General features: G+C 40.5%; 10 protein-coding genes and 2 long non-coding RNA genes across 22 annotated transcripts; 7 read left to right on the top strand and 5 right to left on the bottom strand.

Annotated features, from left to right (window-relative positions):
• Positions 1–1,155: 1,155 nt before the first annotated feature.
• On the bottom strand, positions 1,156–4,154 carry LOC133744208 (uncharacterized). The gene is made up of 3 exons (XM_062172348.1): positions 3,780–4,154; positions 1,372–1,890; positions 1,156–1,203 (listed from the first exon to the last, which is right to left on the bottom strand). The coding sequence occupies exons 1-3, from the start codon at positions 4,152–4,154 to the stop codon at positions 1,156–1,158; spliced, it is 942 nt and encodes a 313-aa protein (XP_062028332.1).
• Positions 4,155–10,458: 6,304 nt separating this feature from the next.
• LOC133706467 (uncharacterized) lies at positions 10,459–18,896 on the top strand. 7 transcript variants are annotated; one of them, XR_009844555.1, is made up of 9 exons: positions 10,459–15,470; positions 15,542–15,597; positions 15,714–15,790; positions 15,883–15,938; positions 16,050–16,127; positions 16,226–16,264; positions 16,949–17,207; positions 18,085–18,279; positions 18,538–18,896. It is a non-coding gene; the product is annotated as an uncharacterized LOC133706467 (long non-coding RNA). The 7 variants fall into 7 exon arrangements; XR_009844552.1 differs by having other exon boundaries at positions 10,459–15,597; positions 16,050–16,132; XR_009844554.1 differs by lacking the exon at positions 15,542–15,597 and having other exon boundaries at positions 10,460–15,470.
• Positions 18,897–56,000: 37,104 nt separating this feature from the next.
• LOC133743016 (uncharacterized) lies at positions 56,001–58,402 on the top strand. The gene is made up of 4 exons (XM_062170754.1): positions 56,001–56,837; positions 57,759–57,851; positions 57,938–58,005; positions 58,096–58,402. Exons 1-4 carry the CDS (start codon positions 56,208–56,210, stop codon positions 58,205–58,207), a joined length of 903 nt encoding a protein of 300 aa, XP_062026738.1. The 5' UTR covers positions 56,001–56,207; the 3' UTR covers positions 58,208–58,402.
• A 52-nt stretch (positions 58,403–58,454) lies between these two features.
• On the bottom strand, positions 58,455–61,918 carry LOC133743017 (14-3-3 protein 7-like). Its single transcript, XM_062170755.1, has 7 exons — positions 61,758–61,918; positions 60,721–61,027; positions 60,197–60,284; positions 59,947–60,056; positions 59,694–59,842; positions 58,776–58,810; positions 58,455–58,678 (listed from the first exon to the last, which is right to left on the bottom strand). Exons 1-7 carry the CDS (start codon positions 61,828–61,830, stop codon positions 58,673–58,675), a joined length of 768 nt encoding a protein of 255 aa, XP_062026739.1. The 5' UTR covers positions 61,831–61,918; the 3' UTR covers positions 58,455–58,672.
• Positions 61,919–64,945: 3,027 nt separating this feature from the next.
• Positions 64,946–67,884, top strand: LOC133743019 (uncharacterized). The gene is made up of 6 exons (XM_062170757.1): positions 64,946–65,209; positions 65,333–65,582; positions 65,689–65,841; positions 66,150–66,255; positions 66,367–66,481; positions 67,561–67,884. The coding sequence occupies exons 1-6, from the start codon at positions 65,162–65,164 to the stop codon at positions 67,597–67,599; spliced, it is 711 nt and encodes a 236-aa protein (XP_062026741.1). The 5' UTR covers positions 64,946–65,161; the 3' UTR covers positions 67,600–67,884.
• Positions 67,885–68,654: 770 nt separating this feature from the next.
• Positions 68,655–71,268, bottom strand: LOC133743014 (5'-adenylylsulfate reductase-like 4). Its single transcript, XM_062170753.1, has 4 exons — positions 70,690–71,268; positions 69,941–70,128; positions 69,707–69,831; positions 68,655–69,382 (listed from the first exon to the last, which is right to left on the bottom strand). Exons 1-4 carry the CDS (start codon positions 70,870–70,872, stop codon positions 68,928–68,930), a joined length of 951 nt encoding a protein of 316 aa, XP_062026737.1. The 5' UTR covers positions 70,873–71,268; the 3' UTR covers positions 68,655–68,927.
• An 8,743-nt stretch (positions 71,269–80,011) lies between these two features.
• LOC133743011 (uncharacterized) lies at positions 80,012–86,710 on the bottom strand. The gene is made up of 5 exons (XM_062170749.1): positions 85,540–86,710; positions 84,024–84,159; positions 82,020–83,933; positions 81,304–81,759; positions 80,012–80,640 (listed from the first exon to the last, which is right to left on the bottom strand). The coding sequence occupies exons 1-4, from the start codon at positions 86,649–86,651 to the stop codon at positions 81,379–81,381; spliced, it is 3,543 nt and encodes a 1,180-aa protein (XP_062026733.1). The 5' UTR covers positions 86,652–86,710; the 3' UTR covers positions 80,012–80,640; positions 81,304–81,378.
• Positions 86,711–89,074: 2,364 nt separating this feature from the next.
• Positions 89,075–99,730, top strand: LOC133743022 (uncharacterized). Its single transcript, XR_009862861.1, has 5 exons — positions 89,075–89,474; positions 90,676–90,776; positions 90,876–90,941; positions 97,871–98,064; positions 99,505–99,730. It is a non-coding gene; the product is annotated as an uncharacterized LOC133743022 (long non-coding RNA).
• Positions 91,871–93,977, top strand: LOC133743018 (uncharacterized). Its single transcript, XM_062170756.1, has 2 exons — positions 91,871–92,004; positions 92,333–93,977. Exon 2 carries the CDS (start codon positions 92,334–92,336, stop codon positions 93,087–93,089), a length of 756 nt encoding a protein of 251 aa, XP_062026740.1. The 5' UTR covers positions 91,871–92,004; position 92,333; the 3' UTR covers positions 93,090–93,977.
• A 21,073-nt stretch (positions 99,731–120,803) lies between the features above and the next one.
• LOC133743012 (uncharacterized) lies at positions 120,804–124,231 on the top strand. The gene is made up of 5 exons (XM_062170750.1): positions 120,804–121,172; positions 121,359–121,752; positions 121,858–123,136; positions 123,242–123,388; positions 123,487–124,231. The coding sequence occupies exons 2-5, from the start codon at positions 121,699–121,701 to the stop codon at positions 124,044–124,046; spliced, it is 2,040 nt and encodes a 679-aa protein (XP_062026734.1). The 5' UTR covers positions 120,804–121,172; positions 121,359–121,698; the 3' UTR covers positions 124,047–124,231.
• A 31-nt stretch (positions 124,232–124,262) lies between these two features.
• LOC133743013 (protein WHAT'S THIS FACTOR 1 homolog, chloroplastic) lies at positions 124,263–128,176 on the bottom strand. Of its 2 annotated transcripts, none has more exons than XM_062170752.1 (3): positions 126,804–128,176; positions 125,885–126,125; positions 124,263–124,990 (listed from the first exon to the last, which is right to left on the bottom strand). In XM_062170752.1, the coding sequence occupies exon 1, from the start codon at positions 128,144–128,146 to the stop codon at positions 126,914–126,916; it is 1,233 nt and encodes a 410-aa protein (XP_062026736.1). In that variant the 5' UTR covers positions 128,147–128,176; the 3' UTR covers positions 124,263–124,990; positions 125,885–126,125; positions 126,804–126,913. The 2 variants fall into 2 exon arrangements, with proteins under 2 accessions (XP_062026736.1, XP_062026735.1); XM_062170751.1 differs by having other exon boundaries at positions 126,829–128,176.
• An 88-nt stretch (positions 128,177–128,264) lies between these two features.
• On the top strand, positions 128,265–132,165 carry LOC133743020 (uncharacterized). Of its 4 annotated transcripts, none has more exons than XR_009862860.1 (6): positions 128,265–128,407; positions 128,525–129,092; positions 130,286–130,994; positions 131,071–131,209; positions 131,287–131,675; positions 131,858–132,165. XR_009862860.1 is itself a non-coding variant. In XM_062170760.1 (6 exons), the coding sequence occupies exons 3-5, from the start codon at positions 130,725–130,727 to the stop codon at positions 131,449–131,451; spliced, it is 567 nt and encodes a 188-aa protein (XP_062026744.1). In that variant the 5' UTR covers positions 128,276–128,407; positions 128,525–128,606; positions 130,286–130,724; the 3' UTR covers positions 131,452–131,675; positions 131,858–132,163. The 4 variants fall into 4 exon arrangements, 3 of the variants coding, with proteins under 3 accessions (XP_062026744.1, XP_062026743.1, XP_062026742.1); XM_062170760.1 differs by having other exon boundaries at positions 128,276–128,407; positions 128,525–128,606; positions 131,071–131,202; positions 131,858–132,163; XM_062170759.1 differs by having other exon boundaries at positions 128,276–128,407; positions 131,071–131,202; positions 131,287–131,655; positions 131,858–132,163.
• The last annotated feature ends 3,355 nt before the right edge of the window (positions 132,166–135,520 follow it).

The following is a 135,520-nucleotide window of genomic DNA, read 5'->3' as shown; positions in this document are numbered from 1 at the left end:
TTACTTATATATATATATATATATATATATATATATATATATATATATATATATAGGTCCGATTAGAAGCGGGCGTCCGCAACCAAAAAAAAGTGCGGACGTCCCTCCTCCTGCCTCGATCAGGCAGCAATGGAGGCGCTGCCATTGCTGGACGTCCCGGACGGCGTCACCATCAAGGCGAAGGCTAAGCTGATCGGAATCGAAGGAAGCAGTGGCGAGCTCGCCTGAAACCATAAAAGCCCATCGAGGTCGACTTTGAACTCTTCATCGACGACTCTAGCAGCAAGTAGAGGCTCGGCATCGACTACTGGTTCGGGTGCGGCAACAGCAACGCCTCCCTCGCCTCCTGATCGAGGCCGGAGGAGGGACGTCCACACTTTTTCTGGGTTGCGGACGCCCGCTTCTGAACGGCTCTGTGTGTGTGTGTGTGTGTGTGTGTGTGTGTGTGTGTGTGTATTAAGGGATCGCTCATTAAACCTACTTTTCGATCACATATATATTGGTAACTCAACGGTTCAATTTTTAGGTCTATATGAGTAGACCACTTAAAACGGCGTTGTTTTTCCGATCTGATAGAGAGAGAAGTTCTCTATTCCCTGTCTCTCTCATTCTTCTGTGCCTGCTCTTTCTGGGTTAGACGGACAGAGTAGACAGCGAAGACAGAGAAAGCAAAGTGAGTGAGCCAATATCTGATTCTAATGGGTTTTGGGGTTTACCTTTGAAAATCTAATTGCCTCATCTTTCGGCTGCAAGGGTCAAGATCTTTTAATCAATTTCTTGCAGCTTTGTTTTGGAGGCATACACTGATTCCAAACTCTTGGGGTTTTATTTAGTCCAGATTATCTTGTGATTCTCCGGCTACCCTTTGCTCGGGACATTTTCAATCTCCTTTTCTCTAAAGGACATGAAACAATTAGGATTTTGGGCTTCTTCTTTTTCTTTTCTTTTTTTAATCAAGTTTGTTTGTTTTTGATTTGCAGGCACCTAAAATTGGTAAATCTGAAATAGCCTTGCGATTGGCAATTTAGGTGCCAGAGAACGCTTGGATTTGGCAAACAACTGTCTGGAACTAAAAAGAACACGGAATACGATTGAACTTTGTAATAAACTATGTTTACATCCTCCTGATTCAAATTCCAAACTCTTTAAATTGTCTCAATGACCACGAATAACGAGTGTTGAATACATAATAGGAAATACAATCTTAGACAAGCAGAAACCAAATACAATCATAAACAAACAAACCAATTAAATACTACAAAGCCATGTATAGCATCAATGTTTGATGCCAACGTTTGCTTTCCTACGAAACATCGAAGGTCCGTAAGTGGATATGCAAATCTCAAAAAGGAGGGGGAATAAAAAACATACAAATGACACGACGGGAACACTCGCAAACACAATGACTGGAATTATCATCTTTACTTCTCCATCAAGCATAATGGTAAGGGCACAAGAAAACGTGATCATCATGGCAGCAATAGAGATAAAAAGAGTAGAAAGGCCTGTCATCATTTTTGTGGGTAAGGACCAAAGGAAATCATCTTCTGCATAAGTTGACGTGAGAAGTCCCAAAAATGTAATTACCGAAGTTGCTGAGGAAATAAGTGATATTGTATCTGAGAGTATAAAAATCTTGAATAACTTGTTATGCATAAACATTGGAAGACCAGTGTTACCATTAGTTCCGCCAGGAACTGTAAATGCTACAGCGAACATGATAGTAACAATAAGAGCACCTACAGTTGTACAGGAAGCTGCAATCCCTTTCATGGATATTTCTGCTTCATCCTTTAATTTCTTGTGATTCTTGGTAAATAGATCACGTGCTGTCAAGTTTGAAGTATTGACAAATTCATGCATTTCACTAGGCAATATACTCTCCACCTCCTGCATTTCATTAAATAGAGACTCAAAATGAAACCACAAAGTATCTAATTAATTCTTGCACAAAAGAATATAATTAACTAATTAGACATCTAGACAATCTATTAGGATCATGAGATGGGCTGGAGAAAATGTTATCTAATTCAGTAATTCTATACCATATAGTAAGAGAAGATATTTTATTTCCCAATAATTTTTTTTCCTGTCTCCCCCTTCCACCTTTTTCTCCTGGCTTTCTCTTTCTCTTCTACAATATGCGCTTTTCCACATTCAAAGAACAAAATACTAGCTAACTTCCAACCACTATTTCTCTCTTCTAACTTCTCACAAAGCTCAGCAACGAACCAAATAATTCTGAAAAAAAAATTCACACACATAATGTGTAAGGTCCATCTAGTATTTATATATACTAGCCTTTCTCTCTTATATACATGAACACGGTTCTTGCCTAGGGTGTGGACAATTAATTGAAATGAATAAGACTATAAAGAGTACTGTGTAGTTAAGAAATTTATGGATTATTTTTTAAAATATTTTTTCTAACAACTTTAATTTTAAATTATTGACTCTAACTACTAACTATTTTATAAAGTTTTCTTTAATATTTAGAGGGTATTGTGGTGCAATTTTTTCCCATTTGAATTTTCTTATATATAGTACTAACCTATTGGCTCTTTTTTTTTTTTGTATTTTATTTTCGTGTGTGGAGATTTTTTTTTTATAAAATGTCTTTTAAAGTTCGATCTTTATCTTCAATTGCAGATTTTAGCTCATAAAAAAATTGTAATTGTAGACTAATCTATCTATCTATATTATAAAGCGAAGTGCTCATGTTTTACCAAAATATGGATTGCCTATTATACATTTTGGTTTAGAAAACAAAAATTTATAATAAAATAAAAAAGCAGAAAACATAAATGCAAAAAAAAAAAAAAAAAAGGTTAGAAATATGGGTGAAATTTAAGCCAAAAACTTCACCAAATTGGGATTACATATAATACCTTTCATGATAAAAAAAAAATCATATAAAATTATTGTCATGGTAAAATAAAAAATAAGAACTACATAATATGGAAAAAAAAAAATTGAAGAAGTGGGTGATAAGGAAACCTCCACATTCTTCTTCATTTCACCAGTAACATGTGCATGGACTAGTAGTAAAAAAGTTGTAACTCCCACATATAGAGCAAAATATTTTAATGTACTATTTTTTTTAGTTTCATTATTTTTTATTTACCATTTTATCCTTTATGTATTAACCTATTTCATTTAAGAGCTTATTTAAAGAAAGGCAAATGGTGGAATTTTAAATTAATTAATATTGAATTATTGATAGATAAGAAGATATAATTCCTCCCATTGTAAGCTTTGTTGGGGTTTCTGGAGTTTTGGTTCATGTTCCCCCCATTGTAAGCTTTGTTGATTAATGGATATTTTCTGTTCTAAAAAAAAAAAGATAATTCCTCTGACAAATCATTTGATTATGTTTTTTATATTAACTAATTTAGTATTTTACCCATGTTACAATTAACACGTGCCGTGGAAAATATTTCTGAATCAAGAGCATTATAGGTAATTTAAAAGTTAAACCATCTTTTTAAGATTTTTGTATAATTAATATAGCTATGTATATGTATATCTTATATATTAAGTCAATTCCTCTTAATATATTTAAATTTTTGAACTTCTCAAAATGCCCTTACATAATAATATTAAGAGGAATTTGCTTAATATTATATGAGGATATTTAGGGAAGTTTAAAAATTTAACCATGTTAAGAGGAATTGGCTTAATATATAAGAAGAATTATTTATTTTTTTAAATGAAAAAAGAAAATTGACATGTGTGGAGACATGTTAAGAAATTAGTGTCTAATAACTGAAAATTCTAACCTTGAACCATTGTAGTTCGCGTTGCATATGCAAACTTGCACCTTGGATATGATTAAAATGTGTAACTGGGGATAAATTTGCTGCACTATGTAGCATATTAGTCTGAAACTTTGCTATATTATGCGTAATATCGTCTCTCTGTTCTGGATTGAGCTCATATATAAGATTATAAATTTTTTCTTGACGATGTTCAATGGCATATTGAAATATACTCTTCTTTTTGTCATCAAAGATGTCCAGAACTGCTGGGTTTGCCTTACGCATATGCGTAATAAATTCAACATGCCCTTGTTCAGTAGCTTTGAAGAGTGAAGTTCTCACAACGTTAAGTTCTACCGGTGTAAAACTTTCCAGATCTTTCATCACTTCTACCATACGGCTTAGAAATTTATCGAATCGAAGGTGGTTTGATTTTATTTTATACACATGATTGATTCCTAGGTTGAGAAAAAAAAAAGTTTGCGTTAAGATAATTATATTTAAAGTATAAATTGAAAATAAAATCAACAATGTGGATTGAGTAGCATACCCAAAAGCTGAAAGGCACGCATAGTAACTCTTCTGAATAAAATCATAACTGCATTGCAAATTCCAACATTTAGATTAAACTGCTTCTATCAACATGTTAACTATAAAGAAAGAAAACTATTTATATTAGTATTGTATTTTTCTTTGGGGGGACTGGATTGTACAAAATAAATGTAAAGGAAAAGAAGAGCTACGTGAAAGAAAGAGAGTTTTGAAAGAAAGTTTCTGTGTGAAAATCTAATAGAATGGATTGAAATCAGTGGATTCTAAAGAGCTGCCGGAACGGTAGAATCTCTTCTCAAGTCGCCGCCCATTAGTACAGTTGGGAAAGACTATTCCTAGATGGAGCACTATAAATTGACTTTCCTTTGCTTGGGTTTCAATTCCCCTCCAATAAGTCCAATGTTCCAAAAAAAAAAATTAAAAAATTGCAGTGGAGGGTAACAATTTCTATTTGTTGGCATAAACAGATTTTCATAACTTCTAGACAGTAAAAAAAAATTAAAAGTAAAAAGTATGTATATTTTGGTAACAAAAAAAAAACACACACACACACGCTACTTAGCTTTTGCAGCTTCAGCGCAATTGTCACTTTTTTTATTTACTTTCGAATTATCACTTTAATTACTCAAATTAAATCGTGTTTTACAATTCCATCTATTTTTTTCTGTTAAAATCATTACGGCCACATGCCTTATTTTTATGACAATTTCGTGATTTTTTTTTTTTAAAACAATTTCGTGATTGACCACGTAAAACACATGACGACTTAAATGTGGCGATTTTTATAAATTAAAAAAGACTGGAAACATCCCAACCTTTCAAAACCCCACAACCAACCCCAAATACAGTCAATATCCACCAACGCCCCGTGCAACCAGTTTCAAAGAGTACAACCCTAGAACGATGCAAAGAGTCCCGAACGCATTCAACCGCACCATTCGAAACTAGTGATGGAGAATAGAATGCACTGATAGAGTGATAGTGCATAGGTGCAGTTGTTATGCTGGTGTATACGCTACAAAAAAAGCAGCATATATACCTGAGCAAAATAGATTCCTCTGATGACCTTGATCAGCTGCTGATCTTTTTCTTGGAGATGGTTCATCTTCCGATTCTGAAACAGTAATATGACTCTCGAGAAGATTATACTCAATAGGTTGTATGTGTATACCTATCAAGGAAAGAAACGTAAGAGAATATATTATTAACTTTCAAGTTATATATATGGAAAATAACTAATGGTTCGTATTTGGTGAACAATTAATTCATTTCATCACCCAACTTCCATTCCGCAACATATCATAAATCTTAACTAGCATTCTCAAAAATAAATAAAAATAAATAAAAAATAAAATAAAATAAAAAAACCTTCCATTCCGCAACATATCATAAATCTTAACTAGTACAAGTGTATCATTAAGTACCTTCTACATTATTAATAAATTTTTCACCTCAACGACTATTAATCTGTCCGCATTTTGTTTGTCTGATTGCATAACTTGTCCATAATGTCGTCCATCCAATAATGACTTTAGAATATTACGGATAATTATTCAATTGATATAAACATAAATGTGTTAATAACAATATGGTTTGATTAGACAAAAAACCCAATATGGTGTGTGTTAATTACAGTACTCAGTTATTAACTTCAGTTAAAAATTTAGAAGGAATATAAGATAATTAGGGGAAATTCCTCGATAAAATTTGTGCAATATATGGTATTTATTTCAATAAGTGTGGATGAGGTCGCAAGGTTCAAATCTTCTCTTTCCCATAATACAAAAAATAATAACACACACTATTTACTTTAAAGAAAAAGAAAGAACAGTTGAAGGAGAAAAGAAAATGAGTGAGGGAATTGTAGAAATGTAGGTTTGAACATCTTCATCTACCAACAACCATACCATAGCGAAAAGCTAAAAGAAATGTAAGTGGACAAACAAAGTCTCCCCGATGGACAGTAAGTTATAGCATGTTGGTTACTTGTAAAATCAATACCCTTAAGGCCATGAATTCAAATCAAACTGACATATGAAGATGTGGGTGGAGTTTTTGAAAAAAAAAAAAAAAAAAAATAGAAGTCTCGGTGATACGTTAGGTTGTCAAATATATTAATTATCAATAATATAGTGATTATCATGAGTAAAAATATTAAAAGAATGTATTAGTACTAACTCTTATAGATTAACTTTTGCCGCAATGTGAGTCGCGCTCCGCTAAGAAATGCACTGCGCAAACCAGCCAATACAAGCATAGGATGCTGCTGTCCACCAAGTCCGTTGTCAGCCATGGCCAACTTTGGATGATGTTGTAGTAAGTTCCATGCAACATCTGAAGTAGAGACGTCAAACGAAGAGTTATAGGTACCAAGAATTAATATAATAGATTAACCATTATATTTGAAACAATTAATCCATCTTACCAAGTCCTTTGGGACGCCAAATACACATAGTAATAAGTTGAGCGCCAGGGGTTCCTTCTAGAGCCTTCGGGGGAGTGAGAGAAAAGAGACAACGTGCCATTTCCCATTTGTTTCGACTACAAGCCCTCACAACTGGAATATAATTGCCGGGCTTACTACCGGTTTTAACTATTTCCGGGTTCTTTTCAACCATGCATCTAGCTATGTGGATCCAGTGAACTTTTGTGCAGGATGCAACTATAGCACCATCTAAAGCTGTACGGCCTTTGCCGTCTTTTCTTGTCAAATCTTCTTCTCTTGTGGACGACAACAACTCTTTCACCTTATCCACCTCTCCTTTCATGGCTGCTTGGTGAAGATGGGTGCATCCAGTGTCTGGAATTGTATCCATATAAACATCAGAAATATATTATGTAATAAAAGGATATTTGAACTTCACTAAATTTTGGTGAAGTTAATCCTTTGGTTAATCCAATTGTGAGAATGATTACAAAATGGGTTAGATGAGCTGAAATATAACAAATTTTGGTAAAGTTTGTGACCCTAAAAGAAGGCTCGGCTTAAAAATATAGATAGTAGGATTTTTTAGATTAAGCTCTCTAGTCAATTTAGACTTTCGAGCAGTTTTAGCAGACTCTCTATCTTGGCTCCTTAGTTATTTTAGAGAGTTTGTTTAGATTTTTATCAATTTTAGTAGGTGCACCAGACTCATAAGAATATTTGTAGCAGACTCTCTATTTTGCTCCTTAACTATTTTGGAGAATATGTATAGCTTTTATTTTGTCTTTTAGTTAAATTAGAGCATGCTTAGCAACACTAGTCAAAATAGCTAAAAAATCATTTTGGCTAGCCACTTTTAAAATAAGTATGTATCAGTTCTCTCTATTTTAGCTAGTTTTGAATTTATATTATTTATTGAGTAAAGAAAAAATAGTTAAATATATTTATAAATTACATAGAATAATTTAACAAAATATTTTGAATTAACAAAAATAATAGAGAGCCTTATCTCGCTCTCTATAATTAGGAGTGAGATAGCTAAAAGTTAAAATGGAGAGCCACTTACGAGTCCAGTGCAGCTGCAAAAATTGATAAAAAAACTAAATATGCTCTCCAAAATAGGTAAGGAGCCAAGATATCTTACTCTCCATTTTCACTATTAACTATCTCACTCATAATATAGAGAGCGAGATGAAGCTCTCTATTATTTTTTTTAATTTAAAATATTATTTTTAAATTGTCTTATGTAATTTATAAATACATTTAAACTAATTTCTCTTTATTTAATAAATAATATAAATTCAAAACTAACTAAAATAGAGAGAATTGATGCAAACACATTTTAAAAGTGATTAGCCAAATAACATTTTAGCTACTTTGACTAAAAAATAGCTATCATTGCTAAAGATGTTCTTAGACACATAAGATCTCATATCGGTGATTGTTAGTAAACATTAATAAATGTTGCCTTATTTGGTGGAGGGATTGCTATTAGGGGTAGTATATGTTCTCTATGTCACCGCATAATCGCATATGGTGTTTTTCTAATCTTTGCATCAGGATGTACCTTCATTATGTTATTTTCTTTACTTACAAATATAACATCTCCTTAGTGGTAGCTTGGTGTGATAAGATGAGCCAACTAACATCGTAGAAGTCACATATTTATATCTCACTGACACCAAGAATGGATGGGATACGGTGCGGTGGAGTGGGTAAGAATAGAGTCCATATAGATAAAAAGAATTATTGTTGTCTTTTCCTTAAAAAGAATAGGGGGCTGTGTCCCTAAATTTTGATTTTTATTGTCATACACTAATTTTTTATACTATAGTTTAAACTGTTTTTAGCATTATATAGTTGGTAGGAGATTTTTATGCTTAAAAATGCCAAACAATTAAAATTTACTGTATAAAAAATAATTCTCATTTAGTCCATTAATTTAATGAACTAAATGAAGAATATAATATGTTTCCATATTTGAATGAGAAAAAATAGTCTTATTTTTGACCTTATCGGTCAAGAACCCAAATGGTCGGTTTTTATATATAAAAAAGTCCTTATCTCTACTAGTGAACATGACTTAGTTTGCATACCTTTTTTTTCTATGTCACGTGATTTGAACTTTTTCTCCAAAACATCCCACGCATGCTTGGCTGTTTCACTTTTCCAGATAAAAGAAAACATCTCAGTCCCGCAACTAATTTTAATTGCATGTAAGGCCTTGGCGTTCTTTGTCCACCAAGCCTTACATGCAGCTTCCCTATTACTTGGAGGTCTTTGTTTGACAACATCCCAAAGATCTTTAGCTAATAAGTAAGTCTCAATCCGAGAACTCCAATCTTTATAGTTATGCTGGTTAAGAACTTCCAGGACAATTGCATTGGAGGCAACTGTGGTACTTGCCATGCTCGATCAATCTGTTAATAATGAACTCAAGGTGATTTTATGTCAGATTAATTATGTATTTGAAATAACAAGGAAACCAAAAAGTATAATTATGTACTCACCGAATAATGTATATATCGGTTGGAGAAATCTTCAAAAAGCTACAGCTAGCTGGTAAGCTAGTTCCAATCAGTACAGAGGCAGCGCAGGAAGCAAGCTCTACAACCTGTGAATGAAGAGCTAGCCACAGCTTCTGATTTATAATAACAAATCAATTCATTAAAAACGACTTGAATTATTCAATGTCATTGTGCATTTCATTAATAAAAGACTTGTGCATGCAATTTTTTAAAACAGACGGGCAATTCTTTGAAAAAGAATTGTGCAGTAGGCTTATATGTGGGTGTACCTGCCAGAAACAAAAGCTGTCACTACATCATACAGAAAAGGTTGTTACAAAACTTTACATGAAAAAAAATCCGTCTATTAAATACTACATCATACACAAAATTCCGTGTGTATACATGTTTCACACAATTATCCGTGGTAAAGATGAAATATATTAAATATTTTGTGATATTTCACACGACCATTCGTGTGAATGATTTTAATGGGACTTATGCAAACATGTTGACAATAATATGGGCGAGAAAAACACTACTCCAACCGAACGTGTTTAAAAATTGCGTCAGACTCTTCCAGCTCAGCGAACGTGTCAACTATGCATCATGTGCTGTACCAGTACCGCCTGGATAGCGCATACTTATCTCTAATGTCAACAAGATTAATTGGCACGATCGAGAATTTCTAATAAACAAAACATTAACGTCTGGAAATGTATATGGGAACGTTCAGACCTTGATATCCGCTGGAATATTGACTTGATAACATGTTGGTTCTCATAAATATGTAAGTTGGGATCAACTTGATTATTTTCCAGCTAGGCTGATCGATCTAATGACTACTCTGGCAAACTCATCTCGTTTGATCCAAAACAAGAAGAAGAAAAAAGGGGTTAAATGATGATAGCTAGGAGAGGATCCAAATATGAAATTAGCTATGTACGTACAGCTGTGCTATCAGTTTTCTATCTCCGCCGATATATATTGTGACTGTTTGTATGTTATGTCCGTGTAAGAATTAGAAATTCTCTCTTCCAACTTTTCCCGAAATGAGCGTTATGAATAATAAGAATTCTTATTGGAGAGAGAGAGAGAGAGAGATGTATATCAGGTTGACGAGCAAATTATTGAGTCAAGAAAAAGAAGAGAGAAAATTTAAATTTATTAACTCCGGCCAACTGGATCTATTAGGTTTAAGTTGATTGAGCCAGAGCCGGCTCTGCACGCCTGCAACGAGTGCGACAGCACAGGGCCCAAAATTTCAGAGGCCCCAAATATTTTTGTAATGTTTTATGTTTACATATAAATATTGAAAATTAGGGCCCCAACCACCAGTATATATTCTTCTATTCTTTGTGCGTTCACTTTTTCTTTCTTTTTCCTACATGCCGTTCACATGCTTTGCAGCTTTGATTGAGACTTGGAAGGGCCCCATTAATTCTTTAATGTCTCTCTCCTCTCCTCAATTTCATCCGATCCTCTCCTTTTTGTTTTTTCTTCTTTGCGTTCTGTCTCTCTCCCCTCTTCAATTTCATCCGGTCCTCTCCTTTTTATTTTCTTTTCTTTGCGTTCTGTCTCTCTCCCCTCAATTCCATCTTATTCTCATCGACGGATCGGCCTCAGTAGTCAGTAACTCAGTATCTCACCAATCACTACTCGGCCGTTCAGCTATGATTCTTTGATTTTATTTACAAATAAATTAATGTTTGCTTTAGTATTCCTAATGGTTTGATTTGGTTTTCAATTTGTAAAGGTTGTGGCTGCCTAGCAATTTTTTGGGATTCTGAGAATTGAAAAAATTGGAGAAGGAGCTGTGAGCAAACTCAGAGTCTTATCTCACTCATCTGAGTCTTTGATCTTCAAGGAATCAGGTTCTCTTATTTACATTTATTTGCTTCAATTTTTTGGGAATATTGTTGCATCGTTGTGTTAAAATTTAGAAGTATGCCTCCTAAAAAAAATGTTTATCTGGATATGCAAAACGTTTAAAGAAGAAAAAAGATGCAGACTTGGTTCAATCTTTAAGGGGAAGTCTTGATAGGTTCATTACTAGAGAACCAGAAGGTTTGGGCGAAGATTTAGTTAATGAAGAGGCAGAAGAGCACACTGAGAGGGAAAATAATGTGGAAGAGCACACTAATAGGGAAAATAATGTGGAAGAACACACTGATGGCAATGAAGTTGTAGATGATTTGGATCATGGTGAAAATGAGAATGACGGGTTTGTTCAAGTATTATTGATTGGTTATTTGATTTTATATTGTGATTTTGTTCATATATAAATTTCATGTAAGACTAAAGCTTTGAGGGCCACATTTTAAGTTTTCGCACAGGGCCTCCGTAAAGTTTGAGACGGCCCTGGATTGAGCCATAATAATACGTACAATATACATGCTGATATCATCATATCAATGGGTGCTTACGTACGTAGCTTCATGCTCGAAATAGGATCGAAGGTGACGAGGGGTAAAGTCTGATAACATGGCAATAATAGTGCTGAGAGTTGTGGATCTGCAAGTTAAGCTTTAAAGAAGAACATAAGAAATCACGGAGAAGATTTTAAGAGAGTTATAATAGAGTCTTTCAATAATCTATATTACAATTATGAGTAGAACAGAAACTACTAATTTGGCAACCGACGAAGTCACCGACTCAAGCCACAGCTGGCACATAGAAGATAAGTTTGTATGAGTAAACTCAAATAAAATTACTCAAACAATTTATGCTTATAATTTCTCAACTCATGAGGTAAATTAAAGCAACAACATTCAATTCCACAATACACAACCGAATTCACAAATCACACAAGTAAAAATCAGTAATTTATGCATAGAAAATTAGTTCAGGAGATCACCTAAATCACACAGTTCAAATAATAGCAACTCCTGCATATGGTGTACATAGTTCAGGAGATCACATTAGAATCACACAATTCAAGTCATAGTAACTCCTGCATAAAGTTTAGTTCAGGAAATTATGTAAAAGTCAAACAATCCAAATGAAAAAGGAATGGAGAATTTCACAAATGGTCACTCAATTTTCAAATATATCACTTTGGTCACTCAACTTTAACTCTGTTATTAACTTTAGTCATTTCGTTAATTTTTTTCATTAAAAAAAAATATTTGCCACAATATTAATGATATTTTTGTCCTACCAATTGTGAAAAATTGATAAATCTGAATTGGAATAATTGAGAAAAGTGATTAAACTGAGATAAAATGCCCATTTGGTGACTAAAATTAATAATTGGCAGAGTAATAGTTAAGTGACCAAAGTGATATATTTAAAAATTGAGTGACCAAAGTGTTGAACGAGTCATAATTGAGTGACTATTTGTTAAATTCTCCCTTTCTTTTAACTATATATTACAATTATGAGACAATTTATGGAAGAGAAACTACTAACTTGGTAGTCACCGACTCCAGCCTTAGCTGGCACATAAAAGATAAGATGCCATGTATCAAACACTTGTGAATCTATCTAGAACCTTCCTGCCACATTCTTATGCCAGCACAACAACATATTTATCAGGGAAAAAAAATGCAAACAGTACCTGATGTTTGGCCCATTAGTAACTTTAGTACCTAACAAAAAAAAAAATCACTTTGATACCTGAAGTTCGAACCCCGACCCAACTTTAGTACCTAATTAAAACACTGTTGGCCGTTAAGGCGTTAACCACATGGCAAAGTTTGAAGGGTATTATGGTCCCTTCACTCTTCGTCTTCTTCTTCCTCACGCCCTCTTCATCTTCTTCTTCCTCCCAACTCTCCCTGTTTCTCCCAACTTAGTTTGTGTGGCCGCGGAGGGTTTTGATGAGGTCACCGGTTTCGAAGTCCAAGGGGTGGAGGGTTCCGTTGTTGGAGGCGGAGACCATGAACTAGGATTCGGTGGAGAAGGCGAGGTCGGAGACGCACTGGTCGTGGCCCTTGAAGGTTTTGTCCAAATTTGCTTTTGTTCAATCTGCCTAGTTCCTTCCTTTCCTGATTTTTCAAAATTGGACAAGACGATCATTATCATTGTATAACACTCCTCCACACACACACACACACACACACACACTCTCTCTCTCTCTCTCTCTCAATTCAGCCATAAACTCAACGCTTTTGTCTCCTCCATCGCCGACCCTCCAAAAAACCCATTGCATACCCAGAACACCGGACATGTAGGACGCCATCGATATTACCATCACCATTGACGGCAATAGAGATGCAGCACACCAAGCAATCCAAACAATTCACAATCGGGACCGATCTCGTGTACAAAGTCAGACCAGGAAATCAAAACCCGGTAGCTGTTTGCAGTTCAAAACCATCCATGAAGCCGTCTCATCTTCCAGAAAAAGAGAAGTCACAGCGAATCCCACCACCAATCAAAGCCTTAACTCCGATCCTCACAGCCTGGGAAACATCTTAAAGGATGTGAATAAAGTGTTGTCAAGCACACCCAGAATAGTGGCTGACGATTGTATATATATTGATGAGTAACTTACAAGTACAATTGTATTAGGAGTGAGACTCTACATATAGGAAAGATAAGACTAGTAAACAGAACCTATCTACGTGTACGTCTAGGATAAGAGAGGATAGGTAACAGAAGATAAGCCATACAACAGAAGATAAGCCATGCAGCTTGATCAATTGATGATTGGTTTATCACTCCCCAGCAAGCTGAGTGGTCTAGGAAGAACGGGAAGCTTGGAGACAAGAAAATGAAATCTGGATGATGACAGACCTTTTGTAAAGATGTCCGCTACCTGATCTGTAGTAGAAACAAACAAGACTTGAAGTTCCTTATTGACAACTTTTTCCTGAACATAATGGTAATCGACCTCAACATGCTTTGTGCGAGCATGAAAGACAGGATTTGAAGCTATAGCAATGGCGGAGAGATTATCACACCAAATAGTAGGACACTAGAGGAATAAACTAAGATCACAGAACATGGAACGAAGCCATGAAATCTCAACTGCAGTAAATGCTAGTTGATGGTACTCCGCTTCGACACTCGATCGAGAAACAGTTTTATGAGTCTTTGAACTCCATGAAATCAAATTCGGACCCAAATAAACACAATAGCCACCTGTAGATTGGCGATTATCCGGATCACCGGCATAATCCGCATCAGAGTAGGCACTAATGAATAGGGAACCAGGTTGATATTTTAAACCATGATGAATGGAGTACTTCAAATAACGAAGAATGCGCTTCACAGCCGCCCAATGAACAGTGGTTGAGCAATGCATGAACTTACAAACTTGATTCACCGAGTAAGAAATGTCAGGGCGAGTTCAAGTAAGATACTGGAGAGCACCCACAACACTTCGATATTCACTAGGATCAGAGAGCTTTTCACCATCATAAAGGATCAGTTTTTGTCCAGAATGAGCTGGAGTTGTACAAGGTTTGACTTCATGTATATTTGTGCGACGAAGCAAATCAACAATGTATTTGTTTTGGGTCAAATATAGAATAGGTCCATCATATAAAGCTTCAACACCAAGAAAATAGTGAATAGACACTACTAAAAATCTGTTCATAGACATCGCATGTTTTAAATCGGTCAGACTTGCACACGATGTAAAAACGTAATCTAACATCGTTTTACGAAAATACCGATTTAAATGTATATCATTAACATCGGGTCTTAAAATGACCGGTGTTAAAAGTTTTGTTTGAAAATTTGCGGAAACCTATTTTTGCAAAACGCGCTAAGTATTTTAAGTGAATTGAAGAAGCGGGTACTAAATCTAAAAACTTTCACACTTAGAAAAAAATTTGCGCCCGACCCCAAAACTGAAACAGAAAACCCTAGCGAGACTCCTTCATTCTAAACTCACCCCAAACTGGATCTCCTCCCAAACTCAACCTCCATTCTGGACTCTAAGCTTACTCGAACTCGATCGCCGCCATTCTAGAGCTCCTCATTGCTTCCTTCTTCTACGTCCTCAGCTTATTCGGCATTGACTCCGTCCAGTCCGTCATCTTACGCGCCTCCCACTACGACGGTGACGACGTCCTCATCAACTCCCGCTGCTGCCCTCCCCCTGCCAAACCCAAATTCGCTTTCTTCTGCTTGAGGGATTCGAGTTGATTTTGCTTCCTCCAAAACCTTTTTCAACTCTTCACAGTTCGCCCTCCAAAGCGTTTTGTCCGAGCTCGTTGAAGGACAAGGTTTATAGGATCTTCTGCAGGGAAAAGCGTAAGCTCGCCGGTAGAAAGGGTAAGCTTCGTGATACTTCGCTTTTCTTTTAAGCTCTATCGTGAACTGGATTTTTCAATTTCCGATTTCAGATTTGTTTGGAATCATTCGGTTGTAGAGAAACTGTATTAGAACTATGTCTCCACTGGTCAGTCGTCGCTCTCTCTCTCATCAAAACCCTAACTTTTTCTGCTTAAATTTTCTAAATTCGTCGCCATTGTTGTTTGATTTATAATTCTGTATACTTGTTTGTGCTGTTTATAGGTGTCTATGTTGAGAATCGGTGCTCGGATAAAATCACTCAGCTCATGGATAATGTCTACGTCTGTCGCTCTGGATCGGTACGATTCTCATCTTCGTTACTGCCTAGACCTATCTTAATTTGTTGTCTTTGATCGAATTTTTGAGCATGTGGAGTTTTCGCAATTTGCAGGCTGCAGATTCTCAGGTTGTTTTCTACTATGTGAGGCACTTTGTTCATCAGCACACGTGAGTCTTTTTCAGCCTCTGTGCCTTTTATTTCACTGATTCGTATCGATTTGTATTGCGGTTTCGGGTTAATGGTTTACTGGATTTAATTGTGTATTTGTGTTTGTACAGCGTTCAGCTATGGCAGCCTGCTACTGTCAAAGTTGTTGCTAATCTCATCAGGCTACTGTGATATGGCAACAACGTTAGGTTTGGTGAATTTCTCGCTTATTGATACTATTGTGTGAGCTTATTTGTAGTTCAATTAGTTGTTTGGGGTTTAAACTGTTGTTTTTTGGGCTTGGCAGAATATGTTGCAAACTGGAAAAAAAGGATGATATCTTTAGGTAGTGATGATATCTTTCAAGCTTCTGTTGTGATAGCTAATGTTCAGTAGTTAATTAAGCTAATGGAAAAAAAGGATTGCTTTCTGTGCATGATTAAAGACTTGAGCTAATCTCTAGCTTTATACTTCCTTTCCCATGGGAAACTTAATTCCTTAATCTCAATGTGGTTCTATCACTGTTTCTCTGGTTGTAGTTCTTCTTTGCACTTGCGTGGGAATTGAGATACAATTGTGTGTGATTTCATTTGTTGGTTAGTTGGTTTGCAGGTTGCTTAGTTAACTGATGATGTATTTACTTTTGGTGTTATCATCAAATTATATTAGTACTCCAAAATGGTATAACATAAATCTGATTTTGAATAGGTTATTTAGCTTACATAATTATTTGTTATATCAACTTTTTTACTTGAAAACAAGATATTAGTAAGTTTAGGAAAGACCTCCAAAAGTTACAGTTTGCAGTTCTGTTGTAGATTTGACAAGTCTGCAATTCTCTAGTTGCACTTTTCAAGAGTTTAGAAAACTAATAAGGGTGTGTATTGAATGCTTTTCATGCTCTGCGTCTGAGATTGACACGTTAGCAACCTTCCATGGATACATGTCACCTCAACTAGCAATTTGACTTAAATGTCTACATTGGTATCATTCTTTGTCACAACATTTCTGATACAATCTGTTTACTTAGGTGCTGATCTCCGGAAGGGAAGAGCCAGAGGCTCTTCTTTCCCCTGCAATGGATGCTGTAATAAGAGTATTCAAACGTGTCGCTGGATTATCTGAGAGTGCAGGCGAGGCAGAGTTGTCTGGTGCTGCTGGAGTTGCATTCTGTTCCATCCGTTTGTTGGTAGCATCCACACAAGCGATTAATTTAATTGGAAAACAAGGATCATTAATCAAATCTATACAGGAGAGTACCGCTGCTTCTATGCGAGTATTGTCTGGAGGTATGCTTTTAGTGTGGCACAGTGTTGATTTTCTCTAATCAGTAAAATATCAGTGGTTTCCGTATCTTATCTTCATTGTCTTACCAGTGTTCAAGTCTTATCCTTTTTTCTCCAATGCAGAGTATAATTATCATGTAGCTATTTTATGTGGTTATCACCGTTTCAAATTAGCAAGGAGTCACTTACAGAAATTTGGAACTAAAATGATTCTTGTATTTAAGTTTCCATTCTTTTCTTTTGTGCTTTACTTTTAAAGCTTAGATTTGCAATCGGTGATCTAGATTCCAGTATTTTCTATACCTGTTATCCTTAGTTGTCATTTGTTCTCAAGTTCTTTTGCCTCTTCGAATGAATGATATTCTTACTTCTCTAAACAAGGCATCTGATACCTAATATTTGTTCTGGCAGAAGAGGTTCCATTTTATGCTGCCTCTGAGGTCGTGCACTCACTATGAAGTTGTATGTTTTACAAAAGGACTCGGTGTATTTGAGAACAAATGTCTTGATGTAGGGGATATTGTGAAACATTGTTGTCAATATATTGGAAACCTATAGTGCCAGAATGTGTCAGGCTGTGTTGCATATGCCAGTTTCTTTATATATACTCTGAATTTCTGTTGTTGTTCATGAAACAACTATTAGTGTGAATAGGGCTACACAAGAAATAAGAAACCTGTAATCTTGAGATTGATTCTGCTTCAGTAGTCTTGTATTTTGTTGTTCTATGTATGAAATCTTGATAACAATATATTCTCTACTGCATTCTATAGGGAGATTACCCAAACAATGCAAATCCTCTGTCTTATGCCGAGGACATCATTGGGGTATTTTTCTGTTCTATGTTAACAGTATTTTCTCTGCTGCATTCTATAATCAGATTATGCAAACAATGCAAATTCCTCTGTCTTATGCTGAGGACATTATTGGGGTTGAAGGAAGGAGTATTGAATTTATTCATTGTAGTAGTGGAGCCTTGTTAACTGTACAAGAGAGCAGGGGACTACCTGATGAAATTACAGTGGAAATAAAAGGCACCTCATCACAGGTTCAGGCGGCTCAACAACTGATTCAGGTATGCTTGCCAATGGAACAGAAAAAGCCCATCTTTACCGAATAAATAAAAGATAAATAAAGGAAAAGGAGGTTTCATTTGTTGTTCCTTTTTTTTTTTGGATGAAATATTATTAATTTCATATAATTGCTTGTTTTCGCACTTATATCACTACTATCAGTTGGGTTTATATTTTTTTTGTTGAGTTTAGTAATACCAAAAATCACTGTCATTACGTTTATGTTGCACTGTGAAACTGACTTTGTCATTCTCTTGCAGGGCCTTGGATTACAAGTTGTGAAATATTTGGCTGCCAAATATGAAGAGCTAGGGTGTGAAGTGAAATGGATGGGCAAGCCTGATAAGGTGATCTAGTCACATTGGTCTGGTTACCGCTGTTAACTTCACTTCATGTGAACCTTTAGCTTAATACATATTTCTCTTGCACTTGACTACCAAGATGAATTTTGAGCAAGGCTAGTTTTTGCTTTGAAGCAAAGTTTGGTGTTGAAATTTTGTAGATTGTTGCTCATATGTTTCTAGGCTAGCCTTTGTAGGTTTTGGGGTATTCTTTTGTGACATATGTTCAATCATGAATTTGGAAAGAAAATTAATGGAAAGCCCCAATTTTTGGATGATTATGAAATGCATTTCTTTTCCTAGCAGCAGCTAGATGCAAACTTAGCTCATCACGCTTGTCAAAATGAAGTGAAGTATATAAAAGCATAACAAAACAGTAATGCCAAGGAAAACGAAGTCACTTGAGAGTTTAGAAATCAGTATCAAAATGAAAATCGATGTCTTATGATTATTAATGTATCGAGTTGTGTCCGCAGAACCGATGTACTCAAAACTAGTGCACATCGATTTTACAAAACAAAAGTGATGTCTACAATGAAACAACACATCGGTTCTAGAAAAAGCAAGCGATGTATATAAAACCATTGAACATCGTTTTGCTTAAATGAAAACGATGTGCTGTGTTAAATGAAACATCAGTCCTTAAAAAAAAACCGATGACGCCTAAAGATACAGACATCGTTCCTAAGAAAATAATGTGCCAAGCTACATGTAAAAATGCCCACGAACAAACAATACTCATGGCAACTGATGTCTACAAGTGTACTAGACATCACTTCTGGAATAGAAATCGATGCAAATGTTCACATAGGTATTGTTCGACATATACTTTATTAAGCATAAAATGTGAAAATATGAAGAATTAGACATACCTAACATACAAAAATATGATGATTATAACGATTATACATCGATTTGTTTTTTAGAATCGATGTTGGTTGTTGTCTGGGACATCGGTTGAAAACGCGCTTATACTGATGTCTATACTTTTCTCTACACCCACTAAGACATCGGTCGAAAATTAGTTTAACATCGGTCCAGAACCGATGTCTATGAACAAAATTCTAGTAGTGAGAACCAAGATCCTTCATAGAGAACATCTTCCCCAAATCAGTAATAAGCTTGAACAAGTGAGTTGTGCTATTACCTGTGATGAGGATATCGTCCACGTAAATTAAGAGAATGAGGAAGACACCAGCATTACTATAAGTGAACATAGAATAGTCAGAACGTGATTCTTGAAAACTCAAGCTCTCTAAGTAATCCGCAAATCATTGGAACCAAGCCCGTGGAGCTTGTTTGAGACCATAAAGTGACCGTCGGAGTTTGCAGACGTGATGTGGAAACTGAGGATCAGTGAAGCCTACCGGTTGCCGCATATAAACCTCATCACTGAGCTGACCATGAAGAAAGGCATTGTGCACATCCAATTGACGAACATGCCAACGATAACTGACAGCCAAAGCAAGAATCAATCGGATGGTGGAATGTTTAACCACTGGGGAAAAGGTCTCAGAGAAATCAATACCCTCTTGCTGGTGAAAGCCGTTGGCGACAAGTCTCGCCTTATATCGTTCAATGGAACCATCTGCTTTCTTTTTTATCTTGAAGATCCACTTGTTGGGAAGGACATTCATGGAAGGACTGGGTAGAACAAGTTCCCATGTTTTGTTCTGTTGTAAGGCTCCAAATTCCTCTTGCATCGCAGTGCGCCAGGAGGCATGTGTAACTGCTTTCCGAAAGGATGTAGGCTCTGTCAAGTCATTAGTTAAGGAAGAGTGAAGAGCATATTTGGGATTGGGCTTCTTAATGCCATCCTTTAACCGAGTAACCATGGAATGGGAAGGAGGAGCAGCTTGTGTGGCATGGGAGTTCTCGGCAGGTTCCAAAAGTTGTAATGATTCAGGATGTGATGGTATAGGTGTACTAGGGAGTGACGCAATAGAGGTAGTGTTTGATAAGGAGACTAGGCTAGGTGACGTGACTGTTAAGGAAGAGGTAGATGGGATTAATTGTGGGCAAGAGGTTTCTGGTGGAGGTTGACTAGATGTAGGAAGAGGCGGTGATATACTTGAAGGAGGAGACAAAGATGATGTAAGCACATGTGGAGATAATTGTGGGTTTTGTGGTGGGCGTGGACTAGATGAAGGAACAGACGAAGGTGGTAGACTGGAAGTAGGAGACGAAGATGGTGGAATTAAAATAGGAGATAATTGTGGGATTTGTGATGGACCTTGATTTGCGGAAGGGAGTAGTGTAGTTGAAGTAGGAGTAGTTAACGGAAAGAAAATAGGAAGAGAATATTCAATACCTTGTCATGAAGAGGCGCTGGTGGAAGAAGTAATAACAGTCTCTGCAAAGGGAAAACAATCTTCATCGAAAAGCACATGTTTGGATAGATAAACACGTCCCGTATTTAAATCTAGACAATGATATCCTAAATGATTCAAAGAATAACCCAGAAAAAAAAACATCGTTTTGAACGAAATTGTAATTTAGAATGATTATAAGGGCGAAGGTATGGAAAACATGCATAACCAAAAACACGTAAGAACGCATATTGTGGAGCTCGATTAAACAGTTTTTGATACGGGGAGAGATGATCAAGAATTTTGGTTGGAAGACGATTAATAATATAAACAGCAGCATTAAAGGCTTCAACCCAATAGCATGGTGGCATTTTAGAATGAGCCAAAAGGGTAAGGCCAGTGTCAACAATGTGACAATGCTTGCGTTCTGCAAGTCCATTCTGTTCAGGATGTTTTGGGCATGAAAAGCGATGATGAATACCATTGGAAAGTAAATAGTTACGAAAATTATGAGATGTATATTCACCACCTTCATCAGATTGGAACATTTTAATTTTCGTTGAAAATAAATTTTCAACAGATGTACGAAATGTGACAAAGAGAGAAAGAACATCACTTTTAGCTTTCATAGGGAAAATCCATGAATATCGAGAATAGTCATCGACAAAGAGTACATAATACTTGAAACCTTGAACTGAAAAGGTAGAACATGACCAAACCTCCGAATGAATAAGATCCAAAGGATAATTTGATACAGAGTCTGACAATTGAAATGGTAACTTCGTACTTTTTCCTAAAGGACAGGACTCACAAAATGACATGGACGACGTGCCAGACAAGGGCACAGTTTTATTTTCTAAAACTCTAGATAAAATTTTGGGTGATGCATGACCAAGGCGAAAATGCCAAATCTGGGCTGTCACTCGTGCACAAACAAAAGCAAAATGTCCTCCGGGATCAAGACCATGTTGTTGATGAAAGCGCAGGGGGTACAGACCATTATTACTTCGTCCTCTAAAGAGCGTCCTCCCCGAAGTGAGGTCCTTCACAAGAAAGTGAGTGGGATATATTAGAAGATAACAATTATTATCATTTGTGAATTTATAAATGGAGAGGAGATTAGTAGAAGCAGAAGGACAATATAAGATATTGTTTAAGGCAAAGGAATGAGAGTCAGTGTTGAGAGTAGAGGAACCAATATGAGAAATAGATAAACCTGTGGTGGTACCTATACCATTAATATGATCAGAACCCTGATATTCCTTAGAATTCTGCAAGTTGCTCAAATTTGAGGTGATATGAGCGTTGGCACCACTGTCTAGAAGCCAAGTAGATGAGGATGGAGAAGATGTAGAAGCTGCCATAGCACTAAGCTTCTTTGTTGGAACACGTCCTTCAAATGAGAGATTCAGACGATTGTAACAGTCAAGAGCAGAGTGACCCATACGATTACAAATTTGACATGTAGGACGACCTCGAGGAGTGGCATTTGTTGAAGAGGGATGAGGTCCCAAAATAGATGAGCCACTAGGGAATCCACGAGGAGAGCCAGAGAAGGAAGCCGACCCACGAGGATTAGAGACACCACGGCCAAACAGAGATGGAGAGGGTCGGGTGCCAACATGGGACATAGAAGACCGACCACGACCACGACCGCGGTTAGAGATATGAGTAGCATGGAAAGCAGTGGTCATGGAGCTGACATTAAGAGCAGCTTGTTGTTGATCTTGGAGTCTGCGCTCAGCAGAAAGTAAGAGGGCTTCAAGAGAGTCATATGTGATAGGGGTATCCCTAACCTGAGCAGAACTAACAGTAGTCTCGTATAGCGGACCAACATTATTCATAATTATTGAAACCAAATCATTATCATTCATTGTACTGCCAGCAAGAGCTAGGTTATCTGCAATAGAGTTGATTTGATCCAAAAAATCTGAAATACTCATAATACCCCTCATAGTATGAAGAAGATCACCTCGAAGCTGCAGAATTCTATTCTGTGACTGAGAAGCAAACCGCTTGGCCAAGGAAGACCAGGTGAAGAAAGATGTAGTAGAGCGAGCAACGGTAGCAAGCACTGTCGGGGTGAGCGAGTTGTTAATCCATCCAAGCACCATCTGATCTTGGGCCATCTAAAGATCATATGCAGGGTTGATTTCATCCGTGAGTTGACCAGCAGCATCAGTTTTGAAGCAAGGGGGACATCGAGAAGTGCCATCGACATAGCCCATTAGTTTTTTACCCTTAAGGGTGGGCAAAATTTGAGCCAACCAGAGGGCATGATTGGTACGATCCAATTTGATGGACAAAAAGTTGGTAACAAAGGGAGAGGGGTCAGTGGAGGAAGTGGAGGACAAAGCAGTTGACATGATGGAGGTGGAAACGGTGGAGGATTGAGTGGAGGAAGTGACCCCAGCAGAGGCGGAAGAGGTGATGGGAGCAGTAGCCATGGAAGGGTTGGTGGGAGGGAATTTTTTTTTTTTTTTTATCGTTTAGGCTCTTGATACCATAAAGGATGTGAATAAAGTGTTGTCAAGCACACCCAGAATAGTGGCTGACGATTGTATATATATTGATGAGTAACTTACAAGTACAATTGTACTAGGAGTGAGACTCTACATATAGGAAAGATAAGACTAGTAAACATAACCTATCTACGTGTATGTCTAGGATAAGAGAGGATAGGTAACAGAAGATAAGCCATGCAACAGAAGATAAGCCATGCAGCTTGATCAATTGATGATTGGTTTATCACATCTAACAACATCAAATCCAAATCTGGATCGATTACCCGACCTCCGCCACAACCAATTCAGACCAAGATCACAACAAAAACAAAGAGATAAATCTGGATTGTGAAATCCCCGACCGGTGAGGGATCTAAGAATCAAATTGAATGGCGTCGTAGGGGCACGGAGGTCCGATTGGCCAGGCCTGGGAAGCAGGTCCATCTCTCTGAGTCCAAGATCAAATAGCAATGTGTTGCTTCTCAGGAAATCTTTCTCCAGCAGCCCAATTTACTCAAGCTTAAAGAAAAGAGAGAGAGTGGAAATTAGCAGAGAGAGAGAGAGAGAGGAAGAAGAAGAGAGTGCGTGGAAATTTAAAAAAAAAAAAAAAAACAATAGAGTTGAAATTACTTATATGTCCTTCAAGTTATGTCAGGTGGCTAACGCCGTAACGGCCAATAGTGTTTCAGGTACTAAAGTTAGGTCGGGGTTCGAACTTCAGGTACCAAAGTGATATATTTTTTTTATCAGGTACTAAAGTTACTAATGGGCCACAGGTCAGGTACTATTTGCATTTTTTTCCTATTTATCACGTCAGCAAGTCTACAAAAATTCAGGAATGAATTACTTATGAGTATCAAGAGAAAATATATATAATGAAGCTTCTCGCTGTTATAGATCCATTTTTGCCAGAATGTAAGTTGCGTTCCACTCAAAAATGCATAGCGCATATGAGCCGATCCAAACATAGGAGGACTTCTAGATCCATTGTGAACAAAGGCCAGGCTTGGGCAACGTTTTAGCAAATCGATCCCATGCAATATCTAAAGCAGATCGAGTCAAAGAACAATTATGATAGCTAGGTACTGCAATTACCAATATTTCATACATGGAAGATCAATAAATCTTACGTGCAGAGCCCTTTTAGCAGGCAAATACACACTTGCTAATGAGTTGATCGAGCACCGTGAGTTCTGTTATCGGGCAATAGAGCCTGGACTTGGTATACAGCCTAAAGCATTACTGCGTTAGAGCCTTCGCCATCTTCTATTTCCAAATCTTGTTCCCTCATCGATGACACCAACTCCTTCAAAGTATCCACGTGCCCATTCATGGCTGCTATGTATAGTGCAGTGGCACCGAAATTGTCTTTAATTCCCAAACCTTCTCGTCTCATCAATTATACTATCTCTTTCACAGTATGCACATTCCCCTAGCTTGTATGTTGCTGCGTGGTGTAGCCATTAATAATCTCGTTTATTTCCAAATCTTCTTGTGTCATCAACAACAACACCAACTCTTTTGCGATATGCAAATGCGCTTCCCAGACTGCAAACTGAAGAGCGATATAACCCGTGTCTGGAAACTTTGCTCTTACTGCACTAAGATATACTATATATTCTCGCAAGACATTCCTTGGCATTATCCCGGCCAGTCACCACTCCCGACATGATCAAAGAAAGGCTCATATTGGAGTCGCACTCATATTGGCATCATTCTCATTTCTTGCCCATGCATTTCCTCCACAGTATGAATGATATGGATCCTTCGGTTGTTGGTAACAATTTGTCTCTCAAGACCAATTAAGTTCAACACTAATTAAGATTTTCCGGTAGGACAATTATTATTATTATTTTTTATTTTTTTTTTCACAAATGGTGGTTCTAGTTGGACCTCCAAATTTGCTATTTGGACCTCACATACTTAGTACACCTCTAATTTATTTTTTAGAATACTTGAAAAGCTAAGTAGACCTCCTTATACTACCTTTCAAAAAAAAAAAAAAGTAGACCTCCTTATTTTTACCAAAACGCCCTTGAACATGAGATATAACAATTTGTTACTCTATTTTTTTATCTCTCTTCAACCACGAGAAGAAGAATGAATCAAAATCACATTATATTGCTCTCTTATGAGTAAGTCTCTCCTCCACAAAAATTAATCAGAGGGTTGGTTCTCGATCTTGATATGTTGTTGGAATCTCTTTGAATTTGCTAAAAGAAGGATTTCAAGGGTTTTTGGGTTAGAAGATATATTACTCGATCATAATATTCAATTAATTTAGTTTAAAAAAAATTCAAATCAGATTGTTTTGAATTTATTTTTGTATTAAATGATGGGCCATGTATAGAAATTATTATTTTTACTTAATTATTTTAGGTAAATTGTAAAACTACATAGGCAATATAAGGAAATTTTGAAAGAAAAAAAAACAATTTAATTGAATGTTATATTTGATTGGAGGAGGTAAGAAGAGTATGAAAACACCAGATGGAACAATAACTCAATGACTTGAATAAATAACAAGACTTGATAATCAAACACCTCAAGTAAAAAGAATACAAGCTTTTGCTGACGCAGTGTAAACCTCTCCACTGAGGAAACTTCACTGCGTGGCTTTTAACGTAGCCAACACGAGAAATCAATCCAATATGAATCAAATGAGTTTACAGTATACAAGTAGTGTTTTTCATAACAAACACATTCATTTAGCAACAAATGCTAACTTGATTTATAACTGATCGAACTTTTTACTTAATCATCAGTCTATCAATATGAGCCAATCAACCAATCTTCCTTGATCTCAACGTCTCACTGATCTTGAGAGTGAATTATGAAAGGGAGAGATTATGCAATAGAATACATGAAACAAGTAGAGAGTTTTCATAAACTGATTTGAACAAAAATGCATAAAAACCCTACATCTAACTTCAGTTTCAAAACCTTTTATAAGGGAGGAAAACTCCCCCTCAATCAAATCTTTTCTTAATTATCAAATAAGATAAATATGGAAAGATGTTAAAACTGAAATCAACACTTCCTATTTATCTACCATGCATGTCAAAAATCTTTAATGCAAATGTGTATACCAAATCAATTTAACCGACATGCATATCAATTTAAGTCATCTAGCATGATATGAAATGAATACCACTTATACTCAAGATCAGTGAGAGTGATCCTCCTTGATTTCCTCTTGATGATCCGATCTTGCAGACTTCTTTAATTTTGTTTAAGCCACGAACAAGTAGGAGAGATACTCTCCTAGTGCTTTGCAGTTTCTGATTTCCTTGTGGCTTTGGGAAAGTCATGTGTTGAATAGGGATAGTCCAATATACTTACAGAGTATTTATTTATTTATTTATTTTTTTCATTTTTCTCTATTTATCCTTGCTTATTTGTCTTTTCATATAACTTGACAAAGCCTATTAATAATTAAAAAAAGTTTGAGGTCCAACTAGAATCAGATTTCACAAAACACATAATGTTCATTGATTATTAAAGACACAACAGCATATATATATATATATATATATGCTCAAACCATTGACCAATAAGCTCACTCATTTAAAATAAACAAGCCTACAAAAAGACAAAAACCACGTAAAACCTAATTAACTTTGAAAGCAAAGACCCCAATCACCTATAGAACTGATCAATTGTCGTACAATTGGATTATCTAAATATCGAGTAAATCACTTGGTAGAGATCCAAGGTGTAAGCAAACACCACTAAGAAAGAACAAGTAGAAAGTAAACAAGTTGGGCCTAAGAATATTCTAAGGCTCGGACGCTCGGTCACTATAAAGCTCAGTAAGAGAGAAGTCCCAATGAGGCCCAACACCATCACCTCACTTTTTTTTTTTTTTTTTTTTTTAAAGAATATCATGTCGATATATATTAATCTCAGACCAGAAAGGACCATTACATATCCTCCCTCTACCATCTCTGGGTAGATAAAGAGTTTGTGGAAACCACAGCAATACATAGATTATGTCCGATCATTTGACGGTACCCATGCTCACTTATTTAAGCAAGCCTATAGACTATGAAAAAACATAGTAAATAAGCAAGCCTAAAGATAAAACTTATAGTAGCCCTAAAACAAAGGAAATAGAGTTCCCTAAACAAAGGGAATTATTGAAAGACAAACTAAAAAATAGCCAGCCCAATAAAAGCCCCAAGAAAGATCCAACTCAAGCCCAACAAACGAATGGCTTGACCCAAGCCCAAAGTCAACTCCAGCCACCCTGTTCATCGACCGCCTACAATCCAGCACCAGAGTTGAGTCTCCGCAACCCATCGCCGGATATCGCCGCCTCAAACCAATACCAGATCACACCGGCAAAGCCAATGCCGACCCTGCCGCCACAAGCCCCCGCTGGACCCGACCACTGCAACCCACCGTCGAATCTCGACTGAGCCACGCCGCTTCGAATCCAGTCTCCCAAGATGCAGCCGATCCAGTCCCCGCCTTCATGTCACTAAACTTGGAGGAGCCTCGAAGAAGCATGACCTGCGTTGCACCGCCGCCCACCGCGCTGAAGATTTCGTTCAGAGCTCGTCGCCAAAAAACCATCCAGAGCCGGACCCGAGCCAAAAACTCTTTCCAAGAAGCTCCCAGGCCTCTAGTTTTCAAATTCCCGTCCGGCAGCAGCCTCTAGCCGGCGAGGCGAGCCAACGCCGCCCATGACCGCCACCGGACAAGAAGAAAGATGGTAAACCCTAGACCAAGATCCGAGTTTTGTGGAGCGGCTCCGAGTTAGAAGGACTAATGATTTTTTACCATCACCTTACTTATTACTGGCCGAAAGCCATAAAATACTAAAAGTAAATCATTAATAAAACATAAAAAACAAAAAACCAAGGGGCCGTGACCACTTACCCAATTTTAGCCCAAAAATTGCCCACTTACTCCACCAAGAGTTTTTTAACCCCATTTACCCAATCTAACAGTGTTTGACAGTATTGCCCTCATTTTAATTAACAAATTACACTCATATCTCTCTCTCCTCCCCCTCATTGATTTCTCTCTCTCTCTTTCTCTAACCTCGTCTCAGGCTCTCTTTCTCTCTCTCTCTCTAAGCCACCACGCCCACCACTCCACCGTCGATGTCAGCCTCCACCGCCGCCGCTCTATCCCACCGTCAGACCACCAGAGGATGACGCCATCCAACTCCACGATCCCAACCCCTCTGGGCTTCGCCAGTTTTGTTCGTCAGATGTCCGGGAAGCTCTCCACGCCGGAATCGGGTCTAGGCTTCGCCGGTTTTGTTCGTCAGATGTCAGGGAAGCTCCGAAGCTCCACGCCTGAATCGGGTCTGGGCTTCGCCGATTTTGTTTGTCAGATGTCCGGGAAGCTCCGAAGCTCCACGCCGGAATTGGGTCTGGACTTCGCTTGCAGGTCTCGGACGACGTCAAAACTGTGGTCTATTGGGGGGCAATAGACAGATTATTGCCCCCTAATAATTTCTTAACTGTAGTTAATTAATCACTGAAATTAGAGTTTTGATAAGTCTTATGTTGTTTTGAGTTTATTAAAGTACAATAATCTGTCAATGATAGAAACTGGTGATTTTTGGGGTGGTCTATTGGGAGGCAATAGACAGATTATTGCCCCTCAATAATGTCTTAACTGTGGTTCATTTATTACAGGTCATTTCAACAAAATGCTACTAGATTCATTAACCAAAATAATTAGGTTTATTGGGGGGTCATAAAAAGTTTATTACCCCCCCCCCCCCAATAATTTTTTTATAGATGGTCAGAAGTAACTCAGTTTGGTTTTAAATTAGTTTACAAAAGTACAAGTATTCAAATTCAATACTTGGTGAATTTAAGTCCACAACGAATTGGCTTTTTTTTCACACTCTCCACTTCACTTGAACCGTTTCACCCTAGGCCTCCCAGGTGGCCTCCTAACAAGAATAAATGCACCTAACAACAAAAGGATCACCCATATTCCTGCAAAAAATAACAAAACAAATATATTATTGCCCCCCAATAATATATTAGAAATACCAAAACACATTAGAAGCAGTCTTTAAACACAAAGGAAAATATCACTGAACACTATAGAGACTTTATAACAATTAAAACACATTATTGCCCCCAATAGGAAGATTATTGCCCCCCAATAATCTCGACTCCGGTTGACGATTTTGCCCACAATTCCAGTCATTTTGCAACAATTCTGGTTGACCGTTTGCCTTCACACTGATTTGACTCCGATTGCAACGACTCCGTGATGATCAGTCGCCGACGAGAGAGACAGAAGCAAATCGAAGACGTACCCGATTCTACTGGCGGTCGTCAATTCCTTCAGAAGGTCCAACCCGGCCTCGCCGAGCTTCTCAGCGACGAGGACCGTCGGCTTGGCATCGAGTCTGGCCGCGGAGAGCACGACGACGAGTTTCGGCGCGGCAATGGCGAGAGCCGGCGTCGTGGGCGACCTGCTAGAGGAATGGAGGGAGGGAGGGAGAGAGAGAGAGAGAGAGAGTGAGAAATTGGTGAGGGAGGGAGGAGAGAGAAATCGGTGAGGGGGGGAGGAGAGAGAAATCGGTGAGGGGGAGAGAGAGAGAGAGACTGTGAGGAGAGAGATTGATCAGGGCAAAACAGTCCAAAAATATGAAGAAAACAGGTCCAACTCTTAGAGTTTTGGGTAAGTGGGGTTTAAAAATAAAAATTGTTGTGTAAGTGGGCAATCTCTTAGAGTGTTTGGGTAAATGGGGTTAATTAACCCCAAAAATGGGTAAATGATCATTTCCCCAAAAACCAAAAGGTAGGCAAGGCCCAAAACTCCAGCCAACAAACATTATCCAAACCAGCAGCCCCTGCATGTTAAAAAGAAAAAAACCAGCCGCCCCTGCTCCATTACCATCACCATTGCACTACCCCTGTCAAACCGCCAAATTGTTACCCATTTTCCAATATAAATTATCAAACCAAATCAGAAGAGGACATCCGCAAAGATGCAAAACTGTGGACGTCCATCCTCAAGCCTCGATCAGCAGCCAACGGCGGCACTGCTCTTAATGCACGGAGACCATGGGCATCCGGAATGGCATCACCATCAAGATGAAGGTCAAGATGATCAAGGTCGAAGGTCCGGGCAGCAAGCTCACTCGAAACTTCAAGCGCCATCAAGGTCGACTTCAAACTCGTAGCCGACGAGTCCATCAATAAGAATAAGCTAAAGATAGAGGTCTGGTCTTCGCCTGATAACAGCAGCGCCGCCATCGACACATAATCAAGGCATGAGGATGGACGTCCGCACTTTTGCATCTTCACAGATGTCCTCTTCTAATCTTCTCTATATAACTTATTGTCTGATAATAAATAACAAAAAATTTTATAGTGCAGTTTTAATGTCCGATAATAAATTTTCATATATCATGACATTGATTTGTCTTATTAAACTTCTTGGCTCATAATTCAAAACACGCATGACGTATTAAACCTGTGATCCTGTGGTGCTCAAGGCGACGCTATAGCCTCTCCAACTCCCACCATAGTGGATTACATTCCGCCTCCATCTTTAAGGATCCAACTCAAGCTTGAGTGTAGTATGTATCTAGTACAAGCTCTTTCTGATGCTCGTACAAATGAATTCCTTTGCTGCCATTATATAAGCAATTCTGCATATGTGAGAAAAAGGCAAGCCCTAGTGCCCTACTATGCATAATCCGGGAGCACAAGTATGAAGACCAAGAACTACTCTTCAATCAATTTCAATCAATTAAAGCCAAAAACATCATGACCTACCTATTGTCCAAACTATAACACAATAGAAACCGAAGTCATGTTACAACATACAATTGCTTTACGGGTCAACTTTTCGTGCATGAGAATGAACACCAACTTCAGCAGTAGTATCATCGTAAAAACAAAAGCAGAAGACAACTTAAGTAGGTTAATGGGTTAATCGGAGCTAATGCGAGAGCTAGCACCCTCCTATTACTAATCACAATATCAGATTATAGCTTAAAAAGAGAGAGACGTTAGCGGTTTAGCAAAGAGAGTCTCAGACTTGCTAGAGAAGAAAGAAAGAGGGTTTAGGTTTTCCCTTACGTACCCCTGCTCCTTAGTGACTGAGAACAATAACTTCGGAACCTGGGAATTCAAAAATTTATCCACAAACCCAACTTCACGGGCCCAATCCCAGCCCAAAAATGAGAATTTCACTTCTTTTTTTATTTTTTTTTCTAAGGATCCACTTCATGACTTGTGTTTGGATTAGGGTTGTCACTCGGTCGGTTCAAATCGGTTATAGGTATTACCAACTTCAAAACCAAAGCTTTCGGTTTCAAAACTGAGCTACCAATTACCAACCAAAATTTTTGGTTTTTAATTATATCTACCAAATTTGGTATTTCGGTTTTCGGTATTACCAACTTTAGAACGACTAATTCTTTATAATATAAATTAGAATGAACAAAACTAGGTTTTTGAATTTTATAGTCATAAACGTTGTATTCATCTACTAATTATAGCTTTCTTTTGTAATATGACATCAAGTTTTAGCAATTTTCAATAAAATTAAGTTATTTAACCATCTTTGACTAGGTTACTTAAAATACATGTACTATTAATGTAGTATATATATGTAGTAATGTTCATACTATTATAAAAGTTTTTATGTTTATTTCTTAATATACATGTATGTGTATTGAAAACTATAGTATATAAATCTAATATTTAGATAATCGGTAGATTCGGTATTTACCAAAACCAAACCAACTTTTTTCAGTAATTTTCGATTTCGGTTTTATTGGTCTCGGTTACCAAAAAGTCGGTTTATCAAACCTAAAACATCGGTTGGTATTCGGTCAGTTTGGTAATTACCAAAACAAGTGGCAGCCCTAGTTTGGATCAAGTTGGAATTGATAAACAATTCAGTTTCGGTAAATAATCGCTTCGTGGTAACATTCACTGAAGAAAAAAAAATCATAGCATATCAATGAATTTCTCCTCAATGTACTCCTAGATTCATTTTCTGTAAGATCTTGCCTTTTGTGGTTTAATCAATTTGAAGATCCTTTTCATGATGTATATTTCTATTGAACAATATCTATTCATTGGAGAAAAGAGAAAAGAAATTGGTATGAAAATGTATCTATCTTAATATGTTTTTTTTTTCTTTTTAAAAATGTGTTTATTGAATCAGTTAACAATTACAATCATTCCGAATGACATTCTTTATAATTCTGGGAGCTGTGATAAACCCTAGAGCTAAGATAGAACAAACAAGAAGGTGTATTACATGCACCAACAAGTTGTCCATGTACAATAGAATATTGCTATGAAACACTAATAAAGTAACTAACAAAAACTTAAAGTAAATCCTTAGCCTCCTCAAGATAAATACCAACAATGGTAACATGGTCACCACCTTGAGATTTGTAGACCAAGTCATCCAATCATCAGAATTTGCAATCTGAGTATGCATGAAATCTGTAGACCAATCAACTCGAAACTTGTCCCAGCCTACATCACACTGCTCGTCAATGCACGTAATTGTGGTACTCACAATGTGATTACACTGAAACTCTTTATAGAGTCTAAAAAAGATCTATCTACCCGAAGGTAAAAACAGCACGCCCAAAAGAGTAACAGCTGTAAAATTGGACAGATTGTCCAACAAACCTCTTGGGTCCTAAATCCAAATTTTTGGAAAACAGAAGCACAACCATTGGGCTCTATTTTGGGCCAAAAACTAGCCCAGCCCCCATTCTGGGCACCTAGCAATCTGATCTGGACCTTCCACCACCATTGCCCATGGCTACACCTCCATCATACAGCTGTCCTGAATCACCGCGCCCTAACTCACGCCGCAACCGACAACCCCATATTTTGATGTCAACAATCATAACCAAAAAATCTCCCCACGATAGACATCTTAACCTTTGTCATCAACCTTGCCATTCCAAATTCAGGTGGCTTATCCCACCGCCACAGCATACGATCAAGATCAAAATTCATCGAACATTCGAACCTCGTCTGTTGGACCAAGAGCAGTATCGCAAACCCGAAATCAGAGACAAACCCTGACTCAAATCTACTCCACACCGGCCAACGCTGAACAAGAACACGATCAAAGACGCAATCAGTGCCTTCATCACCACATCTCTTGTACCTGCGATTCCACGCCCCACAACGAGGAGCCTCGCCGGTTCTAGACAACCGGAGGATTCTCAGAAGTATTCCACCGTCGCTTTCTGCTCAAACCCTAGAGTTTGCTCTTTTTGTCGGGAAACATATATATATATAAATGAGAATGGGAAACATATATACTAATTCTATGGAATTGGAAGAAAAATACAGCTAATTTAGATTAATATTGTATACTACTTATTCTAAATGAGAATTATAATTAATTACTTATCCTAAACCTATAGCAACTATGGTCCCATCTAACCCTACTCTAACGCTAGTGACTTTGTTAGAGTTTCACATGGCTGACCTAGCTGCTATACATTAGTTTCGTGAAAAGGAAAGAGTTTCAAGTCTCAAATTTAAATGACCAAATTGTTGGGATGGGTCTTAAGCTTTTGAAAGGTGGGAAGAGGGCTCACAAACTAGAGCTGGTTGCTCCAAAGGCTCAACTAGATGTAGTACTGCTACTTGACTTACCCCAAAAGGGTGAAGCCCTTGTTATCTCACTAGTTAAGAAGACTAAGTGTGGTCGGTGTCGTGGCTAGCTGCAAGAATAAAATGAAAACAGAGGCGGAGATTATTGCTTTCAAGGAAAAAAAAAAAGTGCCAGTGTTAGCTGACAGTTCGAAGGTTGAAGGGCGGAAAAAAATAGCTATCAAAATGGATTAGGGTTCTGTAACCTCTCCAAATTTGTGAAGGGGATGTCGCAGATTCTTCCTCAAGTCTCATATCTATTTACAATCTTTGTGGTTGTTGTAAGGGTGCTTCTGGTCAAGCTTAATGGCTTAAAAATTTGGGTCTATCTAATCCCCCCTCCCCCTTCCCTCTGATGAGTTTTACAATTCAATCTCTCCAATGGGTAGGTGGAACTAGGGTTGCCTAGCTTCTTAGATCAATAATTAGTCATCAACCTCACTTAAGTGGGTCATTATGTGTGCTCTTGCTGAACTATCAATGAATTGATGATTCCCTTTTTTAAAAAAGGGAAAATTACTGGTCCCCCCTGTACTTTGGGTGCGTTGACAGTTCAGTCCCTAACATCTTAATTTTAACAAATAACTCCCTAGACATTCAAATCTCACACAATTTAGTCCAAAATGACCATTTTACCCCTCACTTCCTCTTTTTTTTTTTTTTTTTTCCTATCCTCTCTCTCTCTCTCATTCTGCACATTTCAAACCACCACCGATCATACTACTCTTCCTCCTTCCTCCTTCCTCCTCCTCTGCACCGATGGCCAACTCAACACTTTTCTCCGATCACGAGATTCCGATGATACCCAACAACACCTTCCCTTCACTCTCAAGCATCTTCGACTCAGAACCCGAAAGGGGTTTTCTGGGTTTCATGGAGTTGCTCGGCAACACGGACTACGCTCCTGTGGTTGATTTCGGGACCCAAACGATGCCGTCTGACTCGTTGATGACGATGATGATGCCACCTCGGCGACAGCAACATCAAACACAAGCGCTTTCGTCACCGTCGCCGGTGTCATCTACAGTGCCGGAGAGTGGGGCTAACTCTGAGGCCTTGAACTCCAGCGCCAATACTGCTCCTACGACACCTAACTCATGCGGCGAATAATAATGAGGAGCAAACCACAACAAAAGCAGGAGATGAGGAAGAAGATGCTGACCAAGATTCGGACAAGACCCAGAAACAGTAAGCTTCATTTCCACGCCTTTCTTTTTGTCGACCAAATCTGTTGAGTCCAATACCTCTACCTCTTCGTCGTTGTCACATCTCTGGTCTCAGTTCGTCAAATCGTTAAGTTTGGAGAGAGAAGCAGCGACTGCTCCGACAGTTCTGTGGTGTTTTCCGGCGACCGATTAAGTTGCATGTGGTATGAAACTCACTCCTCTCGTCATAATCTTCAAGCCTGTGTAATTAGTTTTCGAATTGGATTAAGTTATGATGGTTTACGTTTCTGGGTAGCTACGGCTCCGCCGTGTTCTTCAATGTCCGACTACTCCGGCCTTTCTGGGCTCCGTCTCTTGCTCAGCTGCACTTATAGGTCAACAATCGAGAAGTTTGTCGAGTTGTTGATGTGAAAATCATCAGTTCATCACCATCCCCGTCTCGGTAGTGAGTTCTAGGAACTGAGTTTGGGTCAATTGAAGTTGATTTCAGATTTACAAAGGTATAATCCCGACCTTGAATCAAAGTTTTGTACTTGGTGATAATCGGATGTTAATCTTTGAAAGATGAGGAATTGGATTGGCTATGCGATACTGCGATGTTGTTTGCATGTGCAGAATGGGTGTTTATGTCTTGGTTTGAAATGTGCAGAATGAGAGAGAGAGAGAGAGAGAGAGAGAGAGAGAGAGAGAGAGAGGATAGGGAAAAAAAAAAAGAGGAAGTGAGGGGTAAAATGGTTATTTTGGACTAAATTGTGTGAGATTTGAATGTCTAGGGAGTTATTTGTTAAAATTAAGATGTTAGGGACTGAACTGTCGACGCACCCAAAGTACAGGGGGGGACCAGTAATTTTCCCTTAAAAAAATTAAAACTATTTAGTTACTAAATTGTTCCTATTTATTGAAACTAGGGCCACGTTTGGTTCACGGAAAGTAAGCATCATGAAAGAAAACTTGTTTCTTTCTTGGTTTTGGGATACAAAAGGAAATCAAATACTTTCCTGAAGGAAGAGAAAATAAGGGGGAAAGTGGTTCCTTCCAAACACCAGAGGAATCAGTTTCCTTGCATTTATTACTCACAAAACATTATTTTATTGCATTGATTACAAATTTTTTAACAACTTTCCTAGTGTTACCAAACATCGGAATTGAAAGTTCCTGAGAAATTTCATTTCTCTTCCATGGGAAAGACAAATGAATTACTTTCCTTTCCGTGAACCAACGAGGCCTAGAAGTTGATTGTATTAGATCAACAGCCAAAATGCTAGAGACTACATACACATAAAAATAGAAAAAATGGCAATGCAACTACCAAATTCTTATATAAGCACTACAACTTATCACAAAACAATTGGAGCTCGTTTTTTAAAGCAAACTTATAAACAAAGACTAAGTTTGTGTCTTCTAGGAAAAAATCATCAACTAGCCCTCCATCTGCAGACATGCAATTGTGGTACGAAACAGCATGCAACTTTCCAGTAAACAAATAGGGGCCAAGTCCTCATTCATAAACCGCTTACACCTAACTTGACATAATTACCAGTTTCACATAATCATGATCTAAATTAAGTGTAGCACTTTAGAGACCGTAAAAATGCCCAATGTTGGATCGTAATTCACACACACACACACACACACACACACACACATATATATATATACATACATATATATATACAGGCCCTTCTAGTGAAGGATCCTTTTTTTTGGTCTTTTCTAGCGATAGGGCATTATACCAACTTTTCGATTATATTTTTGCATCTCAACCGTTCAGTTTTTAGCTCCTAATGTGTAAATCACTTATGCAAATTTTCAGCCAAATTGATTATCGTTATGACATTCAAAACAGCGATTTAAGATTATAAGTATGAACGGTTCAAGTTTGACAGATTTGGTTTGTCCATTGATTTAATCTAGTTTGATACTTTAACTATAACCGATTTGGTTGAAAATTTGCAGAAATGATCTATACATTAGGATCTAAAAACTAAAAGGTTGAGATGCCAAAATGTGATATTTATATATATATATATATATATATACAGGTTTGCTCACTTAAGGGACAGTTTTTAAGTGACTGTGAGGGACAAGTGAATCTGACTGCTGAAAATAAATATACAATTTTAAGGCCTGTATATATATCAAGTTTGCTCTGCTAAGGAGGTCCGTTCCTTAGTTTAGGAACGGATTTCCATATTTTGACCACTTTTCGATTACATAGGCACATCTTAACCGTTCAGTTTTTAGGTCCTAATGTATAGATCACTTATGCAAATCTTCAGTCAAATTGATGATTGTTAAGGTATCGAACTCGATTAAATCAATGAACGAACCGAATCTGTCCAACCTGAACCGTTCGTGTTCATAATTGTAAATTGCAATTTTGGATGTCTTAATGATCATCAATTTGGCTGAAAATTTATGGAGGTGATCTATACATTAGGACCTAAACTGAACGGTTAATATGTGAATATATGATCGAAAAGTGATCAAAATATGGAAATCCGTTCTTTAGCTAAGGAACAGACCCCCTTAGCTAATATATATATATTTGTGCCATAAAATATGGAAAAAGTCTAATTTAGTATTGACTAATCTAATTCCATATAGAAAATCTTGACAAGAGGAAAAAAAAATGAAATTCCGGCGAATTTTTCATGCACCACCACTTTTGGCAGCACAAGGACTTTGTGAAGCAATCCCAAAAAAATAAGAGTTTAAATGGAGCAATGAAGCCATGGACTATGTAGTACGGATGCAAAGGACTAATTTTGATCACTCTTTGGCCAGAAATTATAAGGGAAGTCCACGGAAATCGTTATGCAAAACAGTTACTGCAAAGCAGAAAATTGCTATTTCATAATCAGCTTTTCGGGAACAGTTTTGGAGAGCGTTTCTTGCACTCTTCCAACTGCAACTTTACAGAAAGGGCCATCATTCCTACAATGTATGATGTTTTACTTCAATATGAGCCAAAGAACTGGTCATAATCATCAGCGAGGCAACAAGAAATCAAGTGTAAAATAGGCTTCCCGATAAGGCAGAAACTGTCTACTTTTCATGACAAAATTTTTTGGGAGATATTTTCCAGCGACTTACTTGGTGTTTTTTTAGAATGTTATTAATCATTCTTAAAGATATGATATCATAGATCATGGATAAGTCAAGAACCATCCAGAATCACAACAATATCAAGTCAATCTTTGTCCAAGAAAGAAGCTTCAAAGAAAAAAAACGTATCCTAGTCAAAACATGGTAGTTTGGCCTAGAATCTTCTTTGGGCGGATTTCTTATGCATTTTTGGAAGGTATATGATGCTGCAATTATCAAGGAGAATCCTAGAAAAATCCTACAAGATTATGGCAAGATTAATCCATCAAATTATCTTTTGGATAATAGGCATTCCTATGCACTTTCTCTCCCATGCTTGTCACCTTGACTTTGGTGACCCTAAACCACTCCAACACTCTTCATTTTCATGCTTCCCATGCACAACAAAGAGAGCTAGCTGCCCCTCTCTTCTCCCTTAGCCATATTTTTCTACTCTACTCTCTTTAATAGCTCATCATTACTTCACTCTTTTTCCTCCATCTCTTCCATACTCTTTTCCCTTGTTTTTGTGATCTATTACCACTCTCATACTCCACCTCCATGCTTCTTATAATGCTTGAACTGCTATCTTGGCTTCTCATCATCATTTTCACACTTCTATCTTCATCTATTTAAGCATCTCTTCTCACAAGGAAAAGGCATCACCCACACCACCCCATTACATCTTCTTTCTCTCTATCTCCGCCACAAAATCTTCATCTCCACCTCCCAAAATCCAAACTCATACTATCCATACTACTCTATCTCCTCCATCACAACCACCATTTCTTATCCTCTACCTCCATTAACACCACCACTACTACATCATTTCTCTACTCTCTTTTCTATCATCATTTTCTCTAACTAGTCTACCTATTCACACAATACATAATACAAGTTTCACTATCTTTTATCATCAAATCTTCAAGAGCAAGAAGGAGAGGGAATCACCACCACCACCATCACCATCACCACCAAGACATGAGCTTGGGGACCATCGAATACACCACTAAGCCAACTCTATCTCTTTTACTCTAGATTATATTTTGGTGTTTAATTTGATTATGAAGTTAGTATATGTAATTATGAGTGAGTAGTACTTTGTCGGGGCTACGGTTGAAAGCCCTAGCCAATCTTGTATGAATTGATGTTATAATATGATGTGATGCAATTTTCTTTAATATGCCTACATGCTAGTTGTACCTACATGTACGTTCCAAAGCATAATTAGCTATAACCAGACACACTCATCGTACCGCCAGAGGTACCAACTATCATCAAAGGAGTAACCCACAGATAGGCAGCCAGGCGGGCCACGGCCGGAGCACAAGAGTTCCCCAGGATCACCGCTGACGCGCCGCCACGCACTCTGCCAAGACGGCATCAGAAGCTACTGAAACTGGGAACTGAAGCACATCAGTCCCACATCGAAAACAGGGAGAAGATCAGACCTCTCCTCACCTATAAAAGGTCCTCTCTTCTCCCTTCATTAAATTACGCATTAACTCTCATTTATTACTATGCTGCCTATATATATCAACTGACTTAGGCATCGGAGAAGTGAAGACCGCCCAGCGCGGTCTCCCTCTGACGCCCTGCCTTTCATTTGGCAGCTAGCAGGAATCACCAAATATAAAGAGTAGCGGTCCGCCCGCCGGACCCGCGTTAAACGAAGGCTTGGCTACCGCCAGACTTTGAGCATTAACATTGGCGCCGTCTGTGGGAACCCTTGAACAAAAGGTCACCCCATCACAACTACCATGACTAGCGGTAGCGGGGGAAACGCCCATGAGCAGGCAGACCAGTCCGCCATCCCCCAACCATCCAATCCAGCGGTAGGTGTTAACCGCGCACTATTCCACACCCCAACTAACCCTGGCGGTGAGACGGATCCAGGCAGCAGCCGCCCACCAGGCCAGGACCTCGCCGCCATGTACGAGTTGGCACTGGCAGACCTTCACAAGGCAAACAGAGAACGTGAAGAGGAGCGCAGAGAGAAGACCGAGGCCCAAAAGCAGGTGGCTGCGCTGATGTCACGTTTTGATGACCTGAAAAGGACGTTAGAAAGAATCGCCAACCCGGTACAAAGCGAGCATTCGCATAGTACAAGGCGTAGTCATCCCAACGCTGGTGCATTGGGACCGGAACCAGTTGTACAGATGCAGGTCCCGCTGGACCCCCCTGAACTACTGGGGATGGGACCACCGCCCATTCCCCAACTCATGTTGGAGCAGGAAGCAGAGTCGGTACCACGCACCAACCGCTCGGAAATTAGGGCAAGAACTGAGGGTGGTCCGCCTGCGCCAAGGCATAGGCAGATCCAGCGGAGTACATGTACCGGACCCGCTGGCGACGCAACAGCCCAAATTCTGGAGAGGATGCAGCACTTGGAACAAAGGTAGGTCCGGGCGGAGTCGGGCGCCGCGCCATCAACTCAAAGTCCACTTTTCACGTCCAGACCAGGGCCCTTTACCGCTGCAATCCTACAGGCTATCAGGCCTGCGTACGCAAAAACTCCGAAAATGTCGCATTACAGCGGTACAACCGACCCCTTCGTCCATATGGACACCTTCAAGAAGGTCACCAACAACAAGGGATTTGACGACCCCACTCTGTGCCACTTGTTCAGCGAAACACTGGACGGGGAGGCAATGAATTGGTTCTTCGAATGTCCGCCAGGATCCATCGACTCATTCAACGAACTGTCACATACCTTCCTCTCCCGGTTCATCTTACTGTCCGCCGGACATCATAACACGAGTCAGCTGTTCAGCGTCAAACAGGGAGAGAATGAGTCACTCAAGGCATTCGTCACAAGGTGGCGAGCGGCGGCATCTCAGTGCCGCGATCTGGACAAATCGATGGCATCGGCGGCCTTCAAGCAAGGACTCCTCAAAGGGCCGTTCCTCTATCACCTCAACTACAATCATCCAAATGCGGCATATGACCATATCATGAGTGAGGCGGTCATTCACGCCCAGGCGGAATTCATTACATATGGAGAAGTCCCACCGCCGCCGATAACGCCAGCAAAGGCCACACAGCCTACCTCCAGTCATGAAACCGTTAACAAGGCACCCGCCGCATCACCAACTGACAAGAAGAGGGAATGGCCACAGGGTCACTACCAGAACAAGCGGCAGAAGGATCAATACCACAAGGGAAACCGCCCAACCCAGGAAGATAACCGCAACAGGCAAACGGAGTCCTCTCAACGGTATGCAGTGTTCACGGTCCTCACAACCTCGTACGAGGAAATATACAATCAGTGCAAGGATCAGATCCCGCCACCTCCTCCAGCAAAATACCCAAAGACGGGCAAACCCAAAAACACCGGCAGATGGTGCAAATACCACGAGGACAGCGGCCACAATACCAACAGCTGCAACGCACTCAAGACGGCAATTGAGACCTTGTACCGTGAAGGCAAGATGGAACAGGTCAAGGTGCGCCAACCGCCACCAGTGATCGCCAACGTAGAGACGTTGGGCCGCATCAACACAATCGACGGCGGTGCTCCAATCACGAGCTTGTCTCACAGGGCCAGGAAGCGTTACGCACGCGTTAATCACCCAAAGGAAGTCTGCAATATCCGTTACGAGAGATCCGCCAAGGTCCCAAAGGTTGGTTGGGAACCTATCACATTCTCTGAGGAGGAAGAGCGCGGAGTGCACCTACCCCATGATGACCCCTTCTTGGTCGACGCCATTCTTGGTAGGTTCTCAGTGGGGAGAATATTGGTAGATAGCGGGTCCGCTGTCAACGTCATATTCAGCGGTTGCTACAGCCATCTCAAGCGGAATAACAAGTTGCTCCAGGATCATGAGCCACTGCTCAGCTTCTCTGGTGACGTCACACAGCCGCTTGGTTCTGACTACATGCGGTTGACTATTGGCACTAGTCCGTGTATGGCGGAGGTACATATAGAATTTATAATCGTTGATTGTCTCAGCTCATATAATGCCATCCTCGGACGACCGGCGCTCAACAAGCTTAAGAGCATTATCGCCGGGTACATGCTTCTCCTGAAGTTCCCCACACCTAACGGCACTGGCAGTGCGAGGGGAAGCCAGCAGTTGGCACGCGAGTGTTATTCAACGACTATGGCACGGTCAACACACCGCCATGATGTCCTAACGGTAGGAAACCAGGCACCGCCACCAAATATCTTCGAGGACCCTAGGGATGAGGAGAAGAGGTATGTAAGGAAGGAGCCGGTCAACCCGGACACATCCTTGAAGGTTGTCTGTATCTCGGACGAACACCCTGAGCGGACGGTCCGTATAGGCGCCCAACTAGATCCAGAAGTAGAGGCAGAACTCATTCAATTCCTACGTCATAACGCCTCCGTCTTTGCATGGTCCTACGCGGACATGCCAGGTATCTCCCCTGAGATTATCACTCATAAACTGACCATCAAACCCTCTTTTTATCCCATCAAGCAGAAGCGGAGGGCCTTCGATGAAGAAAAATACCAAGCAATCGGAGAAGAGGTTTCCAAACTCCAGGACATTGGATTCATCCGCCAAGTCATCTATCCCCAGTGGATCTCAAATTTGGTGATGGTCAAAAAGCCCAGCGGCAAGTGGCGGATGTGTGTTGACTTCAAAAACCTCAACAAGGCATGCCCAAAGGATAGTTTCCCGCTACCCCGTATCGATCAGCTGGTCGATTCTACCGCCGGGAATGAGCTCCTCAGCATGATGGACGCTTTCTCCGGATACAATCAGATCAAGATGCACCCTAGCGACCAGGAATGCACAACCTTCACCACCGACAAAGGCCTCTACTGCTACAATGTCATGCCTTTCGGTCTAAAGAACGCCGGTGCCACTTACCAGCGGTTGATGAACGCCATGTTCGCGGAGCATCTGGGAAAAATCATCGAGGTCTATGTAGACGACATGCTAGTTAAGAGCATAAAGGCCGGCGGACATGTGGCAAACCTCAGGATCATAGTAACCATTCTCTTGGCCTATGGTATGCGCCTCAACCCGGAAAAATGCTTCTTTGCGGTCACCGCTAGCAAATTCCTGGGATACATTGTCAGCGAGCGGGGCATCGAGGCTAACCCAGACAAGGTCCAGGCCATCCTTGACTTGGCGGACCCAGAGTACAAGGTGCACGTCCAATGCCTCCAGGGCAAGTTAACCGCCCTTTCTCGATTCATCTCTCGACTCACTGACAAGTGTGCCCCATTCTTCAAACTCCTCAAAACAACGCACAAGAAGGTCATCGACTGGAATCCGGAATTTCAGGCGGCGTTCCAGGGCCTGAAGGAATATCTGGCGGCAGTCCCTCTCCTCTCTGTCCCTGTCCAAGGAGAAACCCTATTCATATATCTAGCGGTATCTGCATCAGCGGTAAGTTGCGCAATTGTCCGAAGGGAAGGCCAGGATGAGCTCCCGGTTTTCTACGCCGGCAGAGGCATGAACGGAGCGGAGACAAGGTATCCTCCCTTGGAACAACTGGCCCTTGCACTTATCGTTGCCGCCAGGCGCCTCCGCCAGTACTTCCAGGCCCACACGATCCATGTGTTAACAAATCAACCGCTGAGACAAGTAATGCAGAACCCTGAACACTCGGGGCGCCTCAGCAAGTGGGCCATCGAGCTCAGCGAGTTCGACATAGAATACAAACCAAGAACCGCCATAAAGGGCCAGGCAGTGGCGGACTTCATCGCTGAACTCACCGAACGTCAACCTGAACCCGGTGTAGAGATGGTACCTGGAGCGGAAGTGGTAACCGTCGGGGAGGCAGGTCCCCTCCAGTCGGATTGGAACCTACATGTGGACGGATCCGCCAGCGCTAAGGCCAGCGGCGCCGGAGTCATTCTAACAGGACCCGGGGGACTGAACGCGGAGTACGCGTTGAAATTCAACTTCAAAGCTTCAAACAATGTGGCGGAGTACGAGGCACTGATCGCCGGTCTACTTCTCGCCATTGACTCGGGGGCTGACAGCGTCAACATATTCAGCGACTCTCAGTTAGTCGTTAACCAGGTCAACGACAGCTTCCAAGCCAAAGACCAGCAGTTGGCGGCATACTTGGGATATGTCAAAATGTTGCTCAAAAAGTTCAACTTTCACACCATCACACAAATTCCCAGGGAAAAGAACGCCAAGGCTGATTCCCTGGCAAGGCTGGCCACCGCCCAGCCACATCAAGGTCCAGCGGACACAAAGGTGGAATGCCTTGACAAACCAAGCATCACGAAAACCCTAGCGGAGATCTTCAACATTGAAATCAACCCCAGCTGGATGGACGAGATCACTGCATACAAGCGCAGCGGCACACTACCAGAGGATAAGGTCAAGGCACGCCAAATTCAGCGGAGAGCAACCTGCTACAATATCCAGAATGGCAAGCTTTACCGACAGGGGTTCACTCACCCCAACCTCCGCTGTTTAACCCCGGAGGAAGGAAAGGTCGTGTTGGCAGGAATCCACGACGGGGAGTGCGGAATCCCTGGCCAATCGTACAATGCGACAGGGCTACTTTTGGCCTACGCTTGGTGAGGACGCCCGGCAGGTGTCAAGATCTTGCCACAAATGCCAGCAGTTCGCCGATCTCCCGCATGCGCCCGCTGAACCACTTTCAGTCATCATCGGTCCATGGGTCCACTCTACATGGGGCCTCGACTTAATGGGAAAATTCCCAACCGCCAAGGGACAGTTCAAGTACATCATTGTCGCTATCGACTACAACAGCAAGTGGATAGAGGCAGAGCCACTGACGGCCATCACTATCGCCAAAGTCATTCACTTCCTCTGGAAAAACATTTACTGCCGCTATGGCGTCCCACACACAATCATTACAGACAACGGCACACAGTTCAACAATGAGGAGCTCATTTCGTTCACCGCCAATCTGGGCACCAGGATGAGCTTTGCCTCTGTCGCACACCCCCAAACCAACGGCCAGGTCGAAGCGGCAAACAAGATAATCAAGAAGCTGCTAAAAAAGAAACTCGACACTGCCAAGGGCCTGTGGGCGGAAAAGCTTCCAGAAGTGCTATGGGCCATCAGAACGACTCCATCCTCCGCCACTGGTGAAACCCCCTTTTGTATGACGTTCGGAACTGAGGCCGTTCTGCCTGTCGAGGTGGCTCAACCCACCGCTCGGGTCGAATGCTACCACCCAGAGACCAACGGCGATGGCATCAACCTGGACTTGGACCTCCTAGAGGAAAAACGACACAAGGCCCATTTGCAAAACCTGCAAAACAAACAACGAGTTTCGCGTTTCTATAACGCCAGAGTCAAGGCCCGCAACCTCCAACTGGGGGACTGGGTAATGAAGGAAGTCATTCCAGCACCAACAAAACTCCGCCCAACTTGGGAAGGTCCATATAAAATAGTAGAAGTCGTTAGCCCAGGCACCTTCTACTTAATGGACAAGGATGGAGTCACTACGACCCACCCTTGGAATACCGAACACATTCGGTATTACTACAAATAGTCATGTCGCTACCCAGGAGCATCTTGACTTAGCTAAATTTTTGTTCAATATTTAGCTAAGGGAAGCTACCCAACGGGTACATCCCCACTTTTGTTAACACTGACCAGTCAGTTATCAATGAAACGAGGAATTATTCAAACCATTGTTACCAAGTCTAGCACTAAGGGCAGCTGGCAACGCCGGCAATCGTCAGCGGACCTCGTCCGCTACGTTGTGCACTTGGACCAATCTTAATTCCTTTAATTGTTCATTGATTACAAAAGAACATCCCAAGTCAAAACTCTAGCGGTATAGACATGTCATCACACAACGTCAAAAATTCCATATTTCACATATTCAAGGCTGGGACTCCCCACCCAAAAATTGTTCATTACATTCAAAAAAAAACAACGAAAGTACATATATTTTCAGCCTCAGCGGCTACACAGTCAAAACAGGGCACGTCCGGCATGTCAGGGGTTGGCCTCGGCGTCACCTACTTCAGCTTGCGACGGCTGTTCACAGCTTGCTTGGTCAGTCCCTCGAGCGGTAGGACTTGGCGTCTCAATGGTCCCATCCGGCGGAGTCTGATACCCACTGCCTGAGCTGCCACCTCCTGCTGGGGGACTGGGTACTGGCGGGGGTCTCTTCGTCGGCGCTGCATTTTTTGCCTGCGGCGCCTTGGGCAGGGACGCCTTGGCCCAGTCAATGGCACCCTTCGCTCGCAACATCTCGACATTCGCCAGGGCGCCGGCCTTCGCCGCCTCATTCAGCGCGTTTTTGTATTCCGCCGACTGCTTGAAATTCTCCACAGCGGCGGCGGCGGCTCGGCTTCCATCATCCCTCAGCCGGGTCAACTCACCCTCCAGTCTCTTCACTTCCCCTTGCCTGGCGGCAGACTCCCGCTGCAGGATGTCAATTTTCTTCTCCTTGGCGGTCACACGCTCTTGCAGCAAGGCCTTGTCTTGCTCCAGCTGGGAAACTTGATCATTTCGTTCTATGTCCCGCTGGATGGCGACGTCTAGCTTGCCTCGAGCGTCCGCCGCGTCACAGTCTGCCTTCATCAGGCGTCGCTCCACATCTGCCAGCCTGTCCTTGGCTTCCCCCAGCTCCCTCTCAAGCCTCTTAACCTCCTCCCGGAGCTGACCCTCAATTCGAGGTTGCTTGGGCGCCGCCAAGAACATTTCGTTCAGCCCCACCGCCAGATGCCCAAAGGCTGAGCTAAAGGGCGACTGCTCGATCGCCGTTGGCCGCGTCATCCCTGCCAGACCGCCGAACCCCAACCGCTCGCACAAATGATAGAGAAACTCCCGCTCGCTGTCTGTCATGAACTCGGTGAAGGCAGCGAACGAGTCCAGATCGCTCACGGGCATTTCTCTCTCGGCCGTCACAGGAGCCTTCGACGGGCCTTGTCGGCTCTTCTTTTGCCTGTGGACCTCGAGGGTCTCGTCATCATCCTCCTCCCCGCCTGAGTCACACTGGCGCCGCTTCCGCAGAATCCCCCGTGCATCTCCAGTGGGCGCAGCCCTGGACCCCATCGGCGGTTGTCTCCCCACCGCAGTCGCGGCAGCCCCCGCCGGCGCCAGAACTCTTTCTTTCTGCGGCCCACGTCGACTGCCAACCACTCTTTCCTTCTGCGGCACGGTAGAGGATCCCTTTTTTCCCCCGCCCGCATTCCCATCCCCCTGCACGCTGGGCAGACCGTCGGCCCCTAGGTGCGAGTGCTGCGGCACGGTAGAGGATCCCTTTTTTCCCCCGCCCGCATTCCCATCCCCCTGCACGCTGGGCAGACCGTCGGCCCCTAGGTGCGAGTGCTGCGGCATGGGCAGCGTCACCGCAACCTCGGATGCGCTCACATCCAGCGTCTCCGGGTTCACAACTGTCATCCGGGCCGCCTCGCCTGAAGCATACATTGTCTCCAGGAAGTTGTCTATCTCCGCGCGATCCATAGCTTTGTCAAAGGCATCACGGCTCGCTTTGTTGCCTGGCGGAGTCTCTGAGAACATGCAAACACTTGTCAGCTTTAACCAAGTTATCAAAAGATACAATGTGGCGGAGGCCTCTTACCAATGGCGCGCGTTAGCTGCTGATCGACCAACAGCTCCCAGCCAGTGAGGAGACGGAAGTCCAGCAAATTGCGGTTCTTCCAACAACCTTTGATACGCGCAATCCGGCACTCTTCCTCCCGCGTCAGATTGTAGCGCAGGCCCGCTGCAAAACAACAGAGTGTCAGTCAAACGATTGCAGCATGTATACCATAAACCGCCAGCTATGTTCAGCGGAGATCGACGGACAACCTCGGATTGGCTGAAACTCCGACTTAATCCTAAATGTTGGCTCCCCCTGGTTGGACTCCGCTTGATACTCCCACCCCGTCGTGGCCACGCAAAACGTCCCCCGCCAGTAGGACATCGAATCCCTCAAATTCTCTATCAGCTTGGGCGCTCCCTGCCGGCGGCTCAAATTTACTTGCCCCCTACACCCTTGGCGATTAATGTACACCAGTTCGTAAAAGTGCAAAACCTCCGCCACCGTCGGCCCCTCGCACCCGGATAACCGCCACAAGGAGTTCATCGCCAGCATCAACCGCCACATGTTGGGACAGATCTGCCCAAAAGCGACGCCAAACTCACACACCAGGATCTGAAGGTTGGGCACTAGCGGCAACGTCACTCCTTGGCGGAATATTGCCTCGTGAACGGCGGCGAACCCCGCTGGGAGAATTGAGGCCTTTTCGTCCGCAGTCGGTTGGCGCAGCTTCACCACTCCCGGCAGCCGGTATGTCCGTTTCATCCGGTTGACCACGGCGGCAGTCATCCGCCCTCCCGCCTCGTCGACAGGGGTCCCATCCGGGAGCACCCACGCCGACTCTGTTTCCTCCCCCGTCACATTTCCCCCGTCAGCAGAACCACTGGCGGCACTATTACTTGCTAGCCGCTCCTCACTCCTCTCCCGCGCAGCAGCTTCCTCACCAGCCCTAGAACTCTCCGGACGCAACGTACGGCCCATGACAACTTCCCAGGGTATGGTTTGCAGCGGCTCGATGTCTAACGGCTCTGGCAGTGAGGTTCCTGCACGGGCAGACGGACGCAACAAGTCAATAAAAACCCTATCCGCCGCACTGATTGACACGTCAGACCCGGAGTCCTCACTGCTCGAGATCTCTACGACGTTGGCCATCCCAAAAACCCTAAAACCCAAATCAGTTAGCCCACAGAAGGATCTAACCTATCCCTATATCAGCCATAGCAAAGCACCACGAACAGCTACCCAGAAAATACCAAAACATGAACAAACCCCCCCCCCCTCAACCCAGATTCAACCATCTAGCAAAACCCTAACTCTCAACTCTCTGTCAAAGCATCGTAACCTACCTCAAATCTCATCTTACACCCCCGACGAGCATCAAGAAACCCAGTTCACACACCAATCCCAGACACAAATACCAAACCCACAATTCGACAACACAAAACCGAAGAGAAGGATAACCAGAACACTAACCTGTCGTTAACTCGCCGGCGTACTGATGCTCGCTATGCCCCGACGACGGAAATTTTCGTCTCTTCGACCACGAGAACTCCACCAACTCACGACACTCTCTCTGCAAATCTCGGCTGGGCAGAGCTTGAAGACGACAAACAGTTCGAATGGATTTTCTGATCTCCTTTCTCAATACGTTCCCCCCCTTTTATGTCAACATCAGCGGCTTTTGGGCCGTCCGCTAGAAAACGACATCACACCCCAGCCGTCCACGTGTCCCCTGTCCGCACTAACCCTCCGGGTTAACCGAGGCGTCGCCTCGGTTACGAAATCCATCATTACTCGCATTAATGACGAGAAGACGGCCGGACTGAGGAGACGCGTCTCCACACGCTAACCCTCTAGTTATTTGCCACGTGTCAAGGCGTATCACGAAAGCAATCCAGAGTACACCCCTCTCCAAGTGAGTCTCCGCTGAGCGAAACCCCGCCAGCGGAACTTCTCACTTGTCCTCTCCAAGTGAGTCTCCGCTGAGCGAAAACCCCGCCAGCGGAACTTCTCACTTATCCTCTCATGACGTTCTCCGCTGGGCGGAACCCCGCCAGCAGAACTTTTTCACTAGCTGTTATTTACGAAGTCTCCTAAAAGCGACACTTCTCCCTTGTCATCATACAAACGGGGCACCTTCCGCTACGCATCTCTAGCGGAAACCTCTTTTATCTGACAAATCGCGTACTTTATTCAGCGCGGTACCGCTCAATAAATTAACGCCAAGCACGTCCACTGGACGCTGTTTACTGCTATAAACCAGCGGGGGGACTCCCGCCAGCGGCGGATCCCGAGGCCACGCCTCATTCTGACAAATGACCGCCATGCGGCATTACAGTCAGATGGTCCCTACGGGACACGGGGACTAGTCAACAGTCTACGACGACCCTGATCAGGTACGTTGGCCCCCGTCACTCGGGTCCTAAAGATTGGGTTCGCTACCCAACACCCTCTGCTCCGTGCAGCTCCCCCTCACCAAACAAATTTCGCGACCATCCGGAGGTCCATCTTAGCCGGGGAGTGGGGGACTCCCAGGGGGGCCTAGCAGGGGCCCACCCGAAAGGGTATAAAGCGTTTGCTCAGTAATATCCATGGTTGACAACGCACTGACGCTAATTATGCTTCTGCAAAAGTCTAGCGGAAGAAAACGCTTCACACCGCCGATCAACTCCCCAACCAAGATTGCCCTCCTTGACTGGGGACTTGGAGGACTTGTACCTACATGTACGTTGCAAAGCATAATTAGCTATAACCAGACACACTCATCGTACCGCCAGAGGTACCAACTATCATCAAAGGAGTAACCCACAGATAGGCAGCCAGGCGGACCACGGCCGGAGCACAAGAGTTCCCCAGGATCACCGCTGACGCGCCGCCACTCACTCTGCCAAGACGGCATCAGAAGCTACTGAAACTGGGAACTGAAGCACATCAGTCCCACATCGAAAACAGGGAGAAGATCAGACCTCTCCTCACCTATAAAAGGTCCTCTCTTCTCCCTTCATTAAATTACGCATTAACTCTCATTTATTACTATGCTGCCTATATATATCAACTGACGTAGGCATCGGAGAAGTGAAGACCGCCCAACGCGGTCTCCCTCTGACGCCCTGCCTTTCATTTGGCAGCTAGCAGGAATCACCAAATATACAGAGTAGCGGTCCGCCCGCCGGACCCGCGTTAAACGAAGGCTTGGCTACCGCCAGACTTTGAGCATTAACACTAGTTCAAGAGTTGAATGCATATGCTTAGACTTTACCACTTTGAGTATGTGTGTTTGCTATGTCCTGATATAATGTTTAGAGATTGGTAGCCTTAAAATGTTAAAGCATGAAAGCACACTAGGTGTGCATGTAGGGGATGTGAATTACAATCACTTAGAGATAAGGTTGGTTGGTTTGCATGATTTCTTCATCTCCAAACTTTATGCACTTAGGGTAATGCACTAGATACCTAACCGGATTGAAATGCTTGACTTAAGTAGTTAAGTACTACAACCGAGAGGGGTTGCTTGATATCACAAAAGGAGCATGTCCCTTGTTACACCCGAGAGGGATGGAAGGAGAGAAATTGGTTAATTAATTTGGCATCATTCATATTAAATTGCATCAATACTTGCAAGGGAGGTTAGTGGTAGACAATCTAAAGCCTAAATTTCATCCATTTGATCACTAGTTTAGTTTAGAGTAATTTAGTTTACATTTCAGCATCTAATTATTTTCAATTCAAAACTACATTCAAAAACTAAAATCAAATTACTACTCTATCTTGCACATACTCACCATGAGCAAATATCTAAGTTAATTTGTATATATATCAAGTTTGCTCTGCTAAGGAGGTCCGTTCCTTAGTTTAGGAACGGATTTCCATATTTTGACCACTTTTCGATTACATAGGCACATCTTAACCGTTCAGTTTTTAGGTCCTAATGTATAGATCACTTATGCAAATCTTCAGTCAAATTGATGATTGTTAAGGTATCGAACTCGATTAAATCAATGAACGAACCGAATCTGTCCAACCTGAACCGTTCGTGTTCATAATTGTAAATTGCAATTTTGGATGTCTTAATGATCATCAATTTGGCTGAAAATTTATAGAGGTGATCTATACATTAGGACCTAAACTGAACGGTTAATATGTGAATATATGATCGAAAAGTGGTCAAAATATGGAAATCCGTTCTTTAGCTAAGGAACAGACCCCCTTAGCTAATATATATATATTTGTGCCATAAAATATGGAAAAAGTCTAATTTAGTATTGACTAATCTAATTCCATATAGAAAATCTTGACAAGAGGAAAAAAAATGAAATTCCGGCGAATTTTTCATGCACCACCACTTTTGGCAGCACAAGTACTTTGTGAAGCAATCCCAAAAAAATAAGAGTTTAAATGGAGCAATGAAGCCATGGACTATGTAGTACGGATGCAAAGGACTAATTTTGATCACTCTTTGGCCAGAAATTATAAGGGAAGTCCACGGAAATCGTTATGCAAAACAGTTACTGCAAAGCAGAAAATTGCTATTTCATAATCAGCTTTTCGGGAACAGTTTTGGAGAGCGTTTCTTGCACTCTTCCAACTGCAACTTTACAGAAAGGGCCATCATTCCTCCAATGTATGATGTTTTACTTCAATATATGTACATACCTCCAATAATATGGAGTATTTACTACGTCACCAAGCATAAGTAAACACCCACTTTGGGACATCCACAAGACATGGCAAGGCCCAACCGAGACATGCATCGTGTAGCCCTATGTTCAGGCTACGCGGCGGTATCCGGAAGTCACAAATCCGCCACCGGGAAGCCACCTTCCCGCCCTTGCCAAGATGTCACCACAACATAGCTTTCTACATGCTTCTAAGCTTTCTATACTAGAATTATGTGAAAACTTATCCCACATCGAAGAATAAGTATAGGAAGGGCATTCCTTCATCTATAAAGAGGAATGCCCCCCCTCCCACAATTAGGACATCCCATTACATCCCTTGTAATCTCGTTGGGCCGCAAGGCTCGACACACTAGTACAACATTCAAGTGGACGTAGTCTCCCGCTCATGCGGAGGCGAACCACTATACATCTCGTGTCAACTCTCTCTCTCTCTTTTACTTATCGTTAAATAGATCCCCACGGATCAAAGCATTAACAATATATATGAGCCAAAGAACTGGTCATAATCATCAGCGAGGCAACAAGAAATCAAGTGTAAAATAGGCTTCCCGATAAGGCATAAACTGTCTACTTTTCATGACAAAATTTTTTGGGAGATATTTTCCAGCGACTTACTTGGTGTTTTTTTAGAATGTTATTAATCATTCTTGAAGATATGATATCATAGATCATGGATAAGTCAAGAACCATCCAGAATCACAACAATATCAAGTCAATCTTTGTCCAAGAAAGAAGCTTCAAAGAAAAAAAACGTATCCTAGTCAAAACATGGTAGTTTGGCCTAGAATCTTCTTTGGGCGGATTTCTTATGCATTTTTGGAAGGTATATGATGCTGCAATTATCAAGGAGAATCCTAGAAAAATCCTACAAGATTATGGCAAGATTAATCCATCAAATTATCTTTTGGATAATAGGCATTCCTATGCACTTTCTCTCCCATGCTTGTCACCTTGACTTTGGTGACCCTAAACCACTCCAACACTCTTCATTTTCATGCTTCCCATGCACAACAAAGAGAGCTAGCTGCCCCTCTCTTCTCCCTTAGCCATATTTTTCTACTCTACTCTCTTTAATAGCTCATCATTACTTCACTCTTTTTCCTCCATCTCTTCCATACTCTTTTCCCTTGTTTTTGTGATCTATTACCACTCTCATACTCCACCTCCATGCTTCTTATAATGCTTGAACTGCTATCTTGGCTTCTCATCATCATTTTCACACTTCTATCTTCATCTATTTAAGCATCTCTTCTCACAAGGAAAAGGCATCACCCACACCACCCCATTACATCTTCTTTCTCTCTATCTCCGCCACAAAATCTTCATCTCCACCTCCCAAAATCCAAACTCATACTATCCATACTACTCTATCTCCTCCATCACAACCACCATTTCTTATCCTCTACCTCCATTAACACCACCACTACTACATCATTTCTCTACTCTCTTTTCTATCATCATTTTCTCTAACTAGTCTACCTATTCACACAATACATAATACAAGTTTCACTATCTTTTATCATCAAATCTTCAAGAGCAAGAAGGAGAGGGAATCACCACCACCACCATCACCATCACCACCAAGACATGAGCTTGGGGACCATCGAATACACCACTAAGCCAACTCTATCTCTTTTACTCTAGATTATATTTTGGTGTTTAATTTGATTATGAAGTTAGTATATGTAATTATGAGTGAGTAGTACTTTGTCGGGGCTACGGTTGAAAGCCCTATCCAATCTTGTATGAATTGATGTTATAATATGATGTGATGCAATTTTCTTTAATATGCCTACATGCTAGTTCAAGAGTTGAATGCATATGCTTAGACTTTACCACTTTGAGTATGTGTGTTTGCTATGTCCTGATATAATGTTTAGAGATTGGTAGCCTTAAAATGTTAAAGCATGAAAGCACACTAGGTGTGCATGTAGGGGATGTGAATTACAATCACTTAGAGATAAGGTTGGTTGGTTTGCATGATTTCTTCATCTCCAAACTTTATGCACTTAGGGTAATGCACTAGATACCTAACCGGATTGAAATGCTTGACTTAAGTAGTTAAGTACTACAACCGAGAGGGGTTGCTTGATATCACAAAAGGAGCATGTCCCTTGTTACACCCGAGAGGGATGGAAGGAGAGAAATTGGTTAATTAATTTGGCATCATTCATATTAAATTGCATCAATACTTGCAAGGGAGGTTAGTGGTAGACAATCTAAAGCCTAAATTTCATCCATTTGATCACTAGTTTAGTTTAGAGTAATTTAGTTTACATTTCAGCATCTAATTATTTTCAATTCAAAACTACATTCAAAAACTAAAATCAAATTACTACTCTATCTTGCACATACTCACCATGAGCTTAGATTTCTTTGTGATTCTAGGTTCGTGATTGTACATTTGCATATTCTAGCTCTCCTTAGGTTCACACCCTAGCTAGTGAAAGGAATCTAATCCTCGTGGATTCGACAACATTTCTTAAATTCATATACTATTACTTGCATTCCTTATACTTGAGGGTGACTATTTGGCTAACACCCAAAATTTCCCATGGAAGTCAAACTCTTGGACCGGGCTAGCCCAAAGCACTAAGTAATGAATGAGGGTGTCAAGGCACCCTCAAGCTTGGCTCAATTCTGAAGAAAATTAAACCCACTCAAATGGGTGCAGAAGTGGCTGAACCCACAAGGCCCAGGCCTAGACCCAGAGGCCCAAGCCCTTGGTGGCTGGCAGGAGCACACCCCCACTACTAACTTGCCACCATCGCCGTCAGAACCTCGGGCTCTCGTCCCGTCTATCTGCTAATGGTGCACTGGTCAGACTCCGGCAAACCAGAAAACCATATCAGATTCCGGCAAACCTTGAATACCGATCTACCTTGACGAGCTCGACCGCAACTTGTCTCCCCGAACACACTAAAACATCGAACACCACCGAGCCACCCAGCCGCCTCTGAATCACACGCAACAATCGACGCCGAGATGCTACCCCACCGCTAACTCCGATCTACACGAAACCAAGTAGACTCATGCGCATTCCACCGCAATCCTCTCCCTATTGTAGACAACACCATGTATCCAAGCCGCCTCCGCAAGCCAAAACACACTCATCAACGCCATGCTTCGACCCTTCAAACGGCGTGAAGATTTGCCATCGGGATCCAGGGTTCCGCAGTTTCGCTCTCCCCTCTTGACTGTTTTTGTTGCCTCTCAAGAGCATCTTCAACTAATTTGTTCCTATTAAAATAATAACTAAAATAAGATTTTACAAATTACAAATCATTGATGCACCTTATAAAACAATCAAAACGAAAAATAATATCCCCATTGATAGACCGGTGGTCTGGTGGTTTGTAACTATTTAGGACACGCCATTTTCTCCATGTATCTCGTGTTTTGAATGCTTTATTTGCTTTTGTAATAAGTTTTCTATATATTATTATTTTATTGAATTTCTTTTCTTTTCTTCTATAATATTCCAAGACAAAAAGTCGACAGAATTTGCATACTCTTCTTAACCTACTCATATGAAGGTTGTCCGTTGTCCACTCTCACTTGTCCTTCTTCATCAACCTCCCTCACTCACCGTCCACTCTTTATTACACTGTAACAATGTCCTCATAACATCCACACGATAATCAATCTCCATCATCAATCCCCATCACCCACCACCAAGAAAATAACCCAACCTCCCAATCAAAACTCCCCCCGATTCCAATTCCCAAATTCTCCACCCCCCAAAACTATGCCATGCTTCAGCTTCACCCAGTCGAAGAACTCCTGCTTCCGGTCCAACTTCATCCGGGCCGGCCTCCGGTCCACCGTCACGGACCTCAAAGACGGCGGCACCACCATGCACTGCTGGGTCCCCAAATCCCCAAACCCCTCCAAACCCAACCTCCTCCTCCTCCACGGCCTCGGCGTCAACGCAATGTGGCAGTTCGCTGACCTCATCCGCCACGTCACCCCTCACTACAACGTCTACGTCCCCGACCTCCTCTTCTTCGGCGACTCCTCCACCACCCGACCCGACCGCTCCGAGACGTTCCAGGCCGAGTGCGTCATGCGGGTCATGGAGGCCCACTCCGTCCGGGCCTTCAGCCTCGTGGGCCTCAGCTACGGCGGCTTCGTCGGGTACAGGCTGGCGGCCCAGTACAAGGAGGCCGTCGAGAGGGTGGTGATTTGCTGCGCCGCGGTGTGTATGGAGGAGAAGGACCTGCAGGAAAGAGTGTTTAGGGTTTCGGATTTGGACGAGGCTGCCAGCATTTTGGTGCCGCAGACGCCGGACAAGCTCCGGGAGCTTGTCAAGTACACTTTTTTCAGGCCGCCGCCGTTGGGGTTTATGCCGTCGTGCTTGCTCAGAGATTTCATCGAGGTAAAACTGTTAAAAAGTTGTTAATTAATTTATTATTGAGTTAATTATTTATTCGTCGCCTCAAATAGGCAAAGACGCAATTTTTAATTCGCATGAAAAATAATATAAGACCGAATGTAAACTCAAACTTCACCTAAAATGGTTACACTTATTAGAGCAAGTCCACCGTTGAGGTTCCTCAACAGGTCAATACTATTCACTGCTTTTGCCTTTCATTTCTATCATGACATTTGGTGACCTTTTGTGAATAGTATCTGACATGGCAACCTAAATGGTGGAAATGAAATGCTAAAAGCAATAAATAGTATTGACCTGCCAACCTCAACGGGTGGACTTGCTCTTACTACCTAGCATAGATATTCGAATTTCATTGGGATACTGATGAAATACAGTGCATTATTGCTGATATGATTGGACATTTTTACAAGGGTTGTGGTTTTCTCACTTTCACTTAATCTTTTTTCACCTCTACACTTTCCTTGATAAAATTGAAATTAAAAAGAAAATGTGAGTATAGAAAGAAATGGTGAAAAACCACAGTTATAAATTCTTTTTCTATTTTTTGTATTTATAATTTCCCTTTTCTATTTGTTTTTCTGATTGAATATTTCTCTCCAGTCTCCACCTTATCTTTAAGCCTAGGCTAGATTTTACTACCCAAAAAAGAAAGCACATTTTTTGTTAGGAATAAATAATACATGGTCCTCATGAATCATGACCAGCTACTAGTCCTGGAATAAAAAAGAATTTAATCAAACCAAGTGGTCAACTTGGTTTGGTATGATAGATTCAACTTTAAGGGATTGTCTGCAACTGATTGTTGTAATCATAAAAAAATAAGATTATCAGTTTTAAATTTTAATGATTGAATTCCAACATGAACACATTATGTTGACACTCAAAAGTTGGTGAAATTTGCAGACAATGTTCACAGATTTTGTTCAAGAGAAGAAAGAGCTGATCATGGCCATCCCTAAAAACCGAAAACTTTCAGACCTTCCCAAGATTCCTCAGGTTCATTTTTGTAGTTGATTTCTTTTCAGGATTACCTACAATGCCGATAATACATTGATCTCATACATGTTCCACTCCTGTTTCAGCCGACTCTTATAATCTGGGGAGAGCATGATAATGTATTTCCCTTGGAATATGCCCACAAACTAAAAATGTGAGTTTCTGATGCTCCAGTCATGACAAAGTGCATATACCGGTTTTAGTTGCTGCATGTTCCTGACTTTTAGCTTCATTTGAAACATAGGCACTTGGGGGAGAATGCTCAGCTTGCAGTAATCAAGGATGCAGGGCACGCGATAAACGCTGAAAAGTGCAAGGAGTTCAACAAGGTCATCAAGTCGTTCCTAAACTGCTAATCCATAATTGCTGACATGAAGCTGTTCAATGCAGTTAAATTTTGATCTCACATTGCAGATTTGTGCAATTGATCAACCATTGAACATCGAACTGACATGTGATTCATCCATGAGATAATTCTTGGAGTCTTGTATTGCTGAAGATAATTCTTGATACCCTTGATATAGATACAGAGTAATGAGCATGTTAAAGCATATGATCCCTGAGAAGCTGTAGGTTTTGTTCGTTCATGGAAGAAAAACCCGATAAATGCAAAGCATAAACGCACGTATATTATAGATCAAACAGCTTATATGAGGTTAACCACGGGGCTACAAAAATCCACCAGGATCACAAATGTTGTGGATTTTGTTATGTTTAATAGGAAATACAAGCTATTAGTCGCTATCCCTGTATTACAAACTTGGTAATCCAACATTGCTCCATGGACAAAGCCAGCCCCAAACAGTTGCTTACCATCCCATCTATTTCTGCAAATTAAAACTAATCAATATATAACTGAAGAAAGAAAAGAATGAATTTTCCAGACACCAAAAAATGACACTTCATTTCAGAGCCTTTCTTTACCTCCAGCTGGGATTGATCAACCTTAGGGTGCTCACCTGACAATTCAATCAAGTAGTCAGCGATTATGAATCAAATGCATGAACTCAACAAAACTGATTCATTCCCATCACCAAGCAGCAGTAAAAAAAGACAGAGAACATGCACACTAGGAAAAAGAACAGTCGGTCAGATTGTATATCCAGAAGATATACACTGATGCATGCTGTAGAGGGCAAAGGGAAGCTAAATCCTGAATGTTTGTAGAATCATTCTGGCTGTGTTTTCTATTTTTTTGATGAACAATGCAGATAATTATCCGTATCTCTAGACATTATACTCTTGAGGACATGTTAGTATTAAACCTAAACTCACTTCTGCTGAAAACACTTCACGAATCACACAGACCACATTGTCATTTCCAAAAGTATGATAAGTTCTAACTATATTGCAAGAAGAGGCACTGATAAACACAATTTGACATTGTTTTAAACATATGCAACTAGACTCCACTTTAATGGAAGTCTCGTACTTGTAGTTGGTGGTTGTAAGCAGAACACCACGGTACAGGTTAACCCGAGCAAGTATATCACCTATATAGACGAACCTCACAAGATAAGACAGAGCAAGCTACAGTCTTAGGAACTACCCAGTTGTGAGAATTTCTGGTTCCTTAACTCCCCAAGACAAGAATTTTGGCATTTTCATATAGAGCAACAGAATCCTAAGATCTTTGATTTCACCATAAGAAATTACCAATATCATTATCATTGAGCTCTCCTCTATAAAACAGATGTGGTAAGCAGGCATACTAATCCTTGTCTACCAAACCAAAGTAAATCTATGTAAGAACCCTATCTGCAATATATTAATCTTCAGAATTCCACAGCTGCCACTACTTGAAAATAAGGTGGAAGGAAATGAAACGACTCATAAGATTACCTCCTCCCTCCGACAGATCCGAGTTCCACAATGTGAGATTATCCCTAAGAAGCTGCATAATGAGGGTGCTGTCCTTGTAGGATTCTTGATCAAGACTGTCAACCTCAGCAACGGCATCATCAAATGCCTGCTTAGCAAGATCGCATGCCCTGCATAGTGTAAAGTTGCAAATGAAAAACACAAGTGATGACTCACTAAAGTAAAAGAAATACTGAAGAATGTAGAATAATCAGGAGGGGGACATTTAAGCAACCTCTCAGAGGATTTAAGAATTTCATAGTAAAAGACTGAGTAGTTCAGAGCAAGGCCCAGTCTGATTGGATGAGTTGGGGGCAACTGAGAGGCCGCACTACTACTGGCAGCCTGCATTTCATGAGTAAAATTTAATTACTATCTATTCTTTGTGTCAGAAGATATGAAGATCAAGTAGAGAAACAGAATAAGGTGAAATATGATAAGAAAAAAGTGGTCCAGCCAATAAAGTAAAGCTGAAGTAAGCATACCTCGTAGGCTTTAAGCGACTGATCAGCAGCTTCTGCACGATCATCACCTGCTTTGAATTCAGCTAAATAACGATAGTAATCTCCTTTCCTGCCTCAACATATTAAGATCACAACGCTAATCTCTCTATCTGAGACATACATTCATGTACACAATTGTTGCCAAAGAAACGAGAACATGATTTGATACAGAGTGTCATAATGAACATGCATTATAGTGAAGATCCCTCCTTAGGTGATACACACAGAAACTCACCTAAACAAGATACTCATAACCAGATACTAGCACCCAAAGTAAAAAGCCTTGTTTTATGAAATCACAAGTTCAAAGAAAAAATAATAATAATAACCATTTGATAAGAGTTGTGCAATATGGGTGTGCTATATATGCAGAATATGTAAATAATTCAACTTTCTCTAAGAGATGTTGGAACTTCCACCACATAATCTCATATCTACCATTATACGTACTGTGCTTTAACTGAACAGTAACTTTAATGGAAGAAAGACAGAAGCATAACTCTCACATCTTATGGTAGAATACAGTCGATTCCCCGGTTGATGAAGAAGGGAGGAGGTGATAATCAATCACTGATAACATGTCCTTGCAAATAGTTGCAAGCTCATCTTCAACCCTTTGCATGTACTCCTTTATTCGCTTCACATTCTGCTCATTTCCCTTGGCCTCCTCCTTCTGTTCAATGGAAGACAGTATCCGCCATGATGCCCTTCTTGCCCCAATCACATTCTTATACCCAACAGACAACAAATTTCGCTCATCCACGGTCAATTCCACATCCAGCTTAGCAACTTTTTTCATTACTTCAATCATTTCTGAAACAAGAAAATAGGATTATAATTGATGCAGTAGGCATATTTCAATTGTTGGCTGGATTTCTAACCTGTCCTACAACAATAATCCATCAAATGAGCCAGAAAGCCCCATAATGTTCCTGTGAAGTTAATTGGATACAAGGGTTCATTTCGATACACCACATAAGAGTTAGGACAGTCCCCAACTTTTCTAGGTGTTTCTTGAAAAGTGAACCTGTGAGACCATCAACACAATCAAAATACTACCCTTGTACCACCAGTGAGTTTAGAATGCAAGGAAGCACCTTTCAGAAAGTTATTGCAACTGATAAGCCTAACACCTATGCAAAGAAAAGGATCCATTTCAAATGCTACAGAAACCAAAAGTAGACCATTTCCATTACATTCTCAGGCTATTACAGATGCCACAGGAACCAAGTCAACGGTCTCCAATTGATCAACTTTGCTTGTTAAGACCACGGATTCTTTGTTATCAGTCGAGAACAAATAAAGATATATTAGCATCACAATTTTCCATTTCCTCTGATTTTCATATGATCAAGGAAAGAGTAACGTGGTATAGCTGAAAGTGAAGTTGGTAACAAATTGTCCAACTTAGTAAAGCACTTGCCATGATCAATAAGCATATAATAACACCTGATCGGCTCATCCCCAATACTATGACCTTTGATCAATCCATCAAAGTAAAAATCCATACAAAAATATAGGTGCATGCAATGGAAGAGCATACCATCATATCTTTCGGCTTGCTCAGCAAGTTTGGCCCCGTAAACATGACTCTCCCTATCCTTCTCCATAGCCATAAAGAAAGTCTCTCTCTCTGGGTTTTTTTTTTTTTTGGAGAAGAAAGAAAATATCTCTCTGAAACTCTGTTTTTGGCAACTTGGAGAGTGTCACTACTATAAATGGGATAGTGCTTTAGTGGGTGTGAAGTATCAAGTATGACATTGACAAGTAGTGGGCTGGATGAAAACATAAGGTTTTGGATTCATATGTAAACAGTAAGTTCACTAGGTTGGAACGAGGATCACATGGAGTAGTGGCATTCTGTAATCGGTGCGATGTTGATTGGGACGACCATTGACGGTTCTGTGATAGGATGAGAACGACGGAGAGTGGTGGGCACGGCACTGCACTGCGATGGTGGAAGTTTGGTCCACATTGTATAGTTGTTTGTCAAGTCCCACTTGCTTTTATCGTGGACGGTTAAGAAGGTTAGAAGGTGACGGGTACAGTGAGAAGAAAGTAGAGGCATCTTTTGGATATTAAGATTCGGACACAAATTTAATCATATAAATCGGGAGACAAGTGTAACAAATTGGTGCCTAGGAGCATCTTTTGTTTTATACTCCTTTGGATAGTGGTATTTATAAGTGAGGAAGAGAAAAAATATTGTTTAGTGGAGAAACTCTTTTGCCGACCATGCACTGAGATAGGGAACCGACGGCATAACTCAAGAATCTAATTGGATTTCGTTCATGTGGAACGATGAAAACACCTGTTATAGCACATTGAATTTAGAGAAAAATGAGAATTTCAAAACATTTTGAGACTCTTTACATGAATGTTAAGGGCATTGTTAGAGTCTCTGCGAGTTATACCGCCCTAAGTTTTGATTACTAACAGTAGACATGTCCATCAATATCATATAAGTAACCCAAACAATAAATAAATTAAATAAGTGTAGTGACGTATATGTATTCGTAAGAATTTTGATAGGGTTTCCGTTCTATAGGAGTTGGTTGATTGTCGGAATTGAGTTGGTTGTTTCAGTTCCGGTGCGTGGGGATGCGTGTTTCCGTTGATTGTTGGTTTGTGCTCTGGTTACACTTGAAGTTTGGCTGAGTTCACAACAAACTCGTTCAAGGTTATGTCCAGTGGTGGAAGACTATGTTAATGCAGTGCTAGCTGACACAAAGGGTCCTGCAATTCACTGCTGGGTGTCGAAAGGCACTTGGGTGCCAAAAGCAATTTTGGCATCCATGGTGGATTGGGGTGAAATTTGGGCTCAGACCTAACTCTGGATTGGTCTAATAGGCTTATACCTTCTAAGGTTTTGTATTTGGGATACTGGAGGAATAATCTATATCGACTTGCTTCTTTTTGGAGTACCTTTTGTTAGCAAAATTTTGGCCAGTTTTAATAATCAAGAAGATGAGCTTCTTCTGGTGGCCAACTACGTTGTTGTACTCGGAAGTAACCTGGGTTTATAAGCTATAAACTCTAAACAAGAATTTTAGAATTCACTAAAGAAATATAAGAAAACTCTCAGTTATAAAATATAGGTTCTGCAGTCGTTTAAGGTTGCTTATATATGAGAAAAGAAACCCTAGGGAGACTAATGATGAATCCTAAAAGCCCACGGGTTAAAACAAAACAAATCCAAATCGAATTAGAAAACCTAAATTACCGTAAAAATAGTAAATTGCAATTTTGAGGCCCGAAACGACATTGAAAGCTTGAAAAAACTTAAATTTATACATCGTGGCAAACCGATGAGTTTTGTTCCTAGCGCCGTTTCTTTCTAAGAAAGGTATAATAATTAGCATTCTGACACTGAATGCCAAATTTAAAGCAAACCAATTTTTCCTTTATCTCGATCAAACTGCTCTTCAATCCTGGTTGTCATCCGTTCTACATCAGTTGTGGTTTAGAGTCGAGGATAATTTAAGTCTTCTTTTTAAGGTTTTGCTTATTTTATTCTCTATTGTTACAATGTGTTTGAGTTGGACTAAGTACTTCAATTGCTACAAGGGAAAGCAGGTACTCGAATGTGTTTTTCTCTAATGTACCTAGGGGTGGGCAAAAAAGCCCGTAAGCCAGAAAAACCGGGCTGGTCCTGTCCGGCTCGGTCCTGGTTTTTTTTTTAAATTCGTGAGTTTTTACGGACCCGGGCCCATATCTATAAATTTCAGGCCGGTCTCAAGCCTTGAAATTCAGTTTATATTAAGCCCGTTAGGCCCGATCCAATACCTGTATGGCTTTATGCCTTTTCTTTTGTCTGATTCCTTCTATTCTTCTTCTTTTCCGGAACGATTCCTGAACCTTTTAGTTTCTTCATCTCTCTTCAAAGTCTTCAAGTAAATCCCAAAACCAAAAAACTCCCAATTTTTCTTTTGTTTTTCTCTTCAAGCCATAAGTCTATACCCAATCAATTAATATCTCAATCCTATATCCTTGTTCACAAATCCTTCATCAAATCGTTCTCAATCTTTCACAAATGCCTCGGTGACGATTGCATCAAGACCAGCCTCAAGGAGTCGAGCCGCGGCCTTTCGCTCTTCAAGTTCAACTCCGACGACGTCGTCATACTCGTTCCGTTCATCCTCCTCTGCCGTCGCCGCAAGTCGTGCAACGACTGCAACATCGGGAACTGGAAGAACCCACGATTGGGATGTCGCAGAACAATTCTTTTGCTGGAGTGCAGAATCATGCGTAGTTTTGCTCTTTTTCATCGAGTTCATGTGGTCTAGATTTCATTTTCTAGTTTGTAGCTCCTTCATTTTGTATTCAATTATGCAAAATGGAGATATTTGTATGGCACTGCTGTGCCAAATGCAGAGTGGTTCTCAATTGAATGATTCAATTTGAATCAGTACTATCAAGAAATCCCAAATTTGATAATAAGCCGGAAAAGACCCAAGGACTGGCCCGTTTATTTTGGTCCGGGCTTTCCTCGGTCCCTAAAACTGAAAAATGAAATTCGGGCCCGATCCGAACATTTCGGGCTCGGTCCCAGTCCCTGTGAATTACATACCGGGCTGAGCCTTTGTTATAGATGCTATATAATGACTTTTTCTAGCCGTAAGGTGGTGATGTTTCCACGGCTAAAAAGAAACGCACAAAATAAAATTATAAGGCTAAAAATCTTAATTAAAAAAAAAAATTCAAAATAAAACAGAGCGTGCATCGTTGTTCAGTACCATTTGATCTAGTGATATAGTCCTCCCATTCGTAAGTAGGAGATTCTGAGTTCGACTCACGAAAGACTAATGGTAGCAGTTGAGCGTGCGTCCGACGCCTCACTCACTGGTAAGAGCACAGACTTTCCCGCCAGAAGATTGAGCAACATAAAAAGGGACATAGTCTAGGGTTTCAATTCTCAGACGCAAAAATCCCCAAATTCACTTAATCATGTCAAACCATGGTGAAGACCTCTCTCAATTCGATATCTCCGTTCAGGTACGCACGCACCCGATTTCATACTCCAAATCTCAATCTCATCGACCCAAAGCTTTCAATTTTAACAGCGGTGACCTCCTCCGATTTCCGATCTCGTCTTTTTTTTTTTTCTTTCTTTCTCAGGAAAAGGACAAGCTCGTAGCGGAAGTAATCCGCTACGTGCTTTTCAAGACGCACCACAACTCCGGCTGCCCAATTAGGAGAGAAGAGCTGACTCAGTTGATCACCAAAAACTACCGCCAGCGAAATCTTCCCGTGCTAATTATCAACGAGGCAATAAACAAGCTCTCCACCATTTTCGGGTACGAAATGAGGGAGCTTCAGAGGGCTCGGCCCTCTTCCAATAACCATCAGGGCCGCAATTCTCAACAAGGTGCGATTCAGTTACTAATTGAGATTTCAGTTATATAATGGATAGTTTAGATTGTTTTGAGGTTTGAATTTCGGGTTTTGACATGCTTTATCAATGCGTGATTCAGGTGCGGCAGAGGCGAAAACGTATGTCATCATGAGTAAGCTGCCTGCTGAAGTGTACAAGAAGTATGTTGAGGATGTTAATACGGCTCATCTTACTGGATTTACTTTCGTTGTACTGAGTATTGTACATATTTCGGGTGGTAAAATCTCCGAAGGTATGGCCTGCTTGTTGGTTTGCTTTAGTAAACGTTAACAAGTTAGTAATGCTTTGAATAGCAGCTGATGTTCGGAAAAACTTCTTGGATGAATCATTTGTGGATATGACATTTAAATGGTCTGCTTACTGACACCGCCCCACATCTTGATTATATGAGGTTGTCTAGGAAAATATGACAGATCAGAGATCATGACTCAATGAGACGCTTTCTTAAATATTACTAAAATCAATGCAGGCAATTGGTCCTCTTTTGTTCATTATTTCTTTTTGTGAGAGAACTTACTTCTTGTTTTCCTGGAGCTGCAGAGAATCTGTGGCAACATTTGAGGCGGATAGGACTGGATGAAACTAACGAAAGCCATCCAGTTCTAGGAAACACAAAACAAGCACTGGAGGCACTTGTTCAGCAAAGGTTAGATTTTCTGCTAGAATGGATTGTGTATTTGCAGTTATTAGTAATGTAATGGTAATATATCATTGATCAACTATGAGAATCCGTCTCAAGTATCTTTTGTTATTATAGGTATTTGCAGAAGGACAAACAAAGTGGACCTGAAGGCAATACTTTGTTATATGAGCTTGCTGAGAGAGCTTTAGATTCTCAAGTTACTGCAACCATGAAAGATTACATATCGCAGGTATCATTAGAGATCCAGTTTATAAAGGTTTTATTTTTTCAAGTTTAGCATGCTTTTGTAGCTTTAAGTGAGATCCATTCAAAGTGTGCATGTGCCTCATCTCAACAAGGGTAAATGTGCTTTTGGATGAATTACTCACCCTAACTTGTACAGTTATCCAATTGATGAACAAAGCTACACTCATTCATAGATAAGGTCATTAGAAGCACAAGTATGTTATTATCGACAGAGTGGATACAAATCTCAGAAGTCCATCTGTAAAGGATGCATGTAAACAACTTTGTAGATTAATGAAGATGGTAGAAGAAAACACAAAGTTGAGCTCAAATTTAGCAAATTGAGAAAATATTGGATCTTTACCCTTGATTCTAAAGGTTTTGTTAGACTTCAGTCAATTGACTAACCCAGCACACTAGGACATGTTAAGAGGAATTAATTGTGTAAGCGGGAGCAAAAGAAGATGTAAAAGATTTCATTTCTTGGTTTAGCTGCTTAACTCCTAGCCAACTGTCTTAAAGAATAGTAAATATGAAGACTTAAGTGCAACTATCATTGAGAATGATATAGGTAACGAGAGTATAGGAACAGTCACAGAAACTGTTTGATGTTGGACAACTAGGGAAAATCTGTGAGACTGCTAATTAGTTGGGGATCTATGATTGCTGTTAATATTTAGGTGGGCTATGTCTGAGACCGTTATTGAGAACAAATAGAAAAATGAGGAACAAGGAGATATAAGTTTCACACTAGCAGACTTCTAGAATTACTCCTGAAGAGCTTAGTCATCATGCCTAGGGTTAGATTGCCTCACAGTCCTATAGGAAAGAAGCATAGGCCACTGGAAAAGGCTGCTAATTCATTCATAGATTGCAACAGTTGAGACATTAATCAGGTCTAGTTCTTTGTGGCGCTTCTGTGACTTGTACTTGTTTTAGCTTCTGTCCAATATAATCAGGTCTAGTTCTTAGTGGCAAGTAACATTCATTTTCTCGAATTCTTCATACAAAGAAATACATAAAATAGATAAATATCTTGAGTATGCTTTTTGTATACCCATCCTGAAAGACGTTTCCTGGCAGATTGTGAATAAAGATGTTGGCTCAGTGGAGGATGAGTAGTGCCCTGCTGCTAACTGGGATCTGACTGCAGATGTCTTCCATTTTGGTTTTTGTATGAACTGAAATAGTGCTGAGCAAGTCCCTGCTTGATATGTTAAGCAGAGGGAGGGACTCTTTTTGCTTAAAAACCAGAATAAGAATGTGGCTCTCGTTCTCCTGCTAACATGTGATAGGAGAGATAGACACATAGTTGTATGCAGCCGCTGGTAGGGAAGATTATAGTTGGCCAAATTGACGATGTCCATGTTTCTAATATATTTTAACCCCAAGAACTTCATCTTCTTATCATTTTTCTCGGTGATATGGATCGTCTTTAGAACTAAATGCTCTTGCCATCTCAACGTTTTGATAATTCCATCACAGTTCGTGGTTAATGTTCTGATATCACCTTTTGAATAGTAACTTTCTTAGTTGAAGAGCTTCAAGTCACTTGGGTGGAGTTGCAAGTGCCTTTCAGTGATTCAACTATACAGGAACAATAAATATTATGGTTCCCATGCTTGTTGGGAGCCAATATAGTGGTTTAGATCATCAATGGTTGACCCGAACAATTAATATTACCGTTGAGGAACATTGAAGCTCTACAGCATCGAAGAATTTTCCTTGCATAACCATAATAGTGGGGAGCCACGCAGAAGAAATCTGTGTTAACTGTGTTTCTACTGGTTTAACTTGAATCAAGGTAGAGGACAAAATTATAGGAGGTAATTATATCAAGTGTCACAATAAAGTTTCCGACACTATAAACTGCTGTGGATTTGTGATTCTGCCAATAAAAGTCTGATTCAGAAATTGCATGTGGACGCTGAATTCTCTACCACCCATGATCCTTCTATTCATTGACAGCAATCCATTCAGAGAAACTGCTACAATTCAATCTGCAGGATTTTATTTTTTCTACTAACACACCTTCAATTCAATCTTCAGGACTTCATTTTTTTTCTACTAATACAGCTCCAATAATTTCGAATGTTATTTGAAATGATCAGAATTTACCAAGTTACAATCGACCTCATAACCCTTTCATAAACATTGAACAGAAGCACATGATAGTGGGTACAAGAAAGGTTTACTAATTATTAAACCTATTCAAAAATTGCGATCCAAATTCAGCAATTTGAATGTTAAACATAGTGTAACCTATAAAGCTTATGGAATATGGACAAACAAGGAATGAACTGCTACAGCAACAAGATACAATGGCACAATTAACCTCTGTTGCAAGACACCTTGAACAAGGGTGTTCAGATGAATCTTTGAACACCAAAGCTTCTAGCTCAACACAATCTGTAACACCAAAGCTTCTAGCTCAACACAATCTGTAACAATCAACGGGTTTCAGTCACTGCAGTACCCCTGCTGGTACTTGCATCCCCGATGGAAACTGTGGCGAGCGACTTGGAAGCCCAGACCCGGGCGTTCATTGCTCCTTCCTGCAGATTACTCCTTTTGCAAGGCTCTTTTAGAGAGTTAAACAACTGCACTGCACGCTTTAGATAGGCCACAGGGTGCTCAAACAAGCTCCCGAATCTTACGTTTCGGATATGCCTACTCCATGCGGATTGAGCAAATGAAATCAGAGTGGGAAAAAAGATGTAGAGCAAACGCAGAATTACAAAAGCAGAGGCAAGAGCCAAATATGTTTCCTGACGAAGCAAATTCTCTGGAGATCTTGCCCAAGAAAAGGGGCAGCTTTCCTGCTCATTGCTATCATTCTTCTCATGATTTGGTGGGTGTCCGGCCTTTTCCAGTGACAATTGATCCAATGATACTGTCTTGATGCCTACATTCATGCACAAGGTCAGTAAAAATTCCATCAGCAAAAACCTATTTCCTTCAAATAAAAACAAATGAGAACAAGAGACTAAAGAATGACGAGTATGCAAACTAACAACACATGACTTTGGATGATGATGCAAAACAAATAAAAAGAGACCAAAAAATTCAACAGTATCGAAGATAAATAGATGGTTAACCTGCTCAGTAATAAGCAAATTTGAAAACAAACGTGACGCAATTAGAATCAAAAGGACAGTTCTCTACATGATGTATCTTTTAAGAAAAACAGACTTTGGACTCATACTTGTACAACAAAGAAAAGCCTTACCAGTAACTTCACTATAGAAAGCAATAAGAGAACCAGGAGTCCGGGCGCCCTGGTATCGAACTCGCATGGTAGAATTCAAAATGAAAAGAGTAGGAAAGCCATGAACTCCATACTTTGAGAGTATACTGCAAAAAATCAATTCAAGAATAGTAAATAACATGATATTTAGAATATAAACAAACATATTTACGTGTGTCTGACTGTGTGCGTATGTGCATGTAAATATAAACAAACCTTGGCCTGATGGCTGATTCTTCAAATGCAAAATGTGGGATGGAAGGATACAAAGAAGCCAGAACAGAAAATGTTGGCTTAAACATCCTTGAGAAAGGGCACCAAGATGCATAGAAGAGCACAGCCACATACTCGTGACTATTCTTGTGAACCAGATTCAATGCCCTTTGTAACGAAACCTCATCTCCCTTCAAAGCAGCAAAATGTAAAAATTAGAACAAGCAAAGCAATTTCAAAATTCACTAACCAACAAAATAAGATAGGGACTATTCAAAAGCAAGTTATCAATGCATACCGACTCATATCACTACACAACAATAACCTAAGGAATAAAAAGTTGAACGTTAGGATTCATGTTCCGAAGCATCATACTTTAGAACCACAAAAGCTATCATTGTCTCGCCCTTAACGAAAATTCTTACAACAAAGATCGAAAACACTGCAACAGCAGATGATAACCATCAAAGTTATTATCAGCAATGTACTATTCATACTTAGAAAAACTTCAAAGAACAAATGTGCTCATTTCAGATACAAAAGCAGCCAGCTTTGTTTGAAATCAATACTCCCAATTCGAATTACCAGCTCCTAATAGCAATTTGAACCCACAAACTAAAGTCCCCAAACTCAAACCGCACAAAGATTCAATCTTTGAACAAAAATTTCCTTTCCCCCAAAATCAAAATGCAACATTTCATAATCAAAATCAAAAGTTTCAACAAATTTAAAGAAGAAAAAAAAATCCATACCACAATAACACCGTTAGAACCGACGGATCTGATAACGCCGTTAGCCGGACAATAGGAATCTCGGAATCCAAAGATCGCTTCCGCCGCGGACTCCGTCGGAGAAGACGTCGGCTCCGCGGCGCACGTTAGCCGGCCCCATATCAATAATATCAGGATCCCAAATCCCCAAACCCTAATCCCCATTTAAGACTTTTCAACCCCACCCCGAACACCCAAAAAAAAAAAAAAAAAAAAAAAGGCCAAGAAATAAAGAAGCAAAAAACCTAGAGAAAGGAGCTGCCTTGGAACGACGGCGCGACGGCGATGGCCCGGCGCATTTTAGCGTCGGAGGGGGTGGGTGAGGGAGGTGAGGTGGCAGAGACTGATTGGTGGATTGGGGGATTGTTAAAATTGTTAAAGGGGAGGAAAAGCGGTTGGGTTGGTTTTGTGGAGGAGAGAGAGAGAGGTTTCAATCGGAAATTTTGGGTCTCTCTGTCTGTTGGGGGAGGTTTCGGAATTGGGAAGAAGAAGAGGACCGAGACGCGGAGATAGAGATATCGGTCTCTGACTCTCTGCTCCTCAGCCTCAGGCACTTAGCTACCCTTTTATTTATTTTTATTTTTAATTTCTTTCTATTTTATCATTTTTTTTTTTATAATTTCTACTTTCGGGGCTATGTGTTTTTCTTGCACGGCCATTTCTTATAAAATATACTAGCATTTATCCACATATGCTCTGCATGTGCAAGTTATTATTTTGTTTTCTTCAGAAAATAATAAAGAAAACGGTTATTGCAGACATAAGATCATGGGAGAGAAAAGTGGATTGTGGTTTTTTTTTTTTGTTTTTTTTTAAATAAAAATATATTTTGTAAATGTCATAATTGTCCTCGTGATTTAATTAATTCTCAAAGTTTTTTAATCTTTTAGGGTCATTTCCGTCAAAATTTTTGATTTTGGCTAACAAATCCTCTTCTCTTAATAATAGTATAGATATATACTAGCATTTCTCCACACATGCTCTGCATGTGCAAATTATTATTTTTTTTTCTTCAGAAAATAAAAAAGAAAAGACTTGGTTATTGCAGAGAAAAGAAAATGGGAGAGAGAAAAGTGGGGTGGGTACTTTTTTTTAATAAAAATACATTTTGTAAATGTCTTAATTATCCTTGTGATTTAATTAATTCTCAAAGTTTATTAATTTTCTAGGGTCAATTCTGTCAAAATTTTAAATTTTGGCTAACAAAACCTCTTCTCTTAATAATAGTATAGATATATATATAATACTATTATTATTATGACTAAATTCAGTTTAAGTTTAGGGTTAAAATCAATAATAAGGTTCTTGAGAGGTTAAAATCAATAACAAAACCTCGTCCAAAATTCAAATTTAGGTCGAAATGTGACGTCAGATGCTAAGTTGGACCCGACATGAGGGCCTATTTTCCAAACTCTGGCCCTCATTTTGAACAAAAAGTTCAAACTACCCCTACTTCAGATTTTTTTTTTTTCCCTTTCTTCCTCTTCCAGTTTTCTATTCCCTTTCTTCCTCCACTCTGCTTCCAGACCTCAGAAACTTACACCGATAAAACTCCCCGATTCCATCAATTCCAGGCTACATCCTTTTCGTCTTCTTCCCTTTCTTCCGACCCTCTTCCTACTCCGATTTCTTCTTCTTCCCAATTCAAAATTCTCTCCCAGAACCCTAATCTCCAATCAAGATCCTATCTTTCCTCCCATTCTGCAGCTAGTTACACCACCGCCGCCCCGGAGAAAAGACCGGCCCCACCTGAGAAGGTCCAAGCGATCACGGACGAGATCTCGGGGCTTACTCTGCTCAAGGTCTCGGACCTGGCGGAGGTCCTGAGAGAGGAATTGGGGATGAAGCCAGCGATGATGATGATGATGCCGGGGACGGAAATCGGCAGGCTTCGGGGCGCCAATAAGGGCAGCGGTGTGGCATTGGGAAGGCGGAGGAGAAGAAGGAGAAGACAGCGTTTAATGTGAAGCTTAATTCTTGGTGGGCATTCATAGGAGGCACTGTAGCATCTGAGATCTTGCATCTCATTAATGGCGGATGAATTGGGTCCTCTAGCTCCATTGGACCCAATTCCGTAGTAGCTATCCAGCTCCATTCTTCCATGTCCATACGATTTGGATTGAAAATCGTCCATGGTTTTCTGACTGGGTTTCAGAAAAGATCTGAGCTTTGGAGTATTCTCTTTCTCTCTATACTTGAGAGGAGGATTGTGAATAATAAGGTTCTTGTGGGATAATGTAGTGTGTAGTTTAGTTGATGAGTTTGCAGCAGTAGCTAAGAGGAAGAGGAAGATGACGATGGGAGATAGAGATTATGACAGTGCAAGGACGACTGCGCTGGAATCGACGTCGTCGTCCAGGCTGTCATAGTCGGCATTGAGATCGTGCAGAGAGCTGCCGATGAAGGAATTGGGCGGCAGAAGAGCTACACTGAAACCCTACTCCCCATTTCAAATTAACCCCTACTTCTCTCTTCTAGGGGTGAAGATGGTGGTATCAGCGTTGGAGTTCGGATGCGGTAGAAGAGGGCGTGCGTTGGATCGATTTGGCTTTTAGGCTTGGGAGATCTGAAAGAGAGGTAAAGTTAGAAGAGAGAAAAAAAAAATACATAGAAAAAAAGAAAGAAAATTAGAAATTAGAATAAATTTTGGTAAAAAGAAAAAAAAATAGATTAAATTAGAGATGTCCATTTTGCCCTTCATGGGAGTTTAAAATCTGAAAAGTAGGCCTAGAGGTCGGGTCCAACTCAGCATCTGGACGAGGGTGATGCATTTTGGAAGTGCAGGGACATCGTGATTAAAAAAAAAAGATCAAGGACCAAATTTTAGCCCTAAAGTTCGAGGGACTAAACTGAATTTAATCCTTATTATTAGTAGAGGAAAAGTTAACATGGTAGAATTTTTTTTTTTTTTTGAGTAAAATGAGGTCAGACCTTTATTGAAATTGAAATATTACATTGAGATAATGCAAGAATGCATCAATAACCAAAAGAAACAATATGAAAGGAAAAGATGCAAAAATTGCATCAAAATACAAGGAAATATAAATAACGCAAGAGCAGCAACGTCGAAATGCATGACTGATTTTACATTACGGATTGCAACTGTGTAATGAATTGAGAAGTCGATGGTTTGACTACCCATGCAAATCCAACACACAAACTAACAAAATTCAATTCGGCGTAGAATCGAGGGAACTCTTCCACCTAAAGATCGAAGCTGGCCAAAGTTGTCAGAACATGGCTATATTGGCAGACGATCTTTCACAAACATATACCATAGACATGGGTCTAGAATCCAATACCAGTAACGCACAAGAGTCCTAATCCAATCTAGCAACTGATATACGACCCACCAAAGATAGTGGACCATAGACCAAGCCCAATCTCCACTCAGATCCCAGATCCGGAGATGTTTGCAAAAACCACCCGGATCCCAAATCCGGATCCGGATCCTTCTGCATAGCCGTCGACGTGATCCCTGATTGCCTGCCAGCCCACCACCACCGCCGGCTCGATCCCTGATCACCAGCCCACTATTGACGTGGATAATTCAAAGAAACACATCAAATCAACCTGCATAAAGAAGACCAAAAACCAGGATCCCACAATCCCCAAACAGTCGAGCTTGAAGAGAATACCCAGCCGTCGTCACCATCAGCCAAAACACCACCGTGGACGACCTCTGAAGACCATGATTGGCCTCGCACTCCTTCAAGGCCATAACTCAAAGCCCCCGTACCCCGAGCGGCCGTAAGCAGTTGTTTTGCAGCGCCCACCATCAATCACCCTCACTCAGCCAAGAACCCGGCAAACCACCCCATAGCCACCAGAGAAGGCAGGAAGAATAGCAAGAGACAAACCAAAGCCCGTGAATGACTCCATTGAAATGGAGTAGATACAGGGAAGGACAACCTTAAAGGAGGCGTCGCTGCTCCAAACCCTAGCAGAGCTAGGTCGGGTTTTTCTGAGAAAAAATGGTAGAATTGAATATGTTTTGATATGAAAAGTCATTTTGTTCTTTTATTAATGAGTTATTTTACAAGTGAGAATAACGCAATTTGGAGTATAAGTTTCGTAATTCTATCTTCTTATGCTCAAGTAATTATTTATTATTATTTTATACTATTATTATTAATGTAATTCTATGCTCAAATAATTAAATATACATTATCGTCTCTCAAACTCTCGCCCTCGCTGCGGGGGTTTCAGTTGCTTGCAAACCCTAGCCGCCATGGCCTGGGACTCAATCATCGGCAGACGCCGGCACAAAGCAGACAATCATCATCTGCCTCTCGCTGTCTTAGCGCAGTAATCCAACATCTCTCTGCAACGAAGGATCTTTCAGTCTTCCCCTTCAATGCGTCGCACCGGGCTGAACTCCAACCGGATAGCGATGTCGCTGTTGCCGGCCTCTCAAGGTGGCAATCGAGGATGAAATCAGGTTGGATGCAACCACGGATGGGGCCATTAATGGCTTCTGACAATCGCGAACCTGCGAATAAAGGGATGATCCGGATCGTCTTTGATACGGGATGGAAGCAGAGGAAGATGATCCGATCTGAGGATATAGGTGGTATTATCCATCAAATCGGCGGTATGGCTGTAAGCAGAGTGCTCCGATATGCAGGATCGACGGAGAGAAGCGTTGTGTCACACTCTGTGGCTGCGGAGGCAGGGGAAGCAGTGGCTGGATGGTTACGTCGTCTGGTTCGTGCAGTGACGAGACCTTCTGTGTCTCGTTCGAACCCAGAGCCGGCGAAGTCGAAGGCAGGAATTGGTGGTGCAGCCTGTGGAAGGATGCCCAAATCCGGTTGGGTGCCCAGATCAGTCATATGGCCCAACTCGCTTTGGAGGCCCAATTTTTGGGTGCCCAAACAAAATTGGGTGCAAAAACTTACTCCGAATTTGAAGCTCAAAGCTCTGGGATCTAATCCTAGGGGGTTTCGAATTTGGGATCCGGGAGGCTGGACCCAGCTAAACCTCCTAGTCCTAACTTGGATGGCAAGAAGAGATTTTAGTTTCTTGTTGAACTATGCCTATGTACTATGTTCTAGTTTTTTCATAGTTATAGGCTTGCTTTCATTTGCGAGCATTGATTGTCTAATGTGTAGTGCTAGCATGCCACGTCCTAGACTTGCCCACAGAAGGCAAGGGAAGGTATGTATCCGTGTCATTCTGGCTTGAGTTTGAATGAAAGTTGTCTTGTTTGATTCAAAAAAGATGGCGCAAAAAATGTACCATTTCTACTTTCTTTTTCTTTTTTTTCTCTTTTTTTTTTTTTTTTTTTTTTGTGAAATAACAAATTTACCGTTTCTAACATACCAACAAGTTTTTGTGATTTTAGTTTTATTATTAAATGATCAGGGTAGTGATGGAGAGTAACCCACCTATTAATATTTTGGATTATCAATGATAACGGACAAATTTCATTAAAGTAAAATAACGAAGGCGTCTGGATTAACTTTTTCGGGGTGTTGATAGCAATTTTTCTATCAAATTCTCGTCTTCTACTTTCCGCCAAAAAAGTGCCGACTCTTTCAAGTAGTTAATCAGAGTTGTCACTGATATGGGGGTGATTAGTCCGAGTCAAGTCTTAATTTCAACCACTCTGTTTTTTTTTTTTTTGGAAGGTCATATAGGCTGAATGAGAAATGGGTGTACAATTGAAGAAATTATCGAATATCCAATGAAGATCTGACAAGCACGATAAAGATCTCGAAGTGAGATTTTTGAACGTACTCAAGACGAATTTCAAATCAATTGAAGATCAGATGAACGGATTGTAGATCTTCAAGAAAAGGCATATATTACGAATTCACCAATTTTTTCCTTGTTTGATTTTTGGAATTTCTTCCCCTTCTTTTGTTTAGTCCAACTTAGTCATAAATCCGTTTCACCTTGAATACATATGACCTCACACTTCAAAGAAACCGATTTATGGTAGATCTATCTAAATCTAGGAATCGTGATTAAAAAATCCATATCATGTCAGATCGCTCAAGTGTAGCTGTCCCAATTGGGGAAAATTCGAAAGAAATTTGATAACAAGGAACGAGGATCCATGATCCTGAATCCTGAATCCTGAAATAAAAAAATTGAGACCAAAATGACCTAGCAGTGATTCAATTTTAAAATTACACACACACTCTTTCACTTTAATTCCAATGTGATATCTATGGTGTTGTGATTTTCATATGCACTGAATAGTGTCCATGGACTTGTGTTATGTCTTGACTTTGATATTGATATATAGTTCTTACAATAAGAGTCATGCTCACCTAACTTAAGAGACAGTTTTTGAGGGAGTATAAGGGATAAGTGAATCTGATGGCTGATACTATATGCACATTTTAAAGTTGTTATAGTTTTAGCCTTTGAATTTAGTACTTGTGGTTGAGATTCACTTGTCTGTCACACCCCCTTAAATACTGTCCCTTAGATGAGTGATATCCCTGAACATGCAATATCTGTAGTGCTCTTATTGTTGTACTAGTATTATTGCTTTTTTATCGGATAAAAAATTCAATAACATCAAAATTGACTATTCACCATGCATAATTAAGTATGAGAACAAAATCAACGCAACAATCAAAACTAAAGTGTACAGTGGCAGGGTAAAGCTAAGTGTCGTCGGATTTATCTTCCGGTGGCAACATAGTAGGAAAATTGTGCTTTTGGTAATTATGCTTCGATGTAATTGAGTTATCTTTCAGTTATATCACTACTATGTCAAAGCAAATGGAGTAGCCAATAAAACACTATTTGCTAGTTGGTGTTTGGTTGAATACACTTAATTGATAGAGACTTCTGATATTATTTCAGGACGTTCTCTAGATGCGTATGTAATAAGGGGTTTAGGATCAATATCACTCAGACAAAAAAAAAAAAAAAAAAGGACCAATATCCCCCTCGGGTTTATATTTTGCAGTTTCATTAATCAAGCCTTGAGGGTAGTCGAGTCGTTTATTAAAAAAGAAAAAGAAAAAGTGTACAGAATAGTAAATTTTCCAACAAACATCATTTAAACCTACACACGCGAATCTAGATGTGACGAAGATGAATGTCGGAAATTTTTCAAGTTGCAGAAGGATCAAAATTTACAGAAAATTTAGACTATGAGTTTGCGAGAATGATTAGATTGAGACAGAAGTAGAAAAGAGCTGATGGGGTAGGGCGACCTTAACTCATACATGTCGACCCTATCTAATCAAAAATATTCTTTCTGAAACCTCATACTCATACTGGCTTTGTGTTTTATCTATGAAATACCAAGAAGTCGAGAACACACTTAGGGCGTGTTTCTTACAGGTTGGATGGAATTGGAGATCTTTTTCTAATGTAACACAAGCTAGCCCATGTTTGGCAACAACATAGACTTTATTGAACGAGACTCTACAGTCCCAAAAACACCCCAACACCTTCTACCATAGTGATACCAAAAACCATCGGACTGTGGAAGCCTCATTCTCACGCAATCTACTCCCCGCTTCAGTTCATCATTCTCACCACCTTAAACTTGCAATTCAGCTCTGTCTGATCGTTCAGTTTTCAATTTCTTCTCATCGATTCCTTAATTTCTTTGTAAAAGGGGGTTTCATGTTCTTTGATCATCCTCTCTCTCTCTCTCTGATTTCATTTCAGATCGCCAATGGTAGATCGCGTAAATTTTTGATCGAACAAAATGTACAGCTTCGAAGCTATGACCTTCAACATTCACGATGGCTACTTAGAGACCATCGTAAGGAGACACCATGCTAGTCTTGTCACCGCCGCTGATATCTCTCTTCCTTATTGTGCCACTGTGTTTTAGTTTGTTCATATCCAAGAAAACAGTGGCGGACCCAAGATTTTATTTATACGGGGGTATATTGTCATATTCTTTTTATTTTAAGCTGTTGTGGGGGCATGTATGTTAATATTTAGGCTAAAATTTTGTATGCTAGCTAGTAGATCATCAGTTAACTCTACTACAGACAAAACTCAGTGGGCGCACGAGCCCTCACTTGCCCCCATCTAAGTCTGCCAGTGCAAGGAAATTGAACAGAATTGGAGATAATGCTGCCTATTGATCCGGATTGTTAGTTTTCTCCAAGTAATGATTTGGCTATGGTGTTGATTTTAAAATTAGTTTTCTCTTGGTCTCAACATGAGTTAGATGTTAGTATAACATAAGACAGATTAGAGAAGTTCGGAGCTGGTATAGCCGTATAGAAATTAAAATTGAGCCTGACAATGACAATCATGTAAAACAAACATGCTTAGAAGTTGCCTACTGCTTGACCGAAAGGGTTAGTCACGGGGCTTGACTTTAAATTGTTTAGCGGATACACTGCATTATCCAGCTTTTAGTAACGATGACGATTATTTTTCACTAAAATATCAGCAGCTTTTGGCCAAAAACAACCTATTTGGGATATTAACTTTCGGTAAATAACCAAAAAATCACAGGTTCATGGGCGGAACTTTCAAGCAGCTATGTGGGGGTGGAGAATTCGATGCTTGGTTTTAGTAGTTTTTAGTCATCAATGCTACCTACACATTGTTGTTACCTGTTTCTGATGAAAACCTACCAGGACAAAATTTGTGGAGTGCAACCACCCAACAGAAGACGAGTAATATAAACCTCCAGCTAAAATAGGTATTACTTAATACTACTCGAAAAAGAGAAAAAGAGAAAAAGAGAAAAAGAAAAAGGCATACAGAATATGGCATATGGCTACAAACATATTCAATCATGTCAACCACCATTAGACAGCTATAACAAAACACCCCCCTCTCCTAGACCCTTTTTATGGTAAAGTATGACTACGTAAATTCACTGATTTACCGGAAAACGAAGAAATTACTTTGAAACATAAAAATGATATCATACAACAAATTAACCAAAGTCTAGGCCAGTGCAATAGTCAAGGGATGATATCCTGATCTGGGTATTCCAAAAGAAAGTCGCAGCCATTGGAAAATGACATGAACTCTACCAGGCGTTATTTAACAAAACCACCATGATTCTCTTTTCTTCTCTTCCTACCAAATAGAATAAAAATAAAAATATAAAAAGTCATCAAGATTCTCCATTCCCAACAGGGGCATTTAGTCGTCTCTTCTTCGACTAAATGACCAGTCCATTAGCTCCACAAATGGATGAAAAAAAATTAAAAATGTCAATGATGCCACAAGGCTGATGTGCTTGTGGAGCCATCTGATATATCTCAAACAAAGATGTAGATACAACCCTTACCAAGTATGCCTTGAGCTCAAAGAGAACTGCTACATTCAAAATCCATCAAGATATATGCCAGATACATTTGGTTGGTTTAAAATTTTAATATCTATATTCAACAGATCCTCTCCAAATACTTCTAAACTATATCCCACTCCTCAGATAGGACTAAAAAAGAAGCAAATACTCATAAAATTGGGCTTGTGCCACAGTACAAGGTAGGAAGAGAAAATCATCTTTAATACCCAGAGCATCTTTCTCACTGTTATCTGGGGAAGTAGAGCTCGAGAACCTTCAAGACAATAATCATATTCTAACAAGACCAAGTTTTCACAATGAAAACAAGTGTCAGCAACTCAGCATACAATAAGTTTGGGCAGTAAGTATTTATTTTGTAAGGCTATATTAAGAGACGAAAATGTTATGCAAGTTGCTATGCACAAGTTAGCCCATAAACCTAACTGGACAATGAGTTTCTTTCTTGTGAGGATAATATAAAAAAGGTCCTCCACAGAAAGAAAAAAAAAGAGGCCTAAATCAGCGTAAATTATCAAACAAACAATTAGACCCAAAGGAAATGAAGAAGAAAAAAGAATGTGCTGCAGCAAGTGACTTCTGGCAAGATATGACATAGAGCGCCATACCAGAACCAGCTCGTCCCTAGTTACATAGGTCTATATGTGAAGCAGTCCTCCAAAGAGTTCGACCAATGCCTGGAAAATTTATAAATAAATATATATATGAGAATAACCCACAATCACTTGTCATCGACTCATCCCCAATTCATTGATTAATGAAATTAGAGTAATCACGAAATAAAGCTTTTAATAAATTTAGCTTAAAACATTGACCAAAGTACGAACTAATCTGAACTGCACATGATAGACTTGAATGCATGTTAAAAGGGACTAAATTAAAAGCTGTCGCACTATGGAAACAACCACTATGCTAACAAAACAGAAATTAAATAATCCCCAAAGTACAACAATCTGATAAAGCCGGAAATAGAGGAAAGGATAATATAGATTATTTTGGCTACACACACGTACTCTGCCCAGCCTTTTTTCTGGGTAACAGGATATGAAGACATTTGTTAAATTTAACCTTCCATATCTAATGTCCCCTTGAATAAATGGTGGCATGATTGGGCACCAACAAAACTTGATTCATTTTCCAGAACACATAAAAGCCCTAACTAAAAACCCGTCTAATAACTCACAACATTTGCTAAATCTATTAAATATGATTTTACTATAATTAATTTTGATTGCCATCTTGTTACCATATTTTTGCTCACGTATATTGTTATAGGCTAGACAAAGTATTGGAAAAAACTAGAGCAAACTATCTACTCATTCATTAGATGTGAAAATTACCTCATATCAAAGATATTGCTAGGATGATGGGTATATAATAAGCAAATCCTCATGAATCATGGAGTGAATGGACAACTACAGAAAACTGACATGACCTGAGAACTTGCCCTGGCAGTTTGCACACATAAAACCCACTGAACCAGTTTGCATTCCGGCTCCATAAACATCATGATAAAACTCATTTCTGCACCAGACACAGCTGTTAATCTCACGCCTGCTTTCTATATTTGGCACTGAAGGCAGTGCTTCCTTCTCTGGCCAACCAGATGAATTGAAACCTTGCTCTATACTCTCATGAGTCTCATCATATGACAACACATTTGATTCCTTTGACTGAGAGGTTGCTTGAGCAGTCAGAAAGTCATGCTCAAACTGCTCTAATCTACTTGACTTTAATCCTTCCAAACATGAAGTGTTGTCAAACTTTTCACTTATGCTCAAAGCTCCATTTGCACCCTGTTCATTGAAGCCAACACAGTATAAACTTACAGTAGAAAGACAACACATCAGAATCCTTGCAGCTTTCAATTGAAAAGAAAAATTGAAACCATTCAATGGAAGAAAGGTTTAGGAACCCCAAAAAGCAATCTAAAATTTGGCACCAAGTATTAAATTCTTAAGACACATAAAATAAAAAATACTGAGCAAGAATTGCATTAGAGACATGCTGCTCGACAGGTAGAATGAGGATGAACAAAAACACATATACAGTATACCTTGCCTGACAGCAGATCAAAGTTCGGATAACTGACAGATGATGGCATAAGTGCAGAAGAATTGTCAGCCAATGCACTCTGCTGGACGTTTTGCCCACCATTTCTCCACCTAAGCTCGGAGATGGAATCGGCAGTGGGTTGGGAATCATTTAAAAAACCATTGATGGCCTCATTGATCCTTGAATTTTCTGCAACCTCGGATTTAGGCTGCTCCCACGATGTGGTGCTATAAATCCTGTTCAGATTATTTACAAAATCAGGGGTTTGCTCACTACCACTTGGGCGTGCTAAGTCATTAACAGGGACTCTTATCAGCTTATCGTCCAATACTGAGCTACTAAATATGCCAGAGCCAGTAGCAAATGATTGGTTATCCTCCGAAATAACAAGGGAAGGTCCTTGAGAATTTATTGAGGTCACAGTGCTACTCATAGCATTCGCTTCTTGTCCACTGCGACTGCTGCCAAAAGTATGCAGCACCTCGTCATTCCAAGATCTTTTAACCTCCTCTTTTAATACTTCAATTGGCCTTGAGGATGTGTTGTTTGCATGATTTACCAGATTATATCCTTGTTGATATTCCGATGGGCAAACCAAATCAGTTTCAGAAGTACCTCTATCGGGCTTAAGTTCTTCCAAAATGCTATTGCAGACAAAACTATTTTCCGAAACAGATGCATGCTCGTTTGCATATGAAGCAAGTGAATAGCCTTTAGAGCTTCTTTCCTGATCAATGCAAGAGGTAGTATCTGCAGTAGTTACAGTGGCCCTGCTACCAAAATTAACACTTAACTCACTATTGTCATAATTTTTGGCATGCTCAACTTTATGCCCTTCTGCTGTATGAATAGCACCCTTATTTAGATTACCAGGGGTCTGCTTATTAACAAATGAATTAAATGCGTTGCTTGCCAAACTCTTGTCCTGCAAGAGTTCTTCCACTGTGCAACTGGGATTCATTGCATTAATAATACAACTATGTCCATCCAGAGGTGGAACATTTGAATAGCTTCCAGTACTTCGAATTCGCTCACTGATCTCCATGGAATCTACATCTGGCATAGCATGATTGCTGCCAAAACAAAATGTCTTCTCATTACTCCCAGATAGGCCAATATCATCAAATCTGGGCTCATAAAATGTGGGGAATGAATCATTATTGAAGTTATTACTGACAACACATGTTTTCTCATCAGTGGCTGTACTATATAAACCACTGTCGGAACCTCTTTCATGAAGAGACTCCATCACAATTGAAGGAACAAGCGAGCAGGCTTCTGAAGTACTTTGTTGGTCAACATTATATGCAGTCTCAGGTCCAATGTGACTCTCACTAATACCAGATATTGACCTGCCATTCCTACAATTATCCACATCATCAATTTTCAAATCATCTACAGTGCTAGTTGATTGGTGATTATCAATATTGTCAGCTCCATGTTCTTTTCCCATGTCATTTGAAGCACTGTCTATCTCTACTTTGGGCACATCAACTGAGCTGATGGCAACCCTGACACCATCATTTAATCCATCAGAAAAGCAAATTGTTTTGTCAGCCATCATCGCTTGCTCCTCACAGGACATTGAATTCGATTCATCATTGGATATGCCAAAATATTTTGCCATGATATCATTTACCTTACCCAGAGAGAAATCAGAACTCAAATCATAGTTGGCCATCATATCAGAAGTTTGTTCCCCATCTATCTCAACTGGTTCTTGAATTTTCAAGGATGTCCCCAAACGACCATTCTTTACAGGATCCAATTTTTTTCGCATACCCATTACTTCTCCTGATGCTTCAATGCTCTTGACATAGCTGTTCAAAGAGGTAATGGGCATTGGGGAGCGGCGAAGAAGCTCATGACCATTGTTGTTATCTTTATAGGTAAAATTAGTATCATGTTGCATTCCCTGAATGAAAAACAAAATTGAACAATAAAGATAGAAGACAAAAAAATAATAATATTAATGATAAGAATAAGATATTGTACAGTGACTTACATCTCCCAAAACCATTTTATTAGAAACCTGAATATTCCCATCGGTATGAACAGAATTCGACTGGCTTCCAAGTCCAAAATAAGAGTGCAAGTATGAAGAAACTTCCTTGCACGACATAAACTCCAACCCATTAGGGCTGGATAATACCATATTAGGGAAACTAGTATAAGAATCACGCACATACTAAAAATAAAATTGCAGTAACGACTAACGATAAAGGATCTATATTAAGAAAGTAGCTACAGAATCTCTTTGGTAGCTATATGCTAAACAATCATGAAATATTTTAACTATTTGCATTTTGCGCTGATAAAATTCCGTAAAATTGTAAATTTCCTTTGACCTGATCAATCTTTACCAAAGTCTAGTTTCATACAGCCAAACCCCAAACCCAAATGTCTTGGATACCTCTGAATCGTGGAAAATCAATACTGTCCTTTTTTTTTTATTGATTTTCCATTGTTTGACCATAACGGCACAACCATTATGAAATCATAGGCCTATTCAAGAAGATTCTTACGTTCTATAATTGTATTACCATCCATGGTAACAAATTCTAACTTCATTAACCTCCAAACTATGGCTGCCATTTGGTTCAGTAATTATCAAAAGAACCGAATACCAACTGATGTTTTAAGTTTGGTAAACCGACTTTTTGGTAACCGAAACCAAAAATTACCGAAAAAGTTGGTTTGGTTTTGGTAAATGCCAAATTTATCGATTACCTAAATATTAGTTATATATCAGTTTTCAATTCACACACATGTATATTAAGAAATATAAGCATAAATATTTATACGAAAGTATTAAAATTATTATCACTACTAGATTAATAGTACATATATTTTAATGAACTTAGAATTATAGGTCATATATTATAGGGTAAGGGATAAAAAAATCATTTGATAACTAGTTTTATAGATAATGGATAAAATTATATGTGCAAAGAAAATTGAAATAGTACATAGATGAACACAAAGTTTACGACAATTTATAAAATTAAAAAACAAAAACTAATATTGTTCATTCTAATTTATATTCTAAAGAAATACTTGTTGTAAGGTTGGTAATACCGAAAGCCGAAACACTGAATTTGGTAGAATTTATTAAATACCGAAAATTTTGGTTGGTAATTGGGAGCTCAATTTTGAAACCGAAAGCTTTGGTTTTGTATTTGGTAATGCTTTTAAGCAATTAGAACCGACCGAGTGGCAGCCCTACTCAAAACTCATCAAGCAACACAGATAGCAATATATTCATAAATTGACAGTTGTTTCTGTGAATGGTTTACTTTCTTCTTTTCATATACAGTATATTATTCTATTCCCAAGCAATTACAAGAAAATATATATTCTAACGTAAGTTTCTCCCTTTTAAAGTAGAATGAAACCCCAAATCAACACACTTTACAATAATACTAAGCTCAATAACACATTTCTATACAAAAACAGTCACATATACAATCATTAACAATGATAACAAGAACGAAAAAAACAAGCATTCAGAAGAAAACTACCTTATAAACCGCCTACACACAAGCCATTTATGACCTCCATTCCTCTTGAGAGACAGCATGATCTTCCACCACTTCGGCAACAAGTCGCCGAGCTCACTCGCCTGCACAATCTTCCTCTTCTTCCTAGCACTTGACCAGTCCCCCTCCAACCCTTCCAGAAACCCCAACAACTTCGCCTCAGTTTCCAACCCCTCTGTCCTCTTCCTCAACTCCTCCCCAAACACACTGTCCGCATTGGCCAATGCTTCCAAATCCACAACGACGTCGTTCAAGTTCACCATCACCATCTCTCCATCCTCCTCCTTCTTCACTCTCGGCGGTTTCCTCACCGAAGCCGCCACTGTCCTCTCATCCCTAACCCTAATCTCATCCTTCCGCGGCCGCCCTCGCTTCCTCTTCCCCTCGCTACTCGGCACAAGCTGTCCTTCGCTATTCAGCACAAAAGTCCCAACCGCTGTAGCTCCACCGTCACGCTTCTCAACCAAAACACCGGCATTGCCATCCTCAGCCTCACGGGCACCGCCAGCCAACGCAGCAGAGCCGACCGGCACAGCCGCCTCCGGTTTCGCAACCACGGCGTTAGAATCCTTCCGCGGCCGGCCGCGCTTCCGTTTCCCGAGCGAGGAATCGACGCCGGAAACCGCACCGGCCGAGGCGCCGAGGGAAGGAGCCGGCGCGGCGGGGATTTTGTACTGCACGGGGGTGGGGGTGGGGGTGGTGGTTTGGGGGAGGAGGACGTCGTCGTTTTGATCGTCGGAGGGGAAGAGCTGCTTGAGGAGCGAGATAATCTGGCGGCTCTCGAGATCGAGCGGCTGGGAGAGGAGGAGGTGGGAGGGAGGGAGGGCAGATTTGGAATTGGAGGAGGAGGCGAATTGGGAGTTGCGAGGGGCGAGGCGGAGGCGGGAGTAGGTCTGTTTGCGGCTGCCGGCGGATTCGTTGAAGACGGAGCGGTCGATTTTGGGGATCAAAACGTCGTCGTCGAAGCGATGAGATGCGGAAGAGGAGGAGGAGGAGAGGGAGAGGGAGTAGAGCTCGGATTGGGTGAGGAGGCGGAGGTCGACGACGGGGACGGAGTCCAGGTGGAGGAGGTGGTGGTCGTCGACGGTGGCCATGGCATTGAAGAATGAACGGGGGAGGTGATTCGATGACCACACCCAACTCTGTGTATCTAATTGAATGAACCGAAAAGTGTATCTATGGGAACGTTGCTGACGCGTGCAATACTATTGCACGTGCCTGTGATTGGGCTCGGTTTAGGCCCATGCATTATTTGGATTTTGATTTATGGCCCACTTTAACAATAGGGATTCCCTCCACCCAATTTTGGCCCGTTTTAACAAACTCCAGTAGAAAGGCGCAATAGAGATTTTGGGGTAGTGGATGAGGGCCATGTGTAAGTTGGCCCATTGAAAGTCTTTGGGCTAGAAGCCAACCTTCAATTGGGTCCATGGGGCTGACTAGACCCAATAATTTGGTAATTCGGAAGATATTTGATTTGGTATTAACTATTAAGAGTAATTATTCTATTGTTCTAGACTACCACGTGGTATTATCATGTGGTGTTTTGAGTCCATACTATCACTCAAATTTAGTGGAGACACTACGTGTACTATAATCCTGAACCATATAATAATTTTCTTGATATTAGATATCTCAAGAGTTGGATGGGAGGGGTGGGGTGCCAGCAAGCGACTTTGAAGTTGTGAAAGGAAGTGTGGTCACGGGACACTCTCAATAGAATACGTCCTTTTTTTTTTTTTTTTTTGTCGTTAGAATTACTAATCGACTGTAAAAGTAACCGGCCATCAACTAAACTAATGAAAGAAAGTCGGTGTGGAAATTGGTCCTTGAACAACCTACATTTTTGTAATAATAAAAGAGTTTTTGTCCATTTACCCCATTTCTAGAGATTTTTTTCCCACAAACCCCATTAAGTTTTTTTAATTCCCTCTTACCCAATACACTCTAAGGGAGTCTTCCCTAATACCCCATTAAATTTTTTTTTTGGTTTTAAATTTTTTTTAATACCATTTTACCCCTCATCCCTTTATTACTTAGAGAGAGAGAGAAACCATAAGAGACTTCGCCGGAGCCCGTCACCGGCCGCCGGATTCCGATCACCGGCCGCCGCTCAATAAGCGTCTATTGCCTCCCAATAGGGGTCTATTGCCTCCCAATAGGCATCTATTGCCCCCAATATACGTCTATTGCCCTCCAATAAAGGGGGAATAGAGGTCTATTGCCCCCCAATAGAACTTTCGATAACCGGAATGGAAACTAATCTTCCTAAAATTAGACAAATAAAACTTTGATTTGAGAAAAAAACGAAGAAATTATATCAATTTTAAAACGTCTATATAGCCGTCTATTGCCCCCCAATAGCCTTCTATTGCCCTCTAATAAAACTTTTTTTTTTCATCTTTTTTCTTTCCTTCTCGGCCTTCTGCCCCCATTTTACCAAAAAGAAAGAAAAAACAAGACCAAATAGATGATGGAATTCTTTTCAAATCTGTGCATGTTTAAAACAAGACCAAATTGTACAACACTTTTTTTTTTTTCCGTTTTTCTTTCATTCTTGGAGAAACAATTTATTGAAAAAAAAAAATTGATTTGGCCACCCAAAAAATACTCTGGGTACCAAACCGGAGCAAACCTCCGCCAAAAAAAAAAACCGGAGCAAACCACAACAGGTGCAGCTGAGGGATCCAAGCTCGGCCTCAATTGCTGTAATTCATCTTCTCGTAAAATAGCAAAAGCGCCAATTCCAAAGCAGCAGCACCTCAGGATTCGAAAGATGACGTGGAGACTCAGCTTCTCGCCGGTGCTTCAAAGCTCTGACTCCTCGTCGCTTACCAGCAGCGATCGGTTCTCGTCGCCTACCAGCTCCGGTTCCTCGTCGCCTACCAGATCTGACCTCGTCGCTTACCAGTTTCGATTCCTCGTGGCCTACCAACTCCGACTCCGAGATCGCTTGCCAGCGGCGACCGGTCCTCGTTGCCTACCAGGTCCGACTCCTCGTCGCCTACCAGCTCTAACTCCTAGATCGCCTACCACCGGCGACCGGTCATCTTCGGCCTCGTCTCGCCGTCAGCCATCTAGACCGGAGCTAGAGAGAGAGAGAGAGTCGATCGGAGAATGGAGGATGAGAGATAGAGACTACAGCAGATCAGGGAGAGAGGAGAGAGATAAAGAGAGGGCCACATGTAATTAATTAATTAAGTCAAGGGCAAAACTGTCATTTTGCTTTAAATAGGGTAAGTGAGAATAAAAATTTGTTGCTGGGGTAAGTGGGATAATTTTTGGTTATTTTGGTGCTTTGGGTCAATGACCCATAATAAAATATACCGTGAAGAATTTAGTTATCAATGGTGTTATTATACCGTACTTAATCTGGTAAGGGTTTGATTGCTTACGAAAGCTTTGACTCCTTACGATGTTACACTGGCCTTCTACAATTTGAACAGATATTATACATACATCTAAAGCCGAATCACTGTTCCTAGCACTGTTCATTCAACTGTTCACTTCAGTTGCATCCCTGCCGTTCAATCTGGGTTAAAATGTCTAGATATTTTCTCTCGCTCTCGCTCTCTGCCCCGACAGATGTACGTCTTATGAGAAACAATCTTGAGAGGGTTCAAGAACGATCCAGAGAGCCGGGGTCTTTCTCTTTGATCTGTGCGTGACCTACCTAACATAACAATCCAGAGAGATCAATTATCAAGAACGATTGAGAGAGAGAGAGAGAAATAGGGTGTGTTTCTGTGATGGAGATCTTGAAATTCACTGCTCCAAGGAGGGCTGATGAGACAGAAAATGAAGGGTGGTGATGTTGCTGAGCCCTTAAGCTCTTTAAATCACTGGGTAATTGAGGTTAGTCAAAGACAGACAAAGCACAACATTTTTGGACATCACGATCTTCTTCATTATCAAAGGTATTGGCTTGATTTCTTCAAAATCAGTGTAAAAATTCATATGTTGATTTATCATTTGGGTTGTGACCCTTTTGTTCCCTTTTGCCCGAATTTACTTATCTCTCTTTGAAAGTTGATCGCAAATTGGGTTTCTGTGGCTTGCACTTTTTCATTGATATTGATGTGAAGGTTTGTAAATGCTTGCAGAAAGTCACAGACCCATGTTTAGTTTTTGACTTTGGAATCAGTTTGTATAGTATTTCCACTTTTTGAATATTATTATGACTGTGATTATTAACTAATGGTCGATTGTGATCGCGGAGTAATTGCTTTTGTGGTATATACTCTGTCTTTGGCTATTGCTTTATGTAGAATTGAAATAGAGAAAGACCTACATCGTTTTCTTTACCAGATGGAAAGACAGATATTAACTGATAGCACTTCAAGCTCAACTGTATAGTTTTTGACTCTGAAAACTTAGTGCAGAAATATGAAAATCTGAAGAATATATATCGATCAATGAGAGTAAAGCTATGTTGTCAGAGAAAATGTTTTTCATTGTTTTGTAACAAATACATGAAAACTTGGTACATCACTGATCAAATATATTACTTGACGTCAAAAATCCTTCTCCACCAAATTATAAATACTAAATACTCTATATGCTCACTAATCAAAAAAGGAACATGTAATTGCATCATGATGTTGAGCATGCAATTGATAAAGCATCAGCTAGAGAATCTATGTTTCCACACATTGATCGATAACCCTAAATTGAGAATCTGGACTGATTGCGTTGGGATAGAACCTCTTTCTTCAACAAATATTTAGTATTTACTGAATGAAGTAACAGGGGAGAAGGATTAGTTTGTTGAGTTTTTTTCTGTTGATAAAGATTAATTTTTGATGTGTGCTTCTTCCTCCACACATATTATTATGTAACTTATCCTTGGAATTATGCTATTAGTGAAAGTGCCTATGAGTTAGAAATTGCTTAAAGTGTTTAAGAAATGCTGCAAACAGAAGCGGCAAATGGTTTAGAATGTCTTGATTTTGCATGGCTCACAGTAAGCGAGTATATAATTGTTAATCTGCTCAGACTATTCCATTTTATTTTGAATGTTTGAGATGACCTTTGGAAGCATTTTATCTAGATTTTTTTAACTTATCTTTCAGTTTTCTGTTTTCATTGTAGTAACATAACATTGTTTACATTTGCTAGGGATTTCAATAAACAGGAACATTAGGTGGCAGTACTGCTTTGGACTCTAATTTTGGATTGTTGTTTTTTGTTTCCTTTGATGCAGTTGTCCTTCTCTTGAGGTAGAGTTGGTCATAACTCTTGCCTCTAGCTCTTTCTACTTTGGATGATTATTTATTTTTGGACCTTTTGCTATGCACTCATACCTGTCCTATTTGCAGGAACAACGTTGACAAAAGGGAGGCATTAGATAACCTGGATATCATACTTTTTCCTTTATTTGAAGGGTGAGTAGGTTCTGAATAATGACAAATGGTTATGGGAAGTTCTTTGTTAGGATAATATCTTACTTATTGTTGTTAATTCTGCATATGTACACACATATGTTATCTGTCATCATTTTTAAAAATTACTTCTCAAAATGCTAGAGCCTCTTCTGGTAGAAGTTTACAACTCAGATTAGTGAGCATATGCTTTAACTGTGAGAAATTTCTAGACAACAAGCAGATGAATAAGTACCATGTAGATAATTTCTATGAGAAAGTTTTAATTATATTTATGTTCAAGGAAAACCTAATTTGTGTTTAGCCCAAACTCTAGGTTACTTGACCTAGTGGTAATAGGATTTAATTAGAAGAATCTAGAATCCTAATCAATGTAGAATTACTTTCCTTGTATGATTGAGATTCTATGCATTGTAATCCTCTATATAAAGAGACCCCTATTATCAATGAGAATACACAGCAAATTCCTCTCAATTTCAGTTTCTCTACAACACGTTATCAGCACGAGCCCTAACCCTAGCTTTAGAAACCAAAACCCCAGAAATTGATCAAGCTCCACCGAATTAATCTTGCCTGCGCTACTACTGCCCCCGCAACCCCCGCGTGGCAACTCAATGCTAACCCTACTAGGTTAGCCTCGCTGCCCATGCAGCGCCCGCAAGCCCTGCTTGCCTTCTGCCCTAGCGCGCTCGCCTGCCCTTGCGACCGCGACTCACCAGCGACCTCGCGGCATCCCCGCAGCATCCTCGCGGCATCGCGGCATCCCTGCAGCGACCTCGCGGCATCCCTGCAGCATCCTCGCGGCATCCCTGCAGCATCCTCGCGGCCCTACATTCTCGCAACACCGCGACCCTGCGACACAGTCCACATTCGCAACCCCGCGACACGCCCACGATACCGCGACCCCCGCGACACCGCGACCTCGTGCCCTCGCGACTCCGCGATTCCGCGACCCTCGCGTCTTCGCTACCACACTGCAATCCTACAAGTCTGCATACTTGCACTAGGACTGAAGCTCGTCTCCAATCCTACGACAAGGACCATATGTGTTCTGCAATCCTAAGAGGTAAACTTTTCTAAAAGTTCCTGTTTTTGAAGTTTTTCATTCTTTTCTTCTTTTCTCGGGGACTTGCAACCTCCCTTCTTCTACCCCCCTTTCTTCTTCATAGGGGAGACCAATAGCCGAACTGTGGGGGTTCGTGCTCACTCCAAGCTTGGAGCTTGTTGAGATCTCCAAACTTAGAGTTTGTAGAGAATCTATGATCGACCACTTACATCATTGTTTCGATCTTGGAATCGAATTTCTTGGAAGCGACTACGCTCAGAAATTTTATATGTTTTCGTGGTAGCTTTTTCCGCTCCGAAACTAACCCTAATTTCTTGTTCTCTTTCAGGATGAGTAACCTGAACAAATTGGACTTTGCTCCATTGGGAACAACTGGCTCTGGATATCACAGGTGGGTTCGTGATGTCCGCCAGCATCTCAAGGCCAATGGAATCCTGGATACGATTCTCAAGCCTAGCCAGGACGTGCTAACTGTTGAGCAAGCTCAAGCTTTGGAAGCAAATAGAGCAGCATTCGAGGCAAATAAGGCGAAAGCCATCATCCTAATGACTCGTCATATGGATGATTCGCTCCAGTACGAGTGTATGAATGAAGAAGACCCCAGAAAGCTGTGGGCCTCACTCGAAGAAAGATTTGGCAACGTCCGTGACTCCCTGCTGAGTGACCTAGAAGTGAGATGGCATAGCCTCCGCTTCTGTGATTTCAAGTCAGTTCTTGACTACAACTCGGAAGCACTTCGCATTAAATCCTTAATGGAATTCTGTGGTAAAGAGATCACAAATGCGATGTTGATTGAGAAGACTCTCTCTACTTTCCCCGTCTCTGCATTGATGGTTGCTAAGAACTATCGAATCGATGTTAATGCAAGACGAATCACAAGGTTTCATGAGCTCATTGGAGCTATGAATGTCGCTGAAAAGCATGACAACATCCTTGTGAAGAACTATAATTCGAGATCCGTGGGAACAAAGCATATTCCGGAATCTAATTATAGTCGCGCCCCAAAGAGAAGGCGCCAAGAGCGAAACCCTAATCTTAGGGATACTTTTGGACGTTCTGGTCCATATAATCGCTCTACTTGGTAAGGTAACTGCCAAAATAGGCGAACACGGAACCGAAGAGGTAAACGTGGAAAGAGAGAGGGAGGCAACGCCTCTGGCCATGTTGGTGGCGCCACCAACACTAAGAGCCATCTAAATGACGCTTTCAAAGCGCCTCAATCAATGGAGTTTGAGCAAAGAGATGTATGTTCCCGATGTGGAGTGTCTGATCATTGGGCACACATTTGTAGAGCTCGTGAAGAAATTGTCACCGCCTACAAAGCATATTGTGAAGCAAGAGAAGCTCACTATGTGGAACAAGAAGATCAAGAAGATGATCTAGAGTAAAGGGTTGAAGACTACAAATTTGGCTGGGATCAATAGATCGCCAATTCTGTTTAAGCCTTTATTTTCCAAGAGATGTAGGCAATTGCCATATCATTTTTGTAGTAGATGCCAATGTTTTTGTCTTTCTTCAAAGTAGGCGTACTCAACGTAAATGTGATGTCTAGGAAGGTTTTGAGATTAGTGGTACTTAAGCGAGCCTTGCTCCACCGACATCTCTCTACTCACCTGGTCACATTTATTTTGGAATTACCGAAAGAAGTTAGACGACTACCATTGTTTTGCATTAGCTAGCATTTGGATTAGATTCTCCTAATGATTAAGGGACAATGATGTACTCCGTTGGCTTATGAATAAAATTTTGAGTTCTTTTCATTATGACTCCATTTTGATTCATGAGCATGTTACCTTGTGACTACGATGGCTGGGCCATCAGTATTAATTCAAGGACATGGAATAGCCCAAGTCTCTTTGCCAAATGGCACCTTGATTAATGTCACAGAAACTCTCTACGCTCCTAGGGCAACTCGCACCTAAGGATAGCCAACGGATTCCATAGAGAACTGAAATGAGTTCCTTTGCAATACCTCTAATGATTGCGAACAAAGGCGCATCTTAGAGAAGTTTATGTGTCTCTCTAGTGGACTCTATGTCACTATTCGAGCTATTAAATCCAATAAAGTTATGAGAGAAGATCTCTTGAATTTAGACACATATTGGCTTTGTCTCAACAGGATAAGTCACCCTGGTCATGATATGGTGATCCGTCTACTAAAGACTTCATATGGACACCCTCGAGCGAAATGAAGCAAGAATCAAAAATTGGTTCCTAGACTTAGCAAGACCAAAACAATTGTAGCATCTGGTGCTGCAGCTGTCTTGGGGCGCCATATGGCCGCCCAAGTCCCTTGTGACAACGCCATATATGGCGCTACCCATGGCCATGACGCCATGGATGTCAATCCCCATGGTTATAACGCCATTGATTCCACTTCCCATGGTCATGACACCATGATGGGTGATGTAGTCACCAACTTTGCTTCAATATGCGTTTCAGACGCTCAGGCCCAACCAAAATTCTCATTGGTTGCTTCTAAAGCCTCTCGCTCGTTTTACAAAGCCCGTTCCTTAGGGAAATTAGGACTGAGACCGTCCTATGCAAAGGATATGCAAATACTCATTATGTTCTTACATAGAATCCGTAGGGATTCTGTGGACTAATTCCACCAACTTGCGGACGTTTAAATATCTCATGATGTTGGTTGATATGCAAACACGCTGGTCACGTGTTGTGCCATTGTCCACTTGTAATGCTGCTTATGAAACACTCCTAGCACACATCATATGACAACGGGCTCACTCCCCGAATCATCCTATTCAGTCAATTGGATTTGACTATGCTAGTGAGTTTACATCGAAGACTTTCGATAGTTATTGCATTTGGGACTGATGTTGGACATCATATTCCCATGAGCACACCCAAATGGTCTCGCGGACATGACTACGATGGTAGTCCGGACATTGGTAATGCGCACCAACCGCCTTATATCCTCTTGGGGTGATGCAATATCGCATGCAGCAATGCTAATTCGTCTACGACCTACTGCCACTCAATGTCTCTCTGCGTTACAGCTAGTGACTGGGTACAAGTATTTTGTACTTACCCACATTTGAGTGAGCCATTTATGTGCCAATTGCGCCGCCACAGCGCTCTATAATGGGTCCTTACAGACGAATGAGCAACTCAGTTGGATTTGAGACTCCAACAATCGTCCGCCACTTAATGCCCTTGCTAGGCGATCTCCTTACCGCTAGATTTGCGGATGTCACTTTGATGAGACAGTCTTCCCGTCGTTAGGGGGAGATAAGAACACGAATGTTCAACAGGAACGACAGGAATTGTCGTAGTCTGTCCCCACTATGTCTCATCTCGATCCCTGTTAAAGTGACGAGATCACACAAATATGCTGCAAACATGCCTGCAAGGATGGACGTCCCTACGAGAGGACGTAGCGCCACCCTACACAGAGGTAGGCATGGCGCCAACGCCATAGAGAGTGGCACTCTGGCGTTACAGGCCATGGCCCCAGCTAGGATGCATGGGAGGCCCGTGGGTTTCGAAGGATACTTTAGCACATTGCAATCCTTTGATCATCGACACTCAAAATCCGTCTCATGAGTATCTTCCGGGTTATGGTTATCGTTGGGGGACGCCTCAACGTTAGAACCCTATTCCTGAGAATATAGAGCTCTATGAAACTTACACTAGTGTACATGAGATGTGGGATAGAAACTCCATCATAATTGATGATGTAGTCGCGCATTTCGTTGCGCATGAGTTTGTTGAGTCTGATGATATCGAACCACGCTCCGTTGATGAATGAATGCCAACGTAGAGAGATTTGGCCCAAATGGAAAGATGCGATCCAGGTTAAGATGGATTCTCTAACGAAGAGGAAGGTTTTCTGAGCTAGTGATGCCAACACCTCCTGACATAAAACCTATTGACTAATGGGTCTTCGTTAGAAAGCGTGATGAGAAAAAGAGATGGCAATCTCGCCTTATGGCGCAAGGCTTCTCACAAAACGCCCTGGAATCGACTACGATGAGACATATTCTCTCGTAATGGATGTCATTGCACTCCACTACCTTGTCAGTTTGGTAGTTTTCGAATAACTGAACATGCAGCTTACAAATGTGGTCACTACGTATCTCTATGGGGATCTAGATACGGAATATACATGAAGGTTCATGGTGAACTTCATTTACTCAAGTCAAGTGGCTCTAGACCACGGAGCGCGTTACAAAGAGGTTCAAACGCTCACTAAAGTGACTACTTGATTGGGAAGGGATATGCCCACGCATTTTCATAACAAGTTTCGGATTCTATCGCGGTTCATGTTGGACATGATCTTCATTAGAAGCCCTTAAAGAGTTAAGGGAAACCGCTGAACACTAGAAATCCGAGTTTGAGATGAAGGATTTTGGGAGAACACGATTATGTCTCGGTTTGGAACTTGAGCATCGTGTTGATAGATGCTTAGGCATTTTGACAAGGTCAAACCTTCAAGCACCCCCATGATCGTCCGTAGTCTTGATCCTGAAAAGGATCCTCTTCGTTCAAAGGATGATGACGAAGATGCGCTAGGGGCAGAAATGCCCTAGTTAAGTACAATATGCGCATTATTGTACTTAGCTCCATGCACAAGACCGGACATCTCATATATTGTGAACTTGTTAGCTAGATATAGCTCTGCGCCAACGTGACGCCATTGGATTGGTGTAAAAGATATCTTTCAATACTTGAGATGTACGATTGATATGGGCTTGTTCTATCCCTACAGAGAGATGATGGATTCGGACCCATCACACACCAGGAACGCCGCCAACACTGGCCTGCGTCCCCTCTCCCCATCCCAAAACGAAGTTAGCGTTTTGGAAGGTTTTGCTGATGCTGGGTATCTCTCTGACCCACACAAAGGTCATTCCCAAACTGGTTAAGTGTTCACCATGGGTAAAGACTGCGATATCTTGGAGGTCTACAGAATAGACCCTAGTCGCTATATCTTCGGACCATGCAGAGACTATTGCTCTTCACGAAGAGATTCGTGAATGTATATGGATTGGATCCATAATTACGCATGTTCGAACAATTGTGGTTTGATGTCTACCATAGATGAGCCTACGAGCATTTAGGATAATGCAGCTTGTTTTGAACAAATGAAGTAAGGCTACATCAAAGCGACAACACCAAGCTTAATCAGCAACAACAGACTTGCTCACAAGATCAAAATGAACTAGGTTCGATTTGAGGACAGTGTGGCAGACTTGCTCACTAAGTCATTGCCTAAATTCCACTTTCAAGAAACATGTTGGTAGCATCGTTTACAGAAGTTATCCGAACTCCCATGACCGTAGTCATCAGGGGGAGATGCAGACATCAGGGGGAGATGTCTACATGTATGGTCTCGAAACGTGAAGGGTGTGTTGTACTCTTTTTCCCCTTCGACCGAGGTTATTTTTGTCCCACTGGGTTTTTGTTACTCGGCAAGGTTTTTAATGAGGCAACGAGAGAAGCACCGCGTTTGGGCAACACAAGGGGGAGTGTTCAAGGAAAACCTAATTTGTGTTTAGCCCAAACTCTAGGTTACTTGACCTAGTGGTAATAGGATTTAATTAGAAGGATCTAGAATCCTAATCAATGTAGAATTACTTTCCTTGTATGATTGAGATTCTATGCATTGTAATCCTCTATATAAAGAGGCCCCTATTATCAATGAGAATACACATCAAATTCCTCTCAATTTCAGTTTCTCTACAACAATTTATTAATTATTAGCATATGTGCCAATAATTATAGCTACTGTCGTCTTTTTTGTCAGCTATTATATATCTCTATTTAAACAGTTGTCTTTATGATTTATTCTTCAATTATACAGTTTTGCATTTCTTGGATTGATTAGTTTGTGGTGGATTTGCAGCTTGAGAAAAGAGTGAACGAGGTCGAGCAGTATTACTTGAGGAAAGGCAGTCTGCAACCAACCACTTCGAAGGAGAAAGACAGAGATAAACATTTTAATACAATTAAGAAGCAGCAGCAAGATGCATCACGTAGGGAAGCCGCTGCTGCAAAGAGGATGCGAGATCTGTTAAGTTTTCCGCAATCTTCAAACAGGTATGCACTAACCTCATGATAGGCCACTGGCAATGGATCAACATACTTGGATATATGATGATGAAGATATTTGCTTTACATGCCAGGGTTCTGTTAATGTAATTGATTGTTTTGTAACGTAAATGAGTGTTTTATATGTTTGTTACTTATGTTTTCTCTTCATAATATTGTTGAATACTTTGATTTTAAAAATCAACATCTAAAGTTATTTTCTACAGAAGGGGGAAACTGAGATGATGAAGTGTTGGGAACAAACTCAAATATGGATGGTCAAATTAAAATGCTATATGCTGTTATCAAGTTTGAAGGATAATGCCAATTTTTTGATGTTCATGTCAATTTCTTATTCCACGGAATAAAAAGCAGCTATTTATATATTTCTTAAAGCTATAAACTGTAATAAGTTGAATTATTACATAATATCAAGGTTGATATTATTACATAATATCAAGGTTGATATTATTACATAATATCAAGGTTGATATTATTACATAATATCAAGGTTGATATTCTGCGATCAGTTGTTCATGTTTATCTCTACAATCACAAGCTGAACAGGACAATGTTGATTGTCACTTATAGATTATCTCTTAGATGGATATTAAGTTTCATAAAAAGCAGAGCCAAGGAGCTTATATAATGATGGAATTTTCTCTTGCTGCTAGAAAACTGTGTTCCTTCATATAATGGTGTTTTTTTTTTAATTAATTAATTTGTTTTATTTTTTATTTTGTTATATCTAATATTAGTACTACTGCCTCTATCAGTGAGGGTTACAAACTACATATGCCAGTAGACTTTATTTGTTTTCATGGTTTACTTTGTATAAGGCTTTGCTTTACTTCTTCGATTTGAAGCTTTGCTGCTTCAAAAGTGATGAAAGTATTTGCTCTTGGTTAATCAACAGAAGTTCACTATTGTGTGTGAGAGTTTTTCTGGGTTTATCCCATCTGTTGTTAATCTATTGATTTGTTTGGAAAGAACCTTTCTTATTGGAAAATCTGTTCTGGGATTGTAGTAGATTGTGATTAGCTCCACTTGCTGGGATAAAGTGTGAAAGAGATGATCTTTTGTTATGTTTCACCATTTGTGTTATTTGTATTCGTGCTTAGATTACGACCATTAGGTGTCATGAATTCTTTCTGCCATTTCTTTATCTCAGTAATATGTAGCTGTAAATCAGAGAGAACCCTTTTTTTTAAAAAAAGCTTTACATGTTGCTGATGGGCAAAAACAATACTTAATAAGTCAGTAACTGGGAGTGTAGTTGCAGATGGGATGTGCAAGTCACCTTCTAAAGAGTAAGAATTCTGCTAATTAAGAATTCTGCCGTAGGGGGTTGCACCTTTAACTTGATAGTGCCGTTACCATGTTCTACTTTATTTCAACATTACAACATTTGTTGACTTTTGATCTGATTACCAACATCATCTTTTGTAGGAAATTGAAGCAAATGAGAAGCATTGATATCAACTCCAACTTGAGGAGGCTATTAGTAACATAGGTGCATTTTCTCCCCCAGTATTTGGTGGTTGTTACTTTGCATTTCTTTTCCTTTTTGTACTCATCAATTGTTCTATAGCTGGACTAGAACTTTCTGTTTTTGTCAAACTATCAGTCTATTGCGTGTAAAATTCATGAAAAAAGAACCAAACCCTTCCGCAGTGTCACGGGCCGAACTTTGCAATGCGCAAAGCGGACCGTGCGGCACTTGCTAGCAAGCAAGTCAGCCAAGTGAGTACCTTGCAAGGAACAATGAAAGCCACACGATATTAAAATAGTGCTAGTGACAAGCAAGAACACAATTATATGAATGTTGGGGCAACCACGAAGAACAATGAATAATCGAAAGGAAAGATCAAAGAGCAATCTCACGGGGCACAGATGATTGAATAATTCCTCTTTTATTGATGGTAAGACGGTAAGGGAGGCAAAAGTACATGTGCTTACCTATACTAGTTCCGTAGTCCAAACTATGCCGACTAGGAACCCCTCCCTATAGAGCATATCGGCCTTACATGAACTTGGCAGGAGGAAACATGAAAAAGGCCGAGGAGACTAATTGCTAAATAAAATAAATTACATAATTTGTAAATTACCAAAACAACCCTAGCACGCAAGCAAACCAACCAAAGGCTTAACTAATGACCCTGGACAAGGTTGCTTGCGGCATTACAAGTGCGGCCCCTAACACGCAGCAACGCGCGGACACTTTTTCTAGTACACTACATTTTTAATTGTCAGATGTATTATTCAATTTTCACGTAATTCATACACCAGTATAGTGTACATGGAATTTTTGAAAGCATTAATTATGTATATTAATTCATAATGATTAACCATGCATGCATGCATTTTTAAACTCCCTATTCAAACACGTGTTGTGATCAAAGTTGCGGATAGATGATTATAGAGAAAATTTCAGCCCACGTCCTCAAACTATGCTGCCAAGACCAATTTGATATCCGAACTCTCAAAAATATCAATGTGATACCCAAAGACCTATATTGACATCAACGTGATACTTCCGTCAAAAATATCTAACGGCGTCATTTGTTTGCTGACGTGGCAAGCATGTGGGCAAAAAAAAAAAAGTGAAATGACCAATTTACCATTTTTTTTGTTAATTCATTTTTTTTTTCTTTTCATTTCTTTTTTCTTCTTCTTCTTCTTCTGGGATTTTGTTCTAGCCAAACCACCGCAAGCTCCGCTCCTTCTCCTTCGCCCAAGAAATCAAAGAAAAATGGCTTCTGCTTCTTCTTCAACCTCAGTCTTCTTCTTCTTCTTCTCTCTCTCTCCTCTCCTTCTCCTCCGCCCAAAACCGTCACCAATGCTGCCATCATCCTCTCCAATCCGACATCGACGTGAACCGCCGCTCCAGCCTCAGCCACAGGTCCCTGGACGTTCGGAGTCGATGATGTGCGGCAGCGCCGACAAGGACAGCGTGGCGTTAATGACGACGGAACCAAATGCACCCGGTGGCAACAGATCAAACTCCAAGCCCAGTATGGCCCATCCTCCCTGAATGGCTCCCCCAGCTGCGCCTCCACAAAAGCAACAGCTCGAGCCTCTATTATCAACTGCTGCGGCGGCGGCAACAGCGACGGCTCACTCCCCGCCATTTCCTCATAAACCATTCCAGTCGTTCCAGCCGGAGAGTCCTTCCTCTGCCACTTCCCGGTCGTTGGTGTCGGCTTACGGTCCTGCAATCTCCGGTGGCAAAACCACATCTGTAGTTGTCGATCGGAAAGATTCAATTTCGCCGACAGCTCAGCTCTCACTGCCTCCGACGGGTATTGCTCAGCTAAATCAAAATCCAAAACACACACACACATTCTCATTCTCATTACACTATCCTCCACTAAAATAAATAAAAAAATTCTCAAATAAAAAATCCAGAAACCTGCATAAGCTTGCTCAAGAACTTCCAACTGCGAACGAGTCTTCATTTTGCGCTTGGTTCTGATCTCACCATCCTGAGCCTGAGCTCTCGTCTTCTCTCCCTTCGAGCCAGTCTCCGTGGCCTCACCTCAACCAAATCATAAACCCTAGAAATCAAAGCTATCGAGAATCGAAGAAGCAGCTGTGATTGATTGCGATGTGAGGTGAGATTGATTGCGACGGGAGGCCGTGGGCGTTGAAGATGGTGGTCATGAGATGAGACCAGATGAAGTAGTTGGTGGATTCGAGGCGGATGGGCATGAGATTACATATGGATGAGAGAAGGTCTGGGTTTCCGGGTAGGAGGAAGCGGCCATGGTTTAGAGAGAGCTCACAAATCCACAAATCCATTCCCAGAAAATAATCAATTGTGATAGAAAGGAGAGAGGATCAGATTGGGAAAGGGGGAGAGAGGGAGAGAGAGAGAGAGCTCGATCTGTTTTTTTTTTTTTTTTAAATAATTAGTAGAGAAAGACGATTTTACCCTTCATAAAAATATCACATGGGACCCACGTGCTTGCCACGTCAGCAAACAGACAGCGCCGTTAGAGATTTTTGACGGAAGTATCACGTTGATGTCAAAATACGTCTTTGGGTATCACATTGATACTTTTGAGAGTTCGGGTATCAAATTGGCCTTGACAACATAGTTTGGGGACGGTAGCTGAATTTTTCTCATGATTATATATATAGTTCTGCTCGTGACAAACACAACATAAATAATTAGTTTTAGAGAATGTGGATGAGCAATATCAGGAGTGGAAATATATGAAGACCTAATTTGTGTGTATATCTATTACCTAATTTGTTGGATTTGCATGGCAGCGGCCCTATGGTTTTGGCAACCCTTCGTTTCTCCAAAAGTTGCCAACCCTTCCTTTCTTTTTTAGTCTTTCTTATGCAATTCTATACAAGGATCGATCCATTCGTACGTAATTGAAGTTGACGCAATCGGAAAAGATCACCTAGGTTTACAAGCAATAAACCTAAAACAAAGTTTCTGGAGTCCACCAGAGATAAAAGAGAATAATCTCAATTTGATTGATAATATGATAAAAGATAGTTCTGCAGCCGTTTAAGGTTGCTTATATATGAGAAAAGAAAACCCTAGGACGACTAACAATGAAACCCTAAAGCCCACGGGTAAAAATAAAACAAACCCAAAACCAACTAGGAAACCGAAAGTCCTTAAAAAACAGTAAATTGCATTTTTGAGGGCCTAAACGACCCCGAAAGCCCGAAAAAGCCCACACGTCGTGGCGTAGCGACGAGTTTTGTTCCTGGCGCAATTCCCTTTCCGGAAAGCTATGGCACGCTCCAATCGGACACCAAGCTATGGCGTGGCTACTAGTAACTTTCGTTTTCCCCCTTTTGCACGATCAACCTGCTCTTCAAATCGGATTGCCATCCGTTCTGCATTAGAAGTAAGGGTGGGCATGCAATAGAAGAACGCGAGAAGATAGAGTTTTAATCAAAAGTACTACAAATAACACTGTCATAATCAACATTAGATATTTTCGGGGTCACCAGTAAGGCTAACCCCAAAATTAGTAAACTAATATCTTCCTCAGCCTTTGGAGGCATCAGCTTCAGCCTAGTTGTAAAATTCTAATCAGATATAATGACTCCTAGTTTGGCAAGGTCGCATGCTTTTCCTTGTGTGTTCCTAATAATGATTGATAATTTGATATAGGTTACGTAGTAGGTAGGCACATATTGAGTATGCTTAACTGGCCATATGCTAAATTTCAATGTAGAGATCGATAGATGTGATACCTGTACAGATTATAACCAAGGAAAATAGAGCACTGTCATCGACAAGAAAATTCGGTTGCAATCAGCTCATATGGGGTAACCTTTGCTTTCATTTCATTTATGAAATACCCACCTCATATATCTCATCCCAACCGATTAGATTAAATAGAGATAGTGATAAAATATGTTATCTTGATTAAATGAGTTCATAAATTTTGGGAAACCTAGAACGCTTTATCTAGACTGCACTCATCTAGTACATGCATAAAGTCGATCGATCATTTCAAATGGATACCTTCCCTTCGATCTCTTCTTCACCAAACAATTAAATCTGATACATATATTGTGAACTAAGCCCCTAGATTTGGAATTATTTTATCCAAGAAGACTTTAGCGTGTCGAGCGTTCAATCTGGTGAAGCAGGGTTTAGGCTAGGGTTTATGAATTTATTACATGTATGCATATATCTTAATTACTCGGGTCAAGTATATATAGTCTTCACTTTCTTATTTATAAATAAAGATTAGGCGACAGTAACAACGCCTCGTTTAAAGTTTAGAGAGATGCTAATGTATTTTACACCATTAATTACTTTCTCAGTAGAGATAAGAATTTTCACAATGATTAATCACGATTTCACGATTATCACTGCACTTAACCCAAGTTGAATGGTAACACCTCGTAAAATGTCTAGAGAAATGTTAGATATCATTACTCGTCCCTCCAATAGAAAAATAATATTTACAATAATAAATCACAATTATTAATGTCTTAAAAATTTCCATTTCAGTTGATATTTTACATTAATGATCTATATGTGTAGACCTACTAGTTGTACTAGTACTGTTGGACTGTCGAAATATGATTAATTAAAGAGGGAACTTCATATCATATGTAATCCCTTAATATGAACAAAAAGTTGAATTTCTAATTGAAAGGGCCCTTATTTAGTATTTTGTTAAATATTTATCTTGTTAATTTTAGAAACCGCTAAATAATGCATTCGAAGTCTTACTTTTGAGTTGTGAGAAAGAATCAATAATTCTTAAGTGAGTATCTCAAATGGGATATTCGAATAATAAAATTACTTTACCAATACGACCCTCATGTTTCTTGAAACGAAGATGGCTAACACTATGTTCTTAGAAAAGGGTGGCAAATTTGGTAATCGAAAAGAAGATCGAAAAGGTGACGAATCTGGTCAAACGTACATGGGGCACGGTGGTGAATACGAAACGTACCGGACTGTTATTGTTGGTGTTGATATGAACCTATATCTGCAAAAGCGAAAGCAGTTGATGGAGAGTTTGCCTTGGCCCTATTACTACATAAATCCACAACCAAGTAACCAACAACAACCACTGGTGCTGTCCAAATCAATGTACGTACGAGACCTCTTACGACCAATTTTAAGACCTCACATTTTGATGAGGCGGACAAATACCAAACACCTTGAGGATGATATATAGTCGAATTTTGATCAGCCGTCGATGGCTTGGACCATATTTTTGCAACATCAAACACATGCCTATAGAGTACGAAGTGCCAAAAGAGTGAGGGCCGAAGGTGGCAATTTTGTGGTAGTAGGTAGCCGTGTTGTGTTTTCTTCCCTTGGATAAGGGCGAATATTTGTAAATTCTATTTCATTTAATTAATTGTGTTGAATCGCTTAAATATTGACTCAATATTATTATTTAGTTGTGGTTTTTTAGTTATTCAGAATAATTTACAGTCTGAAAATTACAAGATCAATACTCACTTGCATTGTAGAATAAGTGAAGTGGAGTGGTAGGTGTGGTCCTATAAAACAAAACCAATACTCTATTATAGAACATATTATATTGAGCTAGTAAAATGAAATTTGTTGTACTATTTATATCTGTGAATTATTTAAGAGGAATAAAATCCACACTCTACATTTTATAATCCACACTGCATGTTTCAATTTTAAGTAATTTAAATTTTATCATGTTATAAGAATTTTAACCAAAAAAGAAAAGAAGAAGAAGTGTTGATTGCTAATTAAAGAGTGTAAATTTCATTCTCCTTATTTAATTTGCATTATTACTTTTAAAAATTTTAGGGAGGGCCATGCCACTTCAACTCTAGCTTGGTTCTTTGTGGAGGGTCATGCCGCTTGAAAAGATTTCAATTTCAATGATTATTTACATTAATTAAATAATTTTTTGTGATCACATATATGACAATTTTATTTATACATCCTTAAGTACTTAATACAGACCCCTTATTTAATACATCACTCTTTTTTTTTTTTTGAATCAATGAAATAACTTTATAGATAGAAACTCAATAGAGTTGGGTTACAATCATATCGTAACACATCCAGATAGCATTCGTGGAGTGTTATCAAATTTCTAGAAATTTGTTGTAGCCTAAGGCCAGAGTGGCCATTACATACCCTTCTGCTGCCATCTACAGACAGATCAAGAAGATGTGGTAGTATCCACGGTGGTACATAGAGATAGGTCCACTCATTCGACGTGTCATGCTCCGCCATTATAGAATAGCTTGAATCCTCATTCAGTACTATTCCAGAATATTCAATAATGTCACTAATGCCAAACATACTCAGATTCTGTTTGAGTAAACCTCCAGGATCCCAAATATGATACCCTAGAGAGTTGGAGTCCATCAATTGGGCCCATGAAATAGCCCGAGTTGAGCATAGAGCCCATAGCTGAGTCAACTTCCAAGCCCATCGGCACTTAGGCCCCAAAACTGTGCTATTTTTGGGCACCCATATGGATTTGGGCCTGAACACAACCTTGGGCCCCAAAAGTGATTTGGGCACCCAACCTGCAGCCTCACCATCGCTGCCTCTCCCGTCCGCATACCGCACCGTCGTTTCCTCCAAAGCTGTACGGTCAAACTCGTGGGCCGCCTCAACGCTCCACGTTATGATCTTCCTCACAACCTCAGGCAGCAAATTCATAGCAAGACTGGCCTGCCATTCCATGCCTGTCATCGCCTTGCTCTCAGGCGATGCATAATGACGCGCCGCCTCAGCCATCAAGCTAGCCCTTACAAATCCGACCAGATCTCCATGCCCGGCCCGCTGAGATTTCAAGTTTCCAGTGTGATCAACCGGAGATTTGAGTCGCCCTCTCTTCGGTCTATTCGCACACCCGAATCCCAAGTGCTCCAATTCCCGATCCCGATTAGATCTGCCTGACAATCCCCTTTATTCTCAACGAGTTCCCGTGGTCGAGAAGTTGGGCATGGTTGAGCGGTCGCTTGAAAAAAGCGGCGTTGGAGTGCGGGTACTAGACCGCAGAGCGTGGAGAACCAGTCGCCACTTAGGGCGGAGACCAGAGGTGGTCGCCGGAATAGGGAACCATAGCCCGGGCGGCTGGGTTTTTGAGAGAGCCACAGTCTCATTTTTCCACCCTAAAAGCTTTGGGAGATCATTTTTACATCACTCATTTAGTACACCCCTAAGTTCAACTATTTTTTTTTTTTTCAAAGGATTTCACTCCAACCCTAACGGTGACTCGAACCCATGACCTCGATCGATCTGAGGTAGTTAGTGCTCTAACCATTGAGTTAACACCACTTTGTCATTTTGTAATTTAACTATATATATATATATATATATATATATATATTTGAAAATATCCCTATATATTTTATGAGTACTTAGATTTATAATTTATTGATATCAGAAGAGGAGTTCGAAAAGATTCGATCCGTAATTGACCAATACAAGATGATCTCCATGGACACAGAGTTTCCAGGCGTGGTTTTCTGGCCCAACGCCGAGGACTCAAAAAGAGGGAGCTAGGGTGAGGGGAGTCAGAAAAAAAAAAAAAAAGAACATTGTATGGATAAGCACTATATATTTATATGTGATCTTGTTGTCGTGTTTTGTCTGTACCAGTTTTTAACTGAAAAAAAGAAGAAGAAGAAGAGAACATATGAAGGGGAGAGAGAGAGAGAGAGAGAGATGGGTGCCTAGAGACAACTTTACCCTTGAAAATATACCAGGTGACCTGCTAACTAACGGAGTCGTTAATGGTAGGTACAATAATTGGGTCGGGTTTGTTAGTCCAAATACCGATATATTATATATCTAAGTTCAGGTATCTTAATTATCAGTGGCGAAAAGTTCATGTACTTTCTAAAAGTCTCTCCTTTAATTACAAAATGAATTCTTTTTTAAATCCATCACTTAAAAAGGGGGAAAAATTTTAACAACAATACCCAACAAATGGCCCGCTCCGAAGTTCGGTACATTTTCTTTCAAACAAATCAAAACGGTACATGAACTTGTAATCTCGACCTACTTTTAGTACATGGTTTCAATAACACCGTTAACTGCAGTCTGCACTACTCTCACAAACCCAACTCACTCATGACCTCACCTTACACACTTCCAGCTAAACAAAACACAAAACCCCAAACTAACTTTTTAGTGGGTACTCCCAATCACCTTAAACCCCAAAAGCCAAAACCCATTTCAATCCTCTGAAGCCTATCATCTTGTCCTCACTCAATGATCGTGGAGCTTTCGCAATGTTTATAAGAGTTTTTAGAACATGATGATGCTGCTCAAAAGATTGAATTCAAAACCCAATTGAGGCCAATTTGCAGAATGCATCAGAAATTTAATTCAGCTAATACGATTTTGCAATGGGAGCACAGAATGATTGTGTTTGAGTTTATAAGAGAGTTCCGGCCAAACTGGTAGCTGAGGAGTCAAATAGCCTTGGAGACTGCAAGAGGGCTCTTGTATTTGCATGAGAAGTACGGCAGCTAAACCCATAAGTTGTAACATTAAGGCTTAGTTTGGCATTGCTTCCTAAGGTGCAAAAGCGCTTTTGGGTCTAATCCAAGGTGTTTGGTAAAATCTTAAAAAGCTGCTTTTGGTCACTCTAGCTTCTCCCAACAGCAGGTTTTCAAAAGCTACAATTTGTAGCTTTTCAAAATGGCTTTTGCAGACAGAAGGTGAAAATCAAGATTTTGACATAAACCCACAGAGACTGCAAAATCACTGAAGATTCAATAATTTGGACACAAACCCACAGACAGCGGGAAGAAGACGGAGGAAGACAAGCTGAGACGCTATATCCGGCGAGCTCCGACACCTCAATCTCAAAGCCAATCCTCACCGGTTTGACTCAAAACCCCTATTGAACCAGACCATTCAAACTTTCAGAGCTCTCGAAGTCATCGAGAGGGACTTCCACACCATCGCCTAAAGCTTCACCTCTCTCTTCTCCTCCCTCTGCCTCGCCTCCCTGAGGTCTGCAATTTAATTGATCGTGCATCTTCTTTTGCCCCTCTCTCTCCCTTTATGAACAATCTGCAAATTCATCCCATTTCTTTCCAGCAAATTGAGTGGGTAACTCATGAATTGAAATGGTTGCTGGGGAGTGATTAGAAAATAGAATGGTCTTGGACTCCTGGGTATGGATCTCGACCATAGAGAGATAAAGATGAAAAGAATGTTTAATTACGTTGATTATCACAATCACAAAAAAGTTATGTTCGTTATCTTTAAAAATTAACATTAATTACTTTTTATTCTCACAGCCATTTTTGAAAAATAATTTACCAAACACTTAACTACTTTTCCTCACAGCAATACCAAAAGCAATTCTAGCCACAGCAGAACTAAAAGCACTTATGCTCACAGCACAGCAATGCCAAACTAAGCCTAAACCTCCAAACATTCTTCTGGATGACTCTTTCACAGCTAGAATTGCCTAGTTTGTTCAAATGTCACAAGTTCTGACTTTCTACACATTGGTAAAGTGTATTTCAGAAAGATGGGTCAACTGAGACAAGAATTAAGATCTGTATGAAGCCAAATTCAAGTGAGATTTTGAGAGAAGCAGAAGCATCTTTTAATCGTAAAACCATAGATTCAAAGGCTCTGTCGTACATGCCATAAATAGGAGTCTATGTACACACCCTCAAAATTCGCCTTCTTCCCTGCATCTCTGCCCACCTACAAGATCCACAACCAGGAAAACGAGGGCAAGGTCAACGTCGTAGCCTCCGCCTCTACCTCCATGTCGTTTCCTCTCCCTCACGCCGATGACAACTCCCTCGATGTTTTGCTCATTGACAACAAACACGGCAGCAAGATTATCACTTTTTATCTCATAAACCCTTATGCTCGTATCAACTGTAATACCCCGAAAAATCCAAATTAAATTCCGTGGATTTTTAGAAATGATTTCACGATAGTGGGAGCGAGTACGAGGCTCGGAGAAGTTGTGGAATTAGTTCGAACGATTAATTTTCGAAAAAACGAACGTTATTTAGGGGCTCGCGAAAGTTGACTTTTTATACGTTCAAAATTTGGGAAAACTTTCTTCATGAAAGTTGTAGAGCTCGTGGATACGATCGCGTGCATATGCGGAACGCAAAAATCGGAGTTCGTATGAATTAGTTATGATTTTTTGAAAAAGTTTCCAATTTAGTATAAAGCTTCCATTTTTGGAAATTTCCAAAAATAAAAACAGATTTTTCCAAAATTGGAAAATCTGCTGCGATTTTAGTTCCCCGCCGGAAATCGCCTCCAAAACTTCGATCGACGATTTCTTCCTCCTCCGGCCACCGATCCTCACCAAACTTCTTCCATTGGCTTCGTATGGTCCTTGCGCACCTGTCTGTGGCAGCCTTTCACGGCGGTGCGGCCTGTAGCGGCGGCGGCAAGCCCGGTCCGATTTAAGCTCGATTTTGGTCAACGCCGGTTTTCTCCTAGCTCCGGCCACCAAAACTTCCGATCCTTGGCTCCATGAACTCCCCTCAACCTGCTGATCATCATACTAGGAGGATTGCACCTAGAGTGACCGGTTTCACGTTCGTCGGAGCTCGGTAAGTTTTCAATCCGAAACGAAAATCTTTCGATCGGTATATCTCGAGCTGTAGTGCATCGTTTTGATTGATTCTTTTTCCAGTGGGTTCCCCTTGATGTTATTAACAACTCTCTAGAAGGCATCGAGGCCTGAAATTGAAGCTTTGACGTCGAAATCGAGCCTTGCCGGATTCTGCAAAATTCTGGAATTTTTCCGACCACCGAAGCTTTCGATCGGTATATCTCGAGCTACAGACCATATTTTTCTGTGATTCTTGAACCAGTGAGTTCTTCTTGAGTTTCTTAACAACTCTTCAGAAGGAATCGAAGCCTTAAATTGACGTTTTTACGTCGAATTGGAGCTCGCCGTTTTCTGCAGTTTCTCGCCGGTTTCTGGAAAATTCCGGCCACCTTCATACTGTTCAAGGTAATTTTCGACCCCTTCCGGTCATTTTCAGACTTCGTGCTAGTTATGAAAGTTGTTAAGCATGATGAAAGGAAGAAGAGCAGCCCGGCCCCGACACCATTGGTGGTGGTCGGCGGCGGCTCTGCCACTAACTCCGGCGGCCCTTTCCGGCCACCTCCGGGGATCAAAAATATGGTTTCTGTACATTTTCAGATTCTATATTTCAATACGATCATTTTGATATATTATGCGCAATTTTTGGATATCGTATGATGAAGTTATGAATTTTTAAGTTTCGATCGATTTCGATCGTTAGATTTGTGATATGTGAAGTTAGGACCGTCAGATGGACTTGTAGTTTTGATATGATGATCTTATGACTGTCCCAGTGGCTTTGTGTGGTCATGGGCGAAGATCCGACCGTTGGATCTTCGTATAATTGAGAAATGGTGATTCGGAAGGCGATTCGTGAGAATCCGACCGTCAGATTTTCATATAATTTTGTGGAGATGTTTGTAAGGATGATTCGAGAAGATCTGACCGTTGGATCTTCATTATAATTTTGGAGGATGATCCTAAGGGCGATCCGTGAGGATCTGACCGTTGGATCATCATTAAATTAAGATTCGACCGTCGGATCATCATATAATTAGAATCCGACCGTTGGATTTCAGTATATGTGTGGTTTATGAGTAATTTACTAAGTCAAGATAGTATCTGATTAGGTGATTGACGAATCGAGTTGGTGGACGATTCAGATGGATATGTGGCTTTTAAAAGACGCAGCTGGAATTGGAGGTGAGTAAACCTCACGTGGTTCATATTACGAACCCAATATATTTAATTGCTTTATTTTGCAATCATATGAACTATTGTTGGTGTATTAGACATTCCTGTGTGAATGTCTGTATATATATTATTACGTGAAATAATATGTATTGTTGGAGTTGTGTTGAGTTTATTGTTGAGAAACAATATATTGTGAGGGGTATTGAGTTTATTGTTGAGAAACAATATATTGTGAGGGGTATTGAGTTTATTGTTGTGAAACAATATATTGAGAGAGATGTTGAGTTTTATTGTTGAGGAACAATAAATTGTTGTGATCTGTGGAAGATCAATAGGTCACGGGGTGACCATGGCATACTATCAGCGAACCACGCTCTCGCGCCGGGTAGGTGGAACTGAATAGTATTAAATCGTGAACCACGCTCTCGCGCCGGGTAGGTGGAAACGATCAGTTAGAGCTCTAGTCTGTCTGCCAAATATTGAGTGACCTTATGGGGGAAATTGAGAGTAACTCATAAGTGTCTATATATATATATATGAGAGTGAGAAAGTAACGTGGGTTTGTGGTGGTCTTGTAATTTAATAAATCAACAGTTCTTTCTTGTTTACTCATACTAGCTGTCAAAAGCTTACCGGGTTTTGTGTTGTTGCAACTCCCGGTACACTATTCAAATTGTGTAGCGGGTAATCCTACAGGACAGGAGAACCAGGACGGTGATCGTGCGGTTAGAGCAATTGTTAGAGTTTTACAGCAATTGTACGTTGTGAGGTGTGTTATGCTCATTTGAGCTTTACAATATTGCTTGTGAGAGTGAATTGTAATAATGAACTCGAAGTTTCGAGATTTGGATTTTGTAATTGTAATTATTCATGTTTCGGATTTGAATTTATTATTCAAAATTCGGGGCGTGACAGTTTGGTATCAGAGCGTAAGGTGCATATTTGGTGATGTGTCAATACCTTCCGAGTGATGGCCCGTCTGCAGCGGATCCCCATCGTGTGCTCTTCGGTATTGGCTAAGTCATTGGGTATGCGTGAGTGTTGGGAGTTGTTTAGACCGCTAGGTCGTTTTAGGAACGTGAATACCTTCCCTATAGTATTGACTTGGTTAATATGAATTTGTATTTGACTTATACTGTGTTTTAAGTGTTATACATGTATTAGCCAAGCATACTATACTCCTTAGGTGATGGATATTCGAAGGGGTTGTACTTAGAACCTTACAGTTGTCTTGTAGGTTCGTATGGGAATAAGTTCAGTGGCCGCGAGTTACAATCCTTGAGGAATAGGAACCTCTTGATTCAACTCTGTTAAGTCAACGAGGATTGTTTTATGGAAGTGAGGTTCTTTTGGATGTTGAAGTGTTTGGTTGAAGGCATGATGTGGACCTATGCACATACCTAGTGTGGATACGAGTATTAATGGATAGAAAGTTTGCCTTCTTAAGTTGGACGTACATATGTTTTTGGATGAGATATACATGTCAAATAATAGATATCTTGTTTTGTAACGAGATGTCTTAGTGGGGTTTTGGTAATTGGCATGGGTGATGTGTTTAAAGTGGCTTTGAGATAACTATGCTAATCTTGTGTGAGATTGAGTTATTAGTATAGATTGAGAAGGTTTTGTAGTGACGCTATATACACAACGTGATGAACTTTTAGAAGGAAAAGTTATGAGTAAAGGTATGGGTTTTTCCCTGATGTCTATAGTAGACTTGTGCATATGGCAGCGTTTGTGGCAGTGCCAGTAATGATTTTGTAGCAGCTTTCGTAGCAATGCTTATGTGATAGGCAGCTTGTGTAGTAGTGCTTGTGTGGCAGTGCTGGTAGTGCTTTAGTGGTAGTTTGTGTGACAAGGAATTTTATGGGGGCTAGATAAAGCTAGGCTTTATCTTGATTGTATTCTAAGTGGTAGGACACCTGTAAACAGGGATTGGAAATTCTCCGTTTGGACACCTTGGTCTGTTGACCTGACTATGACTTGTGGACATAGTTTTATTTAAGTGAAGGAAATTGATTTTGTGAACTAGTTTTCTTAAGTTTTGGATCGTAGTATGGAGTTGGACTGAAGTGAATTTGAGGTTGTTGTGTTTTAAGTTTAAGTAGGCGGGACACTTAAAGTTTTGAAATGGAATTTGATCTTGGTCGGTAATTAATTGGGAGATTTAGAGTCAACTCTCTGTAAATGTTATTAGATGAGGGTGTGTTTCTGTGGTGATGGATTTTAGGAGAAATGGTTAAGTGCAATTTTGGGTATTGATTGTAGTGACATTGTTGGGTATCCATAGTGGTTCAAGTGAATTACTATGCGATATGGAGTTTGATTCGGTTTCTAAATCGTAAATTCATAGGGTATGAATTGTGGTAAGTTTAATGGAGAAATTAATAGAGGAAATGGTTGAGATTTTATAAGATTTGTATGAGTAACTCTAAGGATGTGGGTTTTTCCTAGCCATCTCAGGATGTGTTTAGCTTTATTAAACCCTAATTCTAACGACAAAATTGTTTGTGTTTGGTTTGACTCTAAGGATGCTAGCTAGACCCCTATGCAACTTAATTGATTGTTTGTGATAAATCATTATGATTGATGTGTGCAGTAGAGTTGTTTATGGTTTTGAAAATAGTATTGGGTGACCAAGGTTCGATCCTTGGTGTTGTTGTTGGTTAAACAAAAAGAAAAGAAAACATGCACACCATCTTATTGATTTAATATTACAAAAAGGAAATTGGAACTACGCTATACTAAGCCTAATTAGTAGCTCCGGATGGGTTGAGGCTGAGCTCAAGAGAAACTGGAGATCCACGGTTGTAACCGCCTGAGCCACCAGAATAGTAACCAAATGCGCTACCTTCCTCGGAAGTAGTCTTCGGGTTACCAAAGACGTCCTCGCCGTGCACGGGGAACAGAGGAAGAGTTTCAACCTCCTGGTGATCTCCTCCTCGTTGTTGCAGGGATGTTTGTCCTCCTGTTGTGCCAAAAGAGTTGTACTGGTATTAGTGTTGAAGTGTGAGGAAGAATATGAAACAAAATTTAAATCAAGAAATCCTTCATTACCAGTAGAATCGGTGGAACCAAAGTTGAGATTAATGGATCTACCATCATCAGTAGAACTAGTGGACCCAAAATTGATGTCAATGGATCCACCAGCTGGCCCAAAATTGATGTCGATGGATCCACCAGCACCAGTAGAACCAGTGGACCCAAAATTGAGATCAATGGATCCACCAGTACCAGGAGAACTAGTTCCCATGGGCACTTGAGCAGCCTGATTGCACCTCTTCATCTGCTTCTCTCGAGCCCTGACATTCTGAAACCAAAAATAAATGTTCTTGCCCTCAACCTGTCCATACTGTTGCAGCTGGAGACAGATCTCGTGAATCTGCTCTGTAGTTGGGGTCTTAACTCCCTTGTCGTAGTAAAGATCCCTGAGGATCCTTATTTGATCTGGAGTAGGAACCCACCTGGCACGGCTTCGCCAGAAATCTGTGTTGGCACTACTCCCGGCTGCTTGGTTGTTTCCTCCATCCTCGATTTGTTGCTGGGTTTGTAGCTCCATTAGTTGCAGAGTTCGTGGTTCCATGGTGATGAGTTGAGAGGAAGTGTAAATTGAAGAACGAAGTTGTTGAGTGTTTGTGGGAGATTGACCTTAGAAGGATTAAGGTCGATGAAGGGGTATTGGAGATCTGAAAGTTCAGAGGAAAGAAGAGATCGAATATTCAAATGGAAGAAAAGATCTGAGAGAGAAGGATTGAAGATTTGAGAGTGAAAAACTGGGGATTTGAGAAGAGAAAGGCTGAAGAGTTGAGAGAGAAAGGCTTGAGCTCGGAAGAAAATTTCTTTTCCTTTGGAATGAACAGTCGCGTCTCCAGAATGCACCTATTTATAGAACAAGGTGAGCAGATCTCCACCGTTGGATGAACGATCACAGAATTTGAATCCACGCGTTGGATTAAAGTCGCCCCGAAACCCGGAAAAGCTGTTGGCGCGTGTTGAGCGTGTAAGGGGACCGAGGGAATCTCGAGGCGCTGTGGCAGACAGCTGTAGCCGAAAGCAGATTTGACTGCCGTAAATCACGGAAGGGATAAGCCGTGACACAAGTGGGCCGTACTTGGGCCTGTCTCGGATCAAGGCATCACTGTAGCTGTGGGAGGAGGCCTGATGGGCCGAGTTTCAGAAACAGTTTTGGACATGATGGGCCGCGTTTCTGAAACAGTCTTGGATGTTTTGGGCCGAATTGTTGAAACAGTTGAAACAGTTGGTTAAATAAAAGGATTGGTATGGATAATAACGTGAGCAGCCGTGCTCGAGTGGTTGAGTGTAAAGTTCGTGTACAAGAGGTCTGAGGTTCGAATCTCGCCTCTCGTTTATTTTTATTATGTTCGTTTATGACATAATAAGTATAAAATTTGTACACATTATATTAAGCACAGCTTGTGCTCCAGTGGCTGGGGACAAAGGTTTCGTGCAGCAGGTTGAGGTTTCGAACCTTGCCTCCCCCGTTATTTTATTTATGTCGCTTATGACATAATAAATATAACACGTGAGCATATATTAATGAAGGCAGCTCTTGCTTCAGTGGTTGGGAGCAAAACCTTTGTGTTCGAGGTCGGGAGTTCGAACCTTACCTCTTACAAATATTTTTGGATCTCGTATATGCTTGATATACGGACGTATATACGGTATGTACGGTATACATACGTATATATGGTCTGTACGGTATGCATACGTATATACAGTTGTACGATATGCATACGTATATACGGTCTGTACGGTATGCATACATATATACGGTATACCTACGGTATGTACAATTTCATACCGTAGCCGAGCTGGAAGTCGGTGGGCCGATTGGTAGGCCCAAATAGTAAGCCCAAATTGGTTGGGCCTATTCAAAATGCATTCTGTTCGGCCCGATTGGTAGGCCCAAATGTTAAACCCAAATTGGTTCGGGCCGGTTCGAAATGTGGATGGTTCGGTTTCTTCGGCCCAATTGGCCAGCCCTAATGCTTAGCCCAAGGATTGAGCAAGCCCACGTCATCATCACTGGGTGACATATTTTATTGGTGTACTTTTGGGGATGATTTGTTTTGAGTGATGCATCTCTATTGTTGTGTAGAATAGTGCATGCTTAAGTTTTACTATAGAGATTTACCGTGATGCTAATGGAGTAGCGAAACGCTTTGTGGGAGTCTTTACTGTGCTTGTATGCCAGTACAGGGTGATGATCTATGTGAGGATCTATGAGATAATCTCTGTGAAGATCTAAGTGATGATCTCTGTGATGATCCACGTGATGATTTAGTGTAATTGATGTGGAGTGATGTTGAGCAGTTGTTTTGTGAATTTACATCGTGACGAAAGGATTTAGTGGCCATAGGAATGTATTTTTATACAAAGGGCTGTGGCTTTGAAGATTACTACAACTTTGGGAATGATAGAGATTCGATGATTAGGTCAACCTTAATTGAGAGGAATTGACTTACGCTTAAATTTCGGGACGAAATTTCTTTAAGGAGGGTAGATTGTAATACCCCGAAAAATCCAAATTAAATTCCGTGGATTTTTAGAAATGATTTCACGATAGTGGGAGCGAGTACGAGGCTCGGAGAAGTTGTGGAATTAGTTCGAACGATTAATTTTCGAAAAAACGAACGTTATTTAGGGGCTCGCGAAAGTTGACTTTTTATACGTTCAAAATTTGGGAAAACTTTCTTCATGAAAGTTGTAGAGCTCGTGGATACGATCGCGTGCATATGCGGAACGCAAAAATCGGAGTTCGTATGAATTAGTTATGATTTTTTGAAAAAGTTTCCAATTTAGTATAAAGCTTCCATTTTTGGAAATTTCCAAAAATAAAAACAGATTTTTCCAAAATTGGAAAATCTGCTGCGATTTTAGTTCCCCGCCGGAAATCGCCTCCAAAACTTCGATCGACGATTTCTTCCTCCTCCGGCCACCGATCCTCACCAAACTTCTTCCATTGGCTTCGTATGGTCCTTGCGCACCTGTCTGTGGCAGCCTTTCACGGCGGTGCGGCCTGTAGCGGCGGCGGCAAGCCCGGTCCGATTTAAGCTCGATTTTGGTCAACGCCGGTTTTCTCCTAGCTCCGGCCACCAAAACTTCCGATCCTTGGCTCCATGAACTCCCCTCAACCTGCTGATCATCATACTAGGAGGATTGCACCTAGAGTGACCGGTTTCACGTTCGTCGGAGCTCGGTAAGTTTTCAATCCGAAACGAAAATCTTTCGATCGGTATATCTCGAGCTGTAGTGCATCGTTTTGATTGATTCTTTTTCCAGTGGGTTCCCCTTGATGTTATTAACAACTCTCTAGAAGGCATCGAGGCCTGAAATTGAAGCTTTGACGTCGAAATCGAGCCTTGCCGGATTCTGCAAAATTCTGGAATTTTTCCGACCACCGAAGCTTTCGATCGGTATATCTCGAGCTACAGACCATATTTTTCTGTGATTCTTGAACCAGTGAGTTCTTCTTGAGTTTCTTAACAACTCTTCAGAAGGAATCGAAGCCTTAAATTGACGTTTTTACGTCGAATTGGAGCTCGCCGTTTTCTGCAGTTTCTCGCCGGTTTCTGGAAAATTCCGGCCACCTTCATACTGTTCAAGGTAATTTTCGACCCCTTCCGGTCATTTTCAGACTTCGTGCTAGTTATGAAAGTTGTTAAGCATGATGAAAGGAAGAAGAGCAGCCCGGCCCCGACACCATTGGTGGTGGTCGGCGGCGGCTCTGCCACTAACTCCGGCGGCCCTTTCCGGCCACCTCCGGGGATCAAAAATATGGTTTCTGTACATTTTCAGATTCTATATTTCAATACGATCATTTTGATATATTATGCGCAATTTTTGGATATCGTATGATGAAGTTATGAATTTTTAAGTTTCGATCGATTTCGATCGTTAGATTTGTGATATGTGAAGTTAGGACCGTCAGATGGACTTGTAGTTTTGATATGATGATCTTATGACTGTCCCAGTGGCTTTGTGTGGTCATGGGCGAAGATCCGACCGTTGGATCTTCGTATAATTGAGAAATGGTGATTCGGAAGGCGATTCGTGAGAATCCGACCGTCAGATTTTCATATAATTTTGTGGAGATGTTTGTAAGGATGATTCGAGAAGATCTGACCGTTGGATCTTCATTATAATTTTGGAGGATGATCCTAAGGGCGATCCGTGAGGATCTGACCGTTGGATCATCATTAAATTAAGATTCGACCGTCGGATCATCATATAATTAGAATCCGACCGTTGGATTTCAGTATATGTGTGGTTTATGAGTAATTTACTAAGTCAAGATAGTATCTGATTAGGTGATTGACGAATCGAGTTGGTGGACGATTCAGATGGATATGTGGCTTTTAAAAGACGCAGCTGGAATTGGAGGTGAGTAAACCTCACGTGGTTCATATTACGAACCCAATATATTTAATTGCTTTATTTTGCAATCATATGAACTATTGTTGGTGTATTAGACATTCCTGTGTGAATGTCTGTATATATATTATTACGTGAAATAATATGTATTGTTGGAGTTGTGTTGAGTTTATTGTTGAGAAACAATATATTGTGAGGGGTATTGAGTTTATTGTTGAGAAACAATATATTGTGAGGGGTATTGAGTTTATTGTTGTGAAACAATATATTGAGAGAGATGTTGAGTTTTATTGTTGAGGAACAATAAATTGTTGTGATCTGTGGAAGATCAATAGGTCACGGGGTGACCATGGCATACTATCAGCGAACCACGCTCTCGCGCCGGGTAGGTGGAACTGAATAGTATTAAATCGTGAACCACGCTCTCGCGCCGGGTAGGTGGAAACGATCAGTTAGAGCTCTAGTCTGTCTGCCAAATATTGAGTGACCTTATGGGGGAAATTGAGAGTAACTCATAAGTGTCTATATATATATATATGAGAGTGAGAAAGTAACGTGGGTTTGTGGTGGTCTTGTAATTTAATAAATCAACAGTTCTTTCTTGTTTACTCATACTAGCTGTCAAAAGCTTACCGGGTTTTGTGTTGTTGCAACTCCCGGTACACTATTCAAATTGTGTAGCGGGTAATCCTACAGGACAGGAGAACCAGGACGGTGATCGTGCGGTTAGAGCAATTGTTAGAGTTTTACAGCAATTGTACGTTGTGAGGTGTGTTATGCTCATTTGAGCTTTACAATATTGCTTGTGAGAGTGAATTGTAATAATGAACTCGAAGTTTCGAGATTTGGATTTTGTAATTGTAATTATTCATGTTTCGGATTTGAATTTATTATTCAAAATTCGGGGCGTGACATCAACGACCCCCCACATCCTTCGAAATCTCCTCCCTCCTCAAACAACCCGACTTCGGCAACTCAACAAACAATCCCAGCAAACTCAATTGCACACACATGTCAGGGAAACAAAATTGAACCTAAAAATCTCAAATTACATATCACCCAAAACTTGAAACTCTATGAATTGTGGGTATCCAATTTGGGTTTAGGTTTTAGTGGAGAAAATCTTGTTTGAAGAGGCTGCAGATCAATTTGAGTCCACGGTGTGAGGAGAAGAAGAAGAAACAACCGGGCGAGTATTTAGGATCGAGAAAACGATACTCAAGCGATGGAGAATTGAGCAGCTCCGAGCATCATCAAAATATGTTACAGACGGGGGGAGAGAGAGTTGATTCCTTTTTTTTTTTTATTGTCTTCTTTATCAATTCTTGAAAAAATAAATTTGCCCTTCTAAATTTGACCAAAATCGCATTGACTAACGGTTAATGTAACGACATGTACATATTTTCGATCGAGATTATAAGTTCACGTACCGTTTTGATTTGTTTGAAAGAAAATGTACCGAACTTTGAAGTGAGTCATTTGTCGGGTGCTGTTGTTAAAAATTTTCCTAAATAAAATATACATTTTTTTTTTTTTAAAACCCTTAACCCACCCCACCCTTACATATTTTCCTAAATAAAATATACATAAATCTGAATACAATACACCCTCCAAATGGTTACAAAACAAAAATTAAAGATACAAAGCCCAAGTCCGTGTTAGTTTTGGATTGAACCCAAATCCTAAATTTTAATTCTGACATATCCTGATGGCAAATTTAAATTTTAATCTGATTTAAATTCTGAACATAAATTCGAACTCCCGGGCGTGTTAAAGCTCAGTGAATCACCCGTATGAAAAAGAAGGCTTGCCTGTAGCACTAGCCCACCTCTAGATTCAGAATTCAAATCAGATACCTCAACATGATGAAATATCCTACCTAGTTAGAAAAGCCACCCAATTTTTGTACAAAAAGGCTATAGAATAAGATTATATACAATACTTTTTTCGAAAGAATATCTAATTCATCTTCATCATCGAAGAAAGAGAAAATCCAAGTCATATTATAATATATGGCAGGTTAATTATTGTTATTCTATATCATTTTACAAATTCCGTGTAAGAGGCGCGTTTCTGTGTCCTTTTCTTCTGTGCCTCTTCTAAAATAAAGTCTCCCTATTTCTAGTCCCCTCCATTCCTGTGGTTTATACACCTCTCTCCAACTCAACCAAAAAACCCACCTCTCATTCTTCGCTTCAAGAACATTCCTCGGTGGCAAATTTTCTCTGCTTTGATGTAGAGACTAGAGGCCTCTGTCTCTCCCCTTTGTATTCAAAAGAAAGGTTTCCTCGAGGGGGCATAGAACTAGAGAGGAGGAGGAGGACGTGAGTCGAACTCTTTCGATTTTCGTCGTGGTGTCAGGTGTGGAGAGTAAATATATTGCCCTCCACCACCGTTATCACCTCTCTCTCCTTCACATTTTGAAATCTCGTTGCAAAAAAGGGTCACTTTTGAAACCAATACAGTTACAGTATAGCTACTTTGGCAATCTGGCAGGTAATTACAATATAAGAAAACTAATCCTCACATGTTGTATGCTAAGGTTTTTGGATGCTAATTGAGATGGGTTTGTTGTTTTCTGCACAAAAGGTTCATGTCTTGCCTGGTTTTCTGGGGGGTTTCGAAATGTTTCTGAAAATGGGTTTTGAGTTCTGACACGTTTGTTTTGTTGGGTTTTTGAAGGGTTTCAACAAACACATTATCTCAAAGCTTCTGGAGAGAAGCTGCAGCAGATACAACTCTGGCCGACAATCACAAATTCTCAGGAGCCGGAAGAGCTGGCCTTGGTCTTCGGTTTTCCGGTTTCGATTGGCCTCTGTTAATTGTTTGGTGCCTCCCCATTGATAATGGTTAACCCCTGATCCAATGTGATCGAGTTTTTAGTGGTGCAGCCTCAAAGCAATCAGACCTTTAGTTTGGAGATGCGAGCTTGACCTTGGAAGAAAACATCAACAAATCAAAGACTAGGAGAATACCAAAGCTTTGTTTGATCTTGAGGATTCAGGAGTTTATCATATTCAGAATGGCAAAAATTAGTTGCTTCTCTCTAATTGTTAGGAAGAAGAAGAAGGTTAAGGTGAGAATTTCAGAATCTAGTTGGTTCCTTTATGCATTTGGTGTTTTTTTTTTTTTTTTCCCTGAAACTCTGTGATTTGGTCAATTTTCATGTGTAACTTTCTAGGGAGATGGTGAATCTGCAAAAGCAGGTGAAGTGGACAAGGCAATTAGGACCCTGCAACTCAGGCTTCAACAACAACCTGTGAAAACTGTGGAAGTTAATGGGTTGAAGCCTTTGAAATCTTTCGGAGCCTTTATCCCTTATGGTGTTGACAAGAAACATATCAAGGACAAGGTGAAGAGTCCTGATAGCCTTATTGGGTTACGTGAAGCAGCCTATGAAGCTGAAGATGAGCATGGAGAGAGCTCCATCAACTCTAATGGCTCTGATCTTCAGGTCAGTGAAACCAATGCGGGGGAAGAGGTCTCATTAAGGAAGATGGATTGCTGTGAATCTGATAAGGACTCTGGGAGGGGTGTGGATAGACTAGAAAGTGGGCATCTTAGTGATCCTGGGGTTGTGAAAGCAGAGTTTTGGGGTTCAAGAAAGCTAACTCGGTCTTGCTCGAATTTGGAGACTCATAAGGTGGATGGAAACATGCAGTCTAAGTTGCGTGTTTGGAAGACACAGTCTTTTGAACAATTGCAGGAATTGGATGAAAGTGTAAGGAAGGATGTTAATCCTGGAAGCCCTGCTTCTGTGGGAAGCCATTTCAGTGCTGATAAGGTGATGCTCAAGAAGCATTCTTCAAGCCAAGTTTTGCCTTCTAGAAGCAGAAGATTGTGGTGGAAGTTGTTTCTTTGGAGCCATCGGAACCTGCACAAATCATCATCCACTGCAACGACACCAAAGACACTTCCCAACAAAATTAAATTGAATAAGCAAGGCGGGTACTCTTCGGATACGCTTGAACCAAACAGAGTTATGCAATTCGAAAAGATGGAATCACCTCTGTCCTTTAAATCTGTAGACAAAGGGAAGAACATCGTGAATGATGACCAGAGCTGGACTGGTTTTCAAATTAGATCCTCATCCTTATGGCCTCAGAACCAATGGGTTGCATTCTCAACAGAAGCATCCTCATCTTCGAGAGTGTTAGACTGGATGAAAGATCTCGACACAACACCCTCCTCACTTCCATCTAACGAAGATAAAGATGATGGAGTCGTCACTCCACAAACCCCGCCCTCTCCTCAAACTCCTGGATCAAGAAGCTCAACTTACTTCACTCGAGGTCCCGATGCCAACCTTTCAGAGGATACATTGCATGCTAATACCGTAATCCAGACTCTAAATTCTTCGTCAACAGTGGCTCACATCTCTGGTATGGGCTTAAAAGCCATCCCTATCATTTCATGCTTCTGCAGCCTTCGATCCGTTAACTTGTCAAACAACTTCATAGGTATGCTATAGCAGAAAGGGAACAAAAGATCGAAGTTATAACTTTAAAATATGTCTTGAGCTAACTTATTGAGCTTTGTGTTAACTTTTCTTCTGAATTTTGCAGTTCACATCACTCCAGGATCGCTGCCAAAGAGCCTTCACACACTTGATTTGTCCAAAAACAAGATCAGCTCCATTGAAGGACTGAGAGAATTAACCCATTTGCGAGTACTAAACCTCAGTTACAATCGGATTTCTAGAATTGGACGCGGTAATAAACCAATCAGACCGGTTTTACAACCACCAATTTTATCTTTGAAAATATCATTCAAACTGATCACTGACTCATTGTGGATTTAATGATGCCAGGGTTATCAAGCTGTAGCATACTTAAGGAGCTCTATCTTGCTGGGAACAAGATCAGTGATGTTGAAGGTCTACACAGGCTATTGAAGCTAACAGTTCTGGACCTGAGCTTCAACAAGATAACAACAACAAAGGCACTTGGCCAGCTTGTTGCTAACTACAACTCGCTACAGGGTCTGAATCTATTAGGCAATCCGATCCAGAACAACATTGGCGATGAGCAGCTGCGCAAAACTATTATAAGTCTTCTCCCAAAGCTAGTCTTCCTGAACAAGCAAGCCATCAAGCCACCACGAGCGAGGGAGGCAGTTACAGATAGTGTAGCCAAAGCTGCATTAGGAAAATCCGGATGGAACCCTCGCCGAAAAACAGGTAAGAAGCTTACTCAAAGTTTCTCATTTACCAAAAAAAGGTCTGATTCCATATCACCAAAGAAAACTCGAACATTTCCAAACCGCGGTCACAAGAGCTCTGCCATGGCAAGTGTTGGACACAAGAGAATGCTGAAGTCCAAGAGCGAAGCCAAAGAGTCATCAGCTGTGTTTCCTTCTTCATCCCATTAGAAGCTTTTTCGTTTTAGGGACCTTGCACAAAATTTGGTGCACACAAACATTCTAGGAGGGGTCTCTCCCTTCCTATGTGTTTCACTTACAGTCTGTAGAGCTATACAAAACCTGGTGGTTTCATGTAATCAGTTTTTGCCCGTCAGTTAATAATATGGTGCAGGCTGCAGTTTTTTTTTTTCGAATTTGCTATTATCTGTTTAGTACGAGCAACGGTTGTATAGAAGAATTTCACTACTCCCAAGGCCACATAACTTTGGACCTCAAGTACATAAGATTTTGTAGAAGTCTGTCATAATTCTAGTATTAAACGGTGAAAGAGCAAGAGCTTGACAAATGAGTGAGAGCCAGATCAGGCTAAATTATAAGCAGCAGATGACCAGCCACATCAATTATGTCCCTTAAAAGGGAGATCCTTTGACGTGGAAAGACATGGAAGGAACAATATAATGCTCGGAAACAACAGTAAAATCTCTAGCCTTATCTTCCAACGATATCATCTTTATGCGATGTCTGACCCAGAACGACAAAATAGTTTGTGAAGTTTTAACTTTCGACCTTTAGGAATATTGACCATGAATCTATAAGCCAAAACCTAAGCCTGATGAGGTCATATCAAATTACTACGTTCATTAAGATACTCTACAAGGCTCCAAGCTTAAAAGATCACTTTGGAGCTAAATTTCATTGTATTATTAAAGTACATGAAACCTACAAAAGAAAATGGATTTACTTGAAAGTGGGAGGAAGATCGAAAAGCTCTGTTTTTAGTAAATCTGTGTTCCTTAGTATATCAGTAAGCCCTGGTGCTCATGCTTCCGGGTTGATCCTTCCATATATGATCATCTCATCATCGTTCATTCTTGCACCACTTAAAGGAAAGACATGAAAACTCCTGTCGCAACTTGAAGCTCTAAGGTACAGTTTTTTTTACACACCATCATCTACAGAAGTACCAAGTAAATTGAATAATCAATAACAAATAAACAATCCTCATACTTTTTTGACTTAAAATCCTCCAACAGAAAACAAAAGCAAGATACAGTCATGTGAAGGACTCAAGGGTCACCAAGATACGTCTGATCCACCAATTTTTCTTGTAGGCTCCAAGGTTCCTCAAGAGTGCCACTCCACTATATTTTTCCACATCAATTTCAATTTGTACCCAAACAATGCAGTAGGATTTGCATACCCACTTTTCATGTAAACGGCTTTATCTAAATTCCTTTTATGGTGCAACTGTGCAAGGCATTTTATATTTTGTGACGACACTAATAGAATCTAGATACTGAATGGCATCAATTGGAGAATGTTCATGATAACTGTAGAACTCAGAAATAGAAATGAAACAATATACGTCTCACTTAAATATCAAAGAAATGTCATTACTATTTGGTAGTGATGTTATCTTAGAATACATTTCATTTGAATTTATGTGATCCGATCTGCACCTGATTAAAGTGCTTCAGTGATAGTGACTCAACCACATTCTCTTTAATTTTCAGTAAATAACTCGATCACTTTTTGGAAGTGACAAAACCAGAGTACATTATTTACTACACAAGAGAAACTATCTGGGTGGATAAATGAAAGTGAAAATAAAATTGCAAGAATTTAACAACATCCAAAGAGGAATGACAGATAACAAACTCATTTGAAAAGATTTGTTGATTCTGCTTTTAAGTATTGTATTTCCGCAATAATGACTGACTTTGCAGATATACAACTAAGCATGGACAAATGGAAACCTATAAAAGAAATGGTACCTAACAAAGATGCAATTTTGACCAAGAAAAAAACGAAGGAGCAAATTCTGATAGATAAATTGTGACCGATACCTCGTTGCTCCCAATCAAGGCCAAATCTTGCAGAATGCAACATATCAAAAGAGACAGATAGATATGGCAACTGTTTTGAAGTGAAAGAACCGAGCACCGCAGGAAGATCCCTTCTAAAATTTAGCTGAACTTGGCTTCCTAAGACCTCATAGTTTGCAATGCACATAGTTAGGAGCTGTTTGGAAAAGAGATGTGCTCCAAAACTACCATTGCCACGTTTTATGTGCAAGATAGTTCCCACCTGCAAAATCCATGTAAATTGTTAACGTAAATTCAGACAGCAAAAAGTTTAGCTCAGTGCGACAAGTCGACAACCACATCTGGATACGATATACACAGATACCAACTACATATAGTGCACCTGAATACACAACAAGAGATGATAACATGCTTTTTTATCTCTGAAAAGCTAGAACTTCTGTAAATATAAATGATCTAGCTGCATTCACAGCCACCAAGGAAACTTGGACTTGGTAGAATATTGACAGAGTCATAAAGTATTTGTAGGTCTTCTGTTGGAGTTGACAACATAAAATGTATTACATGCAAGAAAGCCTGCATATTAACTGAGTTGCTGTCTTCAGGCCACAACTGATATTTTGTGACATAAATTAACAACATACACTAATTACAGGTATAGAAGGCTATTTCATTATCTTAAATTGAAACACCTTCATGTAGAATGAGATTAGACTAGGACCTTTGGTTGCTCAATATCATCAAGTGCATCAATATTAGTTGCCAACCACTAGGCTAGTACCAGCAAATAGCATATACAATAACCAATGTGACAAGGTAACCCTAGATTCTGTAGGTGCCGTCAAAGTATACATACCACATGCTTCTCATTTCTTATGACTTAAAATCTTGCAATAGAACACACAAACAAGATACGGTCATGTCAAGGACTCAAGGGTACCTCTGATCAACCAATTTTCTTGTACCTTTAAGGTTCCTCCAGAGTGCTACTCCACCAGAAATAAAACATGAAAATTGGAGCTCCAACAAGGTTCCTGGAATTCGAGACAATCACTCGCATTGTGTATTCCCTCTTATCAGTTGCTGAGATGAATCATAACCCGGTTCCATTTCCTGCATTTCAGCATACTTATACAGCTTCTCATTGAACTCCACTTGGGGATCCTTCTCAATCAAAACCCCATTCTGGTCATATGCATCTTTCAAGAAAACAACCCAGTTCATCTCAGTCCCGGCAAGATAAAACGTCCTGGGCTGCTTAAACAGCATCTGGTAAGTGTGCTTAGTCAAACTAAACTCCTCCTTGAACTCCACAATGTGGTGTATGGAAGCCCTCTTCTCCAATGTCAAGCTCAAAAATTCATGCAAAATTCCCACCCTATACTTCTCAGCTTCCAATGTCCACAGGTCCAATCTCGACCCGTCTGAATAAGGCGAAACCAAAGGAAGCGAATTCAACAAGTTCAACTTCCTCGAATCCTCATCATCCAAACCCAAATCTTTCCCATGCTTCACAGGAAACCTGAAAGCCCTCTTAACCTTATCCTCATCCACCACAAACTCCCTCTCTAAACTACTAACTGCTAACAAAGGATCCCATTTCACCAATTCCAGCACTCTCTTCCCATCACCCTCAACCACAACCCTGAAATAATCAGGATACTTCGCCACCCGGTCCCGAAAATCTTCAGGAATCCCAAACAACAACCTGCAGTGATAAATCTTGCTCAACGGAATCCGCTTATTCGCTGACATCATCAGTAACTTCCTCACCTTGTTGACTCTGTCCCCTTCCATCGCCTCCATCAACGCCACCTCCTCTTCCATCAAACCTTCCATGAGCTCCGTGAATCCAATCCACAGCTTATTGTCGTCGTGCCGGTACGTTTCGAAGATCAAGGGGTGGCGCTGGAGGGACTTGGAGACCTTCCGGCCGCGGGGGAAGCCGAGCTCGCGGTGGAGCTTGCCGGCGTCGTCGAGGCGGAGGACGCGGTGGGGCTGCTTCGAGAGGTATTCTTTGGATTTGGTGAGGAATCGGAAGTGGGCGTCGCGAGTGACGATGCGTTCGAGGTGGGGGAGGAGGTTGGGTTGGGTCTGGACCAGCTTGGTTCGCGGGCTGTCTTGGCTTCTGCGACGCTTCTTGAATTTCTTCGGGGTTTTGGTGATGAGGAAGGAGGTGGAGAATGGGGAGGTGAAGAGGAGAGTTTGATTAGGGTTTAGGGTTTTGCCTGTGGAGGATGGTTTTGAGGTTTTGGGAGTCAGAAGAAGGCGCCACCAAGCCATTTTCCAACACTATGCTACCACTGTGGAATAGACTTGAAATAGAGACGACGACTAATAAAGCAACTTGGGCTTAAATAAAAGCCCAAAAAAAAAAAATGGGCTGTGTAATTGTTAGATGAGTCCAGTCGGGGAGTCCGGTATAAATAGAACAGCGCTATCGAACCCTAGCTAGCTCTGCCTCCTCCTTCTTCTTCTTCTTCTGTTCACTCTCTTACTGATCGGGAGCCTTCACAACTCTATTCGCCCAGGTTCTTATACTTTGTAAGTGAACGATAGTTTTGCTCCCTATCGTTCTGGGTCTAGACTTCTTCTATATAACTTCATACTCCGAACTTCATTTGCTTTAATTTTTTTTTTGTTAATCTATTCTTGTATCAGGATAAAGATGTGTGAATTCAGCCACGGGAATAGAGGAATTAATTGATGCAAAAGAGGATTTTAATGAAATCGGTAATTGGAGGTACTATGATTCAATCTTTATGAAAGTCATATTTTGTATGTTCATAAATTTATATTCTTTTCTCACAATATTGAATTCTTTTGTATGCTCATCAAAGTTTCTGATTAGTATTGCTCAAAGAGTGACTCTGCTTTTAGATTTAGGGGTTGTGACCACTTATTCAAATAGAAAATTATATAGTAGCACCTAACCAAAGATATAAACACAAATAATGACACAAGCTCAGGCCAAAAACCAAATGAAGCAGGTCTGGCTTCGAATTTTGATAGAAAATGACTAAAATGCTTAGTTTTCATTACAATTTACGCTCATGCCACTGGGCATAATACTCAACGACCGAAACCAAAAATCCCAAAACGCAAAATGCAAAACGCCCAAATCCAAATCAGAAACCCTAAAATCTCCAGCGTTGGATCCAAAACGCACTGCAAGATCTCCGAAGCAGTAGCACTCAGCTTGAATCTGGCTCCAATGGAGGTTGGTAAGGTAAGCTCTTACTCCAATTTTGCTGCATTCGAATATGTTTCTTCGAATTAGGATATGAAAAGATGAGGTAGGAGTAGTAGTAGAATCAATTGAAACCTCGAAAGCTGAGCAAATCGAAAGTAGCAGTAGAATCGAATTTAAATCTCCAAAGCTGAGCAAATCGAAAGTAGCAGTAGAATCGAAACCTCCAAAGTTCGATTTACTCAGCTTGAAACATCAATATTTGTATAATCGATTTCGAGGATTTGTATATTAACTACTGTGTCTCTGTGTTGTTTGATTAAGCTTCTTGTTTGCTTGCTACTGTTTCTCTATGTTGTTTGATTGAGCTTCTTGTTTGCTTGCTACTGTTTCTCTGTGTTGTTTGATTGAGCTTCATGTTTGCTTGCTACTGTGTCTCTGTGCTGGTTGTGTTTTGGTGTTGAGAGTTGGATATGATGGCTGGTTTTGGTGGAGATTGAGATCTTGTGGTATTGCGGAGGTGTTGACGAGTATGGTGGTGGATATGAAGGTTCTACGCTTTACGGAGTCTGTTTGGTTATTTTGAAGGATATGAAGTGCATCCGATTTTTCTGTTGGAAAATATTTGGAGAACCTGGTGTTCTTTAATTGTTATTCACTGATTCACAATCCGATGCAGATTTCATACAATGTTGTTACTGTTTGTGTTCATTTTGGAGGTCCAATCAGTGCATAACTACTGTGGAATTGCTTTTGAATGCCTGATTTTAAGATGGGAGTGTAGTTCATCAATTAGATCAGGGATTACAGAATGTAGGGAGTGCACTGTATGTGACCTACATCAAACTTATTTTCACATCAAACACTGTTAGTGCTGGTATCATTTGGCTTAATATACTTTCAGCAAAATATACTGCTACTGTGTTAATGTTCTATAATATATATATATATATATATATATATATGTCAATATGTGGTTAAATTGTATACTGCTACTGTGTTCTATAATCTATACTGCTACTGTGTCAATTGTATTGGAGTAATATTATGACTTTACCCAGCAATTATTAGCAATAAGTAATAAATTGTTAGGAATTAGCGAGCAGAATAACGGTATGAGTTTTGATTAAGAAATGTTAGAGTAATTTGTTCCCTATAAATCATCAAGAACTAATCCAATTGCAAGTAACATTCATTATGAAATGACATTCACCGTTCTTCATACTATAAAGGAAAAATTGGGAACACATCAAGCAAAGCATTGAGACTATCATTTGCTACTGTGGTTAAATTGCCTTCCACGACGTGCTTCATAAAGTGTATGAGCAGCTCAATCGTGAAAAAAAGATGGGATTGAAAGCCGAGTTGAAGAAGACGCCATTTTGGAACTTGATTGAAGCTTATGATAAGAGATTGATGACTAAGAACACAGCTGCAAAATCAGATCGAGAGATGCATAGGTTAGTGCAATGCCGGCTTTGAAGAAATTTAAGTTTGGAAACAAGTTGGCAGAAATAAGTGTATCGGACGTGCAATACATTTAGGGTTTGCCAAACCGAAAATCAGCTATCACGATGCCAAACCCAATAGATGATCCTAATAAGCTGACTGATCATCCTCTTGTTCGAAGGTTCTTTCCAAATGACCAAAGGATAAAAAAAAGCAAGAATCATGAGCTGTATTGATGAGCAGTTAAGGGAAAAAGCTCCGGGGTGGATAGAGAACATGACAAAGTTGTTGCTACTGCATTTGTTCATCACGCTACTGTTTGCAAGCTCGGGGTCAACCTTAGGATGGAGTTTCGTGAAATGCATCACGGATATTGAGACAATGAAGGGATATAATTGGGCATCCGCTATTAGTGACTATTTGCTATTGTGTTTGCAAGCTGCTACAAAGGGAAAAGCAAGGCAAATCAGTAGATGTGTAACATTAATCCCGGTAAGTCACTACTGCTACTATTGATACTGTATAGTTAAATTATGTGTTACTTATATCTGTTTTATTTTTGTTATAGTATTGGATATCCGAGAGGAGTACTATGCTTGTTGAAATTGAAGGCAGAGAAGCAATGACTCCAGGGTGCGTCAAGTGGAGTCTTCCTCAATTCACAAAAGAATTGCAGAAAATGCAAGTTGATGAAATAGAGGTGATGGGTACGCTACTGTCTGCTATTGTATGTGCTTCTGCTACTGTGCAATATGATACTAACTTGAAAAATATTTTATTGCAGATTGATAATGCAGTTGCCAACAACAATAAAAGCAAACATGGCGAGGAAAACAGCGACGATGACTTTGAGAACCCTCCATCAAAGCATGCTGCTACTGCACAGGCAAAGGGGCAGAAAAGGAAAGGAACCAGATCAAATGGAAAGGAACGAAAAAGCTGTTACTGAGGCTGATAAAGCTTAAAGGAACGAAAAAGCTGCTACTGAGGCCGGTGCAAATATTACTGATCAAATACTAAAAAACATTGTAGAAGAGATTGTGAATGAAGCTGAAAGGAACGAAAAAGCTGCTACTGAGGCCGGTGCAAATATTACGAATCAAATCCTAAAAACCATTGTAGAAGAGATTGTGAATGAAGAGTACAAGAGCATGTATGATTTGCATTTATATGGTATGATTGTGAATGAAGAGATTTGTATTTATCTCTATTATTTTTGGATTAAGTTTATTTTTTTTGCGTTATATGGTTTGCATTTATATTGATTTATGATGTGTGGATTGCAATGCTGGTTGTTTTGATGTTGGGGTATAGAAAGTTCATAATTGGGTGAGGTTGTATGCTACTATGTGCAGGAATGATCCAGCTTGGTTCAAGGAATGGGAAGACTTGTTGCAGAGTGAGTATGACGAATTTGGCTATCCAGACACTGATGAAGAACATATCAACACAGTGGAGCATTGGCAAGATGTAGCAATGTTGAAACAAGATATGGCGGGAAACGCTATTGAGAGCTGCAAGAGGAAGCAAGCTTATATGGAGAGGTTGTGGGATGAAAAAGAAGATGTGTGAATTTAGCCATGGGAATAGAGGAATTAATTGATGCAAAAGAGGATTTTAATGAAATCGGTAATTTGGAGGTACTATGATTCAATTTTTATGAAAGTCATATTTTGTATGTTCATAAATTTATTTTCTTTTCTCACAATATTGAATTCTTTTGTATGCTCATAAAAGTTTTTGATTAGTATTGCTCAAAGAGTTACTCTGCTTTTAGATTTAGGGGTTGTGACCACTTATTCAAATTAGGCCGAACATGAACTCAAACACTCCAAAATGTCATTTTGAAGTGTCTTATTATAATTTAAACTCCACAAATGTCTCCATGATAATTAATGTCACATGTTCACAACCTACCACTAGAGTTCAACTTAATTACAAAACTGCCACCGTCAGTTTCTTTAGCAGTTTACTAGAAGTGAAATAACACGGGTTACTGCTTATCTTCTCCACATTATAATTCAGAATTTCAAATCTCCAAAAACCGCTCAAACCTACACAAAGACATGGACAGTAACATAGCCATTTATATGGAGATAATGAATGTGTGTGATGTTGTTTAGGCTGTATGCTTTACTAAAATGGAAATGCTGCTAGTTCAAATACATACTTTATAGGATCATATAATGAAACTGGCTAGTGAGGTCACTGGCCAGGTCACTAGACAAGTCATTGGCTAGATAAGTCACTGGAAAAGACCAACTCCTTGGCAACGTGTGTTAACCTCATGTAACTGATCATGTAACTGGTCATGTAACTGACCATGTAACTTACAATGTATGTAACTGAGAATGTAATTGAGCATGTAACTGAGAATACTAAACATGTAACTGATCATGTCACTTACAATGTATGTAACTACCAAGTAGTTGAACATGTAACTGATCATGTCACTAACGTTGTCATTGACATGGCCTGTGACTTCACTGGCCAGATCACTAGTTGGCCAAGTTACTGGTTATGTAACTTGCAAACTCAATGCTAACCTTCTTATTTTAAAATATTTCAACAGAATTTAAACATCAGAAATGGCAAGACCAAAAAGAAAAGAAAAGGAAACAAGCGATGATGATGAAGACTACCAAGAGGTGGAATCAGAAGATGAAGAAGATGATCGAACAATAAAGAGAAAGAAGAATTCGAAGAAGAGTTTTAAATCAAAAAGAAAAAGACAAGAAGAAGAAGAACCATCACCAAAGAAGGGTTTGAAGAAGCATTCAAAAGTAAAAACCAAAAAACAGAAAGTAAAGCAAGTAGAAGATTCTGAAAAGGAAGCAGAAGTAGAAGAAAAACCTGAAGCTGCGCCAAAGAGGAAGAGACATGTGAAACCAGGACATGTGCAGTACAGGTGCACATTAATAAGTTTCTTGAACACAATTAAAGATAACAAGAAGAATCTGACTCCAAGAACATTAGATTTGCTTAGGCAGACACCATTTGGAAAAATTGTCGATGCATTATTCCATGGTGGCTACATAGAGGAGAAGTCAGCCAAGAAATCTGATGATTTCATTACCCTCCTACTGCAGGCCTACAAAAATGAAAAGGACCTCTTCTTCTTTGGAAAGAAGAAATTCAGGATCTCGACAAGAGACATTTCAAAGATTCTAGGACTGCCAGCTAAAAGTGAGTTGGTACCAAAAACTTTTGAAGGTGCATATCAGTCCGAATTTGTCGAGAAGTTTTTTCCAAAGAAAGCTAGAATTAACAAGTGTTGATACCCAAAAAATCACAAGACATGATGTACGCACATGTCAACCCCAAAATTGAAATACACAAGCAAACCACATTTGGAAAGATAAGAAGTTACATATCGAACCTTCATGCCACGCATGTGGACCCAAGCCACAACTACGCTCTTGGGGCTTGCAGAAGTGGGTGTGGTGTGGAAGATTACGGAAACACATAATGCTCGTGTATTGATTTAGTGTCATTCGTGATTCGGTCTTGGGCCCGAAATCCATGCCCAATGACTTAAATCAAGAATGAAATGGTGAACATGAGAATTAGGCCAGCCTCTCCTTTAAAACCCAAAGTCCGTGTTAGAAAAGCCCAACTTCTCTTTTCTCTTTCTTTGTTCCCGTCTTACCTCCCTTCCCACCAGTAAATGTTGTCCTTTTTCTGTGTTCTTTTCCTATTCTTCAATCTCACAACATATGAGTAGAGACCCATTGATGATACCGTTTCACCGGAATGTTGCTCTGTAAGGCACATTGTTAACTCGCCCCTTTTGTTCTCCTCTGGTGCCTTCTGCTCTTTCTCTTGGCTCAACTTACGAAGTGGAAAGGCACGTGCAGCTATAGGACTTTTCACTATCTGAAACATGTTAGGTTGTTTTTCCATTTCTTCGACTGTGAGCATGCGGATTGTGGGGCTCTGGAACAGTGAGTCCTTGTGTGATGGAGGTGTCGATTGACTTTCTTCTGCCACTGTGCAGGGAGGTGGAGATTGAGATGCTGCGGCTGCAGATTCTTCGACTGTGAAGATCCCTTGGGACTAACCTTCCTCAACAGTCGATTGATCTTTCTTTTCTGTGTTCTCAGCAGCCTTAGATGCAGTTGCATTTGATTCATTATTTTCTTCTGTTGAGTTAGGTGGTGGGGAGCTGTGCTGTAGAGCTGTTGTTGAGGTGTGAGTCTTTGGGGTCAACATTTGCTCCAATTTCTTGACTTTTGCCTCTAAGTCCTTCACCAATGATGCAAGGCAGAAATTCTTTGTCACAAGTATAGCATTTCTTTCCTCCAGATTCACCTTGTCCTCTGTGAATTTCCTTAGTTTCAGTCCCTCTTCCTTTATTTTTTTTCTGCAAATTATCTTTCTCCACAGTCAGACATCTTATCTCCTCCTCCTTTTTCTGAAGCTGTTTCTCCCATTTGTTTTTTTCTGAAGCTATTTCCTGTTCAGCCACCTCAACTTCTAGGTTATGTCTTCCTTTTCAGGATTCTCATCATCATCTCCTTTTCCTCTCGTTCCGAAGCTGTCTTTGTTTCATCTGAACTATTCTCCTCTTCCTCGGATTCTGATTTTGGCTAACTCTCTGTGTACTAGGTTGCTGCAACGAAAATGTGAGATATGAGATTGCTGCAGGGAAGGGAGGTAAGACGGGAACAAAGAAAGAGAAAAGAGAAGTTGGGCTTTTCTAACACGGACTTTGGGTTTTAAAGGAGAGGTTGGCCTAATTCTCATGTTCACCATTTCATTCTTGATTTAAGTCATTGGGCATGGATTTCGGGCCCAAGATCGAATCACCAATGACACTAAATCAATACACGAGCATTATGTGTTTCCGTAACCTTCCACACCACACCCACTTCTGCAAGCCCCAAGAGCGTAGTTGTGGCTTGGGTCCACATGCGTGGCATGAAGGTTCGATATGTAACTTTTTATCTTTCTGAATGTGGTTTGCATGTGTATTTCCCTTTTGGGTTTGACATGTGCGTACAGCATGTCTTGTGATT

Source organism: Rosa rugosa, chromosome 4 (genome assembly GCF_958449725.1).
Source record: "Rosa rugosa chromosome 4, drRosRugo1.1, whole genome shotgun sequence".
Classification (NCBI taxonomy): Eukaryota; Viridiplantae; Streptophyta; class Magnoliopsida; order Rosales; family Rosaceae; genus Rosa; species Rosa rugosa.
The sequence above is the reverse complement of the archived record's forward strand: the minus strand, read 5'-3'. Positions and strand labels throughout refer to the sequence as shown.

Bases quoted from the DNA above. Each gene is read 5' to 3' on its own strand.
- LOC133744208 (XM_062172348.1), bottom strand. From the start codon at position 4,154: ATGGTAGAAGTGATGAAAGATCTGGAAAGTTTTACACCGGTAGAACTT. The intron at 1,891-3,779 runs GTTAGAATTTTC...AATGAAATGCAG, and splicing joins GCGAACTACAATGGTTCAAG to GAGGTGGAGAGTATATTGCC. The intron at 1,204-1,371 runs GTATGTTTTTTA...TGCTTGTCTAAG, and splicing joins GTGTTCCCGTCGTGTCATTT to ATTGTATTTCCTATTATGTA.
- LOC133743019 (XM_062170757.1), top strand. From the start codon at position 65,162: ATGTCAAACCATGGTGAAGACCTCTCTCAATTCGATATCTCCGTTCAG. The intron at 65,583-65,688 runs GTGCGATTCAGT...TGCGTGATTCAG, and splicing joins GGGCCGCAATTCTCAACAAG to GTGCGGCAGAGGCGAAAACG. The intron at 66,482-67,560 runs GTATCATTAGAG...GTTTCCTGGCAG, and splicing joins TGAAAGATTACATATCGCAG to ATTGTGAATAAAGATGTTGG.
- LOC133743012 (XM_062170750.1), top strand. From the start codon at position 121,699: ATGGCAAAAATTAGTTGCTTCTCTCTAATTGTTAGGAAGAAGAAGAAG. The intron at 123,137-123,241 runs GTATGCTATAGC...TGAATTTTGCAG, and splicing joins CTTGTCAAACAACTTCATAG to TTCACATCACTCCAGGATCG. The intron at 123,389-123,486 runs GTAATAAACCAA...TAATGATGCCAG, and splicing joins GATTTCTAGAATTGGACGCG to GGTTATCAAGCTGTAGCATA.
- LOC133743011 (XM_062170749.1), bottom strand. From the start codon at position 86,651: ATGGCCACCGTCGACGACCACCACCTCCTCCACCTGGACTCCGTCCCC. The intron at 84,160-85,539 runs GTAGTTTTCTTC...GGTATTATCCAG, and splicing joins GTGTGTAGGCGGTTTATAAG to CCCTAATGGGTTGGAGTTTA. The intron at 83,934-84,023 runs GTAAGTCACTGT...TTTTTCATTCAG, and splicing joins ATAAAATGGTTTTGGGAGAT to GGAATGCAACATGATACTAA.
- LOC133743020 (XM_062170760.1), top strand. From the start codon at position 130,725: ATGAGCTGTATTGATGAGCAGTTAAGGGAAAAAGCTCCGGGGTGGATA. The intron at 130,995-131,070 runs GTAAGTCACTAC...TTTTTGTTATAG, and splicing joins GATGTGTAACATTAATCCCG to TATTGGATATCCGAGAGGAG. The intron at 131,203-131,286 runs GTGATGGGTACG...ATTTTATTGCAG, and splicing joins TGCAAGTTGATGAAATAGAG to ATTGATAATGCAGTTGCCAA.
- LOC133743018 (XM_062170756.1), top strand. From the start codon at position 92,334: ATGAGTAACCTGAACAAATTGGACTTTGCTCCATTGGGAACAACTGGC.
- LOC133743017 (XM_062170755.1), bottom strand. From the start codon at position 61,830: ATGGCTATGGAGAAGGATAGGGAGAGTCATGTTTACGGGGCCAAACTT. The intron at 59,843-59,946 runs GTTGCTTAAATG...TACACTATGCAG, and splicing joins ATTCTTAAATCCTCTGAGAG to GGCATGCGATCTTGCTAAGC. The intron at 58,811-59,693 runs GTAATCTTATGA...TTGAATTGTCAG, and splicing joins GGATCTGTCGGAGGGAGGAG to GTGAGCACCCTAAGGTTGAT.
- LOC133743014 (XM_062170753.1), bottom strand. From the start codon at position 70,872: ATGGGGATTAGGGTTTGGGGATTTGGGATCCTGATATTATTGATATGG. The intron at 70,129-70,689 runs GTATGGATTTTT...GCTGCTTTGAAG, and splicing joins GTTCTAACGGTGTTATTGTG to GGAGATGAGGTTTCGTTACA. The intron at 69,383-69,706 runs GTAAGGCTTTTC...GCATGAATGTAG, and splicing joins TTTCTATAGTGAAGTTACTG to GCATCAAGACAGTATCATTG.
- LOC133743013 (XM_062170752.1), bottom strand. From the start codon at position 128,146: ATGGCTTGGTGGCGCCTTCTTCTGACTCCCAAAACCTCAAAACCATCC.
- LOC133743016 (XM_062170754.1), top strand. From the start codon at position 56,208: ATGCCATGCTTCAGCTTCACCCAGTCGAAGAACTCCTGCTTCCGGTCC. The intron at 56,838-57,758 runs GTAAAACTGTTA...TGAAATTTGCAG, and splicing joins TGCTCAGAGATTTCATCGAG to ACAATGTTCACAGATTTTGT. The intron at 57,852-57,937 runs GTTCATTTTTGT...CTCCTGTTTCAG, and splicing joins ACCTTCCCAAGATTCCTCAG to CCGACTCTTATAATCTGGGG.